Here is a 144,179-nt window from a genome sequence, read left to right as displayed (position 1 = left end):
TTTCCGATACGATCCATATTTCCGTTTCCGGCAATATCATCGTTTCCGGAGTATTCATTTCTTGCCTGTGACGATCTCAGCTCCCACTGAAACCAAGATCCGTCGATTCCGAATATCCATAGATGGAGTATTTAATGCCATTAAATACTTGATCCGTTTACGTACTATTTGTGTGACCCTACGGGTTCAGTCAAGAGTAAGCTGTGGATTAATATCATTAATTCCACTTGAACTGAAGCGGCCTCTAGCTAGGCATTCAGCTCACTTGATCTCACTGAATTATTAACTTGTTAATTAATACTGAACCGCATATATTAGACTTATCATTGAATGCATACTTGGACCAAGGGCATTATTTCCTTCAGTTTTTGTTTTTCTTGAATGTGAGTCTTTCTGTGTTTGAAACAGAAATTCAGGTATGCTGATTATGGAACAAAATAGCCATTAAGTTCCAGCCTTGAAGGACTTAAAACAAACTAGATGACCCTACGACTAATGTAGCATTTCCATGCTTCATTTTTCACTTGTAGGCACTACTACAAAAATGGGCAAAGAGACCCGTCCAAAATGGCATAAGAGACCCCATTTGAGGGGGTCTCTAGATGGGGGGGTCTCTTTTATAAAGAGACCCCCCATATATAGGCCGGGGGTCTCTTTGTTAAAAACAAGAGACCCATTATTTAAGAAAAGGGGTCTTTACGTTAACCATACAAAAAAATAATATAGAAGGGGAAGAGACCCCTTATAAGAGATATGGGGTCTGTTTTAATAAAAATTCAGACCCTATATTAGAGATATGGGGTCTCTTTGATTTTTTGAATATTATTTTATCCAACAAACTGAGACCCCATATGTAAGATAAGGGGTCTCTTTGATTTTTTTTTGATTTTTTTATAATTCACAAATTTAGACCCCATATTTTAGATATGGAGTCTCTTTCAGTTAATTTTTAAAAAAAAAAAATTCAGCAAAAGCGGGCATTAAACCCGCTGCTTCACGACTACATTTATGAAGAAATAATTTCGTAATAATCCAATTGTAATCTCCATAAAGGCAAGAGGTTTACCTCAATTATAATTTCTACAAACGTAGGATTTTTACATCGTAATTTCGGAAAGTGTAAAAGCAGCAAATAATGTTACAAACATCGTAATTTCCAAAAGTGTAAAAACAACAAAATAATGTTACAGAGTCTATTATTCACCAAGTACCAATAATTGGAATAAAAAACTCATGGAGCTATTTCCATACTATCATCACCGTTTTCTTCATCTGCTTCTTGCTTGAGTAAATGCTCGACCCACATATCTCGAATAAAAAAAATCCTGCAAACCATATCTTGAACCGACTACATCTATGTTACTTGACCATTTTAATTTAAACAAAGTACAACAATCATGTTCCAGTATAGGAGTACAATAAAGCAGTCAAGAGTATTAAAATACTTCAAATTAACTTTAAAACAAATAAAACTTCCTGAGAATAACCAGGTTTACCCAAATGTTGTCTAGTAGTCTAGAAAATGCAACTCACAACAATCAGTTTGCATATGTTTCCCTTCTAAATGAAGATTACTATTATTATAAAGAAGCCCAGGAAGTTTGCAATATGAACTACTATTTCATAAATTGTCAATGTTAAAAGATTACCATTATCATGAAGAAACTCGGGTAACTGGAGAGTCTGGTGTTGACAAGCCGACGGACAATGGAGAGTCTGGTGTTGTTGGTGGATTGTCAGCCGCGTTATCTGCTAATATCCAACGAAACAATCATACTTTACCCCACCAAAATGCAAAACCGAACTAAATCATAAAATTCAGAGAACAAGACAACAAGCGAGCGTACCCTGGTACACATACTCCTGTATCCACAGACCTTGAAAAAGATTGGTTTGATAAAAAGATATGACGACAAAATACAATCTAATCAGTGTTTCAGAACCACCTCTTGTTGCTTCATGCTCTCATTGCATACTCAAGAAGATTAATACACTCTAGTTTCATCCTAGTCTTTCTTTTTATGTTTTTCTCGAAAAGGCGAAATTAAGACTAGACCTTGTAAAACTGACTCGTATCCAATAATGTTGTTCAATAATTAGTCCCTGTTTAATTCACCTTATCTCATGAAAAATTAAGTTCAGATCAGATCAGGAGAAATAAGGTGAACTAAACGGGGCCTTACTTTCCTACAAGAAACTGATGCGATCCAAACAATATGTTCGCTACCTCATGTTAAAGGTTGATCAATAAACAAATCTAATCACTTGTGTTTGAAGATTGAACATTTTTAACCCAATTCCTGTGCACTTCCCCTTTCCTTTTGGCTTTAGAACCTTTTTATTTACAACAAACGAATGATTTTTCTTCCTTTCAGTAATTTTTGGTAAAGTAAAAAGGTTCAAGATCGATCTTGTTAGAGCATAACAGTTTGACAGTACTTGAGTTTCATTGGCACTTCTCTTATTTTAGATATTTTGGGCGTGCAATTTGGGCATAATAATGCATAAACAGATCATACATCATTTTTTTCAGCCACAATCTGAAAGCATTCTGTAATATTTAATTCACTGAAAAGTGAAAACAAAACCGAAAGAATGCAAGATTCATATCAACTTACCTGCTGCACTAATACATCATTTCTTCATAATAATAAGGATCAAAACAGAGGTCTGGCGTCCGATATCTGCAAGACAGTTTTATGATCACTGTGAGAGTGAGGATTCTACAACTAATCATAGTAACTTTGTTTCAAGAAATGCTCTGTATGTGTAGTTTAGTGGCAAGAAAATACAAATAATACTCCGTACATGTAATATTAGATGAAATGCAAAGAAAATAAATGTGTTTAATCAACAAAGATTATGTAGTCAGAAAAGCAGCAAAATGCATAGTATATGTTCAACATTTCTTCAGTAATCCACCATGGTCCATGCTCATGTCAGCACGAGATTACATGAGACTGGAATCCTTGATGTGCATTTTCCATGAGAGGGATATCTGATATGACCCTCCGACATTGTGAATTTGTGACATCTGATCTGATATGACCCTCCAACATTGTGAATTTGTGATTCAGGATTCAGGAATCTACAACCATTCCATGATTCCATCAAAGGTTTCTGTCAAGTTCTTCTAAACAGTAATAAGAGACGTCCCAATACAAGAAAATTACAGTCTTTTCACTCAATTTCTTCGAACTGACCTTCATCAAATTAAATGTGGTCTATTATTAACCATTAACCATTAACCATTCACCCACAGTATAGAGTTCTAGACACTAATCTACCCGAGTTCATGTGTCAATCACTAAACACAATTAAAATCCGTAATAATTATTACATTCTTGACTAAGTTTTCCCTCCGTACACTGAGTAGAAAATCATGATATACAGTAAAGCTTACCATAAATTCATTGATTAATGATTCTCTCTCTCTCTCTGTATGGAACTAATAGAAGGGGTAAGACATGAGTATGACGAGGATAAACTCAATAAACTACAAAGTGGAGTTTCACCTATCAATTTAACTTTTGGTTGCAAATAAGAACAACTACTACCTCATATGAAGTTATGAACCCCCAACTAAAGGCACTAACTAATCAAGGAACCCTTCAAATATATGCAACCTTAATGAGATCCGATTTCGGTCATACTCGGGTGATGAATCATTCAACCCAATTAAAATCCATAATAATTATTACATTCTTGACTAACTAATCATCAGTATTAGCAAAAAAAAATTCAGATTTGATGAGTTCAGGTTAAGCCAATTTGGATAGGATAATCAGGTACTTATATATCAACCAGTAAAGAGGTGGTTTCCTATAGCCCTACACTTATCTTGACATGTCCTACATCCTTACATAAAAACATTTTCTACACTCAAATAATGGAACCATTCAATTACAAGCAAGGTTATAATACATACACAAATTAAGTATTAGAATATGCATAATCAAACAGAAAATAAGCGAATGTACTTAACTCGTATGAACCTTTAAAAAATTCTGTAGCAATGATTGCTGAATTCAATAAGAATGACAACTGATTCGTTCCTTCATATACCTCCCCCGCCATGATTTGGATAATCTCAACCTTAATTTCATGAAGAACATTTAAACACAAATTGCAAATATAAACTATGGTATAACACTAGAAATTAGAGGACCTAATGAAAAATTCAATCCAAATCGAAAAATTTAGATGGTAAAATAAATTGTTTCAATTAAGCGAGACATCGGGAAGATGATCGAGATCTTTGGAGACGAAAAACTTACTCGGATGATTTAGGTTTATCAGCCATTGTAGTTTAATGAGTGCAGAGGAAACGGTAGAGCGAGGAGAGAGATTGGCGACGAGTTGAGGTCAGATCTGATTGTGTTCAAAGAAAACTCGAGCGATGGCTGGCCATTTCATGGAGCAAAGAGGAAGAGAAAATAGTTAATTACCGACGAGTGAGAATTGCTAAGGAAATCCTCATGAACAGCTTTGTGGTGGCCGGCAAAGGAGAAAATCCAGGGAAGAAGAAGAAGCAAAAACGAAAGCTAGGGTGAAATTTTGTGGAAATTTTGCGCCAGGAATGAAAAAAGAGACCCGTTATGTTAAATGACGGTCTTTTGTTATTTTACTTTTATTTTTTAGGAGAGGTGGTGGGTCCCTGATATATAAGAGACCCGTTAATTAACATAACGGGTCTGTTGTTTCTTTTGTTTTATTTTGTGCCGAAAATAAAGATTCTATTTATGCACTAGAGACCCGTTAAATTAGATAACGGGTCTCTTATTTTTTTCTAAGTGGAACATTTGATATATAAGAGAGCCGTTATCTATAATAATGGATCTCTTACATTAAAGAGAGTCGTTATGTCGACCAAGGGGTCTTTTCTAAAGGGTCTCTTTGCCCATTTTTGTAGTAGTGAGGCCATTAGTGTAGCCTAGCTTCCATTGTTTGAGTTATTACCGAAGTAAGAACCTCAAGCGGTATATGATACCAAGGAAGTTTGATTGCTAGGTCACTTCTCTTTAAACACTAACTTTTAGGTAGAAACAGAATCGAAAATTCCTTTCATTTGTTCCTTGTTTTCCTATTTCTTGTACCCTTTCTTATAGTCTTAAGAATTGAATTCTCTAGTGTTGACTTTTATACTTTGTTTAGACATGTCCAATGTCATTCCAAAGTTCTCACCATTTTATTTATGTTGAATATTTTATTTCAACTAGATGATCATACCAGAAGCTTCTAAAGTTCTCTAAGGATCGATCTATTCGAATGTCTAGGGACTAGACTCACTCGAGAATTAAATGGACAAAGATGTTAGGTTGTTAACCATTGGTAAGGCTGAGCGTTTAAACTCAATGCTTTATGATCTCAAAACTACATTGTAATTTGAGTTCATAAGCACCAATCGGTTTGCCATTCGACTTGATAATCGAAAACAACCATAAAAGTCGCTATAAGAAACGTACATTTTAAATTGCTCATTTTCTCTCATTTCCGTGAATCGTTCTTGGATTCACTACCAATCGAGGAAATTTACTGTTACCTTTCTAAAAGGATTTACTGCAGTGCAAGATATTCAATTATAAAAAATAATTTAAACATACATTGAAGCATGCAAAGTCTAAACATTTATCATGAATAATAACTTGAAAATTAAAGCAATCATGCAATTTAAACAAGTCATTAGCATTTTATTCGATTTATTGTTCCGGCAGGTGTGAATAAAATGATTCCAAGATCCTAAAATCATTGAAGAATTAAGCACAGTTTGTCGACTCAATCGGTCAATCCTAAAACATCTTAGGTAAGCAAAAACCTTTTGCTAATAGTCTAGAAACTATTCTTGGTTGATAGGCACGTCTAAGAACTTATTAGGTAAACCTATCGATTTTGCCACGACATAAAAGGACTCCTTACTTATATCGTTAAGTTTCACCAAAACTAACTTATACTCACAATTATTTGTGTACCTTGCCCCTTTAGGACCAATAAGTAACACCTCGCTGAGCGAAAACTATTACTAGATTGATGTAAAGGATATCCAAGCAAGTGTATATTTTGGCATGGCACCTTTTAACTCAATTTTTAAGTTTGGAACTTAAGGCTCTTACTATGTTGGTTAGATTTTAAGTGAACTAAAATCCTTAATCATGCAACATAATCAAGCTTTGATCTCATGCATATTTAAGGCATATTTAAAAGCAATAAATAACTTAAAACATGCATAAGATAAATGTGATCTAGTATGGCTCGACTTCATCTTGAAGCTTCAACTTCAAAGTCCGTCTTGAAAATCTCCGTGGGAGGCACCATTTTCTTCAAATAGGATAAGCTATAATTAAAACTAATTACAACTATTTGATGGTACGCAGACCATATTTGAATTGAAAAACAATTTTGGTACTTTAGACCAATTACATTCAAATTAATGGTACGCAGACCATATTTTCTATCCTATTTGGGCCATACTAGTCACTTCATAACCTGCAAAACAGTACATATACAATATATACCATTCACTCATTCATTATCATGAATGGCCCACATAGCTGGTTAGTAAAACACATTATGCATCACATAAACATTTGCAGCAATTAATCAAGGGCACCAATAATCTACAAATTATTCAGTCCTTATTAATTCTAGTCAAGTTGTTTTAACCTTAAGGATTTGTAGACCTAATCAAGAGTTTATGACTAAAAGGGATCCCACTTAAACCAATAAATTCATATGCTTTACTAATTTTAAACATAAAAATGTATTTCTAGTCTAACCGGAAACATACAAATTTAATTAAAATTTAAAGCTCATATAAATTTATAATTGAATCCGCTTATTTAATTTATTTTTCAGTCGTATTTAAATTAATTCATGATTTTAATTTTAGTAAAATAATTAGAATAAATAAAATTTATTATAATCATAATATTCAAAATTAAAATCCAAGAAAACAATTACAATTATTAATTTTAAAATTAATTAAAATTACGAAAACTGAAAATTTCAAATTAAAAATTTTAAAACGATCTAATCGTAACGCAACAACCCCACGCAACGCACAGCCATGGGTTGTACGCACACAACCATCGCTTGCCATGTGCGCGCAGCCCATGCGCTGCGTCGCATCGCTGCTGCTCACCATCGCAAGGCGCACGCCAGCGCTCGTCGCAACAAGCGCACTGCTCACCATCGCTGGGCGCAGGCGCTCGTTGCACGCGCACGCTGCTCACCATCGCTGGGCGCAGCCCTCGTCGCACGCGCATGCGAGGCAGTGCGCGCTGTGGCGCAGCTCGCTTGCTGCCCACACGCGACTGCTCGTGCCTTGCTCTCGCCCTTGCCCATGCGCCCATCGCACACAGCCCACGACACAAGGCAGGGCTGCTGCCTTGTGCTCGTGCACCATGCCCTTGCTCGCTGCATTCGTACCGCATGGGCGACGAGCTCCCTTGCTCGTCGTCGCATGCCCGCACTATACAACACCCCTTAAGGGTAACATGTAGCGTCCATTGCTTTGTGCGTGCAAGTTATATGAGCGAATCGCATAAAAATTAAAAATTTTATTTTCAAAATTAATGACAAATTAATAAATCATATTAATTTCATAATTTTAGGGCGAAAAATCGAAAATTTATTAATTTATTGATTTCCGATTAACATGGATTCAAGTCTAGGTCATAAAAATTTAAAATTTAACATAAATTTACAATTTTTATGGTGGTTTTTAATCATATGTATCTAATTAAATTATAACTAATTATGAAAATCAAATTAATTCTAAATTATTCCAATTTTCAACAAATTAATCATAATTACGAATTAGATTGCATAATTAACAAGGCTAGGCATTCAAACTTGTTAAACATATACAGTAGGTCAATCAAAAATTCAAGATTTAACAACAAGAATCGCAAATATTTAATTTAACATCTTAAATTTACGAAATTTTGCATTCGAAAAACTAAAACCTCCGAAAAGTCATAGTTAGGCTTCGAATTTGAGAATTCTGAGTTCGGCCGAAAATAATTATTTTTGTCAAAATTTTAGAATGTCTTTTACATGCGGAATTGACACAAAAATCACTCGATTTGGATGAGTAACGAAGAAACTGCCGAAAAACTGCGTACGTATAATTAAATAAACGCAATTTGCAATTAATTAACAATTACGAAAATTAATCACCCCTTTTAATTCTTGCAAATTTGTAATATTTAACCATGTTTATGCAATTTAGATTATGAAAATAATAAGAGGCTCGTGATACCACTGTTAGGTTATGATGTTAGGTTATGATTCATATGACAGTTCATAAATCATGCGGAAAAACCATAAAGCCAGGAAACATATTATTTACACATAATCATTTAGCATAGTTTAGATGCATACTCTTTGTTGCGTGCCTTCCCTAGCTGCGCCCGAACCGAACAAGAACAAGTCTTTAGGACTCCAAGTGTCGTCCCTCCGTAGATAGTCCACAGCACGTCCGGATCCGCCTTAAGATTGACCAACTAGAATCGCCCTTAAGGTTCTAATATTTTCGGTTAGGTAGGCAAGAATATTGGCTGATTTTTCTGCTTAAAAATCTTAGTTTTGAATACTTAAAACTTCTGTATAAATAATGACCCATAGGCCTTTATTTATAGAGTTATGGAAAAGGAATCGTAATCCTAGTAGGATACGAATTAATTGAAATTAGAATCCTACATGAATTCTATTTAATTAATTTATCCAATTTAGGAATAGGAATTTAATCATACACTAACTCTTGTAGATTTAGGAATCACGCATGAGCACAAACTCACACACACACGGCAGCCACAAGGGCTGCCCATGCGCGTGCGAGCAGCAGCCCACGCAGCGCGGCCCACGCATCCGTGGCCTTGGCGCGCGCTGGGCCTTCCTTGCGGTAGGCCTGGGCGCTGCCTTGGCTGGGCTTGTGGCGCGCGTGCTTGCTGGGCGATGGCCCGGCTTCGTGCTGGGCCTTCGTCCGGCAGGCCTCGTCCGATGCTAATTCGTACGATACGCTTCCGATTAAATTCCCGGTTCCGGAATTCATTTCCGATACGAACAATATTTAATATTTCCGATTCCGGAATCAATTTCCGTTTCGAACAAATATTTAATATTTCCGTTTCCGGAATTATTTTCCGATTCCGATAATATTTCCGATTCTGACAATATTTCCGTTTCCGGCAATATTTCCGATTCTGGTAATATTTCCATTTCCGATAATATTTTCCGATACGTACCATGTTTCCGTTTCCGGCAACATCTACGACTTGGATAATATTCATATTTCCGATACGATCCATATTTCCGTTTCCGGCAATATCATCGTTTCCGGAGTATTCATTTCTTGCCTGTGACGATCTTAGCTCCCACTGAAACCAAGATCCGTCGGTTCCGAATATTCATAGATGGAGTATTTAATGCCATTAAATACTTGATCCGTTTACGTACTATTTGTGTGACCCTACGGGTTCAGTCAAGAGTAAGCTGTGGATTAATATCATTAATTCCACTTGAACTGAAGCGGCCTCTAGCTAGGCATTCAGCTCACTTGATCTCACTGAATTATTAACTTGTTAATTAATACTGAACCGCATTTATTAGACTTAACATAGAATGCATACTTGGACCAAGGGCATTATTTCCTTCATATGATACATATGACAATTCATAAATCATGCGGAAAAACCATAAAGCCAGGAAAGCATATTATTTACACATAATCATTTAGCATAGAATGGATGCATACATGTTGTAGCGTGCCTTCCCTAGCTGCGCCCGAACCGAACAAGAACAAGTCTTTAGGACTCCAAATGTCGTCCCTCCGTAGATATTCCACAGTACGTCCGGATCCGCCTCAAGTTAGACCAACTAGAATCGCCCTTAAGGTGCTTAGGAATTTCGGTTATTATTGCAAGTGTATGGCTGATTTTATTTCAAAAACTTACCCTTTGAATACTTCAATCATACCCATAAATTGTGACCCTAGGCACCTATTTATAGGAGTATGGAAAAGGAATTGTAATCCTACTAGGATGTGGATTTGCTAGTTAGAACTTTATTAGGACTCTAAATAACAAAACAAATCTAATAGGATTAGGATTTTAATCTTTGCACAAATCCTAATAGGATTAGGATTTCCCGCACAAGCATTGCACAAGCCGTGCACCCGCGCAAGCCTTCCGGCCCACGACAGGCGCACAGCCCACGCTGCTGTGCTGCGCGCGCGCGCCCTTGGCTGAGCCTGGCCTTGCGCTGGGCCTGGTCGAGGCGTGCGTTGGTGCGTGCGGCTCGCTGGGCGATGGCCTGGCTTCGTGCTGGGCCTTCGTCTAGCGGGCCTCGTCCGATGCTAATTCGTACGATACGCTTCCGATTAAATTCCCGATTCCGGAATTCATTTCCGATACGAACAATATTTAATATTTCCGATTCCGGAATTAATTTCCGTTTCGAACAAATATTTAATATTTCCGTTTCCGGAATTATTTTCCGATTCCGATAATATTTCCGATTCTGACAATATTCCCGTTTCCGGCAATATTTCCGATTTCGGCAATATTTCCATTTCCGATAATATTTTCCGATACGTACCATGTTTCCGTTTCCGGCAACATCTACGACTTGGATAATATTTATATTTCCGATACGATCCATATTTCCGTTTTCGGTAATATCATCGTTTCCGGAGTATTCATTTCTTGCTTGCGACGATCTCAGCTCCCACTGAAACCAAGATCCGTCGATTCCGAATATCCATAGATAGAGTATTTAATGCCATTAAATACTTGATCCGTTTACGTACTATTTGTGTGACCCTACGGGTTCAGTCAAGAGTAAGCTGTGGATTAATATCATTAATTCCACTTGAACTGAAGCGGCCTCTAGCTAGGCATTCAGCTCACTTGATCTCACTGAATTATTAACTTGTTAATTAATACTGAACCGCATTTATTAGACTTAACATAGAATGCATACTTGGTCCAAGGGCATGATTTCCTTCACTTAGATGAAGCTCAAGTTAATTATGAAGGAAATAATGCCCTTGGTCCAAGTATGCATTCTATGTTAAGTCTAATAAATGCGGTTCAGTATTAATTAACAAGTTAATAATTCAGTGAGATCAAGTGAGCTGAATGCCTAGCTAGAGGCCGCTTCAGTTCAAGTGGAATTAATGATATTAATCCACAGCTTACTCTTGACTGAACCCGTAGGGTCACACAAATAGTACGTAAACGGATCAAGTATTTAATGGCATTAAATACTCCATCTATGAATATTCGGAACCGACGGATCTTGGTTTCAGTGGGAGCTAAGATCGTCACAGGCAAGAAATGAATACTCCGGAAACGATGATATTGCCGGAAACGGAAATATGGATCGTATCGGAAATATGAATATTATCCAAGTCGTAGATGTTGCCGGAAACGGAAACATGGTACGTATCGGAAAATATTATTGGAAATGGAAATATTACCAGAATCGGAAATATTGCCGGAAACGGAAATATTGTCAGAATCGGAAATATTACCGGAATCGGAAAATAATTCCGGAAACGGAAATATTAAATATTTGTTCGAAACGGAAATTAATTCCGGAATCGGAAATATTAAATATTGTTCGTATCGGAAATAAATTCCGGAACTGGAAATTTAATCGGAAGCGTATCGTACGAATTAGCATCGGACGAGGCCTGCCGGACGAAGGCTCAGCACGAAGCCGGGCCATCGCCCAGCAAGCACGCGCGCAGCCAAGGCAGCGCCCAGGCCTACCGCAAGGCAGGCCCAGCGCGCGCCAAGGCCACGGATGCGTGGGCCGCGCTGCGTGGGCTGCTGCTCGCACGCGCATGGGCAGCCCTTGTGGCTGCCGTGTGTGTGTGAGTTTGTGCTCATGCGTGATTCCTAAATCTACAAGAGTCAGTGTATGATTAAATTTCTATTCCTAATTGGATAAATTAATTAAATAGAATTCATGTAGGATTCTAATTTCAATTAATTCGTATCCTACTAGGATTACGATTCCTTTTCCATAACTCTATAAATAAAGGCCTAGGGGTCATTATTTATACAACAAGTTTTAAGTATTCAAAACTAAGATTTTTAAGCAGAAAAATCAGCCAATATTCTTGCCTACCTAACCGAAAATATTAGAACCTTAAGGGCGATTCTAGTTGGTCAATCTTAAGGCGGATCCGGACGTGCTGTGGACTATCTACGGAGGGACGACACTTGGAGTCCTAAAGACTTGTTCTTGTTCGGTTCGGGCGCAGCTAGGGAAGGCACGCAACAAAGAGTATGCATCTAAACTATGCTAAATGATTATGTGTAAATAATATGTTTCCTGGCTTTATGGTTTTTCCGCATGATTTATGAACTGTCATATGAATCATAACCTAACAGTGGTATCACGAGCCCCTTATTATTTTCATAATCTAAATTGCATGAACATGGTTAAATATTACAAATTTGCAAGAATTAAAAGGGGTGATTAATTTTCGTAATTGTTAATTAATTGCAAATTGCGTTTATTTAATTATACGTACGCAGTTTTTCGGCAGTTTCTTCGTTACTCATCCGAATTGAGTGATTTTTGTGTCAATTCCGCATGTAAAAGGCATTCTAAAATTTTGACAAAAATAGTTTTTTCTGCCGAACCCAGAATTCTCAAATTCGAAGCCTAACTATGACTTTTCGAAGGTTTTAGTTTTTCGAATGCAAAATTTCGTAAATTTAAGATGTTAAATTAAATATTTGCGATTCTTGTTGATAAATCTTGAATTTTTGATTGACCTAATGCATATGTTTAACAAGTTTGAATGCCTAGTCTTGTTAATTATGCAATCTAATTTGTAATTATGATTAATTTGTTGAAAATTAGAATAATTTAGAATTAATTTGATTTTCATAATTAATTGTAATTTAATTAGAAACCTATGATTAAAAACCACCATAAAAATTGTAAATTTACGATAAATTTTAAATTTTTATGACCTAGACTTGAATCCATAACAATCGGAAATCAATTGGATAATAAATTTTCGATTTTTTCGCCCTAAAATTATGAAATTAATATTATTTATTAATTTGTCATTAATTTTAAATATAAATTTTAAATTTTTATGCGATTCGTTCATAAAACTTGCACGCACGAAGCAATGGACGCTTCGTGTTACCCTTAAGGGGTGTTGTATAATGCGGGCATGCGACGACGAGCAAGGGAGCTCGTCGCCCGTGCGGCACGAATGCAATGAGCAAGGGCGTAGTGCACGAGCACAAGGCAGCAGCCCTGCCTTGTGTCGTGTGCCACAAGCAATGAACGAATGGGCATGGGCGAAGGGCGAGCCAAGGCAGTCGCGTGTGGGCAGCAAGCGAGCTGCGCCACAACGCGCGCTGCCTCGCACAAGGGCGCGCAGCCTCGCGCGCAGCGAGCGCAAGCTCGCGTGCCACGAGCGCTGCGCCCAGCATTACTCGCGCGCACAGCGCGCGATGTCGCCCGCCCAGCGAGCGATGTCGCGCCCCAGCGAGCGATGGCTCGCGCGCGCAGCGAGCGATGTCGCGCGCCCAGCGAGCGATGTCGCGCGCGCAGCGAGCGATGGCTCGCGCGCCCAGCGAGCGATGTCGCGCGCCCAGCGAGCGATGTCGCGCGCACGCACTGCGAGCGATAGCTCGCGTGCGATGAGCGCTGGCGCGCGCAGCGAGCATCAGTGCGTGCGGAGGCTCAATGGCTGTGTGCGTACGGTGTTAGGTTATGATACATATGACATTACATAAATCATGCGGAAACAACCATTAACCCAGGAAACATATTATTTACACATAATCATATAGCATAATTAGATGCATACTCTTTGTTGCGTGCCCTCCCTAGCTGCGCCCGAACCGAACAAGAACAAGTCTTTTAGGACTCCAAATGTCGTCCCTCCGTAGATAGTCCACAGCACGTCCGGATCCGCCTTAAGATTGACCAACTAGAATCGCCCTTAAGGTACTAGAAAATTCGGCACTTTTATGAGCAAGATGTGTTTTAATTTTCTCTCAAAAAACTCACTTTTGAATACTTTGAAACTCGTATGTAAATTATGACCCCTAGGCCTTTATTTATAGAGTTATGGAAAAGGAATCGTAATCCTAGTAGGATGCGAATTAATTGGAATTAGAATCCTACATGAATTCTATTTAATTAATTTATCCAATTAGGAATAGACATTTAATCATACACTGACTCTTGCAGATTCAGGAATCACGCATGAGCACAAACTCACACACACACGGCAGCCACAAGGACTGCCCATGCGTGCGAGCTGCAGCCCACGCAGCAAGGCCCACGCATCCGTGGCCTTGGCGCGCGCTGGGCTTGTGGCGTGCGTGCTTGCTGGGCGACGGCCTGGCTTCGTGCTGGGCCTTCGTCCGGCAGGCCTCGTCCGATGCTAATTCGTACGATACGCTTCCGATTAAATTTCCATTTCCGGAATCTATTTCCGATACGAACAATATTTAATATTTCCGATTCCGGAATTAATTTCCGTTTCGAACAAATATTTAATATTTCCGTTTCCGGAATTATTTTCCGATTCCGGCAATATTTCCGATTCTGACAATATTTCCGTTTCCGGCAATATTTCCGATTCTGGTAATATTTCCATTTCCAATAATATTTTCCGATACGTACCATGTTTCCGTTTCCGGCAACATCTACGACTTGGATAATATTCATATTTCCGATACGATCCATATTTCCGTTTCCGGCAATATCATCGTTTCTGGAGTATTCATTTCTTGCCTGTGACGATCTTAGCTCCCACTGAAACCAAGATCCGTCGGTTCCGAATATTCATAGATGGAGTATTTAATGCCATTAAATACTTGATCCGTTTACGTACTATTTGTGTGACCCTACGGGTTCAGTCAAGAGTAAGCTGTGGATTAATATCATTAATTCCACTTGAACTGAAGCGGCCTCTAGCTAGGCATTCAGCTCACTTGATCTTACTGAATTATTAACTTGTTAATTAATACTGAACCGCATTTATTAGACTTAACATAGAATGCATACTTGGACCAAGGGCATTATTTCCTTCAGTCTCCCACTTGTCCTTAGGGACAAGTGTGCATTTCCTAATTCCTTTGTCGCTCGATGCTTGCTCTTGAACATAAGGTAAGAGTTTGTCATCCTTATTATGTCCAGAGGTGTTCCTCGGTTTCAGAGTTCAACTGATCAAATAAACAGATAATCATAGCCTATGATTCATCCGAGCACGGCCATGCATTTCACAGTTTCTAGCTCTCCGAGTGGCCTTGTACAACTTTTAAGCATCTCATCCCGATTTATGGGAGGACAATCCCAATCTTGCGATCTTGAGATTAGACTTCGTTTGATAGGTGATTACCTGAGCGTTGCCTTTATAGCCTCCTTTTACGGTGCGACGGTTGGTCAACGTCAAAGCAACCAGTTCTCAAACAAGTAATCTCAAATCACTCAGGTATTGAGGATTTAGTGTCTAATAATTTAATGAAATTTACTTATGACAGACTTTCATCTCTTACAGTAAAGTTTCATAGGTCTTGTCCGATACTAGTCTTCCCAAAGTAAGTATCTATGCAAATGATTATGACATTGCCATGTCCACATAGTTCAAGAAACAGAACTACTAGTCATCTTGCATTCTAATCGTCTAACGTTTTCTATGCGTCCAATTTTATAGAAAACTCCGATTAGGGACCATTTTCAACCTTTGACATTCAAGTTCACTTGATAGACATTTCTTAGTCACAGGACTGGTCCTGACAGTCTATCTTGAATATATCGTCAAGTTGAAGGGACTCATCATTTAATAAACCACGAATTAAATGGAAAAATGAATTCCTTTCATTTATTGTGAATGATTAACCAATAATGTTTTACAAAGATTTAAACTCTAAAACTTTAAAACATTAAACAGAGACATCAAAGCCATTCTCCAATATGCTTGATTCCCATAGCTGCAGTGTGCGAGTTGTGCTTCGCTTGCGGCAGAGGTTTAGTTAATGGATCTGATATGTTGTCATCAGTTCCAATTTTGCTTATCTCGACTTCTTTTCTTTCAACGAACTCTCGTAGAAGGTGAAATCTACGAAGTACATGCTTGACTCTCTGGTGGTGTCTAGGCTCTTTTGCCTGTGCAATAGCTCCGTTATTATCACAATACAGGGCTATTGGTCCTTTAATGGAGGGGACTACACCAAGTTCTCCTATGAACTTCCTTAGCCATATAGCTTCCTTTGCTGCTTCATGTGCAGCAATGTACTCCGCTTCAGTTGTAGAATCCGCAATGGTGCTTTGCTTAGCACTTTTCCAGCTTACTGCTCCTCCGTTGAGGCAGAAGACAAACCCAGACTGTGATCTGAAATCATCTTTGTCGGTTTGGAAACTTGCGTCCGTATAGCCTTTAACAATTAATTCATCATCTCCACCATAGACCAGGAAGTCATCTTTGTGCCTTTTCAGGTACTTCAGAATGTTCTTGGCAGCAGTCCAATGCGCCTCTCCTGGGTCTGACTGGTATCTGCTCGTAGCACTGAGTGCGTACGCAACATCCGGGCGTGTACATATCATAGCATACATTATTGAACCAATCAATGATGCATATGGAATCCCATTCATTCGTCTACGCTCATCAAGTGTTTTTGGGCACTGAGTCTTGCTTAGAGTCATTCCATGAGACATGGGTAGGTAGCCTCGCTTGGAGTCCGCCATCTTGAACCTATCAAGCACCTTATTGATATAAGTGCTTTGGCTAAGTCCAATCATCCTTTTAGATCTATCTCTGTAAATCTTGATGCCCAATACGTACTGTGCTTCTCCTAGATCCTTCATCGAAAAACATTTCCCAAGCCAAATCTTGACAGAGTTCAACATAGGAATGTCATTTCCGATAAGCAATATGTCGTCGACATATAATACTAGGAAAGCAATTTTGCTCCCACTGACCTTCTTGTATACACAAGATTCGTCTGCGTTCTTGATGAAACCAAAGTCACTGACTGCTTCATCAAAACGTATATTCCAGCTCCTGGATGCCTGCTTCAATCCGTAGATTGATTTCTTTAGCTTGCATACCTTTTTAGCATTCTTTGGATCCTCAAAACCTTCAGGCTGTGTCATAAACACAGTTTCTGTTAAAACGCCGTTTAAGAAAGCAGTTTTGACATCCATCTGCCATATTTCGTAATCGTAATATGCAGCGATTGCTAACATTATTCGAATAGACTTTAGCATTGCAACTGGTGAAAAGGTTTCATCGTAATCCACACCGTGGACTTGCCTGTAACCTTTTGCAACCAATCTAGCTTTGAAAACTTCAAGTTTCCCATCCTTGTCCTTTTTCAGTTTGAAAACCCATTTGCTTCCAATGGCTTGGTAGCCATCTGGCAAATCGACCAAATCCCATACTTGGTTTTCAGACATGGAGTCTAATTCAGATTGCATGGCTTCTTGCCATTGCTTGGAGCTAGGGCTCGTCATAGCTTGCTTGTAAGTCGCAGGTTCATCACTTTCAAGTAATAGAACGTCATAGCTCTCGTTCGTCAAAATACCTAAGTACCTTTCCGGTTGAGATCTATATCTTTGCGATCTACGCGGGGTAACATTTCTAGATTGACCATGATTCTCACCAGATTCTTCTAAAGATCTCTGAGTTTCATCCTGAATGTCATCTTGAGCATTCTCTAGAGTTTGTTGTTCGACTCGAATTTCTTCGAGGTCTACTTTTCTCCCACTTGTCATTTTGGAAATGTGATCCTTCTCCAAAAAGACACCATCTCGAGCAACAAACACTTTGTTCTCAGATGTATTGTAGAAGTAATACCCCTTTGTTTCCTTTGGATAGCCCACAAGGATACATTTGTCAGATTTTGGATGAAGTTTGTCTGAAATTAATCGTTTGACGTATACTTCACATCCCCAAATCTTAAGAAAAGACACATTTGGAGGCTTTCCAAACCATAATTCGTATGGAGTCTTTTCGACAGCTTTAGACGGAGCTCTATTTATAGTGAGTGCAGCTGTATTTAGTGCATGTCCCCAAAATTCTAATGGAAGTTCGGCCTGACCCATCATTGACCTGACCATGTCTAGCAAGGTTCTGTTCCTCCGTTCTGACACACCGTTCCATTGTGGTGTTCCAGGAGGAGTCAATTCTGATAGAATTCCACATTCTTTCAGATGGTCATCAAATTCATAGCTCAGATATTCACCGCCTCTATCAGACCGCAGTGCCTTAATCTTCTTGCCTAATTGATTCTCTACTTCACTCTGAAATTCCTTGAATTTGTCAAAGGATTCAGACTTATGCTTCATTAGGTAGACATAACCATACCTACTGAAGTCATCAGTGAAAGTGATAAAGTAGCTGAAACCACCTCTAGCATTTGTACTCATTGGTCCACATACATCTGTATGGATTAAACCCAATAGTTCATTTGCTCTTTCTCCAACTTTAGAGAAAGGTTGCTTTGTCATTTTGCCAAGTAAACATGATTCGCATTTACCATAATCCTCTAAGTCAAATGGTTCTAGAATTCCTTCCCTTTGAAGTCTTTCTAAGCGTTTCAAGTTTATATGGCCTAATCGACAATGCCACAGATAGGTGAGATCTGAATCATCCTTTTTGGCCTTTTTGGTATTTATGTTATATACTTGTTTGTCGTGATCTAATAAATAAAGTCCATTGACTAATCTAGCAGATCCATAAAACATCTCTTTAAAATAAAACGAACAACTATTGTCTTTTATTATAAAGGAAAATCCCTTAGCATCTAAGCAAGAAACTGAAATGATGTTTTTAGTAAGACTTGGAACATGGAAACATTCTTCCAGTTCCAAAACTAGCCCGGAGGGCAACGACAAATAGTAAGTTCCTACAGCTAATGCAGCAATCCGTGCTCCATTTCCCACTCGTAGGTCGACTTCTCCCTTGCTTAACTTTCTACTTCTTCTTAGTCCCTGTGGATTGGAACATAAGTGTGAGCCACAACCTGTATCTAATACCCAAGAAGTTGAATTAGCAAGTATACAGTCTATAACGAAAATACCTGAAGATGGAACGACTGTTCCGTTCTTCTGATCTTCCTTTAGCTTCAAGCAATCTCTCTTCCAATGCCCCTTCTTTTTGCAGTAGAAGCATTCGGATTCAGAAGTGGGTTGACTGACCTTCCTCTTTGCAGATTTGGCGCCAGTTTGCTTAGTTGGGCTGGCCTTGTTGCCACCTTTCTTAGCATTCCTCTTCTTTCCAGATTTCTTGAACTTGCCCCCACGCACCATAAGCACATCCTGCTTATCACTTTTGAGCGTCTTTTCAGCGGTCTTCAGCATACCGTGAAGCTCAGTGAGCGTTTTGTCCAGACTATTCATACTGTAGTTCAGTTTGAACTGATCATACCCGCTATGAAGAGAATGGAGGATGGTGTCTATAGCCATTTCCTGAGAAAATTGCTGATCCAGCCGACTCATATTCTCAATGAGTCCAATCATTTTGAGAACATGTGGACTTACGGGCTCGCCTTTCTTAAGCTTGGTCTCAAGAATTTGCCTATGAGTCTCGAATCTTTCGACTCGAGCCAGATCTTGGAACATGTTCTTCAACTCACTGATGATTGTGAAAGCATCTGAGTTGATGAACGTTTTCTGCAGATCCGCACTCATAGTGGCGAGCATTAGACATTTCACATCCTTGTTGGCATCAATCCAACGATTGAGGGCTGCCTGAGTGATCCCGTCGCCTGGAGCTTCGGGCATCGCCTCATCTAGGACATACTCCTTTTCTTCCTGCATAAGAACTATTTGCAAGTTCCTTTGCCAGTCAAGGAAGTTTTTCCCGTTCAACTTCTCCTTTTCGAGAATTGATCGAATGTTGAATGAATTGTTGTTTGCCATATTAAAAACTACAATTGAAAAGAATAAACAAATAAATAACCATTCACAGTTTCTCTTAATAAACTTAAATTCTAGCATACATGCATAATTCAATGTTTATTAAGCATTTTATTCAAGTTATGTGTTCCGGCAGGTGTGAATAAAATGATTCCAAGATCCTAAAATCATTGAAGAACTAAGCACAGTTTGTCGACTTAATCCTAGAACATCTTAGGTAAGCAAAAGCCTTTTGCTAATAGTCTAGAAACTATTCTTGGTTGATAGGTACGTCTAAGAACTTATTAGGTAAACCTATCGAATTTGCCACGACATAAAAGGACTCCTTACTTATATCGTTGAGTTTCACCAAAACTAACATGTACTCACAATTATTTGTGTACCTTGCCCCTTTAGGACCAATAAGTAACACCTCGCTGAGCGAAAACTATTACTAGATTGATGTAAAGGATATCCAAGCAAGTGTATATTTTGGCATGGCACCTTTTAACTCAATTTTTAAGTTTGGAACTTAAGGCTCTTACTATGTTGGTTAGATTTTAAGTGAACTAAAATCCTTAATCATGCAACATAATCAAGCTTATGATCTCATGCATTTTAAGACATATTTAAAGCAATAAATAACTTAAAACATGCATAAGATATTTGTGATCTAGTATGGCCCGACTTCATCTTGAAGCTTTGACTTCAAAGTCCGTCTTGAAAATCTCCGTGGGAGGCACCATTTTCTTCAAATAGGATAAGCTATAACTAATTACAACTATTTGATGGTTCGCAGACCATATTTGAATTGAAAAATAACTTTGGTACTTTAGACCAATTACATTCAAATTAATGGTACGCAGACCATATTTTCTATCCTATTTGGGCCATACTAGTCACTTCATAACCTGCAAAAAAGTACATATACAATATATACCATTCACCCATTCATTATCATGAATGGCCCACATAGCTGGTTAGTAAAACACATTATGCATCACGTAAACATTTGCAGCAATTAATCAAGGTCACCAATAATCTACCAATTATTCAGTCCTTATTAATTCTAATCGAGTTGTTTTAACCTTAAGGATTTGTAGACCTAATCAAGAGTTTATGACTAAAAACGCTCCCACTCAAACCAATAAATTCATATGCTTTACTAATTTTAAACATAAAATTGTATTTCTAGTCTAACCGGAAACATACAAATTTAATTAAAATTTAAAGCTCATATAAATTTATAATTGAATCCAAAATTTAATTTAATTTCAGTCGCATTTAAATTAATTCATGATTTTAATTTTAGTAAAATAATTAGAATAAATTTCATTTATTATAATTATAATATTCAAAATTAAAATCCAAGAAATTAATTCAAATTATTAATTTTAAAATTAATTAAAATTACGTGAACTGAAATTTTCAAATTAAACATTCAAAACGATCTAATCGAAACGCAAACACCCTACGCGTTGCACGCCCATGGGCCGTACGCACACAGCCATTGCTGGCCATGTGCGCGCAGCCCATGCGCTCGTAGCATAGCTGCTGCTGTCCCAACGCAAGCCTCCGCATAGCGCCCATCGCACGCGAGCTATCGCTCGCAGCGCGCGCGCGCGACATCGCTCGCTGGCGCGCGAGATCGCTCGCTGGGCGCGCAAGCTCGCTCGCTGCGCGCGCGAGCCATCGCTCGCTGGGGCGCGAGATCGCTCGCTGGCGCGCGAGATAGCTCGCTGCGCGCGCGCGAGCCATCGCTCGCTGGTGCGCGACATCGCTCGCTGGGCGGGCGACATCGCGCGCTGTGCGCGCGAGTGATGCTGTGCGCAGCGCTCGTGGCACGCGAGCTTGCGCTCGCTGCGCGCGAGGCTGCGCGCACTTGTGCGAGGCAGCGCGCGTTGTGGCGCAGCTCGCTTGCTGCCCACACGCGACTGCCTTGGCTCGCCCCTCGCCCATGCCCATACGTTCATTGCTCGTGGCACACGACACAAGGCAGGGCTGCTGCCTTGCGCTCGTGTACTACGCCCTTGCTCATTGCATTCGTGCCGCACGGGCGACGAGCTCCCTTGCTCGTCGTCGCATGCCCGCATTATACAACACCCCTTAAGGGTAACACGAAGCGTCCATTGCTTCGTGCGTGCAAGTTATTTGAACGAATCGCAAGAAAATTTAAAATTTATATTTAAAATTAATGACAAATTAATAAATATTATTAATTTCATAATTTTAGGGCGAAAAATCGAAAATTTATTATCCAATTGATTTCCGATTGTTATGGATTCAAGTCTAGGTCATAAAAATTTAAAATTTATCGTAAATTTACAATTTTTATGGTGGTTTTTAATCATAGGTTTCTAATTAAATTACAATTAATTATGAAAATCAAATTAATTCTAAATTATTCTAATTTTCAACAAATTAATCATAATTACAAATTAGATTGCATAATTAACAAGACTAGGCATTCAAACTTGTTAAACATATGCAGTAGGTCAATCAAAAATTCAAGATTTATCAACAGGAATCGCAAATATTTAATTTAACATCTTAAATTTACGAAATTTTGCATCCGAAAAACTAAAACCTTCGAAAAGTCATAGTTAGGCTTCGAATTTGAGAATTCTGGGTTCGGCAGAAAAATACTATTTTTGTCAAAATTTTAGAATGCCTTTTACATGCGGAATTGACACAAAAATCACTCAATTCGGATGAGTAATGAAGAAACTGCCGAAAAACTGCGTACATATAATTAAATAAACGCAATTTGCAATTAATTAACAATTACGAAAATTAATCACCCCTTTTAATTCTTGCAAATTTGTAATATTTAACCATGTTCATGCAATTTAGATTATGAAAATAATAAGGGGCTCGTGATACCACTGTTAGGTTATGATACATATGACATTACATAAATCATGCGGAAACAACCATTAACCCAGGAAACATATTATTTACACATAATCATATAGCATAATTAGATGCATACTCTTTGTTGCGTGCCCTCCCTAGCTGCGCCCGAACCGAACAAGAACAAGTCTTTTAGGACTCCAAATGTCGTCCCTCCGTAGATAGTCCACAGCACGTCCGGATCCGCCTTAAGATTGACCAACTAGAATCGCCCTTAAGGTACTAGAAAATTCGGCACTTTTATGAGCAAGATGTGTTTTAATTTTCTCTCAAAAACTCACTTTTGAATACTTTGAAACTCGTATGTAAATTATGACCCCTAGGCCTTTATTTATAGAGTTATGGAAAAGGAATCGTAATCCTAGTAGGATACGAATTAATTGGAATTAGAATCCTACATGAATTCTATTTAATTAATTTATCCAATTAGGAATAGACATTTAATCATACACTGACTCTTGCAGATTCAGGAATCACGCATGAGCACAAACTCACACACACACGGCAGCCACAAGGACTGCCCATGCGTGCGAGCTGCAGCCCACGCAGCAAGGCCCACGCATCCGTGGCCTTGGCGCGCGCTGGGCTTGTGGCGTGCGTGCTTGCTGGGCGACGGCCTGGCTTCGTGCTGGGCCTTCGTCCGGCAGGCCTCGTCCGATGCTAATTCGTACGATACGCTTCCGATTAAATTTCCATTTCCGGAATCTATTTCCGATACGAACAATATTTAATATTTCCGATTCCGGAATTAATTTCCGTTTCGAACAAATATTTAATATTTCCGTTTCCGGAATTATTTTCCGATTCCGGCAATATTTCCGATTCTGACAATATTTCCGTTTCCGGCAATATTTCCGATTCTGGTAATATTTCCATTTCCAATAATATTTTCCGATACGTACCATGTTTCCGTTTCCGGCAACATCTACGACTTGGATAATATTCATATTTCCGATACGATCCATATTTCCGTTTCCGGCAATATCATCGTTTCTGGAGTATTCATTTCTTGCCTGTGACGATCTTAGCTCCCACTGAAACCAAGATCCGTCGGTTCCGAATATTCATAGATGGAGTATTTAATGCCATTAAATACTTGATCCGTTTACGTACTATTTGTGTGACCCTACGGGTTCAGTCAAGAGTAAGCTGTGGATTAATATCATTAATTCCACTTGAACTGAAGCGGCCTCTAGCTAGGCATTCAGCTCACTTGATCTTACTGAATTATTAACTTGTTAATTAATACTGAACCGCATTTATTAGACTTAACATAGAATGCATACTTGGACCAAGGGCATTATTTCCTTCATACGGCCCATGGGCATGCAACGCGTAGGGTGTTTGCGTTACGATTAGATCGTTTTGAATGTTTAATTTGAAAATTTCAGTACACGTAATTTTAATTAATTTTAAAATTAATAATTTGAATTATTTTCTTGGATTTTAATTTTGAATATTATAATTATAATAAATGTTATTTATTCTAATTATTTTACTAAAATTAAAATCATGAATTAATTTAAATACGACTGAAATTGAATTAAATTTTTGGATTCAATTATAAATTGATATGAGCTTTAAATTTTAATTAAATTTGTATGTTTCCGGTTAGACTAGAAATACATTTTTATGTTTAAAATTGGTAAAGCATATGAATTTATTGGTTTAAGTGGGAGCGCTTTTTAGTCATAAACTCTTGATTAGGTCTACAAATCCTTAAGGTTAAAACAACTTGATTAGAATTAATAAGGACTGAATAATTGGTAGATTATTGGTGCCCTTGATTAATTGCTGCAAATGTTTACGTGATGCATAATGTGTTTTACTAACCAGCTATGTGGGCCATTCATGATAATGAATGGGTGAATGGTATATATTGTATATGTACTGTTTTGCAGGTTATGAAGTGACTAGTATGGCCCAAATAGGATAGAAAATATGGTCTGCGTACCATTAATTTGAATGTAATTGGTCTAAAGTACCAAAGTTATTTTTCAATTCAAATATGGTCTGCGAACCATCAAAAAGTTGTAATTAGTTATAGCTTATCCTATTTGAAGAAAATGGTGCCTCCCACGGAGATTTTCAAGACGGACTTTGAAGTCAAAGCTTCAAGATGAAGTCGGGCCATACTAGATCACAAATATCTTATGCATGTTTTAAGTTATTTATTGTTTTAAATATGTCTTAAAATGCATGAGATCAAAAGCTTGATTATGTTGCATGATTAAGGATTTTAGTTCACTTAAAATCTAACCAACATAGTAAGAGCCTTAAGTTCCAAACTTAAAAATTGAGTTAAAAGGTGCCATGCCAAAATATACACTTGCTTGGATATCCTTTACATCAATCTAGTAATAGTTTTCGCTCAGCGAGGTGTTACTTATTGGTCCTAAAGGGGCAAGGTACACAAATAATTGTGAGTACATGTTAGTTTTGGTGAAACTCAACGATATAAGTAAGGAGTCCTTTTATGTCGTGGCAAATTCGATAGGTTTACCTAATAAGTTCTTAGACGTACCTATCAACCAAGAATAGTTTCTAGACTATTAGCAAAAGGCTTTTGCTTACCTAAGATGTTCTAGGATTAAGTCGACAAACTGTGCTTAGTTCTTCAATGATTTTAGGATCTTGGAATCATTTTATTCACACCTGCCGGAACACATAACTTGAATAAAATGCTTAATAAACATTGAATTATGCATGTATGCTAGAATTTAAGTTTATTAAGAGAAACTGTGAATGGTTATTTATTTGTTTATTCTTTTCAATTGTAGTTTTAATATGGCAAACAACAATCAAAACATCATCATGGGTTCTGAGCTTATGGTCAAGCTGAACCTGACAAATTTTCTTGAATGGGAAGCTAAGCTAGTTGAAATAGTCAAACTCAATGGACTTGAGTATGTACTATCACATCCCATGCCAAGCTACTATGCCAGAGACATGACCCCTGAGAGATTTTACGCCTGGGATGCGGATCTCAAAAAGGTTATGAGTCTCATGCTGAACAATATCCCTGATGATTGGGCTAGAAGGTTTGTAGCCTATGAACCTTTTACGCTCATCAAGAATCTGAGGGATATCTGTCGTGGAAGTACGGAGGACAGGGACCTGAACGTCCATGAGTTGATTGAATCAATGTCTGGTCTAAAGGTTAGTTCTCCCAACAGGGGTTATAGGATGGAGGTCCAAGAAACACATGTTCAGCTCCTTCGCACTAAACAGAGGGTAGGCGTCCCACTGAGGTTCCATGTGGAACTTATGTGTTCATATTTTGATCGCCTAAGTCTACTAGGAACACCAATAAGCGAAAGGATGGCAGTCTCTGTCTTGCTCAATTCACTACACAGTGGGTTTGGTCGCTTCAAGCAACAATACCTAAGTGAACCAAGAGAAGAAACAGTTGCAGAATTTATTCACCTTGTCAGAAAGGCTGAAATAGTACTGGACTGTGAAGCCAAAGATTTACTCAAGGCTAGAAAGAGACCATTCAAGAAAGGTGGAAAGTCCAAGGGCAATGCTAAATCAAAGCAGGACAAGTCCACATCAAGCTGTCTTTATTGTGATGGAATAGGCCATTACAAAAGAGAATGTCCAAAGCTAAAGGAAGATCAGAAGAACGGAACAGTCGTTCCATCTTCAGGTATTTTCGTTATAGACTGTATACTTGCTAATTCAACTTCTTGGGTATTAGATACAGGTTGTGGCTCACACTTATGTTCCAATCCACAGGGACTAAGAAGAAGTAGAAAGTTAAGCAAGGGTGAAGTCGACCTACGAGTGGGAAATGGAGCACGGATTGCTGCATTAGCTGTAGGAACTTACTATTTGTCGTTGCCCTCCGGGCTAGTTTTGGAACTGGAAGAATGTTTCCATGTTCCAAGTCTTACTAAAAACATCATTTCAGTTTCTTGCTTAGATGCTAAGGGATTTTCCTTTATAATAAAAGACAATAGTTGTTCGTTTTATTTTAAAGAGATGTTTTATGGATCTGCTAGATTAGTCAATGGACTTTATTTATTAGATCACGACAAACAAGTATATAACATAAATACCAAAAAGGCCAAAAAGGATGATTCAGATCTCACCTATCTGTGGCATTGTCGATTAGGCCATATAAACTTGAAACGCTTAGAAAGACTTCAAAGGGAAGGAATTCTAGAACCATTTGACTTAGAGGATTATGGTAAATGCGAATCATGTTTACTTGGCAAAATGACAAAGCAACCTTTCTCTAAAGTTGGAGAAAGAGCAAATGAACTATTGGGTTTAATCCATACAGATGTATGTGGACCAATGAGTACAAATGCTAGAGGTGGTTTCAGCTACTTTATCACTTTCACTGATGACTTCAGTAGGTATGGTTATGTCTACCTAATGAAGCATAAGTCTGAATCCTTTGACAAATTCAAGGAATTTCAGAGTGAAGTAGAGAATCAATTAGGCAAGAAGATCAAGGCACTGCGGTCTGATAGAGGCGGTGAATATCTGAGCTATGAATTTGATGACCATCTGAAAGAATGTGGAATTCTATCAGAATTGACTCCTCCTGGAACACCACAATGGAACGGTGTGTCAGAACGGAGGAACAGAACCTTGCTAGACATGGTCAGGTCAATGATGGGTCAGGCCGAACTTCCATTAGAATTTTGGGGACATGCACTAAATACAGCTGCACTCACTATAAATAGAGCTCCGTCTAAAGCTGTCGAAAAGACTCCATACGAATTATGGTTTGGAAAGCCTCCAAATGTGTCTTTTCTTAAGATTTGGGGATGTGAAGTATACGTCAAACGATTAATTTCAGACAAACTTCATCCAAAATCTGACAAATGTATCCTTGTGGGCTATCCAAAGGAAACAAAGGGGTATTACTTCTACAATACATCTGAGAACAAGGTGTTTGTTGCTTGAGATGGTGTCTTTTTGGAGAAGGATCACATTTCCAAAATGACAAGTGGGAGAAAAGTAGACCTCGAAGAAATTCGAGTCGAACAACAAACTCTAGAGAATGCTCAAGATGACATTCAGGATGAAACTCAGAGATCTTTAGAAGAATCTGGTGAGAATCATGGTCAATCTAGAAATGTTACCCCGCGTAGATCGCAAAGATATAGATCTCAACCGGAAAGGTACTTAGGTATTTTGACGAACGAGAGCTATGACGTTCTATTACTTGAAAGTGATGAACCTGCGACTTACAAGCAAGCTATGACGAGCCCTAGCTCCAAGCAATGGCAAGAAGCCATGCAATCTGAATTAGACTCCATGTCTGAAAACCAAGTATGGGATTTGGTCGATTTGCCAGATGGCTACCAAGCCATTGGAAGCAAATGGGTTTTCAAACTGAAAAAGGACAAGGATGGGAAACTCGAAGTTTTCAAAGCTAGATTGGTTGCAAAAGGTTACAGGCAAGTCCACGGTGTGGATTACGATGAAACCTTTTCACCAGTTGCAATGCTAAAGTCTATTCGAATAATGTTAGCAATCGCTGCATATTACGATTACGAAATATGGCAGATGGATGTCAAAACTGCTTTCTTAAACGGCGTTTTAACAGAAACTGTGTTTATGACACAGCCTGAAGGTTTTGAGGATCCAAAGAATGCTAAAAAGGTATGCAAGCTAAAGAAGTCAATCTACGGATTGAAGCAGGCATCCAGGAGCTGGAATATACGTTTTGATGAAGCAGTCAGTGACTTTGGTTTCATCAAGAACGCGGACGAATCTTGTGTATACAAGAAGGTCAGTGGGAGCAAAATTGCTTTCCTAGTATTATATGTCGACGACATATTGCTTATCGGAAATGACATTCCTATGTTGAACTCTGTCAAGATTTGGCTTGGGAAATGTTTTTCGATGAAGGATCTAGGAGAAGCACAGTACATATTGGGCATCAAGATTTACAGAGATAGATCTAAAAAGATGATTGGACTTAGTCAAAGCACTTATATCAATAAGGTACTTGATAGGTTCAAGATGGCGGACTCCAAGCGAGGCTACCTACCCATGTCTCATGGAATGACTCTAAGCAAGACTCAGTGCCCAAAAACACTTGATGAGCGTAGACGAATGAATGGGATTCCATATGCATCATTGATTGGTTCAATAATGTATGCTATGATATGTACACGCCCGGATGTTGCGTACGCACTCAGTGCTACGAGCAGATACCAGTCAGACCCAGGAGAGGCGCATTGGACTGCTGCTAAGAATATTCTGAAGTACCTGAAAAGGCACAAAGATGACTTCCTGGTCTATGGTGGAGATGATGAATTAATTGTTAAAGGCTATACGGACGCAAGTTTCCAAACCGACAAAGATGATTTCAGATCACAGTCTGGGTTTGTCTTCTGCCTCAACGGAGGAGCAGTAAGCTGGAAAAGTGCTAAGCAAAGCACCATTGCGGATTCTACAACTGAAGCGGAGTACTGATATATGCGTTTTATATAGAGTTTTTTACCCCCGTCCCTTAGTACTTTTATGTATCAAACGTGCTCTTAGGAGCCGTTTCTAGTACTAATGTGTATTATTGAGTGTGCCTTGAGTTTCAGGTTTGATTATGAGAAATGGGTCGTTTTAGACCCGTTTCATTGTTGATCAAGGCCACTATATGAGTCCGAGAAGTTCGGGACCTCCATCGTCGACTTTCGGGAGCCTTAGATGCTTATGGTTGAGCCCCGGGAGTTAGACTTGGTGATACGGGCGAAATACATTGAAGATTGCAAATCGCCCTGGAAGCTGAGGGCGAAATGCAACCATCGGGCGGAATTATAAGCAAGCCAAGTTCATCAACGCGCGCCCGATCGGGCGCAGCTCGCCCGATGCGGATCGGGCGGTCAATCTGGAGGCTTTGTGGAGATTTCGCAATCCGCCCGATCGGGCGGATTTTGGCCCGATCGGGCCGACTATCGAGTGATTCGCCCGATCGGGCGAAGTGTCGCCCGATCGGGCCACGCCAACCTCCAGCGTATTTCGCGAGATTTTATTTCCGATTTTGGGCTCTATTTTGGGCAAACTATAAATACTAGCCCCTTATATTTTTAGTGACATCTTTTTTTCTAGTTTTCTAATTACTTAGTCTATTTTAGTTCTCTCTATTTTCTCCAAACACTTAGTTTTAATTTTAATCAAAGATTCAAGCTTTATTTTTCCATTGTTCTTCAAGTCGGTATTATTTCCTACCTTAATTTATTTTGTTGCTTTAATCATGTTTTCCATTATGCTAATTGCTTTGTTATTTATTATCATGAGTGAGTAGTTTAATTTCTAGGGTTTAGGGGATCCATGAATGCATGATTGGGATTATATGTGGACATGATATTTGATTGATTGATTAATTTCTATAGCTTATTATTATTGCTCGTCAATTCTGTTCGGCCGGACTATTTTGATTTGAGTTTGATTAACCTTAGATTATGCGCCGAGAGTATAAATCTGATGTTTTTGGTTTGTGGCTATTAGATAGGAATTATTTCTAGTACGTAGCGAGAGCCCGCTAGTTGTTCTATCCTAAGGAATTCATAAGATTCGAGAGATGCATGTTTTCCTAGTTATGATTGTTAATTGATTGTTATTGTCCGTTGTCCAATCCCGGTCTGCATTTGTGGTGAGCCGCTGCCCTAGATTCCTTTAATATTGTTATCTTCCGATTTGATTATTTGCTTTAGTTTAATATACAAACCAATCCAATTCTTGTTACCAATAGTCTAGATTAGTCTTTTAATAGTAGAAAGAACACTGTTTCCCTGTGGATACGATCCCTGCTTCCCTTGCTATATTTTTAGTTGGTGAACGTTAGGTTTATCTTTGATAGGAGTGCGATTTAGCCTGTCAAATTTTGGCGCCGTTGCCGGGGAAACGGTTTTATTTTCTGTTATTAATTGTTTTTCTGGATTATTGTTTGTCACTTCTCAAGGGACTCCCGTTCCTTGAGACCGGATCTCACGACTGTTTTCTAGTTCTTGCTTGTTTATGCCCAGGACTGTCCATACCAGCGATCTGACTTCGTTCGATCCTGAACCTGAACGGACCTTTCGTAGACGGCGTAGATTCGTTGAACAGTTGAGAGACTATTCTGACTCTGAATCCGACTATCTGATTAGCAATCTATTCCATACAGATTCAGAGATGGGTGACCAAGCACCACCACCCCCACTTGTGCCAAGGCTTACAGACTATTCTAAACCAAGTCTGTCTATGCTTCCCAAGGCAATCATGCCTTCCATTGCGGTCGAGAATTTCAAGATTGAACCCCAGCTGATAAACATGATCGAGAGACACCAATTCGGTGGGGAAAAGGGTGAAGACCCCAATCTCCACATTCAGTCTTTCATTCAGTATTGTGCCACCATTAAGCAGAAGAATTTAACACCGGAGCAGACTATGGAGATACTCTTTCCATTTTCATTGAGTGGGAAGGCCAAGCTATGGATTAACAGTCTCAACCGCGCAGCTATGAAAATCACCGATTGGAATTCTTTGGCCCTTGCTTTCTATGTTAAATATTTCCCACCTGAGAAGACAGCTCGTCTGAGGGGTCAGATATTAGGTATCTCTCAACAAGTAGATGAGAGTTTGTTCGAAGTTTGGGAGAGATTCAAGGACTTGCAAAGGGAGTGCCCACACCATGGTTTAGATGACTGGTTCCTGGTTCAGCAGTTCTACAATGGTCTGGGTAATGAATCTAGGTGTCTTTTGGATTCAGCTGCCAGTGGAAGATTCATGCAACTGGAGGTGCCTAGAGCTTTGGAGGTGATTGAGGAGATGGCCATCCATAGTGCCCAATATGGGAATCCTAGAGGTTTTGCCGACCGAGGTGTTAAGCATGAGATGAATTCTATTGAACAGCTTACTGCTCAGCTAACTGCCCTACATCACAAGCTCGACAATATACAGATCGCATCTTCCCAATCCACCCAACATGCTAGTGTCGCTGCAATAAGTGCCCAATCTGCTAATGTCTGTAATAGTTGTGGGATGCAGGGCCATTATGCACAGGTATGCCGAAGCTCCATCGAACAATGCAATGCATTCCAGTCCTACAAGCAGAACAATCCGTATTCCAACTCATACAATGAGGGGTATAAAAACAACCCCCTATTATCATATAGGAGTACTAATGTTCAGAACCCCCACCAGATTCAACACCCTCTACCACCACAACAACCCTACCAACCGCGGAGCAACTACAACTCGCAACCTAGTGGATCACCTGGCTTACCACCACAACCTCAACCCACACAACCTGATCCCATGCTTGTAGAGATGAGGAATATGATGTTGGAATTGCAGAGATCTCTAAGCGAAAAGGATGCCAAAATCGATGCCCTCACTGCTCATAACAAGATCATGGATAAACAGTTGGCGCAAATGGCTACCGCTCTTGCAGAGAGACCCAAAGGTCAACTCCCTTCACAGCCTGTGACCAGAGAGTCTGTAAATGCTGTCACTCTGCGGAGTGGATATGAGTATGATGGGCCACCTATGACTATAGAGGAAGGGGTTGAAGTATCTGTTAGTGGTGCTGTGCCAAGAGAAAGTGAGAAGGTGGTCAAGGATAAGGAAGCTGACACAGGGGTTGAGAAGAAAGTTGAGATACAAGTTCCACCTATCAAACTTCCCTTCCCTCATCGTCAGCTAAAGAACAAGCTAGACAAGCAGTTTGGTAAGTTCTTAGAAGTGGTAAAGAATCTGCAGGTAACAGTCCCTTTCACTGAATTAATTACTCAAGTACCTGCATATGCTAAATACATGAAAGACATCTTGACTAGGAAGAGAGCATTTAGTGAGGTGGAGACTGTTGCATTTACTGAGGAGTGCAGTGCCTTACTACAAAATAAGTCTCCACCCAAGTTGAAGGACCCCGGGAGTTTCTCTATCCCGTGTAATATTGGCAACCTTTTTATTGACAAAGCCTTATGTGATTTAGGTGCCAGTGTTAGTGTCATGCCCCTGTCTGTATGTACTAAGTTGAACATGGGTGATTTAAAAGTTACCAACATAACTCTGCAAATGGCCGATAGATCTGTAAAATACCCCCTAGGTGTCTTAGAAGATGTGCCTGTTAGAGTAGGTAAATTCTTTATTCCTGTTGATTTTGTTGTTTTAGACATGGAAGAGGATAGGCAAATTCCTATTATTTTAGGTCGGCCTTTCCTACACACTGCGGGGGCAATCATAGATGTCAAGAATGGCAAGTTGACGCTAAATGTGGGAGATGATAAGGTTACTTTCAATTTAACCCATGTTGCTAAGAACCCTATGGTAGAGGAGTCATGTTTTGGAGTCAATATTTCTAATGATTATTTTAATACCGAATTGACTCATATTAACTCTAATAACTCCTCGGAAAAAGCACATGTTTCAAATTGTCTTGCAGGGGGAGGTGATCGGAGTATACACTCTTCGGCATGGGTTCGAAAGAAGGGACGGATTGATGATGCCACGACCCAAGGGGCCGAAAGTTCTGTAAACGGTGGACATCGTGTTCACGATCGGGGTCGTGATCTGTCACTTCCCGCACCACACAGCTCATCCAAGGTGATCGATGTGACACCAGGTGGCACCATCTTTGGTGCCCCCATTCGATGAGCTGTCGTGGCTCTCATCCCTTTCATGTCTATTGTCTGCGCATAAACGGAGATTGTGTAATGGGGACATTACATCAATCTCATAGGGGATGAGTATTTCATTATCCATTTATTGCCTTAGTAGTATAAGCTTGATTGTTGATTCTAATTTTTGTGTGTTTAGTTAGTATTTTCCATTACCTACGTGTGTTTAAGTATTTCTATTACCTACGTGTGTTTAAGTATTGTTTTTGGTGTTAGTGAGGCGAGAAGAGGGCATTACGCTGTTTGGGTGTTTCTTAATGTGCAGGCCTAAAGCCCCAAGTTCGAGAAAGTGAAATTAAGCTCAAGGCCAAGCACACTGCAAATCGCCCGATTCGGATCGGGCGAGGTGCGCCCGATCGGGCGCGCACGGATGAGTTTCTTGCAGTTTATTTCCGCCCGATCGGGCGCAGCATGCCCGATCGGGCGGTCCAGCGAGTGGAAAGCTCGATCGGGCGAAATAATTTTGCCCGATCGGGCGCTTTGGCGAGTGGAACGCCCGAGTCGGGCGTTTGTTTGCCCGATCGAGCGCAAAAGACGAGTGGAAGGCCCGATCGGGCGAAATTATTTTGCCCGATCGGGCGGTTGATGAAATTTTCGAGGAAAATTCAAAGATGATTATGGGAAGGAAAAAGTCAAGAAAATGAGCTTTCGCATATCGCCCGATTCGGATCGGGCGAGGTGCGCCCGATCGGGCGCGTACGGATCAGAAGAAAAGGATCGCAAACCGCCCGATCGGGCGGAATGTCGCCCGATCGGGCGAGATGCGATTTCAGCGACAAGTACACGGTTTCTTCTTTCTTTCTTCACTTCTTCTTCATCTTCAACCTAACTCTCTCTCTCTCCCTCCATTAAACCCCAACCTCAAAAAAACTTCCAACCACCATATCTCCCTCAATTCTCCACCAAATTCAACAATTCTTTCATCAAAATCATCCTCTCATCATCCTCTACAACCTACACCTAATCGATTTAAGTTTTCACTCATCCCCACAAAATCCCCAAATTCACCCAAAAAACTCAAAAAGCTCAAAAATTCAGATTTTTCATCAATGGCAAATAGACCACAAAGAAAATGCACGAGGGTACCAAGAAATCAACATGAGGCTTCCACAAGCCGAGCTCGGGAACCGACACCACCACCTCCACCACCGCAATTCGAGCCCGACACGGATTTTCCGGATGTCATCTTTATTACGGAGGAGCAACGAGCACGATTCATGCACCTCAAATTGAGGGAGGTAATCCCTACTCGCTTTATATGTCAAAAATCATTGCATGAAATGGGAATTGAGCGTGATGTAAAACGTGTTTTTGTTGGTGTTGGTATGAGTAGCATGTATGGTATGCTCCGTCTCACATTTAGGCGGTTGACTCTAGAATTTTTGAGTAGTTTTAATATTCGTAGGGATGGTTATCGAACCGTGTCATCGGTTCAATTTCGTGTCATGAACCGAACCTACACCATGAGCTTATCTGATTTTGGTAGAATTTTTGGATTGTCTACCACATATAGTAGGAAACCCAAGGAGACTCACAATAACTGTACCATGTGGGGAAAGCTTACGGGCAATGATAATCCCGGGAGTATGCAACATTTGCATGCTTCCAAGATTCAACACCCGGTACCCATTGTCTTTTACAGGTTCCTAGGATTTACTATCTTTGGTAGGGATGAGACCCAGAACATTAGAAGTACGGAGCTAGAGATCCTAGGTGGCTACGTTTCCGAAGGAGAGGAGAGCTACAAAATGAACCTTGCACATCACATGGCCTCTCAATTTTACTCCATAGCCACCTCCACACATACTACCAAGATTACCATTGGTGGGTTGATCACCCACATAGCCATGGCCACGGCCAATTTTACTGAGGCTAACCAGATCCCAGTTCTGGGTAGCAACTTGCTTGATTTGGCTTATTTTGCTGGACTCCGTAGGCTGCAGGGGGAGCACGGGTTATTTAGGCCGGGAGCCATGTACTGGATTTTCGAGGGAAACAGGCTTTTCACCTTGCCTGACCCTCAGGGCCGCACTAGTTTCAGACCCGGTCAGGCTCATTATCTATTTGTTGGATTTGAGCGAGAGCCTCAGCCTGACCCCCAGCCTCAGCCTGAGCCTCAGCCAGAGCCCCATCAGTACCAGCCAGAGCCTCGCACCTACTTCAGGAGGGGGCGTCGAGACACGGGGAGGCCCCAGAGTGGCCCGGTAGTTCATGAGGATCAGGGGTCCATTGATGAGAGGTTGAACAGACTTGAGCTCGGGTTCCGGGAGTTCGCAGCTGATCACCAGAGGACCATGTTCCCATTTTATGATCAGTATGCCAGGCAGGGCTATATTGCCCCAGATTACGAGCACCCTACCTGGTTTACCTATCCCGCGGAGGGATATGGAGCTCCGGGTTCTATGGGCACCTTCACACCCACCCAGTACGGAGGGTGGGGAGCGGGTCCTAGTGGGCATGCTGGCCGAGATGATGGTGATGATGCTGGTAATGATGGCCAAGGCCATCAGTGATGCCGAGATGATGTTGATGATGAGGTTCGATACCCTTGAGCCAATGAGGACATTGTCTGATTTGGTTTGGGGGGGTTTCACACTACTTGTACATTGTAGGTATGTCTTTCTTTTATTTTCGCATTTCTCTATTTTAGTGTGTTTATTTTGGTATGTTTAATGCTTTCTAAATTAGTTTATTGCTTTGAAAAAGAAAAAAAAAAAAAAAAAAAAAAAAAAAAAAAAAATATACAAAAATACAAAAATACGTTCCGATGAATACAATATCATGCTTCCCTGTGCCCCTTTGAATTGAAAATTGTTTTGATTCTTGGTATTTGATGACGAGCAATGTGGATGCGTTAGCCATGATTTGATATTCGATTGCTTTGATGCCTTAACATGAGTCAACTCTGACCAACTATTTGTGGACTTGGTGCTTGACTAGTTGACTTGGTTAGGATGTGTGATAGCTTCCTGGTGTGCCATTGATTTTGAGTATTGGTTTGCAACTATTAGTAATGTTTTATGACTCATATACATGCACGTTGTGGAGGACGAAGGCATTTTTCTATTTAGGTAGCCTTCAGATGAAATTAGATACGTTTGTTCCCTCTTGTTCTACCCATGTTGTGCCTGTGCCATTTATTCGGTGACTAACCACATTACAAGCCCGTAAATTCCCCATTGGTTACTAGTCCCAAGCCTAGCTTGGGGGAGCTAATAGTAGTGAGGTAAGGGAGTTGCAGTGTGGTACATTTTGAGCATATCGAGTATTGAAAAGGGAAATTCTTCTTATCATGATTGTTGTTGAAAAAAAAAAATGAATGAGATGAGGAGAATAAAAGAAAAAAAAAAAAATCGTGTGAAGGTTCCAAAAAAAAAAAAAAAAAAAAAAAGAAAAAAAAAAAAAGAAGAAAAAGAAGGAAAGATCGTTACTCTCAGAAAAATTCAAAACATTGTTACACTCAAGTATTGTAATTTCTTATCTTTATGAGTGATTGATTTTAATTGTGAAAGAAAGGCAAGAAAGTATAGTGTGGTTTGTTTGTTGTTTCATCATGTGTTGAGTGGGAAGTTGTGGTTGTGGTCTTCATTTGTGGTTGACCATGGTTTTGCTAGGATTTATGCTCCCCAAAGCCAAGGCTTTAAGCTCACGTTTTACCCAAATTTACCGCACCTCTACCTAAGCCTATCATTACAAGCTTTGAAGACCTTCCGACCTTTGTGCATAGAGTCATATTAATGTGAAAGTAGTTGTTTATCAATGCAAGTTATGACATGACACATTCCGAGTCGACTACTAGGTTGAGTGCATGTTTTTCTAGACACACGAGTGTTGTGAGTTTGGGAGGGCATTGTACACATATATGTTGGGAGGGGAGCGAACGGGTACATTTTTATCCGCCACATAAATGAGTGACGAGTGTGTGAGCACTAGTCTTGAATTCCATTGTACACTTGTGGTTCGCTTTGCGTGACGATTGTTGAGGTGGATTGGCGGTTGAATGAATTTGATTGGTTGACATTGATGCATGCTTGTTGGATTTTGCCTTGAATCGTATCCATTGTTTTTAGATGTATTTGGGGTGAAGTTGATTTATGTATTCATCGATGATTTCTTTGCTTAGGGGCAAGCAAAGATCTAGCTTGGGGGAGTTTGATATATGCGTTTTATATAGAGTTTTTTACCCCCGTCCCTTAGTACTTTTATGTATCAAACGTGCTCTTAGGAGCCGTTTCTAGTACTAATGTGTATTATTGAGTGTGCCTTGAGTTTCAGGTTTGATTATGAGAAATGGGTCGTTTTAGACCCGTTTCATTGTTGATCAAGGCCACTATATGAGTCCGAGAAGTTCGGGACCTCCATCGTCGACTTTCGGGAGCCTTAGATGCTTATGGTTGAGCCCCGGGAGTTAGACTTGGTGATACGGGCGAAATACATTGAAGATTGCAAATCGCCCTGGAAGCTGAGGGCGAAATGCAACCATCGGGCGGAATTATAAGCAAGCCAAGTTCATCAACGCGCGCCCGATCGGGCGCAGCTCGCCCGATGCGGATCGGGCGGTCAATCTGGAGGCTTTGTGGAGATTTCGCAATCCGCCCGATCGGGCGGATTTTGGCCCGATCGGGCCGACTATCGAGTGATTCGCCCGATCGGGCGAAGTGTCGCCCGATCGGGCCACGCCAACCTCCAGCGTATTTCGCGAGATTTTATTTCCGATTTTGGGCTCTATTTTGGGCAAACTATAAATACTAGCCCCTTATATTTTTAGTGACATCTTTTTTTCTAGTTTTCTAATTACTTAGTCTATTTTAGTTCTCTCTATTTTCTCCAAACACTTAGTTTTAATTTTAATCAAAGATTCAAGCTTTATTTTTCCATTGTTCTTCAAGTCGGTATTATTTCCTACCTTAATTTATTTTGTTGCTTTAATCATGTTTTCCATTATGCTAATTGCTTTGTTATTTATTATCATGAGTGAGTAGTTTAATTTCTAGGGTTTAGGGGATCCATGAATGCATGATTGGGATTATATGTGGACATGATATTTGATTGATTGATTAATTTCTATAGCTTATTATTATTGCTCGTCAATTCTGTTCGGCCGGACTATTTTGATTTGAGTTTGATTAACCTTAGATTATGCGCCGAGAGTATAAATCTGATGTTTTTGGTTTGTGGCTATTAGATAGGAATTATTTCTAGTACGTAGCGAGAGCCCGCTAGTTGTTCTATCCTAAGGAATTCATAAGATTCGAGAGATGCATGTTTTCCTAGTTATGATTGTTAATTGATTGTTATTGTCCGTTGTCCAATCCCGGTCTGCATTTGTGGTGAGCCGCTGCCCTAGATTCCTTTAATATTGTTATCTTCCGATTTGATTATTTGCTTTAGTTTAATATACAAACCAATCCAATTCTTGTTACCAATAGTCTAGATTAGTCTTTTAATAGTAGAAAGAACACTGTTTCCCTGTGGATACGATCCCTGCTTCCCTTGCTATATTTTTAGTTGGTGAACGTTAGGTTTATCTTTGATAGGAGTGCGATTTAGCCTGTCAAGTACATTGCTGCACATGAAGCAGCAAAGGAAGCTATATGGCTAAGGAAGTTCATAGGAAAACTTGGTGTAGTCCCCTCCATTAAAGGACCAATAGCCCTGTATTGTGATAATAACGGAGCTATTGCACAGGCAAAAGAGCCTAGACACCACCAGAGAGTCAAGCATGTACTTCGTAGATTTCACCTTCTACGAGAGTTCGTTGAAAGAAAAGAAGTCGAGATAAGCAAAATTGGAACTGATGACAACATATCAGATCCATTAACTAAACCTCTGCCGCAAGCGAAGCACAACTCGCACACTGCAGCTATGGGAATCAAGCATATTGGAGAATGGCTTTGATGTCTCTGTTTAATGTTTTAAAGTTTTAGAGTTTAAATCTTTGTAAAACATTATTGGTTAATCATTCACAATAAATGAAAGGAATTCATTTTTCCATTTAATTTGTGGTTTATTAAATGATGAGTCCCTTCAACTTGACGATATATTCAAGATAGACTGTCAGGACCAGTCCTGTGACTAAGAAATGTCTATCAAGTGAACTTGAATGTCAAAGGTTGAAAATGGTCCCTAATCGGAGTTTTCTATAAAATTGGACGCATAGAAAACGTTAGACGATTAGAATGCAAGATGACTAGTAGTTCTGTTTCTTGAACTATGTGGACATGGCAATGTCATAATCATTTGCATAGATACTTACTTTGGGAAGACTAGTATCGGACAAGACCTATGAAACTTTACTGTAAGAGATGAAAGTCTGTCATAAGTAAATTTCATTAAATTATTAGACACTAAATCCTCAATACCTGAGTGATTTGAGATTACTTGTTTGAGAACTGGTTGCTTTGACGTTGACCAACCGTCGCACCGTAAAAGGAGGCTATAAAGGCAACGCTCAGGTAATCACCTATCAAACGAAGTCTAATCTCAAGATCGCAAGATTGGGATTGTCCTCCCATAAATCGGGAAGAGATGCTTAAAAGTTGTACAAGGCCACTCGGAGAACTAGAAACTGTGAAATGCATGGCCGTGCTCGGATGAATCATAGGCTATGATTATCTGTTTATTTGATCAGTTGAACTCTGAAACCGAGGAACACCTCTGGACATAATAAGGATGACAACTCTTACCTTATGTTCAAGAGCAAGCATCGAGCGACAAAGGAATTAGGAAATGCACACTTGTCCCTAAGGACAAGTGGGAGACTGAAGGAAATAATGCCCTTGGTCCAAGTATGCATTCTATGTTAAGTCTAATAAATGCGGTTCAGTATTAATTAACAAGTTAATAATTCAGTGAGATCAAGTGAGCTGAATGCCTAGCTAGAGGTCGCTTCAGTTCAAGTGGAATTAATGATATTAATCCACAGCTTACTCTTGACTGAACCCGTAGGGTCACACAAATAGTACGTAAACGGATCAAGTATTTAATGGCATTAAATACTCCATCTATGAATATTCGGAACCGACGGATCTTGGTTTCAGTGGGAGCTAAGATCGTCACAGGCAAGAAATGAATACTCCGGAAACGATGATATTGCCGGAAACGGAAATATGGATCGTATCGGAAATATGAATATTATCCAAGTCGTAGATGTTGCCGGAAACGGAAACATGGTACGTATCGGAAAATATTATTGGAAATGGAAATATTACCAGAATCGGAAATATTGCCGGAAACGGAAATATTGTCAGAATCGGAAATATTACCGGAATCGGAAAATGATTCCGGAAACGGAAATATTAAATATTTGTTCGAAACGGAAATTAATTCCGGAATCGGAAATATTAAATATTGTTCGTATCGGAAATAAATTCCGGAACTGGAAATTTAATCGGAAGCGTATCGTACGAATTAGCATCGGACGAGGCCTGCCGGACGAAGGCCCAGCACGAAGCCGGGCCATCGCCCAGCAAGCACGCGCGCAGCCAAGGCAGCGCCCAGGCCTACCGCAAGGCAGGCCCAGCGCGCGCCAAGGCCACGGATGCGTGGGCCGCGCTGCGTGGGCTGCTGCTCGCACGCGCATGGGCAGCCCTTGTGGCTGCCGTGTGTGTGTGAGTTTGTGCTCATGCGTGATTCCTAAATCTACAAGAGTCAGTGTATGATTAAATTTCTATTCCTAATTGGATAAATTAATTAAATAGAATTCATGTAGGATTCTAATTTCAATTAATTCGTATCCTACTAGGATTACGATTCCTTTTCCATAACTCTATAAATAAAGGCCTAGGGGTCATTATTTATACAACAAGTTTTAAGTATTCAAAACTAAGATTTTTAAGCAGAAAAATCAGCCAATATTCTTGCCTACCTAACCGAAAATATTAGAACCTTAAGGGCGATTCTAGTTGGTCAATCTTAAGGCGGATCCGGACGTGCTGTGGACTATCTACGGAGGGACGACACTTGGAGTCCTAAAGACTTGTTCTTGTTCGGTTCGGGCGCAGCTAGGGAAGGCACGCAACAAAGAGTATGCATCTAAACTATGCTAAATGATTATGTGTAAATAATATGTTTCCTGGCTTTATGGTTTTTCCGCATGATTTATGAACTGTCATATGAATCATAACCTAACAAATTATGCTACTACTGAGAAGGAGCTTCTAGCCATAGTCTATGCCTTGTACAAGTTTCGCACCTATCTGATTGGGTCCAAGGTGATAGTCTATACTGACCATGCGGCTCTTAAGTATCTTCTCTCAAAGAAAGAAGCCAAGCCCGGGCTTATTCGATGGATACTACTGCTACAGGAGTTCGATCTGGAGATTCGCGATAAAAAAGGAGCTGAGAATGTTGTTGCAGATCACCTGTCCAGATTGAGATATGATGATGGTAAAGTGTCTACACCTATCAATGATTCATTTCCGGATGATCACTTACTTGCACTTGCCAGTCAATCACCATGGTTCGCAGATTTTGCTAACTACATTGTAGGGGGTATTCTTCCGGCCGACCTTACATATCAACAGAAGAAGAAATTCCTACATGATGTTCGGTTCTATTTTTGGGATGACCCTTATTTGTTTCGTGAGACTGCGGAAGGGTTGTACAAGCGTTGTGTTCCGGAATGGGAAGTCCAAGGTATTATCAGTAGGTGTCATTCTTCACCTTATGGTGGTCACCATGGACCGGCAAAGACTAACGCTAAGTCGTCACAATGTGGTTTTTACTGGCCCACTATGTTCAAGGATGTACAGGCTTTTATTATAGCTTGTGATGCATGCCAGAGGGTCGGCACTATTTCGAGGAGGTATGAGATGCCACAGAACGGGATTCTTGAGGTTGAGGTTTTCGATGTGTGGGGGATTGACTACATGGGACCATTCCCATCGTCCAAGGGTAATCTGTATATCCTTGTTGTTGTAGATTATGTGTCCAAGTGGGTGGAAGTCGTTGCCTCACCTACTAATGATGCTAAGACGGTCATTTCTCTGTTCAAGAAAGTTATCTTTCCAAGATTTGGGGTTCCGCGAGCTTTGATTAGTGATGGAGGGTCACACTTCCATGAGAAGCATCTGGATGCGCTCCTGCTCAAGTATGGGGTTTATCACCGCACTGGGCTAGCCTATCACCCTCAGACGAGTGGGCAAGTTGAGGTCTCTAACCGGGAGATCAAATCTATCCTTAAGAAAGTGGTGGCGAAGTCTAGGAAGGATTGGAGCGATAAGCTAGATGATACTCTATGGGCATACAGAACCGCCTTTAAGACACCTATTGGTACCTCCCCGTATCGGTTGGTGTATGGCAAGGCGTGTCATTTACCAGTAGAAATGGAGTACAAGGCTTATTGGGCAATCAAACAGCTCAACATGAATGCAAAGTTAGCCGGTGAAAAGTGGTTACTTCAATTGGGTGAGCTAGATGAATTCCGACTACAAGCCTATGATAGTGCCCGGATTTATAAGGAAAAGACCAAGAAGTGGCACGACAACCACATTCTGCATAGGGAGTTCGCGGTGGGCGACAAGGTTTTGCTGTTCAACTCTAGGCTTAAGTTGTTTCCTGGAAAACTTAAGTCTAGGTGGTCTGGGCCGTTCACCGTGACTATGGTAACCAAGTTTGGGTCAGTTGAGGTAGAGAACACCAGTGGTGAGCGCTTTAAAGTGAATGGGCAACGTCTGAAGTTGTACCACGAGGGGGCTACTGTAGGAGTGGTTGAGGTTCAGCACCTCAATCCTTCCTCCCTATGAGTTGCATATTCGAGGTAACGAGGTCGAGCGGGACCTAGAAATAAACCAGCGCTTTGCGGGAGGCAACCCGTATTTTATTGCGTTAGTAGTGTGATATTCCGATTTTCATTCTCTTGTAGTGTGATATTCCGTTCGTACCTCAAATTTTTTTTATTTAAACGAGATAAATTACGTTTATTTATACTGTTTTCACTTTTATCAAAATTCTGATATTGGGAAATGAGAAAATTTTTAATGTCCCAATGGAAAAGTGTGAGAGATTAAATGACCCAATGAATTTGATTGGTTAAAATAATGATTGGACACAAATTTTGATAGAATACTAAGTTATTTATGTAATAATATAAAAGGAAATGTAAAGAACATTTTGAAATACCCAAAAAGGAAAACGTAAAAAACAAAAAGAGACGGAGGGAGTAGTAATATATCCTGTGATGATAGCTATTTTGGTATAATTAAGACAAAAATGTCATATCTCTATGGTTGTGTGTGGACTTAACACTTTGATGCTATCCAATGTGGTTGGTACTTGGTACCATATATATGAGGTTGACCATTTGTGACTATTGTGATGAGATGATATCCCACTTTAGTTTTCACTAGGACATATTGTTCCGATCATGAACATTGTGTGAGGCGGACTTACACAAGATCGTAAAAAGTACGGAGTACTTAAGTTAACTATCTTATAATCTAAACTAAACTGAGTTTGTGATGTGAAAATGTTAAATACGATATAATGTTAAAACTGAGTTTGGCTCCCTGTCCTGATTCTGCCCCTGATGCAGAATCTATTGCTAAAATGGTTGCTACTGATATATTCTGTTGAAGTGAAGAGTCTGCTTGAAGGAGATCAGGTATCACATATCAGTTGTAGGTTGTGCGTTCTCTCGGCTTCATTTGTCTTTGTTTTTTTGGTTCCCACCTTCACTATCTTCCCTCATAATTTGATTAAAATCAACTATTTACCATCAACCCCAACCTCCTCCCCCAATATCTTTCATAAAATCCGTGTTGCATTGATGATCTTGCAAATTTGATGTATAATTTCATTCTCATTTTTTCCTAGGTATGGGCAATGCAGAATGATGACAGTTTTGATCCGGCGCATTCTGATAGAAGTATTGATCTTGAGCTGGGAAGAGATATTGATATGTGTGTTTTATATAGTGTTTCACCCCCGTCCCTTAGTACTTTTTTATGTGTCAAATGAGCTATTAGGAGCCATTTTTAGTACTAATATGCGTTATTGAGTGTGCCTTGAGTTTCAGGTTTGATTATGAGAAATTGGTCTTTTTAGACCAATTTCATGGTGATAGGCCACTACGCGAGCCCGAGAAAGTTCGGGACCTTTTTCGTCGACTTTCGGGAGCCTTAGATGCTTATGGTTGAGCCCCGAGAGTTAGACTCGGTGATATGGGCGAAGGATATTGAAGATTGCAAATCGCCCTGTGAGCTGATGGCGAAATGCGACCATCGGGCGGAAAGAAGAGGAAATTAAAGTATCTATGCGCGCCCGATCTGGCGCACTTCGTCCGGTCCGGATCGGGCGGCCAAATGAGAGCAGCTGTGAAGATTTCGCAAACCGCCCGATCGGGCGGAATTTGGCCCGATCGGGCCAACTGTCGAGCACTTCGCCCGATCGGGCGACGCCAACCTCCAGCAGTTTTCGCGCATTTACTTTTCCGTTTTTTAGGCTTTATTTTGGCAAACTATATAAACAAGCCTTAGTTAATTTGAGAGACATCTTATTTTCTAGTATTAGACCCTTAGTTTATTTTCTCTTAATCTAGTTTTCTCTCAAATTTGTTCCAAGCACTTATTTTTAGTTTCAATCAAAGCTCCAATTTTTAGTTCATCCTTTTGTTCTACATTTAGGTATTGCTTTCTATTTTGCTTTATTAATTACTTTTGATCATGTTTTCCATTATGTTGATTACTTTGTTATTTGTTATTATGCTTGAGTAATTTATTTTCTAGGGTTTGGGGATCCTTGAATAACATGAAGGGATACTGAATAATTGTGATTGTTGGCATTGTAATTAATTCCTATTGATTGGTTTATTTCACTATACAATTAGATTTGCGCAGGTTTAATTGTGGTAGTTACGCAATATCAAGTTAAGATTCGAGAGATGCAATTTGATGTTTAGGTCTGTGTCAATAGGTGGAATTGGAGTTAATACGTAGCGAGAGCCCGTTAATTCTAAGTCTATGATTAGTATCGATTCGAGAGAGCATGCTAGTCTAATTAATTACTTTGTTGATTATCGTGATTGTTTATTGTCCTGGATTGTTATTTGTTGGTGAACCTATACCCTAGATTCCTTAATATCTTGATTCTTAATTGTTTAATTATCGTAGTAGTCTTAGCAAACCATCAAACCAACTCTTGTTCCCAATAGTCTAGTCCGATTGATTAATAGTAGAAAGAACATTGTTTCCCCGTGGATTCGATCCTGACTTCCCTTGCTACCTAGCTAGTGGACTTAGGTTATTTTTGATTAGGTGATACGACTTAAGCCTGTCAGATATTCAATGCCAACAACGAAAATTTGATCCCTTTTCATCCTGATGGCTGGATGAAGTTGTTTGATTTCTGTCTGGATGTAGTGTTGTTTGAAATGAATGATCTGTCTGCATTTTTAGTTGACCTTTTTAGCATTTTACGTTGAAATTGAATCTGGGAATGTTTGTTTTTGTGTTTTGAGAAATTAAGTTACTTTTTTATAACATGAATTTTTTTTGTCTTTTTTTTTTGGGTAGGGTGAGGCATTTAGTGTAGTATTTTCTTGCCTCATGTAGAAAATCCTATAGGAATGTTTAAATAAGGGTTCATTTATATACTCCTTGATGTACAAGTAATACTTAAAGACAATAAAACTAAAATTGTCCCAAACTTGAAACAAATAATGACGGAAGAATCAAATGTTAGATGTGAAGAGGAGGCTTAGATGTACAACCATAATTTTAAGTTTTTATATAATATCGCACGCATCGCATGCATATAAGACTAGTTAGTAAAAGAAATAAAGAGAAAAGAAAGGGAGGAAAGGGAAAGAGATTTTATTTTCCTATGTTTGGTTTAAGAGCATCCACATTCATGGGGAATCCATGAATTTCTCTCCCCTCATCTCATTGGTCCACATCACTTTCCACTAACTTTATCACATAACCTTCTCATTTCACAATTTCATACCTACATTCATTAACCTCCCCATTTACCTTCTCTCCCCTACTTTTCCATACCCCACTACCTTTTCTAATAAATAAAATTTGTAATTTGATTTTGAATATTAATTAAATCAAAATTTGGTAATTATAATTAAATAATTACCATTTAATTAATCGGATTAAATAATTAATTGTACTCCCTCCGAACCTAAATGTTATTCCCGTTTGTCATTTTACGCGGTTATTAAGGAAAAAGAAACATTATAAGATTAACTATTATTAATGTAGTTTTATGGGGAATTGTTGCTTTTTTATTCCATTTTCACAAGAAAACAAAATAGTTGAACCAATAGAATTTAAGGAATAAAAATGTCAACTCATTAATCCATCCAAACATAAACCAACCAATGAGACTACAAGGTTTTTTATTGATAAACCAATAGAATTACAAAGTTAAAATTACAAGGAAGAGACTAAAAAGGAAATAAAAGAAATGGGAAGATTATTTTGGGACACTAAAAAAGGAAACGGGAATAACATTTAGATTCGGAGGGAGTAGTACGTTAAAAAAAGCGTAATTTTTAATTACACTAATTTAATCGTTAATTGCTATTTACACTTATTTACTCGATGTTATTAATCGCGCTGATGTTGATGATATTTTTTATCATTGGAACAAATAAATACTTAATAAATAAGATTTTTAATTTGGTTTAGAAATAAAACAACATAAATTCATTAAAGAAACATAGATGAATTAGACATGAAACCATACAATTCATATTTTTTTTAAAGATTGCAATAATTTAGATAATCAGTCGTCATCGGTAGACGGGCCACAATTTTACCAAATATGTTGAGCCAGGTCTCTTTGTAAGACATTGTGAACATTTCTATTCCATGTGTCAGCTCTCCTTTTCATATATTGGTCCAGTCCAACACCATTAAATCGACCAGGTTGCACATAATAGTTTGTACGAGTTGATCCGGAAATCGCTGTCCTGTTTTCTTGCTCAAATTCCGACATGTCATGATAATTCTGGTATGTATCTCGCTCATCCTCAACAATCATATTATGAAGAATTATACAAGCCAACATAATCTCCCACAACAAGTGTTCGTCCCATACAAGAGCTGGTCTTTGTATTATTGCAAAACGTGAAAATAAATGAAGGGACGAGAAAATAAATATAAATGACAACTTTTAATTTTCTCTTTCTTTCCAAATTCCTCCAATTTCAGGAGGAAAGGAAAGTAAAACTTTTATAAATGAGCCATATAATTACCTTCATTTCCTTCCAATTACCTTCCTTAATTTCCTTCCACTTCCCATATAATTATTTGTACCAAATACAGAAAATATTTTTTTTCCTTTTTTTTTTTTTTTTCCTTCCAATTCCTCCCAACCAAATAAAGCCATAGTCAATTGTACCACTATACATGCTATTTGGAGCTGTTAGAAGTTGCCAACATAATTCTGTATTATAATCAATTATTAACCAGGCACCTTACAAAATTAGGCTATGAATTCCGACATTGATTGATCTTTCTCGTCGTGTTTTTTTACCAATTACAACAGTTTGACTTTACATTCAAATAAGAATAAACATAACTATCAAAATGTTAAAAATTATAAAATGGTGATACTGAAAATGTCATATTAATATAAAAACAACATTTTATTTTTAGTATAACCTTTGTTTGAAGAAGGGAACCAACAATTATCACGGGTGAATCAGTTCAGGTACAGGTTTATGTTTGAGCCACTTCAAAACATATAGCAGTTGATGAAGCTCGATCTCATGGGACGTGACCTTCAAGTCAGAAAGTAAGTTTCCCACCAACTTCACTAACTTATGTTGGTTTGATAACGGTCTAAGGTAGTACGGAGTGTATGTTTTTTTTTTGTTTTTTTTTTTTTTTGGAATAGGTAAAAAGAAGGACCCTACTAAACTAGCACAAATCAGACCCAATCATCTATGGCCCGGCCCGCTGGCCCGACCCAGCCCGTCCCAAAAAGTAAGGGTTGGGCAACCTCAAATACGCATTTTTAGACCAAACTCGAACCCGGCCCGAAAAGCCGCACCAAATTTATGGGTTTGAGCATGATTTTTTGTATTAAAGTTTGGTCCGACCCAAAATTTGATCACGTCTAGCAAAGATTAACCAACCCAACTACACAGGTCTTGGCTTGAGTCGCTCCCAAATATTTCGCAGCATTCCAAGTCACAAGGTGGGTTCCCCACCAACTTGGTCGGGGTATCTGTTTATTGTCTTCCAAAAACAAACTACTTTCTCTCATTAATCATTATTGTCTACCTAGCTTATTAGCCAGTTGCATGGATATGTTCTGTTTATGGAATTGGACATTTCTCTCATTATTGTCTTCCTAACTTATTACGGAGTAGCTTAATGCATGGATATGTTCTGTTGATGGAATTGGACCAAAGAAGCAATTAAGGTCCATAGCTATATCAACTTGTTTGAATACTATTGAAGCCTACGAGCCCAAATAAAGAACTAGTTCATACGCATATATTTTGTAGCCCATATAGAGTTTTATTCATACGGACATACATAGTAGGCCCAAAAAAAAAACCAAGGCCTCAGCTGATCAACATGAACCCGACCCCATTCACGCTTCGAATATTCTTGACCCGTATAGTAGGTTTTAGGCTATTTATGCTTCGAATTTTTGGCTGCATAGCTATGCATGCAATTTTGCATGCATATGAGCTCCAACTGCTTTGTTTTAGCAGTTCCAGCCTTCATTTTTTAGTGCATTTCCTTTTTTAAAAAAAAATAAATAAATTTAATTAAAAAATTTAATTAAATATTTTTTTTCTAAATTTTGTATAACGCTTGTTTTCCCCAAAAAAATCTCATTATTTGAGTAAGCTGCAAGCACACATAAGGAACAAACAAATGGACATTTAAAGTAACTTAATGAACATTCATGTTCAAAAAATGAACTTTATCATCTATTTTTCTATATGCTTCTTCTATTTTAGTTCTATTTCTATATTCTATATGCTTCTAAATTTTCTGCTTCTTTCCTTTCGGGTTCCACTTTTTTCGCTACACCGGTCTTTTTTCTCTTTCTATCTGATTCCTTATTTGCATATTCTTTTCTTGTTTTTTCCTTCAATTCTTGCAGCCTCTCTTAATACCACATCTTCAATTTCGGGTTTTTTCTTTTGTTGGCGCATTCATATTAACCCTTTCCTTCCTGCATGAAAATCATAATGTTATTGAACATAAGACTTGAGAAACTGAACATCACACAAAGTGTTCTTATTCATGAAAATATGATAGTTTTATAAGTTGAATTTAGTTGAACATGATTCGTTATAAGTTGAACACGAGACTTGAGAAACTGAACATCACACCAAAAATTTCTTATTTGTGAACATCATCTTTTATAAACTGAACATCGTCTTTTATAAGTTGAACATGATGAGTTATAAACTGAACATGACAATATTTAGAAGGTGTCAATTTTGATATTTTAGTAAAGAATAATGAACACCTGCTTATAAAATATGAACATGATCTTTTAGTAAAGAATAATGAACATCTGTTTTAAAGAATGCTTTTGGCTCGTTGTTTGATGTTGATGCTTTTTTATTAATGTTGATGCTTGTCTTTTAGTTGAACATGATTCTGTATAAGTTGAACATAAGACTAAAGAAACTGGACATCACACAAAGTGTTGAAGATGTCATAGTTTTATAGGTTAAATTTAGTTGTACATAATTCTTTATAAGTTGAACATGAGACTTGAGAAACTGAACATCACACAAAAGTATTGAACATATATTATTTTTATAAGTTAAATTTTATTGAACAACATCACACCAAAGTGTTGAACATATCAGTTTTATAAGTTAAATTTAGTTGAACATGATTATTTAGAAGTTTAACACGAGAGTTGAAAAACTGAACATCATACAAAAGTGTTATTATTTGTGAACATCATCTTTTATAAGTTGAACATGATAAATTATAAACTGAACATAACAAAATCAAAATTAATATTTCACCAATAACTACCACAACCACCACGAACAACAATCCCAACAACAATACCAACAACAACAACAACAACAACACCAACACAATACTAAGTTACCAAATGTAGTTCATTCTACAATTCTGAACATCGAACTTTATAAATTAAACATGAACAGTGATAGATCTAAAATCGCAGCATAAAATTGTTGTTCAAAAAAAATGAACACCTACATATATTAATTTGAACATCTACATATATTAATTTGAACATCTCCAACCACGAAATCAATTAAACACGAATATGTAAATTAAAGTCACAATCAAATTTGGTGACGAAACTAACAAATTATTAAACACGAATTCGCTGAAAATGAACCTTGAATAAATGCATATTAAAGATTAATTTACAAAGGAAACTCACGAATTTCATACAAATAAACATAGATTGACATAAAGAGAGGAGAGAGATATTCGACAGATCTGATAAAAAATTCACCGGAATCGATGAGAAATTCGACATATTCGACCAGAAAATCGACAGATCTGACCAAATTTTGACATATCCGACCAAAAATTCGACAGATCTTACCAGAAATTCGACGAATTCGACTAGAAATTCGCCGGAATCGCATGAGTAACCGTCACTGTGGAATCCATCGGAGTCAAATTGGAGGTTTAAAGAGAGATAAATATGTAATTTGATGAGAGAAAATAGTAGTTTGATGAGAGAGAATGTGGAGGTTTTGATGAAAGAGAAAATGGTGAGAGAAAAATAAAATGGGGTTTAATGAGAGAGAAAATGGGGAAAGGTTAGAGGAGAGAGAAAAATGGGTATGTATAATGTAGTGTGTCAGCTCATATGCATCTAGAGATAGATGCATACCTATGCAGCCATTAATTATTAAATTCTAGCCGGTCACAAGACTCACAAGTTAACCTATTTTAGTAGGTGTTTTTACGTATAGCGCACCCGGTTCATCGGAGCTTAGCTCAACTACATTCGGATCTGACCTGGGTCGCACACCTTGCTTATGGCGGGTGAGTCTCCCAACAAGAGTTTCTGCATATAGGAGACTCGAACCCGAGGTCTCCCTTAAACGGTTCAAGTTGCTTACCACTTGAGTCAACTCTATGTTGGTAACCTATTTTAATAGGTTTGGCATATATATTTGTTATTTGATAAACTTCACTGGGTGAAATCAGGCTCAACGTTGGAGGAGAGTCTGATCACATATAAGCATGATGAAGTTCCATCTTAAAATTAAGATAGTAACCTACCAATTTTATATGTTAGTCAATCTCCTTTTATTTCTTCCATATGGGACAAGTAGTCTCAACTCACACGTGGTTTAGTTTTCTCAACCGTGCCCCTATTTTGTATTTATAAACCCATAACGATTAATTGCTTCTCCGGTCTAATTCAGGTACCCATGATAAGTCATTTAGGGTATAAAATCTTGTACTCTATATAAGATTATTTTAGTTGTGAACACATTCTTATGAGAATATAGAATAACAAAGATTCTATACCACTTATGCAAAACAAACTAATCAAATCTTGAGTGACTTACCATCTTCATCCGTATCACGGTCACATTCACCTTTATTTTGCCCTTTAATTATTATTATTGATTAATTTAATTTGATTACTATCGTCCGCCTTTTTCCTTTCCCCTTTAAAAACCTCCAAAAGCAATTCACTATTCACTCACTCCCTCACACCTTCAAAAAAACACAAAACAGAAATCCAAAAAATGGCGTTTACGGCAACCTCAGAAGCCCAAAAGATAGCACTCCTAGACCAACACAAAGAGAAACACTTCACCGCCGGAGAAGTTGTTCGTGATATTATAATTGGCGTTTCCGACGGCCTTACCGTCCCTTTCGCCCTCGCCGCCGGCTTGTCCGGCGCCAATGCTTCATCGTCGATCGTTCTTACCGCTGGAATTGCTGAGGTGGCTGCCGGCGCCATCTCTATGGGCCTTGGCGGGTATGCTACCACATTTCTCTCGGGTTACGTAAAAATTTGGTTGAAAATAATCCAAACTTTTAGTGTTACGCACAAATTATAATTAATCAAAACTAATAAAAAAAAGTACGTTTTTAACTTTTTATCGTGTTTGTTTCAAAAGCGATACGAGTCACACCACTCTTGTTTTATGGATTGCTGAAATATTTGATTTAAATTCACTTTTTTACGCTGAAATTCTTGCTAAATTACATTTTTCATATATTTTTTATTTTTACAAAATCTGATTTATTCTTTTTTTTTCTAAATACATTTGTGCAAAAAGTTGACACAATCATTCATATTATTTGCGTATAGATGAGCATTTAGCTCATCTTTTGAAAAGACGAGATAATTTTTAATTTATATGAATTCTTTCTGCAAACAATCACGACTTTGGCAGATTTTGATTTGCAAGAAGATGATTAACTTTTTACGTTTATAGATTGATTGCTGAAATATTTGATTGAACTTCATTTTTCTACGCTGGAATTCTTGCTAAAGTATATTTTTGACATTTTTTAATCAAAACTATTAGATAATCATGAGTAGTTCGGAATAAGAATTCTTTCAACAAAGTATGACTCTGGCGGATTTTGATTCTCAATAAGATGAGAAGTATACTATTAATTAATTAATTTTGAAATGTCAAATAAAAAAGTTAATTTTTTAATTGAAATTTTGTTGGGATTTGTTTGAAGGTATTTGGCGGCGAAGAGTGAGGCGGATCATTATGCAATGGAGTTGAAGAGAGAACAGGACGAAATAATATCAGTTCCTGATACAGGTTTCTACTTTTTATTTATTTATTTATTTAATTTTTATGCTTTCATCATTTAGCTTTTGTTTGTTTTTGTTTGGGAGATTTTTTTTATGGCTATCTTTATTCCGCATTACATTTTTTTTTAAAAAGTTACTACCTTCGTTTTCAAAAAAATCTTTACGCTTTGAAAAATATGTCCAAAAATCAAAACTTTGACCATAAATTCTTACTATTATATTTATAAAAAATTATCATGAGATATCTTGTTAGATTATCTCGAAATGTATTTTATAAATATCAACTTTTTATAATTTTTTGTCATACGAAATTGGATATATTAACGGTCAAACATTACACCGGAGTCCGTGCAAATAGTAACTGTAAAGATCTTTTTAAAACGAAGGAAGTACATTTTAATGGAGATAATATACAAAAAGATGATGACATAAATATGTTGATGGTGGGAGTCACGTTCATTATTGAAAAATCAAAGTTGAAGGAGGAAACTCGTAAAAATATCTTGACCTAGCCTCATTTGCTAATGTGTTACGGAGTACGGAGTATTAATTAATTGGTGATACGTGTATATTTTAACATATTGTTGAAGATATACAATTAATTGTTCTCATTTTAGCCCAAAAATATACTTGTATTATTCCACCTCCTATATTGAAGAAGTGGCCGGGTTAGTTGCATGGACACTTTTTGTTTTCGGTTAACATAGTTTTGTATACCTAATACCTAGCTCCAACGCCTCCAATGAATTAGGGTGAAGTTGTATAGTTTGTGTACGTTTTTGTTTTGTTAATTCACATTGAGTGGTTGTTTGATTGACATTACTGACACGAGAAAGAAGAGAAAATTTGAAAAGTTGTTTAGTTGCAATGGACATAAAGTTCTACTTCCCGCAAATTGGGGGAAGTTGATTAATTATTTACCTTACACGGACTACCCTTATTAATAGAACTTCTCTTATGAATTTCATCGTCTTATGAATGGCCAACCTAATAACTTTATTCACTTCACGGAAAAAAAAAAAAAAAAAAAAAAAAACACTTTAGCTAGGAAGCTAGGTATTTCAAACTCAAGTGGTCAAACTGTAACTTATATGTACAACCAAACAACCACTATAAATGGTGCGATTTTGACACTATAAGTTGTGGGTTATACTAAAAATGCGCACCCGAAATACACTTAATTGTGCACTAATGGCTCTAAAACCAATTGTCTACACAACCTAGCTAGTTAATTTAGGTTGTTATCTCTATGTTTTGGTAGGATGTCTAGCATTTAAATTGATTGAAAATGTTTGGTGACAATGCAGAGGCTGCTGAGGTTGCGGAGATATTGGCACAATATGGCATAGAGCCACATGAGTATGCCCCAGTAGTAAACGCTCTTAGGAGGAAGCCTCAAGCTTGGCTCGACTTTATGATGAAGTACGTTAGTCCTCCTTTTCTCGATCTACCCTCTCCCTTTAACTTTGTTTTATGTCAAAGTACTCGTATTGGATACTTTACGGTATACCTCGTTTTATGTCAAAATACTCATATTGAAAGTTATACATTACACATTGGTTTATGTCAAAGTACTCGTATTGGATGCTTTACAGTACACCTCGGTTTATGTCAAAGTACTTGTATTGGATGCTATACAGTACACCTCGGGTTATGTCAAAGTACTCGTATTGGATGCAATACAGTACATCTCGGTTTATGTCAAAGTACTCGTATTGGATGCTTTACAGTATACCGGCCTCGTTTTATGTCAAAGTAATCGTATTGGATGCTATACAGTACACCTCGTTTTATGTCAAAGTACTCGTATTGGATGCTTTACAGTACACCTTGGTTTATGACAAAGTACTCGTATTGGATGCTATATGATACACACCTCATTTTATGTCAAAGTACTCGTATTGGATGCTATATAATACACACCTCGTTTTATGTCAAAGTACTCGTATTTGATGCTATACAATACACACCTCGTTTTATGTCAAAGTACTCGTATTGGATGCTTTACGGTACACTTGGGAGTAAAATTGGTAGGTCTAACAGTTGTAATCTAGGTCCTCAAAACGAACTTTTAGGAGTAAGTGAGTAACCAAACATCTTGGCCTTAATCACTTCATTAGTTACCCGATTCACATGAGATTAACTAATTAATGTTGATGAATAGGAATAGGACAGGATTGTGAATTTGTGATGATGACAGGACGACTAAGGTGGCAGTGCAGCAGTGCCTTTTGATTTTGTAATTTTCAGCTTGGAGTTTTTTGTCTTCCTTTTAGAAACTGATCCATATAAAATGAGGATTTTGTCACCTTGCAAGAAACTTGTAGTACTCCTTATTGTAAAAAACATATCACCTTGCAGGAAACTTGTAGTACTCGTAATTTAAAAAAACATAGAGTTAGAGTACACTCTCAAAACTGGAAACTTATTTTGGCACACCACTATGTGAGTAGACCGGAGTTTTTCCTGTGAGGGGATTCTTGATGGTGGTGATTGTTGTCCGATAGAGGGATTGTGGTGGAGTCGATAGGGAAGGGAAGGGAGGAGAGAGTGAGAGAATTCAGAAGGGTCTACATCTTTCTCTTGCACTCAGGTATCGTTTGGTTCACATAGGAAGTAGAATTTCGCATTAAATGCAAATTCATAGAAAATGAGTTTCTTAATTAAATTCACGGGAACGTCCCAAACTTGTTTGGTTAATAATTTGGGAAGTAACTAAGAATTTATACTCCTAGGTAAGCAAGTTCCTCCATTTTACGGAAGTTGAAATTCTAACATCCTCCATGTCATCAAAATTTTGTCAACCAAACAACTCACAAACTTTGCAATTTCTAGGAATTCTAACTTACCGTGTTCTTGTATGCCAACCAAACAATACCTCAGCTCGCTCGCATTTCCTAGAAACAAGAGTCTACGATAATTCTCATAGGTGATGTTTGATTGCACTTGGGAAGTTAAATTTCTCTTGTATTTGCAATTCTCATGTGTTTAACTTCTTAGGAATCGAGTATTCTGGTTTGGTTGAGTATAAGAAGTTAGAATTCCATGGGAAGTTCTATTTACCTAGGGGGACTGGGTAAATGTCGAATCAAGATCAACTAGGACGAAAATATACATTGGGTCGAACTTTCAAATAGCTATGAATAGTCATCGACTCCCAGAAAAGGGTAGACAAATAGAGGAAGTAAAACTTTCTAGGGAGTAAACATGTTCATGTCAACCAAACAAACTCTTTGCTCTTCCTGGAAAATAAAATTTCTCATGCATTAGAATCCCAACCAAACTAGCCCTTACACTCATCTTGCTCGCATTTCCTAGAAACAAGAGTTTAGGGTAATTCACATTAGAAGATTTATTTAAATAATGTAGCATGCGTGAGAATTAGCATAAGGAATCTTACAGAGGAATTGAACCTTGTGAAATTGTGAGTGATCAAAACACAACCTATAAGCTCAAGTCCAATCTTTGAGGTCCCCAAATTTGGCAAACTCCAGTCCTGGTTTATTTCTGACTTGCAGCTTTTTGCATATATACTGCATATACTATGTGATTGATCATACAAAAAAGCCTAATCTCTCTCTTCTTGTTTAATCACTGGTTCCTCGATCTGCTACTTAGCATTGCCCTAGACTAAGTTTACATTTACAATTTACATGCATGGTGGTCACGGACACCATCTACTGCTACCTCCAACTTGTCGAGTAACTCCGAAAACTGGTTTTGGCACACCACCTTATGAGTAGAACACGAAAACTGTGTCTTGCATTAGGTGTGCCAAAAGTGCCAAAATCATCGGTAACTCCTTTTGCTTAAAATATAACGACCGACTATGTACGTGAAGTGATGACGTGCTTAAAAAAAGAACGGAGGGACTACAATCATTTATGATACGACCAAAAGTAGGTGCCACGCCCACCACGCCAACTTGTCTAGTAACTACGGACACTGATTTAGGCACAACACCTTGTAAGTAGAACACAAAAAACTGTGTTTCACAATGGATGTGCCATCATTTTTTTGGTGTGCCAAAATCATCAGTAACCCCCTTTGCTTAAAATATAACGACTGACTATGTAGAGTGACAGTGTGCTTAAAAAAAGAACGGAAGAAAAAAGGGAAAACACACTCACAAAATCATTAGTAATGTTAGTGATACAAAACAACAAGCACTAAACATGAACCAACCAAGCAAAACAAACATGAACCAACCAACCAACACCTTTGTGCTGTCAAAAAAAAAAAAAACCCAACCAACACGCACATCATGTCTTGGGCCGTCATTGGACTTCTTATTTGGTGTAGGGTAGTTAATGTTCATTTCTTCTTGTTGTTGGGTGACTTTGTGCTATGATTGCCCTTTGTGTGGCATGACGGGTCAAATTGGTACCCGTATACTTGATTAAGAATTTTCCTGGTTGACTAAATTCATTCAATCATAATATATAAGTGTACTAATAGTGATGAAAATATTGCAGATTTGAGCTAGGTTTGGAGAAGCCAGACCCAAGAAGAGCCCTACAAAGTGCATTCACAATAGGGATAGCCTACATAATTGGTGGCTTAGTCCCTCTTCTTCCTTACATGTTCATACCAGTAGCAATGAAGGCTATGCTTGCATCAGTCGTTGTAACATTAATCGCGTTGTTTATCTTTGGTTACGCGAAAGGTCACTTCACAGGTAGCAAACCGATTCAGAGTGCTCTTCAAACCGCGCTTATTGGAGCTCTGGCTTCTGCTGCTGCATATGGCATGGCTAAAGTTGTTCAGGGATGATAATAATAGTAATAGCACATTTTGCAAATCGATCTTTTTGGTTTGGTTTCTGTTCTAGTGTTTAGTGTATGTTTGATAATCAGTGTTTGAGTTTTAGTTTCCTTTTTGATGGATTAGTATCTTAATTAATTAAATTCGTTGTTTTTGGATGATTAATTAGATGGAGAACTCATGCATTCAATTAAGAACTTTCCTCCCCTTTCCTACTCCTTTTGAGTTCAATGATGCTTATTTGGAGATATAAGCCATTGATAATTACCCCATTTGGACTCTTAAGAATTACAGACAATATTATCTTAATATAGAAAATAATACTATTGTGTAACGAATTAGAATAAAATTAAATTTAGCAGTCCATTTACTCGTAAACAAATAAACTACTACGTACTAATTTGAAACAAATGTTGTGTTGAAGCACTAATCTTGAGCTAGAAAAAAAATTTAGTAATTTAGAATAATCTCCCCTTGAGAATTTTTTCTTCGTTCAAGCAATAAATAAATTTGATCAATTTCTTACAGTAGCATTATTTATTTAAAGAGTAAGGGATTTACAAATTCTTGTAAAGATCGATTGGTAGAAAACTACAGGTGAGGTTATTTTAAAAAATTGCGTGTGCTTTCACTTTTGGGTTGGCTTTTAGAGTAATCCTACTACTCCGTATAACAAACAAGAAAATTGCAAATAGTCAAATTTTAGGTGAATCAAAATTCCGAAAATAAATAAATAATAGTAATGACAAAAGACCTTTAGATTTTTTTTTCCTGGTATATGACAAAGATATTTTCAAAGCCAAAGATATTAATTCAATAATTCATGGATGATATTTAGCTTTACATTTCTCCAACCAAAAAAAACTAACAACTTTAATGGAATCCTCTGCAATCTTCAGGCTTTCTTCTCCTCCTCCCTCTTTCCTAACAACAAAGCCAAACAACACTAAAACTCTGTCACAAACACCATGGAAGCACAGAACTTCTCTGCCTACTCAAGTTCACTGTAACAAGATGTTTGTTCCTGGTACGAGTTTTCGATCACAGAATTGAACTTCTCTGCAAACTCATCTCGAATTTCACAGGAGAATTTTTTGTTTTTTTTTAAAAAAAAACATAAACTCATCACTTATTGATCACTCTTTTCATTTCTGCAGGATTTGGGGAAGCATCTCCGGAAGCAAAGGCAGCTAAGAACCTCCACCAGTTCTTCACTTATGTTGCTGTCAAAATTGTTGCTGCACAACTTCAGGTAAACTCTACATTTTCTGCTTCTTACATTTCCTTTTATTTCTCTTTTTTAAGAAAAGAGGGAAGATGGCCATGGGCCGGGCTTTGGGCCAAGCCCACTCAGCCACTTTGTATCCTTCCGGGCTAGGTTGAAAAGTTCAAAACAGGGTTCAGGCCGATAATATGATTGTCGTGCCTAAGCCTAATTTTATTAAATTTAGTGTGATTTGTCGTGCCGGGTCGAGTTGTGCCGTGCTTTGTCATGCTTTTTGCAAAAAAAAAAAGGCCCAAGCCCGGCCCACGGCCCCATGACTTAGTGCTCGTGCCGGACCGTGCTTTTTTCGTGCCGCATCTAGTCGGGCCTCGTGCCGGCCCGACCCACAGCCATCTTTAGGACGGACAGCAAGTAGACGTGACAGAACCAAACCATACCTGATCATCGGATCTGAACCACCCCGACTCCATATCTGAGCTGTACCAGTCTACCAGAGCAGAACTGGTACAGTTCAGAAAAACGTAGAACCTAAAATTTTAAGTCTGATAACTTTGTATTGCCAGAGCAGAGCTATAACCCTGAAGCATACAAAGATTTGATGGACTTCTTGGATAAACACTCTCTAGATGATGGAGACAAGTTTTGTGCAGATTTGATGAGAGAATCCTCTGAGCATAAAAGCTTAGGTTTGTTTTCTTTAACCTCAACAATAATTCTCAAATCTCAACAATAATTCTCAAACTTAATTCAAGCAACTGACAAGAGTGTTCTTGACTCGCTTTTCATGAAATGCCTACAAATCCTCACTGTTTCAGCACTACGAATCCTCGAGGTCAGTCAATTACATGCTTCTCTAAGGCTAGCTACTTGTTTTTTCCACGAAAATTCGATTCTGATTCGTGCATCGTGCTTATAATTAATCCAGGTTCGCTCTGCTTACTGCAAGAACGACTTTGAGTGGGACAATTTAAAGCGGGTGGCTGTGGAGGTAAAAAAATAAATAAGATTATTGTCTTTTGTAATTTCAACCGTTACTTTTGCCAAACACTCATATTATCAACCGCTACTTTGACAACTAACCTCTACCCTTTACTGATTGACCGCTATCCGCTACTCAATCGATAAAAGCTACATGCTACAGCTAGTTTTGCCAAACAAGGCCATAGTTCCCTTAGCTGTCTATCCTCATCCCATTACTTGATTAAGTACAAGCATATTTGATAATTCAATGATAAAACAATTTTTTTTATAATGTAACACAACTTTCCTGACAATTAAACCAGTTTATGTGACTATTAATTCTGGATGGAATTATAGTAGATACCTTGTTTACAGTAACTTGTTTTGTATCTGTTATAACTCGTTTTATATCTGTTATTTTCAATCATCTCATGATAATACTGACCTGTGGATGCAGATGGTAAATGAATCAAACACAAAAGTCATGCGGGATTATGTCCAGGAAACAAGTCATTAAGTGGAACAACATATCCAGTACAAAGAAGAGCAACATTCATCAAACAAACTCAAAAAGTATAGGAATCCAAGGTATTTACATGAAGAATTCAGTTTGATATGTATAATTTGTACATTACACCAGCAAACTTGAAGCATATAGTTGTAACATGAAAACTTCAACTTGTTATATATACCACATGTTACTAAGATTGAAGTGATACTAGTGTAAGTAAGTATACTACCTCTATTCTACAAGTCTCCAAAGATTCGATGCAGCACTAACGTGGCCCGAGCTGAAATACGACTGTGCATTTTCTTCAATTTGTCCAATCTGCAGAACCATTGCAAAATTTCAAGATCGTACAGAGGCGAGGATGGCAAGACCATAAGTGTACAGAATTAAGGCTCCATTTTGTTGAGGCATACATTAAATATAATTTAATTGCAAAAACGTTTCAATAGAGCACACCAAATTCTCTTCATTAAAGGTTTCATAATTAGAATCATAGTAAGATAATCCTTACTATGATTCTAATGAATGTGCACAGAAAAAACATGCAAGTTTGGACAAGTAAATGTACCTGTAGATATAATTTACCATGATACTACTGCTTTGTGAGAGTCCTTTCTCTGACCGGTCAGCCATCCAGTTTAAGCTCTCAACCATCTGTTTCATAGTAGCATGGTAAAATGTCAATGCACACATATTATTTCAACATAAATAAAGCGCCTTGAGCTTCAAAGTTCAAACTCTAAAACCTGGAAAGGAAGGGAAAAAAAAGGTTGTAAATGACGAAAATTTAAGATGAAGTCAAAAGGCACTAACTAGTTCATTCTCCAAGAGATAATGTACCAATTGTTTTTTATATTGAAAATGTGGAATCATTCCAACTTTCAGTATCAAAATAACCAGCTACTGGAAATTTAAGTTCAACCCTCTAGAACATACCACCCCATTCTGTAAATGAAAGTTTGCAACAGCATCTAGAGCTTTCCCTCTCTTTTTTTCTTGAAGAAGATACCTGTAAAATGAAACAAAAATTCATTAAAAAATAAACGAAAAGGAACAACTTAAGTTGATTGCCTACATCTATGATCACCTCATGAAATGGCATAACACAAATTTGCTATAATATCATGCATGCAGAGTTATCAGATCATGTAAGTTCATGTTTTAGCACTACAATAATATTTCTCATTACGTCAAATGCTCTGAAGATTCCAGAATCCTAGATTCGCATCTAGTACCTGGCACAAAGTCGCACCAGAATAGGTTTCAGTACTGATAAAACCTCATCAGATTTGCTCCATTCATGGTTTGGAGATTTCAGTAATTCCAGTATCACTTTGATGCCATTTTTCCTGGATGTACATACCCTGCAAGTCACAAAGTCAGAATGCCAGTCTAAGATTCTAATCAGTCGGTATACTTGTGAAACAAACCAAATATGGGTGAAAAAAACACAACAAAGAAAACCAATGGCAACAATCTCGTCAATTTCAGGCATTTCCAAGGCAAAGTGTTCCAGGATTGATTAGCAGAGCGTAAAACATAACATAAATTGCTTATTCAAAATACAGAAGAGCGGTTAAAAGAGTAGCAAGGCAACACATTCTGCTTCCATTGTCAGGATAGTACAGTAAGAGAGGATTAGAGAAGGAGGGAAGCAGGAATTTTTCTGAAATCTGAACTCCTGCTTTAGTATGAAGACAAATTATTTAACCGTTCCTCTACCAACCTAAACTTCCGGATCAAAGGGGAAGAAAAACACTGGACTTTTCCTACATGTCCTGAACACTAAATGAAATTCAAATTTAGAAACGGAAGTGTAATGACCTAGAGTTGAAACAAGAATAAAGTTCACAAATGATATCTCTTATGATACAACATGCCATGCATCCACAACATCAAACACGTTAGTGGAGAAGTTGCCTCATTCTTATAATTGAACAATAACTAGTTCCTATATCAATGAGAAACTGATGAATTTCCAGTTAATACCATGAAAGATCAGCCTCTGGAATACAGGCATGCATGTCTTAAAGCATCAAAGTTGAAAGAACAAAGGGAATGGTTAGTTAAATGAAAATAACATTGCATATCAATTCTAGATTCTCTTGTTTAACGGATAAAAGGAAAAAGAAGAACTTCCAATCCACACACAACAATGCATTGTAAAGAGGGAGGGAAGGAGGGAGAGGTCAACCCTATCAAGTTCATCTCACTTCTCTGTGATGTTTGCACTTTAGTGAGAGTATCGAGGTCCTCTTTTAATGATTCTGCAATAGTGACGAAGGAAACAAATAAGCTTCATCAATATAAGAGGACTATTAGACCAAAGAACTCCATAACAATGAACACTATAGAGGAATATCATATAAAGTAGACATGTTTAACTAACCGATTTATCCTCGCAAATCTCATCCACAGAAGAATTGAAGAAGCATGGAGTTCACCAGCTTCAGAAACATGTGTACGCATCAGATTCTCAACAGCAAATTTAACACCTTTTCTACATCAGTTAGAAAACAGCAGGAGACAATCTTGAATAAAAGATACTGATAGCATCAATGTACAGCAAAGAAGACGAAAAAAATGTATAAAAGAATGTATTCAGGGATTGGGAATACGGGTGAAGCAATGCCTCATCTCATGAATAAGTTGCTGACTACTTAATACTAAAGGCCTTGGATATAAACAGGTGTTCTCATGATCAACATATTGTGAATTGTGATATATAATCATCAGGAAGTAGAAACATAGGAAACTTATTTCATACTACAAGAACTGACACATATCTCACATGCTTCATGCATGATTTGTACTCCATAAAACTTTAAATTTGGTTGATTACAACAAACCAAAATTGTAGTCTAACACTCTTAAATATAGTAGATATTTATAAGATGAATTGCACTCATTTAGTATGAATGGGAGGAAATGAACAAACAATTAAAGTATGAAAAATAATCACTCGTACATATGAAAAATAAGCCAAAAAATAATCACTCGTAATTAAAGTATGAACTAAAGAACAAAGTGAGAGAATTATACCAATACTGAAGAGGAACTTGAACAAAATGAAAAGCATCTGCAAATTGATGAACAAGCAAGAAAATATAAAAGAAAAGAATCTGAATAGACTGTTTTATTCACAGCAGAACAGCTAAAATCTTGATTCTACAAAACTGAAAAATATCAACAGCTAAAATCTGAGAGTGTTTGATTCTCAAAACTGAAAAATATCAAGGCTTCAGTAGTGTACTATTCTACTACGCAGTCTCCTGGACCGTTGGGCTCCATCTTGGTGGTTGGTTTCATCTTGGTGGGCTCCTTCTAGCAAAATCGTTATCTGATCCTGATTCTGGACATTTGGAGGTATTATCGCAGTACCTCTCCACCCGTATTCCTGCATCAGCCTTAGAATGACGTTCGCACCGGCAATGGAATCAACCAACAATGATTTTGCCTTTAACATTTGGATAAAGAACCGCGCTTCGACCTTTTGCATACGATTTTCTTGTTCCTGGGATTGTAAGAGTATAATTGCATCCTTGGCCTCATTCATTGCAGCCCTCCATAATGTCATACCGTGGCAGCACCGCCGAATCGTCGCAAAGCTTAAAGCTCCGCCCAACCCATTTTCGATCATTCCATTCAATTGAATGTTGAATTCGGTTCTAGCGTTCTCCAGATTTTGTCGCGCAGTTTTGTCGCGCAGTTATCAAGAGAGCAGATTCTTGCTCAACCACATCTCTAGCGGCCATGAAATCTTGTAGCAACCTATTTTCCGCCATTGAAAAAACTTCGTTGCCGAATTCGTCGCCGGATTTTTAGGATTAGGGACTTTTAGGGTTTAAGTTTTTGATTTTAGGTAAAGTACCGGAATTTTTATACGAGGAAAGGTTTAAAAAGAAAGACTGTCAAGGGGCAGATTGGGACCCCGATTTTTGTTTTTCTTCCAATATTAAGGGGAAAAGGAGAAAAGAATTAAAAAAGGAAACTTTAATACAAAATTAAAAAATAGAGTAACTGTTTTGTCTTCAATAAAATGCAAATTGTTTTAATCAGAATAAAGCTCTTAATTTTGCGTTTGTAAGCCGTTTTGTAAAACACTCTTATCTGGGTCTACGGTTAATTATCTATAATATCCCAACTTTTGCGTTAAAAAATGATACTTCCTCCATTTTTTTATTATTGCACCATCTACATTGGGCACAAGAATTAAGAAATGAGGTAAAAGGTGAGAGATTGACAAAAATACCCATGTGATTAAGTACAAGTTTTTATGTAAAGAACAAGTGGAGTTTGGTCCCCACCACCCATATAAGGATAGAAATGTCATTTCAAGTAGGTAAACTTACTAAAAATAGGAAATGATGCAATTAATATGCAACTTCCGAAAAAGGAAAACGGTGCAATAATAAAAAAAATGGAGGAAGTATAATTCTAAAAGTCTGTCATTTTTTATCCCTCCATTTCAACCTTCGGTCTTACCTTGATATTCGTTTTCGTCTATCATAAAACTCTAAAAGTACACGGTATTATTTTAAAAAAAAAAAAATTACGGGAGTACACAGTATTATTTTAATAGGATTATTATATTAATTTTTTTGAAATACATACTATTATAACCTTAAGCATAGTATTTCACTTAATTACTCAGAATTAAAATTTCTTAATAAAATAAGGAATATGTATTCTAGAGAATGTTTTGACCACATCCACTCATCCGATTAAGTAAGTATACTTTAAAAATACAACTGGGCATTTCCAAAGATTCGGTGCAGCACTAACGCGGCCCGAGCTGAATCTATTCTACAAGTCTCCAAAGATTCGATGCAGCACTAACGCGGCCCGAGCTGAATCTGTTCTACAAGTCTCCAAAGATTCGGCAGCACTAACGCGGCGCGAGCTGAATCTGTTCTACAAGTCTCCAAAGATTCGATGCAGCACTAACGCGGCCCGAACTGAAATACGACTGGGCATTTCCTTCAATGTTGTCCAATCTGCAGAACCATTGCAAATTTTCAGGCGCGTACAGAGGTTAGGATGGCAGGACCATAAGTGATAAGTGTACATAGTTAAGGCTCCATTTGGTTAGGGCATACTTTAAATATAGTTTAATTGCAAAAACGTTTCAATAGACCACAACAAAATTCTCTTCATTAAAGGTTTCATAATTTTCATAATGAATGTGCACAGAAAAAACATGATATAATTGTACCTGTAGATATAATTTACCATGATGCCACTGCTTTGTGAGAGTCCTTTCTCCGATCGGTCAGCCATCCAGTTTAAGCTCTCAACCATCTGTTTCATAGTAGCATGGTAAAATATCAATGCACAGAATATAAATTCAACATAAATAAAATAAAAGCACATTGAACTTCAAAGTTCAAACTCTAAAACCTGGAAAGGAAGGAAAAATTAGTTTTAAATGATGAAAATTAAAAATGAAGTAGAAAAAAGGCACTAGTTCATTCTCCAAGTGATAATGCAACAATTGTTTTTTATATTGAAAATATGAAAGGATTCCTACTTTCATTATCAAAATTAACCAGCTACTGGAAAATTAAGTTCAAGCGTCTAGAACATACCGCCCCATTCTGCAAATGGAAGTTTGCAACAGCATCTAGAGCTTTCCCTCTCTTTTTTTCTTGAAGAAGATACCTGTAAAATGAAACAGAGATTCATTAAAAAATAAACAAAAATGAACAACTTACGTTGATTGCCTACATCTATGATCACCTCATGAAATGACATAACACAGATTTGCTATAATATCATTCATGCAGAATTGCAGAGTTACCAGATCAGGTAAGTTCATGTTTTATCACTACAATAATATTTCTCATTACGTCAAATGCTCTGAAGATTCCAGAATCCTACATTCGCATCTAAGTACCTGGCACAAAGTCGCAGCAGAATAGGTTTCAGCACTGATAAAACCTCATCAGATTTGCTCCATTCATGGTTTGGAGATTTCAGTAACTCCAGTATCACTTCGATGCCATTTTTCCTGGATGTACTTACCCTGCAACTCACAAAGTCAGAATACCAGTCTAAGATTCTAACGAGTTTTTCGGTATAGTAGTGAAACAAAACCAAATATGGCTGAAAAAATCACAACAAAGAAAAGCAATGGCAACAATCTCATCAACGTCAGGCATTTTCAAGGCAAATTTTTTCCAGGATTGGTTAGCATAGCCTAAAACATAACATACATTGCTTATTCAAAATATTGAAGAGTGATTAAAGAGTAGCAAGGCAACATATTCTGCTTCCATTGTCAGAATAGTACAGTAAGACAGGATTAGAGAAGGAGAGGAAAGCAGGATTTTTTTTCTGAAATCTGAACTCCTTCTTTAGTCATCATCATCATATCATTACCCCAATGCCTCAAAGAGGCTCCTGCAAGAAGCGAGGTAAGGGGGGGTCGGACGTACGCAACCTTACCCCTGCAATTGCAGAGATATTGTTTCCAATTGACCCAAAAGCGATAACGGGACGACAATGGGGGACGACCATCTTCTACTTCATGGAAAGGAAGCGAACAGGTATTAAGAACCATTTTGATTATTTAACCCTTACTCTCCCACCTTAAACGTCCCGGATCAAAGGGGAAGAAAAACCCACGACTTTTCCTACATGTCCTTAACACTAAATGAAATTCAAATTTAGAATACGGAATGTGATGACCTAGAGTTGAAACAAGAATAAAGTTCACAAATGATATCTCTTATGATATAACATGCCATGCATCCACAACATCAAACACGTTAGTGGAGAAGTTGCCTCATTCAATGAAACTCAGATCCTCATATTTCAATAAAAAATATTGGTGTTATCTTCTAGCATGAATACCTCATTCGAAGCAGGACCCACACATGCATAATTGCATATTAAAAAGCTGCGAAAGGAACATCTAGTTTCCCGTTTTCGGTTTTCACATTGCACATTATTGAATACAAACTCACCCCAGTTTATCCAGGACTTGACTTTCTTCCTCTGTTGTTAGAACATCTTCTCTGAACGCAGAACCAGCAGTTTCCTTGGAAGAACATGACCTTTCTAAAGTGTCTGCTTCTGCAAGCTTAGATTGTAATGCCAACTTTGATATCAGCCATCTCATGAACCCAGGGATCGGACTCAGTGTTGCAAATGTCTTCACAATAAAGCAGAAAAAACAAAAAACTGTCAAAATCAGATCCACATGATTTAAATTTTTTTTATACACTATCATTGCAGGGCTCACTAAGCTTAGCACCACTAACCAAAGGACCTCATCAATTATTAAAGGCTACATACAGAATCTCAAAAGGCAGGTCATCCTAATTTGAATTGTTCTTATAACATCATTTCTCCATCAGACAGAACAGAGATAAGCCTGGATGCAGTATGTGCGTCAATGCATAAGCTCCACCATTACATAGAGTTGCAAAACCAGTGCTTGGATGAAAATTTTAACCAAGGAGAAAAACAGAAATATCCCATCAGTATGATGAAATACAAAGGGTACAGAATTCAGAAATACTTACACATATCTGTGGCATATCTTGTTTAACCAGTTCAATCACACGTTTAATAAGGAACTTTCCCAGGTTAATCCCTGTCAAGCCTGGCTGCCAAATTTGAGAAGAATCTTAACTCATTAAGGCATGAAGAACAAGACTTGATAGGTATAAATAAACATACAAATTATTTGAAGATAAGAAACAGGATGGGTTTTACACATGCCATCCCTAGAGGGCATAAGGAGATAATGGAAACTAAAGTATTAAGAGACAATGTTGAAAGTAGGTTACGTAAACTCAACCTCACAAAGAAGAGCAGAAGAAAGCAAGGTGTAGAAGGAGCATGTCATTTATTTTCTTCAAAACAAAAGCCCATTAAATGTGCGGCAGGTAAAGCTATTTACCTGACTAGATGAGATTGAGTAAAATAGTGCGCAAGTTGCATCACATTCAAGTATTGGAGGATCATCCCAAAGAACTTCCTGAAATATTTAACAAGCATCAATAAAATAGCCACGGAAAAAGGAAGAAACTGATTAAAGATGTTGAAATTTGCATAAACAACAAAATAAAAATGGAACCTGTATAGTCTGAGCAACATCTTTTAATAGTGCTACCTCGATGAAGATAAGAGGTTCACCTGAAATATGAACATTCTTTCCAGAATTAGCTTGAATTAAACTACTACCATTATTATGTTTCAAAAACTAAAAATCAGAAAATTAAATTCAATAATCAAACTTCAATATTTCCATGCATAAAAAATCATCTCCAAAAATTAACATCATTACAGGATAAATTTCCTATTGTCCATAATAGCAATGGTTGAGCAACAAATAGAAACTATCGCCAGCGATGCTGAAAACATACAGTCACAACCACGTACACCATTTCAATTGACAGCTAAACTTATTACATAGAAGAATTGTGGAAGCACAATTAGTCACAAACATTAAACACGTCTCTCTCAAATAGGTAACTTGAGATGCCAACCTAGCCTCTGGGTTTGGATCGAGATTGTACAAGTCAAAATATTGACGCTTGAAAGTGAGCATACAGCAAAAACAAATCATCCTAACACCCCTCCCCAAACACACACACGACAACCACACACAAAAGAGGGCATAGAAACAGGCGAAGTGTACAACAACACAGCAAAAAATAAAAGAAGTATTCAGGAGGAGCAAGAAAAAAAAAACGTCAGTCTGAAAAAAAGAAAGAAAAGAAAAACTGCATACATATCAAGCGGTAGAACAACTGCATATGCTCTCACAATATACAGAATACACTATTAGGAAACCAGCAGAACTACACCGGACCAGCCATATAGTCAACTCATGAATTCAAGAAAGTTATAATCAAGCAGTTTCTCGGCGGTCATAAGTATAAGGACAATTGGGGGGAAGGGAGGAGGTTAACATAAGGAGAGGGGCCAACCAGGAATTGCAGGATGCAAATACCCAAAACATCGACGGCCTACTCCCAGTCTCCTCTTAAGATCGAGTAGACTGCTGATAGGATGAACAGCCTTTACACCAAAATAACCAGATTGTTATTAGTCAAACAACCAGCACTAAAAATACCAACTAAAAGATCCAAGGAAGATAATAAAACCTCATAAGCTACAATCTTCTCCAATAAAGAAGCAGGATCATTCCAAGTTATGCGGTGAAGCTCCAATGCAGCTGGACTTAGCCATGTGATAAGCTTCTCCTTTAAATAGGAATCTAGTGCTCGCAAAGACGGGGTGTTGTGTTCCCTATAAAGGTGATAAGGCCAATATACAGAGGTTATGTACCTCTTCATGTCTTTGTTACCAATAGCATAAAAGCTAGTGAAGCAAAATAAAATTTGTCATCGTAACAAGACAAGTGCAAAGTTGCACCACAATCTAACAGCCAATAAATTTTTTTGTATATTCCAGGGACTAATCTCCTCTGTTGGAAATATAATGCATTCGGAGGTTTTTTAAGTTTGGGCCCGGTTGGGTTAACTGGCCCAGTGGTCCGGTAGGACTTGAACCCATCTTGTTTTGTTTCCTTTTCTTGTGAGACATATACTCCCTATTATTATTTTCCTGACATAATATAATATTCAGATGTATGGAGAGACAGATAACCCTAAACAAAACCCTAATATCTCCATTCGAGATCTGAGCAGTTCTTGAGCAATTCCAACATTTAAGTTCGGGGTGTAGAATTCAGAGGTGTTGTGTTAACCTTGGGGGGCGTTCGTCACTATAAGCCTGCACCGGTAGGGTGGCGAAATTCGCTTCTAAGGCAGTGGCCTCCATACCACGATGCAACGCTATTCTTATGAGATCTACAATCAAGTAATATCCTCTCCTTGTCTATAGTTATTTTCGGTATCAACAGCATTTTTACCTACAATTTAGAAGCGAATTTTTTTTGTTACCATATATGTTTGACGATCGATTTTGTCTCATATGTGATTTCAATTGCGGTAAAAATATTTAATTTTATGTCAGTTCCCCAAATTCGGACTTGCCGCTAGCGGCGGGTTTTGGTGGAATCTCTATGCTTGAATATTGTGGCCGTAGTTACTATATGTCTATCGATCTTTACTCCTAACCAATATCCAAGTCGTATTCATTGGAGCAAAAGTATGGAAATTGATACGCTATTTTAAAGGATAAGAATTGGGACAGAGGTAAAGAGTTTGGATGGCCTAGCCTTTTTACTCCATTGTGATAATAACGTCTGTTGTTGGAGCCTTGGGGGTACTACGATAAAATCAAGTGCATGCATTAAGGGGGATTGACTTAATTTTTTTGACGAGAATCATTGCTGGTAGCAGTTAGTGATCGATACAACAGCAGACAGTAGAGTAGCTGTGCTAATATGTGCAGGGAATTTATTTTTTTTCTTTCCAATTATGATTTGGACTTTGCAGATTCAAACTCCTCCTTAGGAGTATTTTGATATTGAATGGCTCTCATCAAGTTGGTGTGGTTTTACTGAAAAACGTTGTTGTGGACGCACTGTGGCTTAAAGCGTATGGGAGTAATCAGTGGACTCCACAACAATGCCGTGGCTCTGTACGATGCCACAGGGTACTTGTGATCTGGACTGTTCATGCTCTATCATAATTGAGTTGTTGGGTTGCAAACAATTTATTCAAGGCTGCCTTGTTCGGTTGCGGATGACATGGTGCCAGAAAGTAAGGTATAAGATATCACGATGTTAATGCTAACTTTGGGCAAGCTTTGCAGGAGCTCTTTATAACTAAAGATATATGCATTATATCATTAAATCAAGTTTTGATTAAAAATGTGGAACGCAACGCTCATCAAAGAGGAGTTTTGAAGTGCGTGTCTAACTAGTGGATCCAACATGCTTCATAGAACTCAGGGAAGTTTGTTCTCTACTTTTTATTTGGCAAATTCTAACTTACATAATATGTTTATTATGTGATTATTTTTGTGCATGATATTATTTTTGGTGAATAATTATGCATGTGGGGGTGAATTAGCGTTTGAGACTAACTAGTAAGTTAGGTGTGAAACTAAGTTTTCCTTGAGCCAAGATGGAGGTTCGAGATGAGATATTCAGTTGTGATGTTGGTGTTAAGACCGATATATAAAGAGTAAAGGTACACAATCTCATTCTCATTATGTAGAGAAAAATATTTGATAAGCTTAACTATCATGTTAAGTAGTCAGTATAGACTTAATGTGGTTCTAGTCTATTATTGTTGATAGTTATTGAGAAAGTACTCTCAAAATGATATGCTAATTTGTTTTTAAGCCTATCATAGTGATAATTTCTCTCGACTTGATGTTGCTTTGCAGTGTTTGCTGGTACACTCACAACACTACTAGTGAATTTATTTTTCACTAGGTGGTATTGTAATATTTTGTGAAGATGCATACCAGGAGTTTGTTTCACTATATATATCCATTATGAAGTTGAGTTCATTGCTTTGGATCTGATGTGTCAAGAAGATAATTGATCGCAACATCTAAAGGAAGATGGTTCATTGTGGGGGTAATAAGATCTCCACTTATCTACATTTTGATTCACAAGTTTATATGTGTGTTTTCCAAGATCTATGTGTTTGGTGGTAATCTGAGACACATTCTTGTGTGAGACATAAGCTAATGAAGCATTTCTTGTGAATGTGATACACAATTGGAGTATGTGAGAAAATACTTATTCAGATCCTTATATAAAGAATGAAGCATGGTTCTTGCTTTACGCGCCGAGGGGAGTGGGTTTTAAAATCTATGTGTTGATCCATCCTTAGGGGATGATAACGAGCTAGAGATTAAGGTTCTACATATGCTTAGCCTCATAGACCTAGGCCTCTTGATTGGATGGTGTCGTGAGAAGTTCTGGTGGATACATTGCTTAATGTGTTAGCTTCATAGACCTGTTGGCTTTCCTGTTGGCTTTCCAGTTGGACTAACTGTGAGATGGTTGGTATGAACATTGATATGTATGATAGCCTCATAGACCGAGGTCACTCGTGTTAGTGATGTCATGAGATGTTCTGGTTGGTTTTCTTGTATCTAGCCTCATAGACCGAGGTCACTTGCCTAAGTGATGTCATGAGATGCCCTTGTAGATACGGATGTTCTTGCTTAACCTCATAGACCGAAGCCATTCGAGTTAATGGTGTCATGAGAAGATCTATATAACTAGCCTCACAGACATAGGCCATTCGAGTTAGTGGTGTCGTGAGATGACCGGTGAGTTGTATAGATGGAAGGATGAACTTAAATGTTCTTAATGTTCGTGTGGAACACCTACGTGAGTGTGAAGGGATGGCCTCCTTCTATGAAAGAATGTGCGTATGTCTTACTAGAGCGCTCACTAGAATCCCAAGGTATTCGCGGCCATGTACGAAAGACCATGTCTCTCGTGTACGACTGTCATGTCGTTTATATCGCGGAATTGCTCAAGCTCCTATGGCAAGGTATGTGTTGTCGGGTCCCTTCTATTATCTAGGAGTTCAATCCTTTGGACACTCTCTAGATCGTTGAACACCCCACTCCACTATGTGTTAGTTCAAACCTTTAGGATACTAACATTTAAGTACCAAGCTATTCATTTACTGCTCAGATTTCTAGATCTCATGTCCGTATGCATTAGTGGGGGATTGTTGGAAATATAATGCATTCGGAGGTTTTTTAAGTTTGGGCCCGGTTGGGTTAACTGGCCCAGTGGTCCGGTAGGACTTGAACCCATCTTGTTTTGTTTCCTTTTCTTGTGAGACATATACTCCCTATTATTATTTTCCTGACATAATATAATATTCAGATGTATGGAGAGACAGATAACCCTAAACAAAACCCTAATATCTGCATTCGAGATCTGAGCAGTTCTTGAGCAATTCCAACATTTAAGTTCGGGGTGTAGAATTCAGAGGTGTTGTGTTAACCTTGGGGCGTTCGTCACTATAAGCCTGCACCGTTAGGGTGGTGAAATTCGCTTCTAAGGCGGTGGCCTCCATACCACGATGCAACGCTATTCTTATGAGATCTACAATCAAGTAATATCCTCTCCTTGTCTATAGTTATTTTCGGTATCAATAGCATTTTTACCTACATCCTCAACATGAATGTCAAAACTTGTACAAAATTCCTCTCCGGTCTTGATTTTATCTTTGCCAAAGAATTTTCGCAACAGACAATGATCACACAACTCATATATGTTGGGATTAAATGGAAAAGGAACCAATGATCACCGCTTTCCAGGGTGATGAGAGGAGAGGAAATAACTTTTATCAAACCAAGGAAATTCTCCAATGAAAGACAAGTATCTTCCACAAGAGTAGCCATGTTGTATTTCCATGCATCGTGACATTTTATCTCAAGTTTATCACAATACGATTTGCGATTATACAACCTGAGTTTCTTTGTGAGTTGCATATAAATAGTGAATGCGGCAAAATAATATATTTCTGAATATTTTGATAAGCTCCATGTTCTTACCTGATAGTAGAAAGAATATCGGCACGAAGTACTGATAAAAATTTCAATCCTCCAGGATGGGTATTCAACCTATCAAAGAGAACTTCATATGTTGGTTGTAGTGCATGCCTCAAATTCTTCTCAGTCCGATAAAAAGTGGACAGGGAACTGTCATCCTCATCACCAATTTCACCTTTATCGCCTATCAAACAGCTTACAATATCAATAACTCCTCTTCACTTGGCAATAACAAATGCACCAAAAATCATTGTGTACGAAGTCAATGGACCAACCAGCAGGAAGCTGAAGGCCAAGATACTGCTTCATAAGATCATGAACATGGGTTCTGTTTAGATCGTAATCTTTTCCAAGCACCATTAGTAACTTACATCGGTCTTCACTAGAAAGACCATAATAACCCTGATATGAAAAGCAATTACAATGATAAGCCTCACAAGTAATAACTACAAGAAGCCATAAAAATATGAAGTACAACATATCACAGAAGAAACGAGAAAAGTACATATAAACCACCTCAGAGAAGTCACTTAGAACAGTATCCTGAATTTCTGTCTTGTTCATTGATATGGCCGAGTGCATTCTTTCCCGCACAAGCTCAAATAGTCTGTATTTAACAAGTTATAGTTCACAATGCCATGCAACAAATAAACAGCAACACGGATATTCTAAACTAAAATTGGTTATTATTTTTCAACGACCAACGGGGATAGAATTTTTTGTTCATACAACCGATCCCAACCTATTGGGATAAAGGCTTTAACATTGTTGGTTATATTTACTGATATCCATAATCAAATGTAGTACGATAATCGACATCCTAAACTGAAAATATATTATGAAACATAAAAGTTGGTTAAGCAACCTATACTACTCATTTAGGGGCAGATGAAGTATAAACTACATAGAAGTATAATAAGATTAATAACCAATTCAGACAATGAACCAAAAACTATGGATTTTGCACGAAATTTTGAGCTACAAATATTTCACTCAATTCACAAAACGCAAATTGTTATGACAAATTGACAATTCTAGTCAACTAACAGTATAAAACCCCTAAAAACATCAAAAAAGAATCAGAATTCTTAGTAATATTTTGATAATTAAGATAAGACCTTTTAGGGTTTACTGGGGCTTTGAGCTTTTGATCAAAATCTGGGTCTTCATCCTCTGCAGAAATTTGTTTTGTGGGTTCTTTTCCTTCTGAATTTGGCAACATTTTGTTCTACATAATCACAACATTAACAACAATTACAGCTACAGAAAAAGCAGAAAATCACTTGGTAACACAATAACATATCTTGAAGAAGAAACTATACCCAGAAATTGAATCATACAAAAAACTACCCACAAAAGTTGAATTAAAAAGTATGAAAGGCAAAATTTTGATTGGATAAAAGTAGAAAACTTACAGTAGTAGCAAGAGAAATAGGGAATTTAGTGGGATTAACGGGTGAATTCGGTTTCATACGAGTTCTCATCAAAATTGCAAGACCTTTTTTGTTCATATTTCATACATACGGGATTTTCTACAGAAAAGTTTGATAAAATTATTACAGTATGTTGTTTGCAAATCACTTTCCATAACTTCCGGTTGTTTGTGCAATTGTCTTTCTTTTCTTGTTTGGGTTTGCTGGTGTTTAAATTGGGCCTCATACTTATTCATATTGCTTAGACAGGCCCAATGGCTATTTCGACATATCAACCCGTCTAGGGGTGTCAAATCGGGTCATTGTTCAGTTACGGATCGGGTATAATCGGTTCGGGTATAATCGGATAATGTAGTGTACCGATTATATTTTTTTTTAGGGGAAAGTTGAGCTAATGCATTAATGAAGGGACAAAATGTCCAAGATTACCTAGGGGGAAATCTCCGTGTGACAGACTGACCCACACTTGTTCTACACCAAACGGAATTAGCTTAACAAGGTAACGCGCAACGAAATTGCCACCCCTTATGAAATATTCAACCCAATATAGTACATAGTGTACATGGAAGTGAGTCAATATGTCTACTTGTTTCAACTTATCTTGACTTATTTCAGTAAACCTGAGTATTTTTATTTTATATTCTTTTATATGAACATTTTATGTGTGTGAAATATATATGTTTAAGGATTATGGAAATAACACATACCATGCAATAATAATTTGCTAAAAATGAATTTTGGATATTTTAGTTAAATCGATTTAATAATAGAAAATATATTTACTCAATATTTCGGTCAAATTAAATTAGCATATTATTAAGCATATAAAAAACGTAATGTGTATCTAGTAGTAAGAAAATTGTATGTTACTACTTTGTGATTAAATTAATTTATTCAAGATTTATTAATTACGGATTATGTAATAACTTTAAGACAAGAAACTTTTTAGTTAAATATTTTATATACTTCATCAGATGATGATTTTATAATATCCGTGTGTGCACGCCTGCATGGACCTATTCTAATATCAAATTAATTGTATTTCTTGATCATTCATATTCACGCCAAAAAAAAAATATATATAAATGACATATTTAGACATAACTAAAACAAAACGTACCATCCAATATTAGATTATTTCTACTTCCACACAATTTATATTAGTAGTCTATTACACACCTACTATATGCTTTTGTATAATTGAACCCACATCACGCAAATAATGCATGCATGCATCTATGTGTTCTCTACTAGTGCGCAAGTGCCTGTCTTCATCTTCATCATCTAGTTACTTTCTTGTATAATTTGGTACGATATATATAATGTAAGCTAAAATACAAAAACAAATAAACATTTCAAATCGGACAAATAGCTACCAATTTGGCATCTAATTAGTTTATATATATGAACTAAAACTTTACCTAAAAGAAATCTTTGAAAACACACAATTTTTGCAACTTGCTTTTTTTTTTTTTTTTTTTTTTTACATAAACAAAATAGTTCACAAAATAAAACAAATACTACGTACGAGTTTAGGGGCTCAATATGAGCTGATTGAGCTCAACTGGTTAGCTTTTACTCCGTATAAATCACTTAAGTTGCAAAACATACAAAATTATAAAGATAGAAATCGCCTTGTTTGTTAGCCTGTGTTTGTTGGAGCCATCTTACACACTCCGTTAACCCATTTCCTATTCTACTTGAGATATAGCTTAGGTAGCGAACACTAAAGAAACTCATATATTGCAATTCATCTGTTCTTTGAAGTATATCACACCATCTTATTTTTTACACTATTAATTCATACTAGACCTTTGATCATTTTTTGTCACTCATAACTAAGAAAAATTATAGTCTGTTGGATCTTGTTAGATTTGTATCTATATATATTTTCTAAATATCAACTTTTTTATAATTTTTACATATACACAATTTAAGATATTATGAGTCAAAAGTATGTGTTGGAAAGTGTAAAGTCAATCGTAGTGCAATATTTGTCCAACGAAGGAAGTATAAAACACATGTGGTATTTAAAAGACGAAGAAAGAGACGGGCAATTTTATTACTATACTTCATTAAACTAAAAGATGGAGCATAATGCAGCTTTATTAGCACACATATATTTTTGTCAGCATTCTACGAGCTACCTACTTTATGAATAATACATAGTACATCGTATTATATATTTCATGAACTTAATATTTATTAATTAATTAATTTAATAATTGAAAATGGGAGTACCTTGCTTAGATTTCAAGAGAAATTTGAGAAAGTAAAGTTGACTCGACAGGCTTGGAAATTTAATTCCTTGCCTTACGTAGAGTTAACCACTACTTGTTATTCTTTTTTTTGCTGCTTTCAATGCCAAAAGAAGTTAATTGCGTAAGAAGCATCCACTACAAATTCTTGAAATACATACATTTGTGAAAGAGTGATTGATTTATTGATGAGATTTTGACGTAGTGATAAAGAATGATAATGATTTAAATCCTTAATTTATCCTCCTCCCCCGTTTGTACTGTCTAACAACAAATTCGATGATTTCATTGACGACTGTTCATCTTACACGGCATTATAAATTAATTTGAAGGGTGTATCGAGTACTTTAATTAACATCATACATAGTACATTAGCATGCCTATAATGTTTAAATCTGTGCTTAAAATTAAAGAAAGAATTGCCCATAATTTTGAAATAGGATTATGTTAGTTTCACCTTCAACTCTTTAACTCGATGTTTTTAAACTAATTAAGATAATTAAGCATAGGTAAAGTTTCTTTTGATTGTGGCATGCGGCATCTTATAATCACCAACCATGCACGTTTAATTATAAGCATGATAAATTAACATTAAAATAATTAAATAATCAAACAAAAGAAATTTCATAAAGTTGTACACTTTATATTGTTTTGAGTATGAAAACAATATACTTTGCCGGAAAAAGAGTAAAAAGAAGTAAAAAGTTAATGACATGAATATGCCAAATCCTCTAACTTTTTAGTGCAAAAATATCTAGTTTTAGTGGAAATTGTAATTTTCGTCATCCTCACATATGTAGGTTTTGTTGTCAAACAGAACGCCTCGAAAAAGATGGTTATCATTTATCTATTGAAAGTGTACATGTGTACATGTAACAGGACTATAAGACTATCAATGATGTCTTGGCCTAGTGGATAAGACTGAGGGCATGTGTACAATAGGTCTCAGGTTCGAATCCCCAACTCCCATTTGTAATTTATATTGCCCTTGTGGTTCATACGCACCCACAAACCAGGACTATAAGACTCAATACACTTTCGAAAAAATGAGGAAAAGAATAAGATTACAGAATACAACTAGATTATGACTTAAATAGTTTATTTATAGTACTCCCGACAGATGCCGAAAATCCCAGAAAATAGACCCAAAATAGATAACACTAGTGTAGAATAACAGATAATGTGGGGTCATTGGCCATGAACCCCCATCGAGAACCACATTGCGTCCCCGAACCCCTAAACCAGGATGCGTCACCCCTGGACCCCGAATTGCTGACCGGGCAACAAGATTCCCGTATTAGAGTGTTGCAGTCTGGGGTTTGACCGATTCAAGACATATTCTAACATGTTTAGTTGAAGATGGAATCTAATCTCATTTTGTAGGAAGTAAATTAAACTTTCTTGAAAGAAGTTCATGCATTTTTGTAAACTAATTGTCTAATTAAACAATTTTCGGCCTTTCACTAATTTTCAGCTCAATTACCACGTTATCTCATATATATGAACTTATATTATCCAAATTTATCGGGATAGAACAATAATTCGATCCTATAGTGTTATGTCGACACTTCTAATCAAGAAATCCCTACTACTAAGACAGTAATACATTGCTTTTACTCAATTCAAACACATTGATTCAGACTATTAATTCCTAACTCTAATCCATGGTTAATTAGGTAGCTGCATTTTTAGGTTTAGTATTAATTAGACCATGCAATTTGAAGAATATACTATCTAATTAATTAATTAATCACAGACAAGATGGACCTACACCTACTAGATATACATTTCCGAAGAAGAAGAAGAAGAATTATAATTAAAAATAACATGGGATCTAAAACTTTGGTAGGTGATCTACCAGATTATATTCTAATCAAAATATTTAACAATTACACTGTGAATCTGTGATCCACGCCAAATCTTAGATTACAAGGAATGTGACATTAATTACACATTTACACTCTACTAATTTTCATTTCATTTTGGATCACATTCTTCTACTTTTTTTTTCTTTTTTTAATCCGATAGCTTCAGGGATAAATCTAGATATGCGCTACAGTAAATCTAAATATTTACTGACTCTAGAAATTAAATCTGGTTATAAGTTTGCAACATGACTACGTACATGAGGGAGTGCCGACATCTGTCAGGCATGGACAATCTTAGTATTTTGCAAGGTGTACTATCTACAAAGTCGAGTGATTCTAAGTCCATCAAGCTCACTCACTCGTTCAACCGTCAATAACGACTTCAATTTTTACGTGTTATAATTTATTTTTATTAAAAGATACGCCCTACAAGAATTTGTATCTTTAACGACAATCAAAAATTCCGTCGTAAAAAGATTTTACGACGGGGCTAACAACCTAACAAAGACGTCAGGGCCGGCTAAAGGGAGGTCCAGGCGGACCTCCAGCACCGGGCCACAAAATTTTGGGACCCCAAAAAGAAATTATGTTGGTTAAACCCCCCAATAACAAATATTATATATTTAACAGCTGCTTTGTTATGCATTAAGTAATCTTTGTCCTAGTTGGTAAGGAATTATAAGTGTGGTAGCCAAGACCAGGGTTCGATTCTTATAATGCCCCCTTTTTTTATTTGCTTTTTTCATGTCCATTAAACCTTTACATCAATTTTCTCAAACCATCACACACAAAACGTTAAACCATATTATTAATTTGACTTTATATTTTTTATAAATAAAAAAATATTAATATAATAATTATATGTTTTACATTAAATAATTGCCCGTAAAAAATTATATGGGCCCAATATCTGTATTTTAGCACAGGGCCTCCAAATTGCCGGAGACGGCCCTGAAAGACGGGAATAACCGTCGTAAATGTCTTTTGCGACGAGTTAACGACGAGATTTTCTATTAACGACGACTCCTTTTATGACGGGTCCGCGACAGGAAATTCCGTCGTTAATCAACAATTATTGGCCTTTTACGACGGGATTTCCCGTCGTTAATAGTATAATTTCTTATAGTGACGGTAACGTTAACCGAATATGTTTTTATTCACTATTCGACCACGGACGATACAAATAAAATGCCAATCGAGCAACAACTCATTGACAACATATAACAATGATTTGCTATACGGATATTTCATGAAATACCCCCGAGGTTTAAGTTAATTCACCAGGTACCCTCGTTGTTTCAGTAATCTACCAGGTACCCCTCAGGTTTCATTTTCTCGCATGACTTAACCCTGCCGTTAAGTGGCCGTTAGAAACTTTTTTTCACCAGGTACCCTCGTAATTTATTTCACCAGGTACCCCTGAGGTTTTTTAGATTTTCACCAGGTGCCCTTGTGCTTTATGGTAATTTCACCAGATACCCCTGCTCAGCAACGGCTAGTTTCACCAGGTTTTGTTCTGTAACAGTTGCTGGGGGGAGGGGAATATGAAGTGAAAGAGGGGGCTGTCAAATACCCTATTAAGTTTGATGCAAGGACTTGTGGTTGTGGTGTATGGCAAATATCTGGCATACCTTGCAGACATGGCCTTAGGGTTATTTACCACCAAAGACTTGAGGCTACTGATTTTGTGTCTCACTACTTCAAAGGGCAAGCATACAAGTTAACTTACTCAGAGCACATACACCCCATGCCTGACCCAACCCAATGGCCTTCTTTTGACCTTCCTATTATCCTCCCACCACCCATGAAGAGAGCATCAGGTAGACCCCCTAAACTGAGAAAAATAGGTAAACATGATCCAAAAAGGGGAAAGAGAAATAGCACTGTGAGGTGTGGTAAGTGCAAGGAGGTGGGACACAATGCAAGGACATGCAGAGGTGGGGCCACAGCAAAGCAAAAGAAGGATGCTGCTGCTGCTGCTGGTGCTTCTGGTTCTGCTGGTGCAGCTGGTTCTGGTGCAGCTGGTTCACAGCAAGGGGGAGATCAAGGTGCTTCCAGTTCACAGCAACAACGTAATGCATCAAGTAAGGGAAAAAGGAAGCGTACTTGATTTTGTGATTTATGCATAACTTTTTGCTAAACTTATCATGTATATCTTTTGCCAATGGGAGCAAGTTTTTGTAGAGCTACACTTAAAGTTTTTGCGTGTCGGGGGCACACTTTTGTAAAGCTACTTAATTCGGAAATGAAATATCATATTATTGATGAAATGTCATCATTCACTTTCTCATTACAAATACTAGAATAAAAAACATTACAATGCCAATATTGATAGTTCCATGCATTAATTTCTTTTGCTGCTTGAGTTTCTTCTTCATTTGGTGAATTTCTTCATCCAAGCTTCTGTTTTCTTCAATTTCTCCTTCCTTTGTGCTACCTCTGTTGTTTCTGATTGGCAGTGGTTGCTTAATGCTTCCCTTGCACCACTTGAAGTTGTCACATAAGTCACACTTGTAATATAGCCTTTGAGGATTTTTCATTGTTTCAGAACTTCTTATTGCAAATTTTTTCCCACATATGTTGCATGTTTTGTTTGGAACTACAACGTATGAGGATTCATACGTTGTAGAAGAAGATTGGGATTGAGAATATAAGCTCATTTGAAGGTGAGTTGGGAATTAGGGAAAATATGAGTTGGTTAAGGGGAAGAACAGAAACTTGTAGTGAAGAGTTGCAGCGGCTCCCCCTTTAAATAGAGAAGGCTTACCAACGGCTAGTTTTTTTAAAAAAAACTAGCCGTTGGTGAGCAGGGGTATCTGGTGAAATTACCATAAAGCACAAGGGCACCTGGTGAAAATCTAAAAAACCTCAGGGGTACCTGGTGAAATAAATTACGAGGGTACCTGGTGAAATTTTTTTTTCTAACGGCCACTTAACGGCAGGGTTAAGTCATGCGAGAAAATGAAACCTGAGGGGTACCTGGTAGATTACTGAAACAACGAGGGTACCTGGTGAATTAACTTAAACCTCGGGGGTATTTCATGAAATATCCGTTTGCTATATTACTAACTATTTGTGACTTTTTCCCCCTCATAATTACAGGTTTAATTTGAGAAGAGCTACTTGTACTACTTATGATTTCACATGTTTTATAGTAACAATTTATGATTTAGATCGAGGAAGATTTTAACCATGTTGCCCTAAAGTAAAATCAATCATTATTGGAAATGTTATTCTAAGATAAGAGAAAATAATTAATTAAAAATGCCACCCAAATAATGATTCATGATCCACAAAATTAAAGTGAAGTGGGGTTTTAAAACATCACGAGCAAAAACAGCAATTAATATTAAAAATGTTATAAAAAAAGGCACACATTTTAGCCAATAATTCTAGCTAGATATTGGACATTAACATATACATGGTCGTTTTCAATCCATTTATCTTTTCTTATTGTTTGGGCTCCCAATTGATTCTCAATTGGGCCACTAAGTCCAAAGCCCAATGGCTCTAAACAACAACATCAAACCTACCAATGGCTATTCAGCCATCCATTAAGGCCCAAGGCCCAATAACAATAAATGACCTATGGGCATTTATTATGCAAACACTATAAATAGGCCGCCAAGGCTCACACCTCAAGGTACGTCCAATTTACCGCCTTAAGACTACTCTTCTAGAGAACTTCTCTCTAGAATCCGAGCATCATTCTTACTTAGGCATCGGAGGGGCTTTCCTCGGAAACACCCCCGAGGCTAGTGACTTTGCTCTTGTGCAGGTGAATTCGGATTCCACTCATTCAAACAAGCAAGATCTTCAACACATACAAAAGGGCCTTCATTCGAAGCCCATTGTTTCCATCTTTACAACACCGGAACAATTTGGCGCCGTCTGTGGGGAAGAACACTTCAAAGCCTTTGAAAGACATCAATCACCTCTTTCCGCGAAAATGGTGAACGATGTTGTTAACAACAATGACGACGATATGATGGTGCGGTCAGATTCAGAATCTGACCAAGAGGGGCACCCTCAATCGATGACGAGGTCACAGCCAAGCAGAGCTACGACCGCCACAAATGCAGGACCTCCGATTCCAACTAGGAAAGAGCTCACTGCGGCCATGACCATCATGCAAAACTTCCTCTTCAATGAGAAGCAGCAAGGACTGGCAAATGACCGCAGAGAAGAGAGGAGGACCAGGCGAAGGCTGAACGAGCCACCCAGTGTGGAAGTGTCCAGACCCGAACGAGAACTCCTTCCCTTGACAGGTACACACTTGACGTCGAGGTGGATGGAAAGCACGTGGGACACCCAAAAAAGGGCACAACAGCAACCAGATTGGTTTGCGAGACCATCGCCTACTCCAACAGCTCTCCAAAGCGAATCAACTACTCGTAATCCTCGGATCCGAAGCTCGGTACTCAGCAGGTTGAGGCCCTCGGTCCACTCAAGGTTAAGACCTTCGATCCATACGAGACTCGGGGTAGGTGAGTCGAGCAGATCTGGCGAGCGACCCGAGGTCAGTAGCCGAGAAAGAAGACGAGACGGGAGGCATGATCGAACCCCTAGCCCCCATCGTACGCCCGAACGTTCTAATCACAGAGCCTCGGCAAACGAAGGCATCAGGGCTAGACTCGGGAAAAGAATCATGACTCCTACGTCATCCCCTTTCTCGGACGAGCTGATCATGGAAGAAATACCGAAGGTAAGACTGCCAGCTCACCTAACCTACAGCGGAATCACAGATCCGAGGGATCATGTCATCTCCTACGAGCAGCAGATGTTCTTGAGTCCCTACTCCGAAGCATGCTGGTGTAAATATTTCCCAACCACGCTAACCGGAGTGGCGGGAGAGTGGTTTAGATCGCTGCCGAAGGGATCGATCAAGAGTTGGAAAAAGCTGAAAAAGAGATTCTGCACACAGTTCGTGAGCAACAATCGCCCCGAGCGAACCACAGCAGAACTGACCTCAATCCAACAAGAAAGAGACGAAAGTCTGAGAGAATTCATGGCCAGATTCATGAAGGAATCAACAAACATACCAAACTTGCAGCCAGACGTGGCCATCTTCGCCTTGAAGCACGCGCTCCAGGAAGGGAAGTTCCGTGACGAACTCTCAATGAAGAACCCCTCCAGAATAGCTGACGTGCTCCAAATGGCTGATGCGTTCATCAGAACCGAAGAGTTCAACAAGGCCGCTGCAAGACTGAAAGGATCGTCGGATCCGAGAGACACAAAGAATACTCAGAGCAAGCCCGAGGGCGGCTCAAGGAAGGGGAAAGAGAAAGTAGGAGCTAGAGAGATGAGCCCGAAGAAAGACGGGAGAAGGGGTGAACTTCAACCCAAGTACACCAACTACACTCCACTAGCTCTGCCCCGAAAGGAGATATTCAGCCTCAATAGAAATGACGAAAAGTGGAAACTACCTGGGAAGCTCAAGTCCAACCCAGCTCGGAGAAACAAGAACAAATGGTGCGAGTTCCATGATGACTTCGGTCACCATACCGAAGAATGCAACTCGCTGAAAGACAACATTGAGGACCTCGTTCGCCGAGGCTACCTGAAACAATACTTGTTAGACCGAAGGGAGGAAAAAGAAAAGGCCGCAAGCGGCAAACAACACGAGCAACCCCAGAAAAGGGTCTACGAAGCAACAGGGCACAAGAAAAATGACATCCTAGTGGTGTTCGGGGGACAGAAGTCTGGCCAGGCCAGCAAAAAACACCTAAGAGCCCTCTCCCATCGGGTCAACTTCAGCGCGGTTGGAGACAACCAACCACACCCCCCGAACATGACCTTCACTGCTGATGATTGCTTCGGAGTCCAGTACAAACATGACGATCCTCTGGTCATTTCCATGGACCTCAACAACCACAACGTACATCGAGTGTTAGTCGACGGAGGAAGTGCCGTCAACATCATCTTCAGAAACTGCTTCGAGCAGCTGATCCTCGAAGAACCAGAGGAAGCACTGACGAAAGTCAGTTATCCTCTGATCGGATTCAACGGATCCGCAGCTATCCCTCGAGGAAAGATCACCCTGCCAGTCACAGTGGGCGAAGGCCAGGCAGCAAAAACCCTTCGGGACGAATTTTTGGTGATGGACTGCGACTCCGTATACAACGTAATCATGGGGAGAACCATGATTCACAAGATGCAAGCAGTCCCCTCCACATACCACCAGCTGATGATATACGTCTCGGATGCAGGATTCGCCGAACGAATCAGAGGTGATCAAGAAGTGGCGAGAAGAACCTGCCACACTGCTGTCCGAAAACCCAAATTGGAGGACGGCCCCGAGGAAGGAAAGGGAGCTAAGGGAGAGGAAAGCGAGGCAAAAAGGAGAAGAGCAAGCACGAGAAGCTTGTCTCCCGCAGAAGTTGATGCCCGCCCCGAAACCCTATCTCCCGAAACAGATCAAGAAATGGAGGATATCTTCCTCGAAGATAATTCAGACAGGAGCGTCCGAATAGGCAAGGGCCTAAGCTCGGGGCTCCGAATCGATTTGATCCGACTACTCAGGGATCACAAAGACATCTTTGCATGGTCAGCAGCAGATATGCCAGGGATAAATCCGAAGCTGATTTGTCACAAGCTGGATGTCAACGCTGAAGCTCGGCCAATCAAGCAAAAAAAGAGAAATTACTCCTCGGAGAAAAACAAAGCCATCGCCGAGGAAGTTAAGAAGTTGCAAGAGGCCGGATTCATCGAACCATGCATGTATCCGAAGTGGCTGGCCAACGTGGTGATGGTCAAGAAAGCGAACGGCTCATGGCGAATGTGCGTAGATTTCACAGATCTGAACCGAGCCTGCCCCAAAGACTGCTATCCCCTGCCAAGGATAGATCAACTGGTTGACTCCACCAGCGGCCATGCACTGCTCAGCTTCATGGATGCCTTTTCAGGCTACCACCAAGTATTCATGCACCCCGATGACAGGGCAAAGACAGCGTTCATCACAAGCGCAGGAGTGTTCAACTACAAAATGATGCCTTTCGGCTTGAAAAATGCCGGAGCCACCTACCAGAGGTTAGTTGACCACGTCTTCGCCGACCAGAAAGGGAGGAATGTGGAGGTCTACGTGGATGACTCCATCGTAAAAAGCATCAAGGAGGAAGACCATGTCAAAGACTTGGCAGAGACCTTCGGAAATCTGAGGAAATACAGCATGAAGCTGAACCCAAAAAAATGCGTCTTCGGGGTGAAGTCAGGGAAGTTCCTCGGATTCATGGTGAGCGAAAGAGAAATTGATGCGAACCCAGACAAAGTCCAAGCGGCATTGGATTTACCCGAGCCGAAGACCAAGAGAGATGTGCAGAGGCTAACCGGCAGGTTAGCCGCACTAACAAGGTTCATATCAAAAGCCTCGGACAAGGGAGCCCCCTTCTTCAAGGCACTGAAACCAAAGAACCTCCCCGGAGGAGAAGCAGAACCAGTCAAGAAAAAGGGGGTCCCGAGGAAAGTGGATCCCGAACTGATATGGGAACAGGAGCAAAAAGAAGCTTTTCAGCAACTCAGAGCCCACCTAGCTCAACTGCCGACACTGGCCAGACCAAAGGAGGGGGAAACCCTGTACCTATATGTCGCAGTTAGCCCTGGAACCGTCAGCGCAGTGCTTCTTCGGGAAGAAGAAAAGAAGCAACAGCCAATCTACTTCACCAGCCGAACACTCACAGGAGCCGAAACCCGGTACCCACTCATCGAGAAAGTCGCATATGCAGTAGTGGTAGCTGCACGAAAACTGAGGCCATACTTCGACTCCCACCAGATCACAGTGCTAACTGACCAACCGCTCGAAAAAGTACTCGACAAAATAGAGAGGTCAGGAAGATTGGCTGCCTGGGCCTTCGAACTATCAGAGTTCGGCATCAAATATCAGCCGAGGACAGCAATCAAAGCACAAGCATTGGCAGACTTCTTGGCCGAGTGCTCATACCAGGAAATGTTGGATGATACGAAAAGCACTTGGGAGGTCTTCACTGACGGATCTTCCACAGTAAACGGCTCAGGGGCAGGAGTTGTACTAATCCCCCCGACGGGGAAAAGCATAGAGTATGCATTGAAGTTCGGCTTCAAAGCAACCAACAACGAGGCCGAATACGAGGCCGCAATCGCAGGGATAGAGCTTTGTTTATCCCTGGAGGCCGAACATGTTCGCCTCAAAACTGATTCCCAGCTTGTAGCCAACCAGATCCGAGGGGAGTATGAGGCCAAATGGCCCAGCATGACAGCCTATTTAGCAAAAATTAAATCCTTAACGTCAAAGTTAAGATCCTTTGAAGTCATCCTCATTCCCCGAGGACAGAACACGCAAGCAGACGCACTGTCAAAACTCGCAAGCTCAACACTCGTCGACCTAAACAGGTCGGTCCACGTGGAAGTTCACCAAAAGAGAAGCATCGACTTGCTACCCACCACAGTATGCAGCTTACGTACCGAACCTAGCTGGATGGACGCAGTAGTTGCATACAAAGAAAGGGGAGAACTTCCCGAAGATAAGCTGCAAGCGAGAAAACTGAAAAGATTCAACAGATGGTTCATCATCAGCGCCGAAGGAGAGCTCATGAGGAAATCATTCTCTGCTCCGTTGCTAAAATGTGTGGGTCCAACAGACGCTGACTACATCCTAAGGGAAATCCACCTCGGGATATGCGGAAACCACATTGGAGGTAGGACATTAGCACATAAAGCCCTTCGGGCTGGGTACTGGTGGCCCACTATGGTTTCCGAGGCAAAGCAGATGGCAAGGAAATGCGAGAAATGCCAAAAGTTCGCACCAGCCATCCATCAACCAGCTCAAACCCTACAATCAACACTGTATCCCTTACCATTCGCACAGTGGGGGTTAGACATCATTGGTCCCTTCCCCTCAGCGACGAACCAGAAGAAGTGGTTGATTGTAGGAGTCGACTATTTTAGCAAATGGATCGAAGCCGAAGCTGTCTCCTCCATCACCGAACCTCAGGTCCGCAAGTTCATATGGCAGAACATCATCACAAGGTTCGGCATACCAAGACTGATGGTCTTCGACCACGGGAAACAGTTCGACAACACCCCGTTGCAAAAGTGGTGCAAACAGTTCGGCATACACCTAGCGTACTCGGCAGTCTGTCACCCACAAAGCAACGGGCAAGCCGAAGCTGCTAACAAACTCATCCTCAACGCACTCAAGAAAAGAGTCGAGGATGACAAAAACAAATGGTTAGAAGAGCTACCCGGAACGCTATGGTCCCTTCGGACCACTGAAAAAGAAGCTACCGGACAAACACCGTTCCACCTTGTATACGGATCCGAAGCTGTAATTCCTGTGGAAATCGGAACAGAAAGCCTGAGGATCCAGGCATACAACAGATATGATGGGCTCCAAGGAGAAAGCAACAATCAACTTCTATCCGAAGCTCTCGATCTACTGGACGAAGCTCGGAACGATGCAAGGACACTCAACGCAGCCTATTTGCAGAGGGTCAACAAGCATTACAACCGAAGAGTCAACGCCAGACCCCTAAAAGTCGGTGATCTAGTACTCAGAAACGCCGCCTCGGTTCAGAAAGGACGGATCCATGGCAAACTCTCAGCCACTTGGGAAGGACCATACATCATCCATTCCGAAAAAAGGCCAGGCACGTATATGCTGAAACAGTTAGATGGAACAATCCTGAAGAACCATTGGAATACCGATGTTCTCAAGAAATATTTTGTATGATCCCTGTCTGTAAACCAAGTAAGTTGTTTAATGAGAAGAGGAAAGCCATTGGCACCATGTGTTTCATTAAACTTATCTCTATAATTATTGTCCCTTTATATATATATGCAGCCTCGGATCTGATCAATCCGAGACTAAAAACAGGTTGACTTTGCCCATTCCTTGATAAAATGCAAGAAATGACCAAATCATACACTTCAGGGAATCGTCCAGAATCCTCGGATTCGCGGTACCCTAATAAAATTTGTTCGCAACAAACAGTCGCTCGAATCAAGTTATAAAACTCCGGCTCAGATCCACGGATCGCCGAAGGCATAACTAAAGAGGCAGACTAGCGATCTCTTGCCCAGGTTTCCGAACCACAAGAGATCGGAAGAACAATCCAAACCTCTAAGCAGATCGACGGATTTGAAGAGTCTGGAAACTAAAGAGTCTCTTAGCAGATCTACGGATTTGAAGAACTCGCAAAACTAAAGAGTCTCTTAGCAGATCTACGGATTTGAAGAACTCGCAAAACTAAAGAGTCTCTTAGCAGATCTACGGATTTGAAGAACTCGCAAAACTAAAGAGTCTCTTAGCAGATCTACGGATTTGAAGAACTCGCAAAACTAAAGAGCCTCTTAACAGATCTACGGATTTGAAGAACTCGCAAAGTCAAAGAGTCTCTTAGCAGATCTACGGATTTGAAGAACTCGCAAAAGTTAAAAAGTCTCTTAACAGATCTACGGATGTAAAGAGCTCGCAAGATCAAAAGGTTTTTAGCAAGTCTACAGAAAGAGGAGCTCGAGAAATCTACGGATCTAAAGACCTAAAATTGCGAAAGTACAAATTGAAAAGAAGCAGCCAAGTAACAAACATTCATTTTTTATTCAATATTTGGGGGGAGTACAAATACACTGAAAACCTCAAAAATTGAAAACAAAATGAAACAGTTAAAATCGGCAGCCATCAACAGACAATACCGGCCTACCGAAGTACTAAAAGAAAGCAAAAAGAAATGAGTACAACGCAGCGCCGAGGCAAAAGGGGGAAAAGCAAGCACATATTCGGAAGTCCTCAACTGGAACCGACCGACTCTGAAGAAGACAACTGCCCGAATCCCTAACTCTTGGGAGTCTCAGGAGCGGCCCCTAGGGGAGCATCCTTCGAAGAACCCCCAGCAGTGGTATCACCTTCGGAAGTTGCCTTCTGGGCCCGAGCCTCTGCAAGAGCAGCTTGGCGTTCAGCTTCAGCTTCATCTCGATCAGCTTGGCATTCCACCAAGTGGTCCTCGGCCTGCATCCATAGAGGAACTTTCTCGTTCCAAGGGAAGTGAGGCATGTGCTTCGCAAACATGCGCCGAGCACCCAGGATGCCGTTCCAGTACTGCTCTCTACACTGATCAGCAGTGTAGAGGTTGACTCGCTCCTGCTCCAGCTTCCGAATATAGTCATCCTTTTCCCGAAGCTTCAGTCGAAGGACAGGCACCTTATCAGCTTGCTGCTGGATCAGCTCCCGATGCTGGACAAAATGGTGGAGCCTTAACTCCGCCTCTTTATGCTCCTTGTCGGCCGCTTCAAATTTAGACTTCATCTCCTGGAAGAGTCTATCTTTTTCCTCAAGTTCGCTAGCGAACTTAGCGGCCATATCCTTCTTTTCCTCAGCAAAGGAAGCGATCTTCTCAGCATCCTCTTCAACTCGGAAGATGAGCTGGCCAACCTCGGTCCCGATCTTCTCAGCAGACTCTCTAGCCTCGCGACTATAGTGAAGGTACAGCTGCTTGAGTTCCGTAAGCTCGGAGAGGAGTTGCCCAGCCTTCTGGTCCAAAATGGGAATATCACGAGCATAAGCCTCACGATATTTCCTCAGTTGTTTCTCCTCAACCGAGCTACACTCGGAAGCGAACGAAGACCAGAAAACAGCCTGGGAACGAGAGAAAGATGAGCAAAATAGGAAAAACATAAAACGAAAACACAACTCAAAGAGAAAAATCTAGCAAATTACCTCGTTCAGATAGTACTGGGCCATCATAGCCGGATTCCTCTCTTCGGCACCAGGAACCCTCCACTGCGGGTTAGCACGAAGCAGATTCTCCCGAGCAGCCTCGGGGCCCACCAAGGATCCCACGTGAGCCAAGGGGTCCTCTCCCAAAATCGGAGCCCTGGCATATCGAGCCATCGCCTCCCTTACTTCTTCGGGGATCCGTTTTAGCGGAACATCCGAACAGGGATCAGCATGGATCAGCCTATCCAGGGCCGAGGTAGAAGTAGAACCCAAAGTTGAGTGGCGCCTCTTCCTCGTCAAACCTTGCTCGGGCTGCTCCTCCTCTCCAGCAGAGGGAACCTCCTTCTGAACCTCGGGGACCGCAGCTTCGGGGCCCGAGAGATCTATCATCTCCTTGTCTGGACTCTTCTCCCTCTCGAAGGGAAGATCAGCAGACTCCTTCTTCTCCCCAGCTACCTCAGGGACATCCGAACCAGGAACAAAATCGGCTTCAATCGCCTCCATCACCTCGGTGATATCCTGGATTTCGATCCCCAAAGCAGCAGATGGTTTAAGGGGAGAAGGGATGATATCTTCCTCGATCAGCGGCTGATCCACGGGCGGCGGTTCAGCAACCACCACACTCTTTAACTTCTGCCCTGGCAAGGGCATGAAGTGAAGAAGATTCTTAGGAGGAGGCATGACTTCCGAAACCGCTTCCTACATAGCAAGCGTTCAAAGATTAGTTTCCGAAAAAGGGAGAAACGAACTACAAAAAATCCAAGTCAGAACAAATACCTTCTCCGAGGGCTGAGAAGCCTTCGCTTTCTTCGGATGCGTGGACGGCCTCAAAAGAGTGCTACCCTTCCTTTTGCGTTGATCCTAAAAAGGGGAGACCAAGGGTCAACGAATATAAAAGAAGAAAAAGGAAGAAATAGAGAAAAAAGCGGGAAATACCCGGTTCCTAGATAAAGTGATATCTATCCGAGCCGGAGATGAAACCGAAGGAACGGCACGCGGCACAGCGTCAGTCCCAGGACCCTAAAAAGATGGTCCAGGACCAAGACGTTAGCCGACGGCCAACCGAAAAGAAAAAGATAAACAGAAAATCGAGCTTATAAATGAACACTCACCGGGTCCGAAGTTGTCTTCAACTCAGGAAGCACAACCTTCACAGGAACAGCTTCAACAGAAGAGGCGGAATCCCACGGATCAGCTCGAACTTCGGATATCCGAGCAACCCCCGAAGGAGACAACACGTAATCCTTCAGACGAGGATTACGAGGGTTATCTTTTCCGAACTTGTACTCGGGAGCCGGGTCGTGAATAGTCTTCAAATCCAAAGAAATGCCCAACTTCTTAGGATCAATGCAGCTAAAGCCGTACTCTGCAAAAACAAAGCACAAAACATGTCAGCAAAACGAAACAGGAAAGAGGACAAACTCACTGAAAAAACGGTCTCAGCCGAAAGACACCTACCCCTGTCAAAAATCCTGCTGAGACCGGCAACAGCAAGAATGTCCTCCCTCAAAATGTAATTGAGATTCGGGAGCCAGCTAGACGGCAGTCGATGGTTATCCTCTTGAGCCAAGAACCACTGGAGGAGGTCCACATAGTGGCGATGGTTCCGATCTGGAGCTGCCACACCCCTCATATCAGGATCAGGAGCCACGAACCACTTCGGAGGACGATAAAAGTTGGGATGCTTCGGATCCGTCGGCACACGGACGAGCAACCACTCCGTCTTCCAATTGTGGTCAGAGCTAAGGTAGGGGTACGCCGTGATGTAGTTCGGATCCCCCCTCTTTCGGGACTTCTTGTTGACAATGGTCCACCAACCATACCCATCACCCTTGGAAGCATGGTTGAGAACCAGATCGTGAAGATCCCGAAAAATAGCGACAGAGCAAGGGAAATTGACGAAGTCACACACCCATCTAAATCCGATTATGTGCCTCATAGATTTGGGTGTGAGCTGGGCCAAACTAATGTTGTACGACACCAAAAGCTCGGATACGAACGGATCCAAAGGAAAGCGGAGACCATTCTCCAAATGGTGAGTGTACACGGAAATGAACCCCCTCGGTGGATGAGTCACCCGAGGACGCTCTTGTTCAGGAAGCTCGCACCAGTACCCCAAGGCATGCTGAATTCCGTATAGCTCCTCGGCCTTCCGATGATAATTCCCTAACTTCGCTTCCACCAACCAGTCACCGCTGACCGATTTCTCCAACGGACCGTCGATCTGCGTGGTCTCGTGCAAAATTGAGGCATACTTACCCTTCGGATCAGCTTCCGTCCAATGAACTGGAAACTCGGAGTAACGACGACGAGCACCCAAAAAGCCAGCTCTCTCACCAGAGGTTGCGCGTTCATCTTCGGAAGCATCCCAACCAATCGAACTCTTCACCAACGGCCTCTCCGAAGGTCGACCCCTCGAAGATTTCGGTAACCTCCCCGAAGGCACGTTCTCTCTCTCACTAGAGGAACCAACAACGAACTTGCTTTTGCCCCTATTCTTTGCCATGGTCGCGAAATCTCGATCTAGGGTTTAGAGTGAGGGGTAGAAGGAAGAGCGAAGAAAAAAGGAGAACTCAGAAGCAAATTACCTTTTTCCGAAGCGGAATTCGCCGATAAAGCGAACAACACAAGTTCCCGAAGTCTAAAGTTGGCCGAATTTCGTAGATCTGAAGAAGCAAATTGCACTGCGATCGCCGGAATTTAGAGAGAGAATGGGTTTGAAATAAGGAGTAAAAAGTTCAAAAGGAGCAAAGCACCCAGTATTTATAGAAAAGAGAAAGGGCGCATCAACTTCCTCAAACCCACGATCTCCATGACACATTACAATTCCCAACACTTGTCATCAATGCAAATCATCCCTTTTCAAAAAAAGAGAGGGAACTTTCGGACTTCTGACAGCTGGAAACCCACCCATTTAATTCTAAATGGACCGGGTCTGGGGGGCATGTTGTTTGGGCTCCCAATTGATTCTCAATTGGGCCACTAAGTGTTAGGTTATGATTCATATGACAGTTCATAAATCATGCGGAAAAACCATAAAGCCAGGAAACATATTATTTACACATAATCATTTAGCATAGTTTAGATGCATACTCTTTGTTGCGTGCCTTCCCTAGCTGCGCCCGAACCGAACAAGAACAAGTCTTTAGGACTCCAAGTGTCGTCCCTCCGTAGATAGTCCACAGCACGTCCGGATCCGCCTTAAGATTGACCAACTAGAATCGCCCTTAAGGTTCTAATATTTTCGGTTAGGTAGGCAAGAATATTGGCTGATTTTTCTGCTTAAAAATCTTAGTTTTGAATACTTAAAACTTCTGTATAAATAATGACCCCTAGGCCTTTATTTATAGAGTTACGGAAAAGGAATCGTAATCCTAGTAGGATACGAATTAATTGAAATTAGAATCCTACATGAATTCTATTTAATTAATTTATCCAATTTAGGAATAGGAATTTAATCATACACTAACTCTTGTAGATTTAGGAATCACGCATGAGCACAAACTCACACACACACGGCATCCACAAGGGCTGCCCATGCGCGTGCGAGCAGCAGCCCACGCAGCGCGGCCCACGCATCCGTGGCCTTGGCGCGCGCTGGGCCTGCCTTGCGGTAGGCCTGGGCGCTGCCTTGGCTGGGCTTGTGGCGCGCGTGCTTGCTGGGCGATGGCCCGGCTTCGTGCTGGGCCTTCGTCCGGCAGGCCTCGTCCGATGCTAATTCGTACGATACGCTTCCGATTAAATTCCCGGTTCCGGAATTCATTTCCGATACGAACAATATTTAATATTTCCGATTCCGGAATCAATTTCCGTTTCGAACAAATATTTAATATTTCCGTTTCCGGAATTATTTTCCGATTCCGATAATATTTCCGATTCTGACAATATTTCCGTTTCCGGCAATATTTCCGATTCTGGTAATATTTCCATTTCCGATAATATTTTCCGATACGTACCATGTTTCCGTTTCCGGCAACATCTACGACTTGGATAATATTCATATTTCCGATACGATCCATATTTCCGTTTCCGGCAATATCATCGTTTCCGGAGTATTCATTTCTTGCCTGTGACGATCTTAGCTCCCACTGAAACCAAGATCCGTCGGTTCCGAATATTCATAGATGGAGTATTTAATGCCATTAAATACTTGATCCGTTTACGTACTATTTGTGTGACCCTACGGGTTCAGTCAAGAGTAAGCTGTGGATTAATATCATTAATTCCACTTGAACTGAAGCGGCCTCTAGCTAGGCATTCAGCTCACTTGATCTCACTGAATTATTAACTTGTTAATTAATACTGAACCGCATTTATTAGACTTAACATAGAATGCATACTTGGACCAAGGGCATTATTTCCTTCAGTCTCCCACTTGTCCTTAGGGACAAGTGTGCATTTCCTAATTCCTTTGTCGCTCGATGCTTGCTCTTGAACATAAGGTAAGAGTTGTCATCCTTATTATGTCCAGAGGCGTTCCTCGGTTTCAGAGTTCAACTGATCAAATAAACAGATAATCATAGCCTATGATTCATCCGAGCACGGCCATGCATTTCACAGTTTCTAGCTCTCCGAGTGGCCTTGTACAACTTTTAAGCATCTCATCCCGATTTATGGGAGGACAATCCCAATCTTGCGATCTTGAGATTAGACTTCGTTTGATAGGTGATTACCTGAGCGTTGCCTTTATAGCCTCCTTTTACGGTGCGACGGTTGGTCAACGTCAAAGCAACCAGTTCTCAAACAAGTAATCTCAAATCACTCAGGTATTGAGGATTTAGTGTCTAATAATTTAATGAAATTTACTTATGACAGACTTTCATCTCTTACAGTAAAGTTTCATAGGTCTTGTCCGATACTAGTCTTCCCAAAGTAAGTATCTATGCAAATGATTATGACATTGCCATGTCCACATAGTTCAAGAAACAGAACTACTAGTCATCTTGCATTCTAATCGTCTAACGTTTTCTATGCGTCCAATTTTATAGAAAACTCCGATTAGGGACCATTTTCAACCTTTGACATTCAAGTTCACTTGATAGACATTTCTTAGTCACAGGACTGGTCCTGACAGTCTATCTTGAATATATCGTCAAGTTGAAGGGACTCATCATTTAATAAACCACAAATTAAATGGAAAAATGAATTCCTTTCATTTATTGTGAATGATTAACCAATAATGTTTTACAAAGATTTAAACTCTAAAACTTTAAAACATTAAACAGAGACATCAAAGCCATTCTCCAATATGCTTGATTCCCATAGCTGCAGTGTGCGAGTTGTGCTTCGCTTGCGGCAGAGGTTTAGTTAATGGATCTGATATGTTGTCATCAGTTCCAATTTTGCTTATCTCGACTTCTTTTCTTTCAACGAACTCTCGTAGAAGGTGAAATCTACGAAGTACATGCTTGACTCTCTGGTGGTGTCTAGGCTCTTTTGCCTGTGCAATAGCTCCGTTATTATCACAATACAGGGCTATTGGTCCTTTAATGGAGGGGACTACACCAAGTTCACCTATGAACTTCCTTAGCCATATAGCTTCCTTTGCTGCTTCATGTGCAGCAATGTACTCCGCTTCAGTTGTAGAATCCGCAATGGTGCTTTGCTTAGCACTTTTCCAGCTTACTGCTCCTCCGTTGAGGCAGAAGACAAACCCAGACTGTGATCTGAAATCATCTTTGTCGGTTTGGAAACTTGCGTCCGTATAGCCTTTAACAATTAATTCATCATCTCCACCATAGACCAGGAAGTCATCTTTGTGCCTTTTCAGGTACTTCAGAATGTTCTTGGCAGCAGTCCAATGCGCCTCTCCTGGGTCTGACTGGTATCTGCTCGTAGCACTGAGTGCGTACGCAACATCCGGGCGTGTACATATCATAGCATACACTATTGAACCAATCAATGATGCATATGGAATCCCATTCATTCGTCTACGCTCATCAAGTGTTTTTGGGCACTGAGTCTTGCTTAGAGTCATTCCATGAGACATGGGTAGGTAGCCTCGCTTGGAGTCCGCCATCTTGAACCTATCAAGCACCTTATTGATATAAGTGCTTTGACTAAGTCCAATCATCTTTTTAGATCTATCTCTGTAAATCTTGATGCCCAATATGTACTGTGCTTCTCCTAGATCCTTCATCGAAAAACATTTCCCAAGCCAAATCTTGACAGAGTTCAACATAGGAATGTCATTTCCGATAAGCAATATGTCGTCGACATATAATACTAGGAAAGCAATTTTGCTCCCACTGACCTTCTTGTATACACAAGATTCGTCCGCGTTCTTGATGAAACCAAAGTCACTGACTGCTTCATCAAAACGTATATTCCAGCTCCTGGATGCCTGCTTCAATCCGTAGATTGACTTCTTTAGCTTGCATACCTTTTTAGCATTCTTTGGATCCTCAAAACCTTCAGGCTGTGTCATAAACACAGTTTCTGTTAAAACGCCGTTTAAGAAAGCAGTTTTGACATCCATCTGCCATATTTCGTAATCGTAATATGCAGCGATTGCTAACATTATTCGAATAGACTTTAGCATTGCAACTGGTGAAAAGGTTTCATCGTAATCCACACCGTGGACTTGCCTGTAACCTTTTGCAACCAATCTAGCTTTGAAAACTTCAAGTTTCCCATCCTTGTCCTTTTTCAGTTTGAAAACCCATTTGCTTCCAATGGCTTGGTAGCCATCTGGCAAATCGACCAAATCCCATACTTGGTTTTCAGACATGGAGTCTAATTCAGATTGCATGGCTTCTTGCCATTGCTTGGAGCTAGGGCTCGTCATAGCTTGCTTGTAAGTCGCAGGTTCATCACTTTCAAGTAATAGAACGTCATAGCTCTCGTTCGTCAAAATACCCAAGTACCTTTCTGGTTGAGATCTATATCTTTGCGATCTACGCGGGGTAACATTTCTAGATTGACCATGATTCTCACCAGATTCTTCTAAAGATCTCTGAGTTTCATCTTGAATGTCATCTTGAGCATTCTCTAGAGTTTGTTGTTCGACTCGAATTTCTTCGAGGTCTACTTTTCTCCCACTTGTCATTTTGGAAATGTGATCCTTCTCCAAAAAGACACCATCTCGAGCAACAAACACTTTGTTCTCAGATGTATTGTAGAAGTAATACCCCTTTGTTTCCTTTGAATAGCCCACAAGGATACATTTGTCAGATTTTGGATGAAGTTTGTCTGAAATTAATCGTTTGACGTATACTTCACATCCCCAAATCTTAAGAAAAGACACATTTGGAGGCTTTCCAAACCATAATTCGTATGGAGTCTTTTCGACAGCTTTAGACGGAGCTCTATTTATAGTGAGTGCAGCTGTATTTAGTGCATGTCCCCAAAATTCTAATGGAAGTTTGGCCTGACCCATCATTGACCTGACCATGTCTAGCAAGGTTCTGTTCCTCCGTTCTGACACACCGTTCCATTGTGGTGTTCCAGGAGGAGTCAATTCTGATAGAATTCCACATTCTTTCAGATGGTCATCAAATTTATAGCTCAGATATTCACCGCCTCTATCAGACCGCAGTGCCTTAATCTTCTTGCCTAATTGATTCTCTACTTCACTCTGAAATTCCTTGAATTTGTCAAAGGATTCAGACTTATGCTTCATTAGGTAGACATAACCATACCTACTGAAGTCATCAGTGAAAGTGATAAAGTAGCTGAAACCACCTCTAGCATTTGTACTCATTGGTCCACATACATCTGTATGGATTAAACCCAATAGTTCATTTGCTCTTTCTCCAACTTTAGAGAAAGGTTGCTTTGTCATTTTGCCAAGTAAACATGATTCGCATTTACCATAATCCTCTAAGTCAAATGGTTCTAGAATTCCTTCCCTTTGAAGTCTTTCTAAGCGTTTCAAGTTTATATGGCCTAATCGACAATGCCACAGATAGGTGAGATCTGAATCATCCTTTTTGGCCTTTTTGGTATTTATGTTATATACTTGTTTGTCGTGATCTAATAAATAAAGTCCATTGACTAATCTAGCAGATCCATAAAACATCTCTTTAAAATAAAACGAACAACTATTGTCTTTTATTATAAAGGAAAATCCCTTAGCATCTAAGCAAGAAACTGAAATGATGTTTTTAGTAAGACTTGGAACATGGAAACATTCTTCCAGTTCCAAAACTAGCCCGGAGGGCAACGACAAATAGTAAGTTCCTACAGCTAATGCAGCAATCCGTGCTCCATTTCCCACTCGTAGGTCGACTTCACCCTTGCTTAACTTTCTACTTCTTCTTAGTCCCTGTGGATTGGAACATAAGTGTGAGCCACAACCTGTATCTAATACCCAAGAAGTTGAATTAGCAAGTATACAGTCTATAACGAAAATACCTGAAGATGGAACGACTGTTCCGTTCTTCTGATCTTCCTTTAGCTTTGGACATTCTCTTTTGTAATGGCCTATTCCATCACAATAAAGACAGCTTGATGTGGACTTGTCCTGCTTTGATTTAGCATTGCCCTTGGACTTTCCACCTTTCTTGAATGGTCTCTTTCTAGCCTTGAGTAAATCTTTGGCTTCACAGTCCAGTACTATTTCAGCCTTTCTGACAAGGTGAATAAATTCTGCAACTGTTTCTTCTCTTGGTTCACTTAGGTATAGTTGCTTGAAGCGACCAAACCCACTGTGTAGTGAATTGAGCAAGACAGAGACTGCCATCCTTTCGCTTATTGGTGTTCCTAGTAGACTTAGGCGATCAAAATATGAACACATAAGATCCACATGGAACCTCAGTGGGACGCCTACCCTTTGTTTAGTGCGAAGGAGCTGAACATGTGTTTCTTGGACCTCCATCCTATAACACCTGTTGGGAGAACTAACCTTTAGACCAGACATTGATTCAATCAACTCATGGACGTTCAGGTCCCTGTCCTCCGTACTTCCACGACAGATATCCCTCAGATTTTTGATGAGCGTAAAAGGTTCATAGGCTACAAACCTTCTAGCCCAATCATCAGGGATATTGTTCAGCATGAGACTCATAACCTTTTTGAGATCCGCATCCCAGGCGTAAAATCTCTCAGGGGTCATGTCTCTAGCATAGTAGCTTGGCATGGGATGTGACAGTACATACTCAAGCCCATTGAGTTTGACTATTTCAACTAGCTTAGCTTCCCATTCAAGAAAATTTGTCAGGTTCAGCTTGACCATAAGCTCAGAACCCATGATGATGTTTTGATTGTTGTTTGCCATATTAAAACTACAATTGAAAAGAATAAACAAATAAATAACCATTCACAGTTTCTCTTAATAAACTTAAATTCTAGCATACATGCATAATTCAGTGTTTATTAAGCATTTTATTCAAATTATGTGTTCCGGCAGGTGTGAATAAAATGATTCCAAGATCCTAAAATCATTGAAGAACTAAGCACAGTTTGTCGACTTAATCCTAGAACATCTTAGGTAAGCAAAAGCCTTTTGCTAATAGTCTAGAAACTATTCTTGGTTGATAGGTACGTCTAAGAACTTATTAGGTAAACCTATCGAATTTGCCACGACATAAAAGGACTCCTTACTTATATCGTTGAGTTTCACCAAAACTAACATGTACTCACAATTATTTGTGTACCTTGCCCCTTTAGGACCAATAAGTAACACCTCGCTGAGCGAAAACTATTACTAGATTGATGTAAAGGATATCCAAGCAAGTGTATATTTTGGCATGGCACCTTTTAACTCAATTTTTAAGTTTGGAACTTAAGGCTCTTACTATGTTGGTTAGATTTTAAGTGAACTAAAATCCTTAATCATGCAACATAATCAAGCTTTTGATCTCATGCATTTTAAGACATATTTAAAACAATAAATAACTTAAAACATGCATAAGATATTTGTGATCTAGTATGGCCCGACTTCATCTTGAAGCTTTGACTTCAAAGTCCGTCTTGAAAATCTCCGTGGGAGGCACCATTTTCTCCAAATAGGATAAGCTATAACTAATTACAACTTATTTGATGGTTCGCAGACCATATTTGAATTGAAAAATAACTTTGGTACTTTAGACCAATTACATTCAAATTAATGGTACGCAGACCATATTTTCTATCCTATTTGGGCCATACTAGTCACTTCATAACCTGCAAAACAGTACATATACAATATATACCATTCACCCATTCATTATCATGAATGGCCCACATAGCTGGTTAGTAAAACACATTATGCATCACGTAAACATTTGCAGCAATTAATCAAGGGCACCAATAATCTACCAATTATTCAGTCCTTATTAATTCTAATCAAGTTGTTTTAACCTTAAGGATTTGTAGACCTAATCAAGAGTTTATGACTAAAAAAAAAACGCTCCCACTTAAACCAATAAATTCATATGCTTTACCAATTTTAAACATAAAAATGTATTTCTAGTCTAACCGGAAACATACAAATTTAATTAAAATTTAAAGCTCATATCAATTTATAATTGAATCCAAAAATTTAATTTAATTTCAGTCGTATTTAAATTAATTCATGATTTTAATTTTAGTAAAATAATTAGAATAAATAACATTTATTATAATTATAATATTCAAAATTAAAATCCAAGAAAATAATTCAAATTATTAATTTTAAAATTAATTAAAATTACGTGAACTGAAAATTTCAAATTAAACATTCAAAACGATCTAATCGTAACGCAAACACCCTACGCGTTGCACGCCCATGGACCGTACGCACACAGCCATTGCTGGCCATGTGCGCGCAGCCCATGCGCTCGTCGCATAGCTGCTGCTTCCCTATCGCAAGCCTCCGCACGCATTGGTGCTCGCTGCGCGCGCCAGCGCTCATCGCACGCGAGCTATCGCTCGCAGTGCGCGCGCGCGACATCGCTCGCTGGGCGCGCGACATCGCTCGCTGGGCGCGCGAGCCATCGCTCGCTGGGCGCGCGACATCGCTCGCTGGGCGCGCGACATCGCTCGCTGTGCGCGCGAGCCATCGCTCGCTGGGGCGCGACATCGCTCGCTGGGCGGGCGACATCGCGCGCTGTGCGCGCGAGTAATGCTGGGCGCAGCGCTCGTGGCACGCGAGCTTGCGCTCGCTGCGCGCGAGGCTGCGCGCTCTTGTGCGAGGCAGCGCGCGTTGTGGTGCAGCTCGCTTGCTGCCCACACGCGACTGTTTTGGCTCGCCCTTCGCCCATGCCCATTCGTTCATTGCTCGTGGCACACGACACAAGGCAGGGCTGCTGCCTTGTGCTCGTGCACTACGCCCGTGCTCATTGCATTCGTGCCGCACGGGCGACGAGCTCCCTTGCTCGTCGTCGCATGCCCGCATTATACAACACCCCTTAAGGGTAACACGAAGCGTCCATTGCTTCGTGCGTGCAAGTTTTATGAACGAATCGCATAAAAATTTAAAATTTATATTTAAAATTAATGACAAATTAATAAATAATATTAATTTCATAATTTTAGGGCGAAAAAATCGAAAATTTATTATCCAATTGATTTCCGATTGTTATGGATTCAAGTCTAGGTCATAAAAATTTAAAATTTATCGTAAATTTACAATTTTTATGGTGGTTTTTAATCATAGGTTTCTAATTAAATTACAATTAATTATGAAAATCAAATTAATTCTAAATTATTCTAATTTTCAACAAATTAATCATAATTACAAATTAGATTGCATAATTAACAAGACTAGGCATTCAAACTTGTTAAACATATGCAGTAGGTCAATCAAAAATTCAAGATTTATCAACAAGAATCGCAAATATTTAATTTAACATCTTAAATTTACGAAATTTTGCATTCGAAAAACTAAAACCTTCGAAAAGTCATAGTTAGGCTTCGAATTTGAGAATTCTGGGTTCGGCAGAAAAATACTATTTTTGTCAAAATTTTAGAATGCCTTTTACATGCGGAATTGACACAAAAATCACTCAATTCGGATGAGTAACGAAGAAATTGCCGAAAAACTGCGTACGTATAATTAAATAAACGCAATTTGCAATTAATTAACAATTACGAAAATTAATCACCCCTTTTAATTCTTGCAAATTTGTAATATTTAACCATGTTCATGCAATTTAGATTATGAAAATAATAAGGGGCTCGTGATACCACTGTTAGGTTATGATTCATATGACAGTTCATAAATCATGCGGAAAAACCATAAAGCCAGGAAACATATTATTTACACATAATCATTTAGCATAGTTTAGATGCATACTCTTTGTTGCGTGCCTTCCCTAGCTGCGCCCGAACCGAACAAGAACAAGTCTTTAGGACTCCAAGTGTCGTCCCTCCGTAGATAGTCCACAGCACGTCCGGATCCGCCTTAAGATTGACCAACTAGAATCGCCCTTAAGGTTCTAATATTTTCGGTTAGGTAGGCAAGAATATTGGCTGATTTTTCTGCTTAAAAATCTTAGTTTTGAATACTTAAAACTTCTGTATAAATAATGACCCCTAGGCCTTTATTTATAGAGTTACGGAAAAGGAATCGTAATCCTAGTAGGATACGAATTAATTGAAATTAGAATCCTACATGAATTCTATTTAATTAATTTATCCAATTTAGGAATAGGAATTTAATCATACACTAACTCTTGTAGATTTAGGAATCACGCATGAGCACAAACTCACACACACACGGCATCCACAAGGGCTGCCCATGCGCGTGCGAGCAGCAGCCCACGCAGCGCGGCCCACGCATCCGTGGCCTTGGCGCGCGCTGGGCCTGCCTTGCGGTAGGCCTGGGCGCTGCCTTGGCTGGGCTTGTGGCGCGCGTGCTTGCTGGGCGATGGCCCGGCTTCGTGCTGGGCCTTCGTCCGGCAGGCCTCGTCCGATGCTAATTCGTACGATACGCTTCCGATTAAATTCCCGGTTCCGGAATTCATTTCCGATACGAACAATATTTAATATTTCCGATTCCGGAATCAATTTCCGTTTCGAACAAATATTTAATATTTCCGTTTCCGGAATTATTTTCCGATTCCGATAATATTTCCGATTCTGACAATATTTCCGTTTCCGGCAATATTTCCGATTCTGGTAATATTTCCATTTCCGATAATATTTTCCGATACGTACCATGTTTCCGTTTCCGGCAACATCTACGACTTGGATAATATTCATATTTCCGATACGATCCATATTTCCGTTTCCGGCAATATCATCGTTTCCGGAGTATTCATTTCTTGCCTGTGACGATCTTAGCTCCCACTGAAACCAAGATCCGTCGGTTCCGAATATTCATAGATGGAGTATTTAATGCCATTAAATACTTGATCCGTTTACGTACTATTTGTGTGACCCTACGGGTTCAGTCAAGAGTAAGCTGTGGATTAATATCATTAATTCCACTTGAACTGAAGCGGCCTCTAGCTAGGCATTCAGCTCACTTGATCTCACTGAATTATTAACTTGTTAATTAATACTGAACCGCATTTATTAGACTTAACATAGAATGCATACTTGGACCAAGGGCATTATTTCCTTCACTAAGTCCAAAGCCCAATGGCTCTAAACAACAACATCAAACCTACCAATGGCTATTCAGCCATCCATTAAGGCCCAAGGCCCAATAACAATAAATGACCTATGGGCATTTATTATGCAAACACTATAAATAGGCCGCCAAGGCTCACACCTCAAGGTACGTCCAATTTACCGCCTTAAGACTACTCTTCTAGAGAACTTCTCTCTAGAATCCGAGCATCATTCTTACTTAGGCATCGGAGGGGCTTTCCTCGGAAACACCCCCGAGGCTAGTGACTTTGCTCTTGTGCAGGTGAATTCGGATTCCACTCATTCAAACAAGCAAGATCTTCAACACATACAAAAGGGCCTTCATTCGAAGCCCATTGTTTCCATCTTTACAACACCGGAACACTTATTATTCCAACAAGGCAAATTTGTATATTGCAAATAAAATCAATAAAGTCATAAATTTCTCTTGTTTTTTTTATTTCCAAAGATGGTTGTTCTTGGAAGAATAATAATACGTAGCATTTTAAAGTGGTCCATCAAAATTTTTGGAAGAACCTTTAAAATTACAACATTTTTTGGGTGTCTTTTATCTTTAAGTGCTAGTATATTCTTGTAAATTATTTCTATGCATATTTGTTTTTTTTTTTTACTCTCTGGCTTTTTATAGTTATTCGGGGAATTGTTAGCTTAGAACAATTGATCCAAGATGGAAACATTTTATACAAATTGCCAAAAGTTTGTATTCTAAAGAACAAATATAAAATCGTGTTTTAAGTAATGTACCTAGCTAGTTCTATTACTTATCAAATATTATCATGCATTTGATATTATTAGAAGTGAAAATTAGTTAAATCATATCTATGTTAATGAAGCATACATTTTCCATGCGGTTCCTACTCGATCTAATACTATTTTGCATGAGTTTTTACATTATGAGAGTTGTTTGATATATACTACGTAGTTAATTAATTACTTCATCTCATGTATTATGATGGTCAATGGCACAAACACATGTTTTTTAATTAAGCAAATAAAAAGTTAAAGGACAAAATATTTTTAACCACTTATAAAAATCGAAAATTTATTTTTTTACCACCTTTGTGAACTGTAAGCATAATAATAATAACTGTAAACATCTTTATAAACGGAGGTAGTGTACTTCAAAATATTTAAGAGGCGTTGGGTTATTAAATTCCTCAAAAAGCTACGTCACAAAGTTGTGACAACATCTTCACATGAAAAATTATTGACACATAGCAATATAGAGTGGGTTGATGTTGATGAGCCTACAAAGTTTTCACCGACAAATTAGTCATGGCTCCATGCCCACACAATATTTTTGTAGATAACAATCTTCTCCTTGGCCTTTTTTGACTAAACAAAACAAGGAACATTGGCCTATATATACACCTACTCCGTATATGGCAACACTCGTATTTGCCTAAATAAAGAAAGAGGATATTTGTAAAAATTTAGTTTTCAACTTAAGTTAAATTAATTATCAAAAAAAATACTTAAGTTAAATTATAGTGTAATCTAGTTAAATCGTATGATGAAAACCATTATGTAAAAAACTAGAAAATTATTTCGGTGTTTTGTATGGTAAAAATATATAATTAGAAGACCCTCCTCTTAAGGGGTACACCTAATTTATCATTTTGAAGTATCAAGAGTAGTTACGGCCAATTACAAGTATTGATGTATACAGATGAATTTACAAGATGATCTACATTTGTTATCCAATTTGCAGCGTTATTGATGTGCTTGATTTCCTGGTGGAGTGTTGGAGAAGTAGGTTGATATATTCCTGTGAATTTGTGATTATGCATGTTTTGAATTTTCCATGAAGTGCTCAATTGATCTTTAGTTTTACCATTGAATTTGAATAAACCACATAAAAACTAGAACAATATTTTGTAAATTCAAAAGATGGAGTATGTTTGACCTATATACAAAGTATTTTATTATTATTGACATTCTACATTTTACATATAAGTATAAGTAGATTGTATAAAAAGTTACACTGAAACTAATCAGAAATATTCAAGAGTGTCAACATTCATAATAATCCTCCATAGACATTTAACACAAAATAATATTAATACTCGCCTAGGCAACACATTATATCGTTGTTATTTTCAACTTCTAGGGATGATCAGCCAGTTTGCCAATCGCCATTTTCATTTTATTTTACCATTGAATTTGATCCCTTTTACCCTTTATCAATAGTAAAGAAGTTATTGATTATCTATAATGTGTTTTCTTACATCATTTGCAACTGTATTATAGAGTAGTCTTTTATAGACAAATCCACTTTTGAAAATTAACATATTGAGTAGTTTTTTCCTTTTACTATTTACAACTCCAGCTGTTTAATTAATTATAAAAAATTTCATGAAAGATGTCTAATCATACAACGTTAAATTCGTTACAGGGATGTTGTACTAGAAATTATGTGTAGTTAAAAATTTGACAAAGATGATTAATCATTTTTTTCATGTAAGAAAAAGGAGTAAAATAATTGACCAAATTCCACTCTGAAAAACTACCCTACATAATAACAACCCCATTTCCCAATTTCCCACTAATTCCTCCTGATTTTGATGCCACCACCTAGCATTTTCTCATGCCGACAAAATTCAGTCATTAAAATCCTCAAAAGTCCTAAAAAATCCCAATTTTAATAAAATATTTAAATAATCTGGGATGATAACATTTAATTTACAAACTTTTAGGAAAGACGGTCTAACGGTTAGACCACTTTTATGCATGCACTTTAACTGATTATTAAACCGCTGAAATCAATTAGTTAACTTTGAAATTCAATTAGTTAAGCAACGAAACCAATTAGTTATGCAACCGAACCTATTAGTTAAGCACTGAACTAATTAGTTAAACAATTAAACTGATTAGTTAAGCAATGAGATAAATTAGTTAAGATTTTATGAGTTTTAGTTATTAATAAGGTTGTTGGAAAATAATAACTATTCGACTCATAAATTTAACTATATGTCTTTATACCTTAACTATTTTGTTATTCAATTAGTTATGATTTTATTACTTATAGTTATGTTTTACACTAGTTTAGTTAAATTTAACTATATGTCTTTATACCTTAACTATTTTGTTATTCAAAAAAAGTGGTCTAACCGTTAGACGGTCTTACATTTAATTAGGGATCTCAATGAAACGAGACGAATGCAGATGTAGGTCCCTTCATCCCCATCCTATGATGACACCATTTAAAATTTTCATCTCCATTCCCGCCCCATCACCTATGATGGGTACAAATTTCATCTCCATCCTCATCCCAACATGTACAAACTAAAATCCATCCCCGACCTACCACCTGCATGGTTATTCATCGTCGTCTCACCCCTGTCCCATACCCGCATCAATACCAGCCTAATTTTTCTTATTTAGCAAACGTTTACCAAAGTATATAATGAAAAATAACTTTACAAAAAATAGTCTATGACTAAAAGTAATGTATGTATATATATAATGGAAAAAGTGTTTGCCAAACAAAAAAAAATCTAAACGTCTCACTTAAATTCACTTAATGTTTTTGTTAAACTTTTTTAAAATTATTTATTTCACGTAGAAAATGATGCCCCAGTTAAGTTGACGAGCATGTAGCGGGGCGAGTGGGGATGGGACATAGCGGATGGGGATGAGGCAGGTTCTAGACAAAATCCACACCTGGGCCATCACTGCTAAACCCCCTACATAATTGGGGCAGATGCGGAGCGAAAAACACTCTCCACTGAGATCCTTACATTTAATTAATTGTGAAACCATACTCCTTCCTTTTCATATAAGTTTTGACACTTATAACACCACATAGTTTTATGATATAATTTGTTATTTGATTATCAAATACGTTGTACGAAGTATTATTTTATTAGAATAGTAGACGGGACATCGATAGCTATAGTAGGGTACTCCGTATTATTATTATTATTTTTTTTTTTAATAGGTAAGAAGAAGGGGCCCTAACTGAACCAGCACCTAGCACAGGTTAACCAGCCCAACTCCGCAGGTCATTGCTTGAGCCACTCCCAAGCATTACACAGTTGATGGGGCTCGAACTTGTGACCTCCAAGTCACAAGGTGAGTTTCCCACCAACTCCACCAACTTATGTTGGTTCTCCGTATTATTTTCTTGAAAGGCATATAGTAAAGGGTTTATTTTGATGCAATGTGAAAGAAAGCGAGACCCTTACTTTATGGTAGTGGAAAGAGTGATGTATTAGAATAATTGTTGAATCTTTCTCAAAATATAAGTTTCAAAATAAATCTGAGACGGATAAAGATGAAAAGTGTAGAGCTAATCTGAGACGGATGAAAATGAGAAGTGTAAAACTAATATGAGACTACGGAGTACGGAGTACTCCATAACTAGTAAGAAAGAGGTCAGGTAACGTGAACTAAGTCAGACTCAGACGATCTCTTAGAAGAATTTGTAAAATCCTTCTCTTAATGTTTGCACTACGGAGTATTGTATTATTTAGATTAAACTTTGAAAGATTTTGACAATTAATTCTCACTAATCTACAAGAAATAATATGGCGATGTGAGTTTTGTAAGTTTCGGTTTAATGTATGGAATATATTTTTAGAATATAAACTTTTTCATAATTTTTACGCGTATAAAATGTGATATTCAGTAAGCTACACAGTAAACTTAAAACGTCAAATGGAGCAAACATTAATAAAAGAATAGAATAAATTAATAATTATTTTTTGATAGTAGTAATAATTAATATTTTTTCTCCAACTAATCACTCACTCTGTCACTCACACTCTACAATTCCTTTTACTCCCTCCCTTTCTTCCTCATTTACTCTCCCCCCAAACAAACAAACAAAGCTTCGAATCTCTCTCCCCTCTTTCTCTCTCCTCCTTTAATGGCGATCAAACTCACCCGCCTTCCCTTGCTCTCTCTCCCCTTTCTTCTTCTTCTTTCAACATCATCTTCTCCCTTTTCTGTAAATGTGATGTAACTATCACTCAAAATTTTATTCTTCCCCTGATTTTGTGAAGCTCAATTTGTCTTCTTTAATGGCGGTGACATCTCTTTATCTTGTCTTCTTGCTTGCTGTTTCATTGGTTTTGGTCCAAGCTAACACTGATGCCAATGACGGTAAAAAAAATCCCATCTTTTAAAGCTAATTTCCTGCTGTAATTTGAGTAGTTTCTTGAAATTTTTGGTTTATATGCAGTTTTTTTGCATCTGGGTATGTTAAAGTTTTAGTCTTTTTAGAAATTTTAATTTGTTTATGGAGTTGAATAAAATCTGGGAAAAGTTCAAATCAACTGGAAAAAAGAAAGAAAAATGAGCCCTTCTTCCTGGGATTACCTTCATTTTCCAGAGTGTGGGACCAAATTGTATGTAGGTTTCATGTTTGTGTTGTTGTTACTTCTGAGATACTGGAATTTGTTACTAATGTGGCCAAAAAAATTAACCTTAGATAAGGTTAAAAAGAGGAGAATTTAAGGGGGGTGGGGGACCTTTTTTGGTAGTGGAGTACTAAAACTCATTTTGGAAGTTCATTGCTGATTTGCTGAATTGATGGGGACCTTTTTCAGGAAAAGATGTTGCATGTTGTTGTTCAATTTAGTTTTTACTGTGGTTAAATCTTTTGCTGTTATGTTTCAAAAAATTTGTTGAATTTTGTATGTTTTTGTGTGATTATAGTTTCTTGATTAGTTTTGAGTTTTTAGGGGTATGATTGTGTACAATTGGGCACCCTTGGCCATATACTGGGTGGTGAAATGGTGGTGACTGATTAGGGTTTGGTTGCGTACATCTGGACCTCCCTATATCGCGCTATTGTTGTTGTCGTCATCATGAAGCTTGTTGAATGGGAAAAAGGAAATTGAATTCCTTTCTTCCCCTAATGATTTTACCTTTTCAGGAATTAAAGGCACCCTTTTTTTAATTCCATTGATTTTTTGGGTTGTTATTTTGATTTATTTTTAATTGCTACATGTTTCTGTGTTTTACAGCACAAGCACTTCAAGTTTTGTATGGTGCATTGAATAATCCTTCTCAGCTGACGGGCTGGAAAATGAGTGGCGGTGACCCGTGTGGAGAGTCTTGGAAGGGGGTTAAGTGTGATGGTTCGGCAGTCGTTTCCTTGTATGGCTCTACTCATGGTGTGCCTTTTTGAGTTGTAATGCATTGTTTTGTGTATTTTTCTTATCTACACATGTAGCTTATTTGCACATTGTTGTTTGCTTTGGCAGGGACATTTCCGGGTTAGGAGTTAGCGGTACAATGGGATATTTGCTTGCAAACCTCGCCTCGTTGAAGACATTGTAAGAAAGCTTTGAATGATTCTTTGCCCCTTGTTCTAAAATGCTGAATGTTTTTTTTGATTGCTTAATCTTGTTCACAGGGATCTGAGTAATAACAATATTCACGATGACATCCCATTTTCACTACCACCAAATCTAACGTCCCTGTAAGTTTTAGTTTTGTAAGTGTATATATATATATGACACTTTGCTCTGGTTGAACGAAGGATTAGTTGAATTGTCTATAGTTGTAAAATGCCTACTCTTTTGTCGGTGCAGAAATCTAGCACACAATAATCTGAGTGGAAGCCTTCCATACTCCATTGTGAACATGCTTTCACTTTCTTATTTGTAAGTGACTTTCTCTAGTTCTCTTGCTTTTTTCATAATCTGTTAGGTCATAGTATTATGGTTCTCTCGTACAAGTCAGCTTATCTGCTTTTTTTCACACTTCCATTGCAGGAATGTTAGTAGTAATTCGGTCTCACAGCCAATCGCAGATGTATTTTCTAATCATACAGCCCTCGCGACCATGTAAGACAACTAAAGTCACACACTTCTTGTCCTATTTAGTAGCATAGAAACAATATTTTGCAGTTCAGAAAAAATAACCTGTTGTTGCTTTGCATTGTTGTGCAGAGATCTCTCAAACAACAATTTCTCTGGAGATATTCCGGCTTCTTTTAGCGCTTTGTCCAATCTTTCAACACTGTGAGTAATTGCTAACACCAATTCTTCTCGCCATTCCTATTATAGACTCATCTGTTGTTCAGACATCTCATAGTACCGGCCTGTTATTTTGCAGCGAGGTTCAAAACAATCAGTTAACTGGTTCTCTTGATATTCTTGTTCCTTTGCCTTTAGATAATCTGTAAGTTTTCCCTCATTACGCTTTATTTTCAGAATTATCGGTGTTTTTCTACAGTTAATTTTTTATTTATTCATGTTGAACAGAAATGTTGCAAACAACCACTTCACAGGCTGGGTACCACAGGAGCTCAAGTCATTACCCAATTTCATGTAAGTGTTATAGTTCTCATTTTGTCTTTGTAGATGCTTTTCTGTGGGTTATCAATTATCATTCTTAAGCTTGGTTGTGTCTGTGCAGTTACGATGGTAATTCATTTGATAATGGTCCGGCTCCTCCACCACCTCCTGGAACACCACCACCTGCTAAACGAAGGCACAAAAGTTCAGGAGGTACATCTCAATCGCCCGAGAGTCCTAATAGCCAGGCTTCCCATGGAAAGAAAAAATCTTCGCATATTGGAACTATTATTGGGGTAGCATTTGGTGTTGTCTTCTTGCTTTTGTTCGGCATCTTGCTTGCTCTTCTCTTCTGCAAGAGAAAACGGAGAACAAAGAATGATGGTGGTCGTATGTCTGTTCGAGGTGTCTCTAATGGCAGCGAAAAAGGTAGAGATCTTTCTCACATTATGTCTTTTTACCTTCATTAGTCAGTTTTATTCAGCATTTGCTATTGAGTTTGGATATGATTTTTAGAATTGTACGTTTGATAATTTGCAGTTAATTCAGAGATGCAAGAACAAAGAGTAACAAGCACGGCTGCAGTAGCTGATCTAAAGCCCCCACCAGCTGAAAGTTTGCTGGTTGAGAAAATGCATGGGAAAAATGGGTCCGTGAGACGAGTGAAGTCCCCTATTACTGCTACTTCGTACACAGTTGCTGCTCTTCAAACTGCAACTAACAGCTTTAGTCAAGAAAATATCGTAGGTGAAGGTTCACTCGGCCGAGTTTACAGAGCAGAGTTTTCTAATAGCAAGGTATGTTCTAGAATTTTGTTTTATAAATTCAAACATACGGTACCTTGAGTTCTAATACATATGAATAATGTTTCTGTTTCTGAAGCAGTCATTGATAGTAAATGATAAGGAATCAAGTTAGCTAGTCAAGCATTTTTAAGCCTGTTGGTTTGGCTACAATTATTTTAATATTTTGCATCAACTTCTACCTGTGAACATGGTGGTGCTTTTTAAGACCTGTTTTGCCGTATATTCATTAATCTCATTTCCATATCATTTCATGTACCATTTTTCTTCTACTTAATTATATGTTTAAACAATTCAGGTGTTGGCTATCAAGAAGATTGATAATTCAGCATTATCCTTGCAAGAGGAAGACAATTTTCTTGAAGCTGTGTCAAATATGTCGCGCCTTAGACACCCAAACATTGTGTCACTTGTAGGATATTGCACAGAACATGGGCAGCGTCTTTTGGTGTATGAATATATTGGAAGCGGGAGTCTGCATGATATGCTACACTTCTCTGACGATGGAAGCAAAAGATTAACGTGGAATGCACGTGTTCGTGTTTCACTTGGAACCGCCAGAGCTCTAGAGTATGCATGCTATATTTCACTACAAAGTTTGAAATCACCTTCATCCCTATTTTTTAAAATTTATTTTGTCCTAATTTAATGTCCTTTTCTAACTTCAGGTACTTGCATGAAGTCTGTTTGCCATCTGTTGTACATAGAAATTTTAAGTCAGCGAATATTTTACTTGACGAAGAGTTCAACCCTCACTTGTCAGATTGCGGATTGGCTGCTTTAAATCCAAACACAGAGAGACAGGTAATGAATCTGTTGCAGCTAGGATATGTGCAGCCTTTCCTTTTGGGCCTTTTGAATTCTTAAAGCTCTGTTTGGTAGGGTGTAAAACGTTTTCATGGAAAACAATTTTCCCCTTTTCAATGATTTTACGTTGTTTGGTTTGGCAAGGGATGAAAAACAATTTTCCATAACTCCGTCAAAGCTGGAAAAACATTTTCCATTTGAAAGGGAGGGAAACCACTTTTCCACCTTTCCTCGTTACCTCCCTCTCCCTTCTTCCCCTCAATCTTCACCATCTTCTCCCATTTTCTTATAAGGAACCAAACAAAGGAAAACTAGTTTCGAATTGTGTTTTCCCTTGGAAAATGTTTTACATGAAGAATCATTTTGCACTGAAAACGTTTTACACCAAACCAAACGGAGCCTAAATATCCATGGAGTGAAATATCTAATCATATTTGGCATGATAGCGCATAGTTTTCTCATGGTGAAATCATCATCTGTCTAAAAACTTAAAAGTAGATGTTGATTTTTGAGTATCATGCTTGAGCAAAACTGACACCCACTTAAGTTCGTTTTACTTTTAGGATCAATTTTTTTAGCAATCATATTGTATGAATTTCTTAAACTTCTGATGTTAGAAGATGGATATGAAATCCTCTGTCAAATATTGATACCCTATGTAAAATTGTTAGCTTTGACATGTTTTAATGGTGAATGTTTCGAGATTTCAAGTAAATCTGTTGAAGTATCAAAGGAAACTTGGTATAATTTCTGATACATCATCCTTAATACAGGTATCGACTCAGATGGTAGGTTCATTTGGTTACAGCGCTCCAGAGTTTGCTTTATCGGGAATATACACCACAAAAAGTGATGTATATAGTTTCGGGGTGGTGATGTTGGAACTTTTGACCGGGCGCAAGCCCTTGGATAGGTGCGTGCAATCTTCTTCCTCCGCCTTAAATTTTTCTGCTTCATTTATGTAATAGCTAGTTTGCTCTATTTTCTTAAAATATCCTGTTCTTTTTTTCAGTTCAAGACCTCGGTCCGAACAGTCGCTTGTAAGATGGGCAACACCTCAACTACATGATATAGATTCTCTAGCCAAAATGGTTGATCCCGCTCTTAATGGCATGTATCCCGCAAAGTCCTTGTCTCGGTTTGCTGACATCATTGCTCTCTGTGTTCAGGTAACTTACTTTAACTATCTTTGCTGATGCGTAAATGGTGTTATATCAGTTTTAGTTAGACTAAGCGTTGAACTGCAAAGAAAGCTGTAATGTCTCAAACCATCAATGGGGTATGTTCATTCAGAGAATAGCTACTTAAGCAGTGGTCAGTAGTAGACCTGGTTATTGGGCGGGTCAGGTCAGGGTCTGTGCGGGTCCATAGCGGGTCAGGTAATGAAAGGGTCAATTTTAGCTGGTCAATAGCGGGCGGGTCAATAAACGAACAAGGAAAAATGAAAAAAAATAGAGTTGTATGCGAATACAAGTGAATACAAAGCTATCCATATAATTTTTTACTTCGTATATCATAACTATTTTAGGTTTCAAAATTATTGTGGTTACAAGAACCCTATTAACATGACCCAAACCCTATACCCATTGTGCTACCCTATCCAGTAACCAGGTCTAGTCCGTGGAATATAAAATTTGATTTTTCTGTAGATCTAATAACATTGTTTATACCGTAGTCCTAATTACGTCTTGTCATCTCCATATTACCTACTTTGTATTCCCCTAGAATGAAATCACTTATAGTAAATCTTACTTTAAAATCCTTGGTTTCTGTTAATAGCCCGAGCCAGAGTTTCGACCACCAATGTCAGAAGTAGTGCAAGCATTGGTCCGATTGGTGCAAAGGGCAGGTGTTGCAAAAAGACGATCCAGTGATGAAACGGGTTTCGGGTTCAGGACACCAGATCACGAGTCAATCGACATGTCATTTTAAAGTCCGATAAACTGAAATTAATCGGCTACCAAATTTTGTTTTGAGGTCCGGTCCTAACCGAGATGGGCATACTGGTTCTGCCTGTGCCGGTTGAGGGAAGACACGAAGCGTGTGAGAGTTTTTATCATTTAATCAGAGTCTATAAAAATCTGTAATTAGTCTCTAAGAATGTAACAGAACTTGTCTTGGGTAAATATATTTATTTATTTCAATGGCAATGTAATTAATTTTTTTTCCATCCAATCCAATATATAAACTGAATGTACATTTAGAAAGATTGATGTCTCATGTTCTGGGAAACAGATCACCTGTTTCTAAGGATCTGTACAGATTGTTCCACTTTCAGCTGCAAATGTGTGCTGCATTTCTGATACTTATATTATATGTTGCTGATAATCTGATATCCTGACTTGCACACATACCGAAGATAATCTGATATCAATTGTCCAGTTTCCAGTCATGGATCATCCGTCGTCGTTTTCTTCCACCTCTTGAACACAGGAGATGCGGTATAATGAAGAGTAGACATGTCAAATGGGTCGGTCGGGTTGTAAAAAAAAAAAAATAGAGTTCGGGTTAATTTGGGTCCGTTTTTCAAAAAACAGTAAACTATTCTTAAGACCCAGTATTTTCGGGTCGGGTCACTTATGTTGCTGATAAAAAGGGTTGGGAAAGAAGCAATATGTGAGTGTGAAACATGTATCAGTACAGGCTGGTCACATGGTACACAGTTACACACTCACAGGACACCTTTGTAAGCAAACATGCATGTAACATGAGATTACAGAAGTCTAAACATAATTAAGGGTTCTTTATGAATTCACCCTCTTTAATTTCCTACCCTTTTTGGAGAGATTCTGGGGAACATAAGAGCCTACCCATAAACAAACATGACTAACAGGTAGTTGATGCAATTAGGGCATGAGGCCAACATGAAAACTAATTAGGAAATAACAGTTGCACTTGCAATCAATAACTATTTAGGCTCTGTTCGACTTATTTTGACTTATTTCAGACAAATAAGTTCAGCTAAGTTCAGATAATACAAGTTCACCAAAAATAAGTTTTTTCAGACATTTTCCCACACAAGTAGTTCATTTCAGACAAAATAAGTTCAGTCAAAATAATTCAATAAAACGGAGTCTTAACCAATCAATCATCCAATAATTGACAATAATTACTCCCATCATTTCTTTATATGAAATACTTTCTACTTTTCTTTTTACGTTCCTTTCTTATGCTTTCTATTTTTTTGTATGATTTCGAGATTCATTGATATGAGAATTCTATCATTATTCATGCAAAAGTTTAAATGAATTCCTATTTTAATTTTGTACATCTCTATTATATAAGTGAAGAGGTGAAGTTATTTTAGTAAATCCACTTTTGGTGTCCTCTTTGAATTACTAAAATACCATAATCTAGTTCCTTAAATAAATCCTTACCATTTTAATCAATCTGTTTATATGCATTAAGCTATATCTAACTTATATGTTTCTTATATTCACACATCGCATTTACATTATATTTTTTACATGTTATTTCATGTTTAAATGCAATGACACAAATCTATTTCTTATATTTGCACGCATCAAATAGCATATAAACCAATCCATGCAAAATTTAAATAATTTCCACCTTATTACACACTTTGAATTGAAAAAATGACGTTAAAATACAGATTAAAAGTAAATAAATAAATAATGTAAAATTAGTCAAATATAGTCTTAAATTCATAATTTTATTCTTACTAAAAAAAACGCGAGTGATTTTCCTCCCTCCAATAATCTCCCAACTTTCTCCATCAAACTCCACCTCCTTCTTCAACCTTTTTCTAAACTATTCACTTTCCGTTAATTTATTTTCTTAATTTCACCATTAATTTATTTAGAGCTTCTCTTTTCTTTCTTTTTATATTATTTATTTTTATCTTCAAAAAAATTCCAGAAAATTGAGCTTAGAACCATGAATTTGAGCTCCATTAATGGCGTTTCGAAAAATTTCTCTGATTCAGATCAATCTTTGGATACCCCAACTTACCAAAACAGAAAACGCGGTTCACGGAAACGGGCAACTAGGGTTTCACCTTGGAAACGTTTTAAAGGATTGGGTTTTTTGATTGGATTGTTGGGTTTGTTCTTCCTTGTTAATTGGTGGATGCTTTCCCGCCTTAATCATTCTGGGTCTGGTCCAGAAATTAGTTCTTCTGCAGAAAATTCCAAGTCTTCTGTGGTTATTAAGGTATAAAATCTAATTCTTAATCTGGAATTTTGATGATGTATATTTATTTTCCTTTTTTGTTGGATGGTATGTTGTTGAATTGTTCATTAAGAAGGCCCTAACCTGCTTGAATCTGGATTAGTTCAAAGTCTAGTAGGCTCTGAATTATCAGGTGCGGTACCAAAAGTGTTAAATTTTTGATATCTTTTGATCTGTTTGGTGACGAAAAATTGGAGGGAAAATGGAGGGACAGTGTTAAATTTTCTTCATTTATGCTTTTAGGTTTAGCCTTCAAATCTTTGAACTTATTTGCAATTGGAATAAACCTTATATTGTATGCTTTTGTTGCACAATTGCTATGAAAAAGGAGACAACTTTCTTGGATTTGAAGGTACCAATTAAGGGAAATTAGTGGAGGAGTTTATTGGGTGTTGATGGATTTTCGGCACATTGTTTAAAAACTCATGCTGTGTGAAAGTTTATGGTATTTGAAGTGTAATATTTCGTAGTAGATTTGAAGGGCTTTTCGGAATTGAGGGGGTAGGATATTCACTCTTTTGTGAAACAAAGGAGCAACCTTTCTTTTGTTAGTGGATGAGAATTTCGCTAAGTTTAAGTCTTTGTTTATATCATTATATGCTCTTCTGAGATTTCACACTGACTTTTGTTAACATGCTGCAAATGATGGATGATTACAGTATTACAATATCAATTCTTTGTTCAATGTTGTTATTGCCAAGTTGACATCTGCATTAGGAATTTTGAAGGCATTATTAATACGTGCTGCTATTTTCTACTGTATGTAGGAAGATTTGGGAGACATAATTAAAGTAAATAAGCCTCAAAAGACACCATTTGGCAGGCTGTTGAAATTGGCTGCGCATGCTTTGGCAGAGGTATTAATCTTTGATTTTTGCATTAACCACTCGGTTAAGCGTGGTATTTATGCAAGTACATATATCTTCTATGCCAGTCTTTCAGTCTGTTAAAGTTCACACCTTTCACAATTTGTAGGGACAAAATAAGCCAGAACCGAAAGGGTTGTGGGAAGAGCCTTATGATCGCGCTTCCAACTGGAAGCCCTGCGCTGAGGAACGTGATTGGGAACCTAGTGGTAATCCTTTCCTTTCAACTACCAACCCCCCTATTGATTTTCAACCAATGTGTAATTTGATTAACTTAGTCTGCTTCTGTTGTGTCCATTCATCAGAGGGAAACAATGGATACATTATGGTTACTGCTAATGGTGGGTTGAATCAACAGAGAGTTGCGGTAAGAAATCTCTCTCTTGTTTTCATGGAGCTTAATTAAGCTGCTATAATTGGGATATTCATGATTATAGCAAGAGTTCTGAGTAGTACGTTACTTTTTCTTTTATGGGGACAGGTGTGCAATGCTGTTGCTGTTGCACGATTACTTAATGCAACTCTCGTACTTCCCAAATTTATGTTCAGCAGTGTTTGGAGAGATGTGAGGTATCATTATGAATCCTTGACACATTTCTCTTTCTATCAACCACTTATTACTACTTGTGTGTGGTTCTCTCCCTAAGTTTACGCTGTTTTTTTTATAGAGGTAATTTCCTCTTTATTGTCATGTTCAAATATTATTTGGTTGATATTGGTTGTGGATGTGGTTCTCTTATCTAATGTGTTATTTATGATGATCGACTTGTGGGATTGGTTATTTTGAGAATACAGTGATGTTATCTGTGGTCTGATGGCTTCTATAGTTATGGAATGTGCAAGATATTTAACTTTTGCTGCATTATATCCATGAAAATCTACTGTTTGCCTGTTTATCTTATAGCACTATTTGATTTTCTTTAAGTGCTCGTATTCTCATGTTCGTAGACTGTTCCTGCCTTCAGCTGATGGTCTTTGTCAAAGTGTAGTAGTGTAGTGCATGTAGTTGAACTCCTCTCTTGGATCTTTATTTCCTAATTATTTCATAAGGGTAGACTGCCTTGAATCTAAAAGAATGTTATTCACTTATGATCATTTGGTAATAATGTAGTGACTAAATGCCTGTTTTCAAGCATTTTAGTGCTTTGAATGGAAGAGTGACTACTATCATATTCCATAATTCTTAGTCAATTCGGCGATATCTATCAGGAGGAGCATTTTATCAACTACTTAAAACCTGATATCCGGATAGTGAAGGAACTGCCTAAAGAACTGCAGTCTCTTGATCTGGATGCAATTGATAGTGTGGTCAGTTTTCCCCACTCAAACTTATCAAGAACTATTTGTAGAAAATAAAAGTATCAGCTTATTGTTTGCATCTGCTCTAAACTAGAATGCTTTGTTCTAGGTGACTGATGAAGACATCATGAAGGAGGCGAAGCCAAGCTATTACCGCAAAAATATCCTTCCTCTCTTGTTAAAAAACAGAGTCCTCCATTTTCTTGGATTTGGAAACCGCTTGGCATTCGATCCAGTTCCATCTCAGCTTCAGGTAAAAAGGATATAGAATATGTTTCGTTTAGAGCATCTATGGTCGTCTGCCTATTCTTTTCATTATGTTTGTTTGCTTCAACTATTAGCTTTCCTGATTGAAGACTACATTCAGAGACTCCGATGCAGATGTAATTTTTATGCACTGCAATTTGTCCCTAAGATTCAAGAAGGTGGTGCGTTGATTCTACAAAGAATAAGGCAAAACTCATCATATGCTGGACCGTTGGATAATTATCTTCTGGGTCCACATGCAAAGAAAATGGTGAAAGGAAAAAGAGGTCATTCTGTGAAAGGCCCAAAGTACCTTGCTTTGCACCTGAGATTTGAAATCGACATGGTGGCTCATTCACTTTGTAATTTTGGTGGGGGTGAAGAAGAGAGGAAGGAGTTGGAAGCATATCGCCAGATTCATTTCCCTGCATTGACACGTCTTGAGAAGAATGACAAGTATGTGATGTTGTCTTTGTTAAAAGTTGCAAATGAACTAGTACTTCCGCTGTTCTTTTTTGTTGATTTATTTCCCTTTTATGGAAGTTCACTATTAATATTTGATATGTTTTGGGCTGTGAATTGACAAATTTTTTACCCGTGTGATTTTCTCATTCTCTCTCCTCCCATATGCATAATCTCGTCCTTGGTCATCACTTTTGTTTACTGTTTGAGTTTCCTAATTATGCGTGCACAAGGTGGATGTATCAATTAAGAAAAACGGAGGAAGTATGAACCAAACAAGTCTCGTTTGTGTTTTTTCCCTTGATCTCTTGGTTCATCTTAGGTCACAAACAATTCACCTATAAGTTGGGCCTTATGTAACATAGGGTCGAGCGATAGGATCACATGACTCTTCTTAGTATGTTTTTCAATATCCCTAGACAGAATCTAGAGTCAGAATAGAGGTGGTGGTTTTTGTAACTGTTATAGTGTGCTGAGTGATGTTTAATAATATTGTTTAAAATTGTACTGCAGGTTACCTACTCCTGATGAACTTAGGACAGAAGGTCTTTGCCCTTTAACACCTGAAGAAGCAGTACTTATGCTTGCCGCTCTGGGTTTCAACCGTAAGACGCATATATTTCTTGCGGGTGCTCAAATTTACGGAGGACCATCAAGGCTGGCTTCCTTAACCAGCCTGTATCCACATTTGGTTACAAAAGAAAATTTGCTTTCACCATCCGAACTTGAACCATTCAAGAATTTTTCATCTCAGGTACTCGCACATGGACAAAATCTTTTCTCTTTTCTTAAACTTCACGCATCTTTGTAAGTACATTAATTTTAGGGTGATTCCAAATCAATAATTGTTATCGATGAATAGTACAAATCACATGGCAAAATCGTAAATAAATAGACTTTCAAGATGTATATTTAACTTCAATTTTTATTCATTTAAGCTCATATTTATTCACTTAATTCACCTTTTTCGTTTCTTTTTTTATTTCCACCTTTTTTTAGGTTTCCTGCCGATTTATTTACGAAAATGCCATGTTATTTGTCCTATTCACAAATAACAGTTAATGATAATTTGATATATACTTTTACTTAATTTTGGCCTGTTATTTTGAATTTTTGATTAGTCAATGGGTTTGATTGGTCTCACTCATGTATCAGTTTTTGGCCATCTACTCATCTAGTCTCGATTGAAATAGTTCATAATTGTTTGGTTTGCAATTGTGTTATACGAAGTATAGTTAGTTTTGTTCATTGACTTGCTAAAATATGATGGCCTTATTGTTTTCCCTTTTTCCTCTCTCTTAGTTGGCAGCACTGGACTTTATAGGTTGCACAGCATCCTCAGCCTTCGCCATGACAGACTCTGGGAGCCAGCTGTCAGCTCTAGCTTCTGGTTTTCGGATGTATTATGGGGGAGGACAGATGGCAACAATACGGCCAAACAAACGGCGACTTGCAGACATATTCTTGAAAAATTCCACTATAGAATGGAAAGTTTTTGAACAGAGAGTGAGGAAAGCAGTGCGACAAACTAAACAAGTCCACCGACGGCCAACAGCAAGGAGTATATATAGGCATCCGCGTTGCAAAGAGTGTATGTGCTTGTTGGAGTAGTTTTCTGTAGTTACCAGCCAGAGAATATTTGTTGTACATTAATATTTTTCAAGTTATATATATCCACCATTGTTCTTGCATAGATTACAAGGTACACTGATTTTTTCTACCCATCAGAGGGAAATTACACAGTACAAAGTGAGTTCCACTTTGGCAAGCAGCGAGTTCTGATTGTGTTGAGTTGTAGTGTTGTACCATTCCTGTACGATACACTAATACAGATTTTTTATTCAATGCTGAAGATGTTATTTCTGTTTGTTGCGTATCAATGCATGTCCGTTCTCCTTGTGTTCTTGCTTATCTAAGATGATAACAGTTTCAGCCTTTCGTGGTGTGTTCAAGGAATCCATTTCTCAGAAATGACACTGCAATGCTGCATGGTAAACCCCCCTAATGAAATTCCATCTATTCTATTTCTTCTTGTCATCATGTTTTATACTGCTTTTGACTAAATTAATTACTTCCTGCATCGCACATAATTTTTGGCATGGAGATTAAGATTAATGGATAGAGATAGAAAACTTGGGGTTGGATTGTTGGAACTTGGACAGAGAACAAGAGAAAGTTTACTTGAAGAAGTAAGTGTGCAATATTTGGGGCAGCCACAAAATGCATGTGTGCAAAATAATACTTGTATGAGACTAGAGTACTATCATGTCTCAGGTACAGCGCCTCAAAGGACAGAGCTTTGCTATCAGCTATGGCAGTGAAGAATCAAGAGAGTAACTTTCTATTGAGACATGTAGCTATGCATATTTTATATATCCATTTCTTTGTGATGAACTTCTCGATTTGTTTCTAATTACTCTGTTTTTTTTTTCCTGAGGTTTGTAAAACTATAGTTTGATCTCTTAAGATACTGATACGGGCAAAACTGACAAGGGCATCCTGACAATGTGATCCAAGCTACCTGTTAGAACAATCTCTCCAAAGCTGAAGTCCTTGTTTGCTTGGGTAACATTCAGCTTTATTTCCAGATCTTGAGTTTCTGTTGGAGCTATGGTGAACCAAGTTGGAGATACATCAACTGTGACCCCAATTGGTGGAAGCACTGCACACAGGTATGTTTCTTGTTTGTTTCCCACATTGGTCACATTCCGCCTAACTAATTGAGATCCAATAAGAGAAGTTATCGTCACTGATGGTAGGTTCAAGTCTGCTGGATGTGCGAGTGGATGGTTGCACGAGCCACCTGTCATAACTTCAACTTCTGTTTTGTTGATATTTGGCAAAGAGCACAGGAAAGCTACGTATTCTCCTTCTCCTGAACACAAAGTAAGCATCATCCTACTTACACAAAGTATTTATTTGCAAGAATGCAGTATTTTCCAGCACTAATTAAAACTAGACAGTAAAAATCTTATTAGTTTTTTTGTAAAAAGTTGTCATTTCTTCCTACAACTCTGCTTTTATGATAGCGTACCTGGAATAATTGTTAGACCGGGATCTATTGCTCTTGCTGGGTTCACCAGGCCAGCACCTATATCAAAGGGAGTTGAAGGATAGAAGCTACCAAGATCAAATCCTTCCGAGAGTATAATATCTCTGGAATTGTCGTATTTTGTGGCAGTAGTGGAGATTGCTGATGCAATCATAGACGGAGTCCATGAAGGGTTATGTTGCTTGATCAGTGCAGCTATTCCTGCAATATGAGGTGCTGCCATACTAGTTCCAGACATCATAGCGAAATCGTTCCCTGTTATTAGAAACTTGATTCTTATTTACTGTGCATAAAATATTCTTGTGCAATTCTTAGCTGATACTCCCTCTATCCTTCAAAGAAGTATACATTGGCCCGACCGAGTTTTTAAATTTTTGCGTGGGTTTTGGGCAACTTAAAACTGTACTTTTAGTTATAAATTTGACCCGTCCGAACATGGCCCGAAAAGGCCTCTATTTTTTACCCGAAATAATGGGGTTTGGGCAGAAATCTTCAGTCGGAAGTTTGGCCCCGCCTGGCCTGACCCAACGGGGAGACTTTTTATGCAGTGGCCCAGCCCTAGCCCGGCCCGCAATTTGATCAGGTCTATAGCAAGGGAATGTATACTTCAATGTGGGCCACCCAAATATGTTACATGTTTACTTTTAGGGAAGGAGGGAATATATAGGTTTCATTTCTTTTGGCTGCATGAAATCAAGTGAATTTCTTGTTTGAACTTACCTTTAAAAATGGGCTCTAAAGCACTGAGAGGGCTCCAAGCTGCCCAAATCTGCTGTCCTGGAGCCACAAAATCAGGCTTGAGAACATCTGCAGGATTTCTATGGCTGTCAATGATATCAGGTCCCCTAGAAGAGAATCTACTTACAGCAGCCGCTTGTCTGTCAAAAAACGCCATTCTCCCTTCACCTATCGAGGCTCTCGCATTATATTTTATTACACATCCTTGTGCACTTCTCTTAGTTCGTTCTTCGTAGTATTGAGACATGATCTGCGAAAACAATCATCTCTAAGAAATTGTTGAGAAATTTTCTGTGAAGAGAACGACATTTAGGGTGCGTTTTATTCACCTGATTTTCACTTATTTTTCCCGAACTTATTAGAACTTATCAAGACTTATTTTAGTTATAAATTATACTTGGTCAACCCTTATTTTTCCATGTATATACTTTCATGCAAGTTATATTGTATTATGGGAGATTTTGAAAATTGTATCATCTTTTTGTGATTGAGGTCGAATAAGTATATCTTAAGATTGTACCTTTGCATCTGCAGTTTTGGGGATCATGATCCCTGGCACAGGGAAAGGCACTGGTTCTGCAACGAAATCACCATAAGCAGGATTGGCAGCCAGGATGAAACCCATGAATCCCAACATCTTTGCAGTGTTGATAATGGAAGTCAGAGAAGAAGTCTGGTTGTAAAATCCATCTGAGAAGTTGCAGATCACTATGCTGCCTGCCACTACTACGGGATCAAGAGCTTCCGGAAACTGGCATTCCTCTATGTAAGGTGATGTTCTTGGGAATGAACCATTAATATATACAGCATCTTTTGCCAACACCAGCTTATATTTCAGTATCCCATTTCCAAAGGTTGGCCCTGCATTATGAGAAATGTCTTATATAAAACAGAGAATTTGTATGCATGTCTTCAGTGAAAGTACCACAAGGAATAAATAAAAAGTCGAATGAGCTAGACTTGATATCTCACACAATAGGTGAAGGTAGTAATGTCCTTGTTTTTCGTTCCCCTTGTCCTTTGGTAAGGGAAAAAAGGGTATATGTATGAATAATGTGAAGTAGGGGTGTGCAAAAACCGGTCCGGACCGGAAAAATGGACCAAACCGACCACGGACCGGACCGGAGACAATAGGTCTTGTCTTTGGGTCGAGAAATAGTAATTTCCACTATTCGGTCTGGTCCGGGCCAAAACCCTTTAAAACCCGGTTTTGGACCGGACCGGCTTTTACTAAAAGAAGTATAGTACTCCGTATAAACTACTAAAAAAGTTAATTTGCTCCTTTATTTTGTTGTAAATATTACTGTACTGTGAGATATTTTCAAACATTAGTTTCTTACATATATTTTTCCGTGTTTACTGTATTTTGTAGAAAAAATAAAAAATATATATAAATAGGACTACAACCGGTCCGGTCCGGCCGTCCGGGTTTTGGACCGATGAACACCCCTCAGTATCATGTTAGAGATCTCACTTATTAGCTGTTTATCATATTTCTTTTCAAATATGTACAAGCAGAATCTGTGGTACATCTTGTTGCAGATATTCAATCTTCAATCTTCAATGACAGTAAATTTCATGTTTTATAAAGGATTCAGACTTGCCTGATAACCCAACTCCTGCAATCTTTTGACCATTTCCGAGAAAGAGAGTAGCAGGGTAACTTCTGTCCGTGCTGCAAGCAGCGACTCCAACAGACCAAGGACTGAAGGATACCACGGAGCTCGGGTCGGGCCCTTTGTTCCCTGCTGCTTGTACCACAAAAACCCCTGCTCTTCTTGCCAGTAGTGTGAAGATTTCAAATACATCGAGGAAAGTTATCGTGTCTTCTCCTGGTTCGTCTGGTTCTACCGACAAGTTCAGGATGTCAACTCCATCTTTCACTGCCTGAAAAATAATCAAAGTTTGTAAGACTCATATATAGTATTATACAGTGAGGTTCACTATGTATACTTTCTGCAACGTCAGATAAGTGCTTTACTTGATCAATTGCAGCCAATACATCAGTTAGAGTACCAACTGTTGGGTATATAGCCTTGTAAACTGCAATTCTGGGAGGAAATTAAATTAGTTTGCCTCAAGAAATAAAAACCACAAAAGAAGTCATGTTTCTAGCTCTCTCACCGAGCACGTGGCGCCATTCCACTGGCTGTGCCGTAGAAGAAACCATCCACCACCACTGGAACCCTAGAATTCCCAGCTGCTGTTGATGCTACATGACTGCATCAGAATATCAGAACAATTCTTCAGCAACAATAAAATTGTCTTGTTATAGAAAACTAGACCTGATCAACTATAGCTGTCCCGGCCTAGAAAAGTGCAGGCTTGGGCAGCCTCAAACACACATTTTAGACCAAGCCCGAGTTCGGCCCGAAGAGTATGGGCTTGGACAACCTCAAACATGCACTTTAGACCAAGCCCGAGTCCGGTCCGAAAAAGTGCGGGCTTGGGCAGCCTCAAACATGCATTTTAGACCAAGCCCGAGTCTGGCCCGGTCTGAAAAGTGTGGGCTTGGGCAGCCTCAAACGTATTTTAGGCCAAGCCTGAGTCTGGCCCGAAAAGTTTGGGCTTGGGCAGCCTCAAGCATGCATTTAATACCAAGCCCGAGTCCGGCCCTTCATGAAAAAGTACGGGCTTGTGCAACCTCAAACACACTTTAGACCAAGCCTGAGCCCGACCCGGGAACCAGAAAAAACCCATTCTGGCCCGAAATTTCCTATACGGGGTTGGTCATGAGTTTTATGTTAAGGCCCGGGCCGGGCCGAGCCCGAATGTTGATCACCTCCATAAAAATAACACAACAGAAAGAAGGTAACAATACCTTCCATGACCAACAGCATCAAAGGGGGAGAGGAAATCCACAGAAGCATTAAGAAGGGCAGCAGCTTGAGCTCCAGCAGCAAAGAACCTAGCTGAAACTATCTTCCCATTGCAAGAACTCGCCGGAAAGCGTGGGCCCGTTTCACAGGCACCGCAAAACCGACTTGAATTCGAGCAAACCAAAGTAGTGTTGATGGATAAGAAGTCATCATCAGCAAAGCTTGGATGGAAAGGGTTGATGCCAGAATCAACAAAGCCAATGACAATCCCTTCCCCTGCATTTTTGTTTCCCTCTTGTTCATCATCATCCCATACAGTTTGAGGTAACTTTAGGAATTCTGGTGTGTATGTTGTCATCAACTTTACACCTCTGTCCTTTACCACCAACTTCACCGTAGGGCTATTTTTTAGCTTCTCTGCCTATTTTATTTATTCATACACAAAAAAAATAAAAAATCATAGAACTTCCTTTTTGCACAAACATGTGTCAGGAGGACATGTTGCGATTATAAAATTATATAAAAAAATACTAGGGAACTAATGCTTAGAAAACGGGAATCGGTGGCTTTTAAAGGGCAACCTCTGTTACACTCGAACATGCATGGGTATGGGCACTTCGACACGTCATTTTCTACCAAAATCATGCATTTTTTTTTAAACAAAATAGCCGTGTCGGACACTTGGACACATATTTATATCGGACATGGGTGTCCGAGTCAGGGGAACATAGAGGGGAACAAAGAAAGGTTGTCGATCCATACCTGAGAGGGAGTGGTGTGGACGGCGAAGCCGTTAGCGAGATGGGTGAAGCTATGGAGCTTGTTGTAGGTTCCAATGTCTAGGGTGCTTTGGAGAAGTTGGTTATGAGACTTCTCCAAGAGCATTGTTTGTGTTTGGTAAGCTTCACTGATATTTCATGCAAAATTGTAATATTAATGAATGAAAAAAACTTAACAAATTTAATAATTATTACTGTCCACGTAATTATTTGGGGGGATTTCAGTGAACAATTACTGATTTGCTTCCTAAATGATCAAGAATCATGTTTATGCCAATTCATGTGAGGAGCATGAAGTTGATGTGTTGTGTCAATATGGGAACATTATTTCGGCCTTTTAGATTGCGCAATATAAGCCCAAAATAAAAAGTACTTTATTCTTAAAGTACAAACTTTTAGGGAAAACGGCATAACAGTTAGACCACTTTTATGTACTAGAGCTAATTAGTTATACACTTTAACTAATTAGTTGACCACTGAAATCAATTAGTTAAGTCTGAAATTCAATTAGTTAAGCAACGAAATCAATTAGTTATGCAACCGAACTAATTAGTTAAGCACTAAATCAATTAGTTAAACATTGAAACTGATTAGTTAAGCAATGAGATCAATTAGTTAAGATTTTATGAGTTTTAGTCAATAATAAGTTTGTTAAAAAATAATAACTATTCGACTCATAAATTTAACTATTTGTTTTATACCTTAAACATTTTGTTATTCAATTAGTTATGATTTTATTACTTTTAGTTATATTTTACACTAGTTTAGTTAGTACCAAAAAAGTGAGTTAACCGTTAAACGGTCTTACACAAAAGTTTCTCACTCACTTAAAGAGGCCGGCCTAATAATTAGAATTATATGCAACATGTTATTTTTACTCCACGCACAATTTTTAAAAAAGAAAAGAGTGTTCTGTGTTCAAATCTTCATGCAATATGCTACTCGTATTAACATGAACATTGAAAGTCATACAAAAACCAACCTGTTAGGATGAAATCGAGTTTCGACATGAGAAGGTTTATGATCAAGAAGAAAAGCTAATGAATCGCCTTCAACCAAAACAATGTATAAAGATCTATCTTGGTTTGCATAACAAGGAGAAATGATACATGGTTTGAATATTAAGAGTAGCAAAAGGAGGCTAGGCAAGGAAATAACCATGAAAAACAAAGAACAATTATTTGTGATTTTCATTTTTTTTTAGGGAGAATTAAAATGGAATTATTGAATCAACTTGAAATACAATTTTTATTTTTATTATAGTGTATGATTATGTAACCATCACATTACAAATGTGAAAGGAGTTTTTATATAGAAAATAGCCGTTTTTTAATTTCCTTTTAGCCAAACTTAAGCATGAAAAATGTGAGAGTTTTTTTTTCTCCTTTAAGAATATTATGTTCTCTTAAATGATGATTATGTAATGACAATGATTTATAAGGAAATAAATCATAATTTTAATTACATTGATTGTTACTGAATTCATCGAGACTAAAGTTAATTCATAAAGAAATAGATATTTAATGGAAGCAAATAAGCAAAATACAAATATAAGGCCGGTATCCTCCTCTCAATACTTAATTAAAAGTATGAGGCAAAAATATCAATAGTGCCCTTACTAATTTTTATTTTTATGTTTGAGGGAGCCCTTAATCTTATTAAGGATGTGAGGTTGTTTGACCCTTGCCTAACTAGTAACTACCAAGGCAAATACCTACAACCTACAACATGTATCTTCCATAATACTAAAAGATTTTTCTTGATCATCACCAAACTTGCTATCTAGTACGTAGAAAAACTAGGTCTTTTTTTTTACGTGTGATGATTTTTTTTTTGTTGAAATTCCAAGAATGGTAATCGAAGTATTTATAACAAGTTACAATCCAAATGTCCCCTTGCAACAATGAGGTTAAAGCATCTTCGATAAAAACTGAAATAGAACCTCAAGAGGATTAAAGGAGAGTGTTGTAAGAAAAAAAATGAAATAGGCGCAAAATCAGAAAAGAAGAAAGATTAGATATGCTTCATTGAGCCACACGATCAAGACCTGTCACAATATATATGACGGCTTATAACAGACAATTTTACATGTCCTAATTATAGCTCACATCATTAGGTGTGCAGACAAAACAAAATAAAAATAAAGATAAAGTATAACTTAGTCATCAAGAAGGCACCATTCATCCTTTATTACTCCCCCTCAAGTTATGAGTGGTAGCTCCCAACTTGCGCAACAAAGATTGATCCACAGAGGCAATATGTTTAGTCACAATTGAACCACCTTGCACTTTGTCCCTGATGTAATGACAGACCTCAAGGTGTTTTGTGCGTTGATGAAGGACAAGATTATCATCTATGGCCAATGCAGCTTGACTGCCACACTTGAGTACAGTTGGAAGAAGATTTGTGAGACCAAGGTCTTGAAGAAGAGTAGATATCTAAGTCACTTCACTGGTTGTCATTGGCATGGCTTGATATCCTGCTTCAGCTGAGGACCGAGCAACTACTGATTTATTCTTTGCCTTACATGACACAGGTGAGTGTACGTCCAAGAAAGATATAATAACCTTGATGTTCAAGACATAGGACAACTAGCTCAGTCACTGTCACAATAAGCTATGTGAGTGGCTCCTAAGGAAGAGGCAAGCAAGACACCTTGATTGACATTGCCAGATATGTATCTCGGTAGTCTCCTACCTTCTTGCATGTGTACAGAAGTTGGTTGTTGCATGAATTGGCTCAACAATTGCACATTGAATGAGATGTCAGGCCTAGTAATGGTCAAGTATATGAGCCTTCCAAGCCACCCCGAATAAGGAGTTGGTGAAGGCAGGATATCACCTTTGTCTGCAGTGAGTTTCAAGTTGGGATCCATTGCTAAATATAGAGGTTTGTAGTCAGTCAGATTGTGTTCCTTTAGCAATTCTTCAGCATACTTTCTCTGTGAAACAAAGAACCCTGATGTAGTTATGTCTATTTCAAGGCCTAAGAAATATTTCAATTCACCAAGCTCTTTCATGTGGAATGTTTTTTATAGCATATCTTCAAGAGCTCTTATTTCCTCTTTACTGCTTCCAGATATTAGAAGGTCATCTACATACACAATAATAACAATGATATCATGTTTTGTTGTTTTGATGAATAAGCTGAAGGAAATAATGCCCTTGGTCCAAGTATGCATTCTATGATAAGTCTAATAAATGCGGTTCAGTATTAATTAACAAGTTAATAATTCAGTGAGATCAAGTGAGCTGAATGCCTAGCTAGAGGCCGCTTCAGTTCAAGTGGAATTAATGATATTAATCCACAGCTTACTCTTGACTGAACCCGTAGGGTCACACAAATAGTACGTAAACGGATCAAGTATTTAATGGCATTAAATACTCCATCTATGAATATTCGGAATCAACGGATCTTGGTTTCAGTGGGAGCTGAGATCGTCACAGAAATGAATACTCCGGAAACGATGATATTACCGGAAACGGAAATATGGATCGTATCGGAAATATAAATATTATCCAAGTCGTAGATGTTGCCGGAAACGGAAACATGGTACGTATCGGAAAATATTATCGGAAATGGAAATATTGCCAGAATCGGAAATATTGCCGGAAACGGAAATATTGTCAGAATCGGAAATATTATCGGAATCGGAAAATAATTCCGGAAACGGAAATATTAAATATTTGTTCGAAACGGAAATTAATTCCGGAATCGGAAATATTAAATATTGTTCGTATCGGAAATGAATTCCGGAATCGGAAATTTAATCGGAAGCGTATCGTACGAATAAGCATCGGACGAGGCCTGCCGGACGAGGGCCCAGCACGAAGCCAGGCCATCGCCCAGCAAGCCAAGCGCGCCACACGAACAGCCAAGGCCACGCCAGGCCCAGCGCAAGGCCAGGCCCAGCAGGCCGTGGCAGCGCGCACAGCGCGCGCAGGAGCTACGTGGGCTTGTAGCTCGCGTAGGCCTCGCTGCGTGGGCTGCTGCTCGCACGCACGCGCATGGGCGGCCCATCGTGGCTGCCGTGTGTGTGTGCGTAAGTGTTTGTGTTCATGCACGATTCCTAAAGCATGCAGAGTTCGGTTAATGATTAAATTCCTAATTCTATTTGATAAATTAATTAATTAGAGTTCTTGTAGGATTCTAGGTTTAATTAATTTGTATCTGAATAGGATTCCAATTCCCTTTCCATACCCCTATAAATATGTGGCCTGGGTTCACAATTTATAACGAGTTTCAAAGTATTCAAAGTGAGTTTTTGAGAGAAAAATTCAATCACACATCTTGCTCAAAAGTGCCGAAAATTCTAGTACCTTAAGGGCGATTCTAGTTGGTCAATCTTAAGGCGGATCCGGACGTGCTGTGGACTATCTACGGAGGGACGACACTTGGAGTCCTAAAGACTTGTTCTTGTTCGGTTCGGGCGCAGCTAGGGAGGGCACGCAACAAAGAGTATGCATCTAAATTATGCTATATGATTATGTGTAAATAATATGTATTCCTGGGTTAATGGTTGTTTCCGCATGATTTATGTAATATCATATGTATCATAACCTAACAGTGGTATCACGAGCCCCTTATTATTTTCATAATCTAATTTGCATGAACATGGTTAAATATTACAAATTTGCAAGAATTAAAAGGGGTGATTAATTTTCGTAATTGTTAATTAATTGCAAATTGCGTTTATTTAATTATACGTACGCAGTTTTTCGGCAGTTTCTTCGTTACTCATCCAAATCGAGTGATTTTTGTGTCAATTCCGCATGTAAAAGGCATTCTAAAATTTTGACAAAAACAGTATTTTTCTGCCGAACCCAGAATTCTCAAATTCGAAGCATAACTATGACTTTTCGAAGGTTTTAGTTTTTCGAATGCAAAATTTCGTAAATTTAAGATGTTAAATTAAATATTTGCGATTCTTGTTGATAAATCTTGAATTTTTGATTGACCTACTGTATATGTTTAACAAGTTTGAATGCCTAGCCTTGTTAATTATGCAATCTAATTTGTAATTATGATTAATTTGTTGAAAATTAGAATAATTTAGAATTAATTTGATTTTCATAATTAATTATAATTTAATTAGAAACCTATGATTAAAAACCACCATAAAAATTGTAAATTTATGATAAATTTTAAATTTTTATGACCTAGACTTGAATCCATGACAATCGGAAATCAATTGGATAATAAATTTTCGATTTTTCGCCCTAAAATTATGAAATTAATATTATTTATTAATTTGTCATTAATTTTAAATATAAATTTTAAATTTTTATGCGATTCGTTCATAAAACTTGCACGCACAAAGCAATGGACGCTTCGTGTTACCCTTAAGGGGTGTTGTATAGTGCGGGCATGCGACGACGAGCAAGGGAGCTCGTCGCCCGTGCGGCACGAATGCAATGAGCAAGGGCGTAGTGCACGAGCACAAGGCAGCAGCCCTGCCTTGTGTCGTGGGCCACGAGCTATGAACAAATGGGCATGGGCGAAAGGCAAGCCAAGGCAGTCGCGTGTGGGCAGCAAGCGAGCTGCGCCACAACGCGCACTGCCTCGCGCAAGAGCGCGCAGCCTCGCGCGCAGCGAGCGCAAGCTCGCGTGCCACGAGCGCTGCGCCCAGCGTTGCTCGCGCGCACAGCGAGCGATGTCGCGCGCCCAGCGAGCGATGTCGCGCGCCCAGCGAGCGATGTCGCGCGCCCAGCGAGCGATGTCGCGCGCCCAGCGAGCGATGTCGCGCGCCCAGCGAGCGATGGCTCGCGCGCACAGCGAGCGATGTCGCGCGCCCAGCGAGCGATGTCGCGCGCCCAGCGAGCGATGTCGCGCGCCCAGCGAGCGATGTCGCGCGCCCAGCGAGCGATGTCGCGCGCCCAGCGTGCGATGGCTCGCGCGCACAGCGAGCGCTGGCGAGCGCGCACAGCGAGCGCTGGCGAGCGCGCACTGCGAGCGATGGCTCGCGTGCGACGAGCGCTGGCGCGCGCGCAGCGAGCACCACAGCGTGCGATGGCTTGCGATTGGTAGAGCAGCAGCTATGCGACGAGCGCATGGGCTGCGCGCATATGGCCAGCAATGGCTGTATGCGTGCGGCCCATGGGCGTGCAATGCGTAGAGTGTTTGCGTTACGATTAGATCGTTTTGAATGTTTAATTTGAAAATTTCAGTTCACGTAATTTTAATTAATTTTAAAATTAATAATTTAAATTATTTTCTTGGATTTTAATTTTGAATATTGTAATTATAATAAATGTTATTTATTCTAATTATTTTACTAAAATTAAAATCATGAATTAATTTAAATAACAACTGAAATTAAATTAAACTTTTTGGATTCAATTATAAATTTATATGAGCTTTAAATTTTAATTAAAATTGTATGTTTCCGGTTAGACTAGAAATACATTTTTATGTTTAAAATTAGTAAAGCATATGAATTTATTGGTTTAAGTGGGAGCGCTTTTTAGTCATAAACTCTTGATTAGGTCTACAAATCCTTAAGGTTAAAACAACTTGATTAGAATTAATAAGGACTGAATAATTGGTAGATTATTGGTGCCCTTGATTAATTGCTGCAAATGTTTACGTGATGCATAATGTGTTTTACTAACCAGCTAAGTGGGCCATTCATGATAATGAATGGGTGAATGGTATATATTGTATATGTACTGTTTTGCAGGTTATGAAGTGACTAGTATGGCCCAAATAGGATAGAAAATATGGTCTGCGTACCATTAATTTGAATGTAATTGGTCTAAAGTACCAAAGTTATTTTTCAATTCAAATATGGTCTGCGAACCATCAAATAGTTGTAATTAGTTATAGCTTATCCTATTTGAAGAAAATGGTGCCTCCCACGGAGATTTTCAAGACGGACTTTGAAGTCAAAGCTTCAAGATGAAGTCGGGCCATACTAGATCACATTTATCTTACGCATGTTTTAAATTATTTATTGCTTTTAAATATGTCTTAAAATGCATGAGATCAAAAGCTTGATTATGTTGCATGATTAAGGATTTTAGTTCACTTAAAATCTAACCAACATAGTAAGAGCCTTAAGTTCCAAACTTAAAAATTGAGTTAAAAGGTGCCATGCCAAAATATACACTTGCTTGGATATCCTTTACATCAATCTAGTAATAGTTTTCGCTCAGCGAGGTGTTACTTATTGGTCCTAAAGGGGCAAGGTACACAAGTAATTGTGAGTACATGTTAGTTTTGGTGAAACTCAACGATATAAGTAAGGAGTCCTTTTATGTCGTGGCAAAATCGATAGGTTTACCTAATAAGTTCTTAGACGTACCTATCAACCAAGAATAGTTTCTAGACTATTAGCAAAAGGCTTTTGCTTACCTAAGAGGTTCTAGGATTAAGTCGACAAACTGTGCTTAGTTCTTCAATGATTTTAGGATCTTGGAATCATTTTATTCACACCTGCCGGAACACATAACTTGAATAAAATGCTTAATAAACATTGAATTATGCATGTATGCTAGAATTTAAGTTTATTAAGAGAAACTGTGAATGGTTATTTATTTGTTTATTCTTTTCAATTGTAGTTTTTAATATGGCAAACAACAATTCATTCAACATTCGATCAATTCTCGAAAAGGAGAAGTTGAACGGGAAAAACTTCCTTGACTGGCAAAGGAACTTGCAAATAGTTCTTATGCGGGAAGAAAAGGAGTATGTCCTAGATGAGGCGATGCCCGAAGCTGCAGGCGACGGGGTCACTCAGGCAGCCCTCAATCGTTGGATTGATGCCAACAAGGATGTGAAATGTCTAATGCTCGCCACCATGAGTGCGGATCTGCAGAAAACGTTCATCAACTCAGATGCTTTCACAATCATCAGTGAGTTGAAGAACATGTTCCAAGATCTGGCTCGAGTCGAAAGATTCGAGACTCATAGGCAAATTCTTGAGACCAAACTTAAGAAAGGCGAGCCCGTAAGTCCACATGTTCTCAAAATGATTGGACTCATTGAGAATATGAGTCGGCTGGATCAGCAATTTTCTCAGGAAATGGCTATAGACACCATCCTCCATTCTCTTCATAGCGGGTATGATCAGTTCAAACTGAACTACAGTATGAATAGTCTGGACAAAACGCTCACTGAGCTTCACGGTATGCTGAAGACCGCTGAAAAGACGCTCAAAAGTGATAAGCAGGATGTGCTTATGGTGCGTGGGGGCAAGTTCAAGAAATCTGGAAAGAAGAGGAATGCTAAGAAAGGTGGCAACAAGGCCAGCCCAACTAAGTAAACTGGCGCCAAATCTGTAAAGAGGAAGGTCAGTCAACCCACTTCTGAATCCGAATGCTTCTACTGCAAGAAGAAGGGGCATTGGAAGAGAGATTGCTTGAAGCTAAAGGAAGATCAGAAGAACGGAACAGTCGTTCCATCTTCAGGTATTTTCGTTATAGACTGTATACTTGCTAATTCAACTTCTTGGGTATTAGATACAGGTTGTGGCTCACACTTATGTTCCAATCCACAGGGACTAAGAAGAAGTAGAAAGTTAAGCAAGGGTGAAGTCGACCTACGAGTGGGAAATGGAGCACGGATTGCTGCATTAGCTGTAGGAACTTACTATTTGTCGTTGCCCTCCGGGCTAGTTTTGGAACTGGAAGAATGTTTCCATGTTCCAAGTCTTACTAAAAACATCATTTCAGTTTCTTGCTTAGATGCTAAGGGATTTTCCTTTTTAATAAAAGACAATAGTTGTTCGTTTTATTTTAAAGAGATGTTTTATGGATCTGCTAGATTAGTCAATGGACTTTATTTATTAGATCACGACAAACAAGTATATAACATAAATACCAAAAAGGCCAAAAAGGATGATTCAGATCTCACCTATCTGTGGCATTGTCGATTAGGCCATATAAACTTGAAACGCTTAGAAAGACTTCAAAAGGAAGGAATTCTAGAACCATTTGACTTAGAGGATTATGGTAAATGTGAGTCATGTTTACTTGGCAAAATGACAAAGCAACCTTTCTCTAAAGTTGGAGAAAGAGCAAATGAACTATTGGGTTTAATCCATACAGATGTATGTGGACCAATGAGTACAAATGCTAGAGGTGGTTTCAGCTACTTTATCACTTTCACTGATGACTTCAGTAGGTATGGTTATGTCTACCTAATGAAGCATAAGTCTGAATCCTTTGACAAATTCAAGGAATTTCAGAGTGAAGTAGAGAATCAATTAGGCAAGAAGATTAAGGCACTGCGGTCTGATAGAGGCGGTGATTATCTGAGCTATGAATTTGATGACCATCTGAAAGAATGTGGAATTCTATCAGAGTTGACTCCTCCTGGAACACCACAATGGAACGGTGTGTCGGAACGGAGGAACAGAACCTTGCTAGACATGGTCAGGTCAATGATGGGTCAGGCCGAACTTCCATTAGAATTTTGGGGACATGCACTAAATACAGCTGCACTCACTATAAATAGAGCTCCGTCTAAAGCTGTCGAAAAGACTCCATACGAATTATGGTTTGGAAAGCCTCCAAATGTGTCTTTTCTTAAGATTTGGGGATGTGAAGTATACGTCAAACGATTAATTTCAGACAAACTTCATCCAAAATCTGACAAATGTATCCTTGTGGGCTATCCAAAGGAAACAAAGGGGTATTACTTCTACAATACATCTGAGAACAAGGTGTTTGTTGCTCGAGATGGTGTCTTTTTGGAGAAAGATCACATTTCCAAAATGACAAGTGGGAGAAAAGTAGACCTCGAAGAAATTCGAGTCGAACAACAAACTCTAGAGAATGCTCAAGATGACATTCAGGATGAAACTCAGAGATCTTTAGAAGAATCTGGTGAGAATCATGGTCAATCTAGAAATGTTACCCCGCGTAGATCGCAAAGATATAGATCTCAACCGGAAAGGTACTTAGGTATTTTGACGAACGAGAGCTATGACGTTCTATTACTTGAAAGTGATGAACCTGCGACTTACAAACAAGCTATGACGAGCCCTAGCTCCAAGCAATGGCAAGAAGCCATGCAATCTGAATTAGACTCCATGTTTGAAAACCAAGTATGGGATTTGGTCGATTTGCCAGATGGCTACCAAGCCATTGGAAGCAAATGGGTTTTCAAACTGAAAAAGGACAAGGATGGGAAACTTGAAGTTTTCAAAGCTAGATTGGTTGCAAAAGGTTACAGGCAAGTCCACGGTGTGGATTACGATGAAACCTTTTCACCAGTTGCAATGCTAAAGTCTATTCGGATAATGTTAGCAATCGCTGCATATTACGATTACGAAATATGGCAGATGGATGTCAAAACTGCTTTCTTAAACGGCGTTTTAACAGAAACTGTGTTTATGACACAGCCTGAAGGTTTTGAGGATCCAAGGAATGCTAAAAAGGTATGCAAGCTAAAGAAATCAATCTACGGATTGAAGCAGGCATCCAGGAGCTGGAATATACGTTTTGATGAAGCAGTCAGTGACTTTGGTTTTATCAAGAACGCGGACGAATCTTGTGTATACAAGAAGGTCAGTGGGAGCAAAATTGCTTTCCTAGTATTATATGTCGACGACATATTACTTATCGGAAATGGCATTCCTATGTTGAACTCTGTCAAGATTTGGCTTGGGAACTGTTTTTCGATGAAGGATCTAGGAGAAGCACAGTACATATTGGGCATCAAGATTTACAGAGATAGATCTAAAAGGATGATTGGACTTAGTCAAAGCACTTATATAAATAAGGTGCTTGATAGGTTCAAGATGGCGGACTCCAAGCGAGGCTACCTACCCATGTCTCATGGAATGACTCTAAGCAAGACTCAGTGCCCAAAAACACTTGATGAGCGTAGACGAATGAATGGGATTCCATATGCATCATTGATTGGTTCAATAATGTATGCTATGATATGTACACGCCCGGATGTTGCGTACGCACTCAGTGCTACGAGCAGATACCAGTCAGACCCAGGAGAGGCGCATTGGACTGCTGCCAAGAATATTCTGAAGTACCTGAAAAGGCACAAAGATGACTTCCTGGTCTATGGTGGAGATGATGAATTAATTGTTAAAGGCTATACGGACGCAAGTTTCCAAACCGACAAAGATGATTTCAGATCACAGTCTGGGTTTGTCTTCTGCCTCAACGGAGGAGCAGTAAGCTGGAAAAGTGCTAAGCAAAGCACCATTGCGGATTCTACAACTGAAGCGGAGTACATTGCTGCACATGAAGCAGCAAAGGAAGCTATATGGCTAAGGAAGTTCATAGGTGAACTTGGTGTAGTCCCCTCCATTAAAGGACCAATAGCCCTGTATTGTGACAATAACGGAGCTATTGCACAGGCAAAAGAGCCTAGACACCACCAGAGAGTCAAGCATGTACTTCGTAGATTTCACCTTCTACGAGAGTTCGTTGAAAGAAAAGAAGTCGAGATAAGCAAGATTGGAACTGATGACAACATATCAGATCCATTAACTAAACCTCTGCCGCAAGCGAAGCACAACTCGCACACTGCAGCTATGGGAATCAAGCATATTGGAGAATGGCTTTGATGTCTCTGTTTAATGTTTTAAAGTTTTAGAGTTTAAATCTTTGTAAAACATTATTGGTTAATCATTCACAATAAATGAAAAGAATTCATTTTTCCATTTAATTTGTGGTTTATTAAATGATGAGTCCCTTCAATTTGACGATATATTCAAGATAGACTGTCAGGACCAGTCCTGTGACTAAGAAATGTCTATCAAGTGAACTTGAATGTCAAAGGTTGAAAATGGTCCCTAATCGGAGTTTTCTATAAAATTGGACGCATAGAAAACGTTAGACGATTAGAATGCAAGATGACTAGTAGTTCTGTTTCTTGAACTATGTGGACATGGCAATGTCATAATCATTTGCATAGATACTTACTTTGGGAAGACTAGTATCGGACAAGACCTATGAAACTTTACTGTAAGAGATGAAAGTCTGTCATAAGTAAATTTCATTAAATTATTAGACACTAAATCCTCAATACCTGAGTGATTTGAGATTACTTGTTTGAGAACTGGTTGCTTTGACGTTGACCAACCGTCGCACCGTAAAAGGAGGCTATAAAGGCAACGCTCAGGTAATCACCTATCAAACGAAGTCTAATCTCAAGATCGCATGATTGGGATTGTCCTCCCATAAATCGGGATGAGATGCTTAAAAGTTGTACAAGGCCACTCGGAGAGCTAGAAACTGTGAAATGCATGGCCGTGCTCGGATGAATCATAGGCTATGATTATCTGTTTATTTTGATCAATTGAACTCTGAAACCGAGGAACACCTCTGGACATAATAAGGATGACAACTCTTACCTTATGTTCAAGAGCAAGCATCGAGCGACAAAGGAATTAGGAAATGCACACTTGTCCCTAAGGACAAGTGGGAGACTGAAGGAAATAATGCCCTTGGTCCAAGTATGCATTCTATGATAAGTCTAATAAATGCGGTTCAGTATTAATTAACAAGTTAATAATTCAGTGAGATCAAGTGAGCTGAATGCCTAGCTAGAGGCCGCTTCAGTTCAAGTGGAATTAATGATATTAATCCACAGCTTACTCTTGACTGAACCCGTAGGGTCACACAAATAGTACGTAAACGGATCAAGTATTTAATGGCATTAAATACTCCATCTATGAATATTCGGAATCAACGGATCTTGGTTTCAGTGGGAGCTGAGATCGTCACAGAAATGAATACTCCGGAAACGATGATATTACCGGAAACGGAAATATGGATCGTATCGGAAATATAAATATTATCCAAGTCGTAGATGTTGCCGGAAACGGAAACATGGTACGTATCGGAAAATATTATCGGAAATGGAAATATTGCCAGAATCGGAAATATTGCCGGAAACGGAAATATTGTCAGAATCGGAAATATTATCGGAATCGGAAAATAATTCCGGAAACGGAAATATTAAATATTTCTTCGAAACGGAAATTAATTCCGGAATCGGAAATATTAAATATTGTTCGTATCGGAAATGAATTCCGGAATCGGAAATTTAATCGGAAGCGTATCGTACGAATAAGCATCGGACGAGGCCTGCCGGACGAGGGCCCAGCACGAAGCCAGGCCATCGCCCAGCAAGCCAAGCGCGCCACACGAACAGCCAAGGCCACGCCAGGCCCAGCGCAAGGCCAGGCCCAGCAGGCCGTGGCAGCGCGCACAGCGCGCGCAGCGCGCGCAGGAGCTACGTGGGCTTGTAGCTCGCGTAGGCCTCGCTGCGTGGGCTGCTGCTCGCACGCACGCGCATGGGCGGCCCATCGTGGCTGCCGTGTGTGTGTGCGTAAGTGTTTGTGTTCATGCACGATTCCTAAAGCATGCAGAGTTCGGTTAATGATTAAATTCCTAATTCTATTTGATAAATTAATTAATTAGAGTTCTTGTAGGATTCTAGGTTTAATTAATTTGTATCTGAATAGGATTCCAATTCCCTTTCCATACCCCTATAAATATGTGGCCTGGGTTCACAATTTATAACGAGTTTCAAAGTATTCAAAGTGAGTTTTTGAGAGAAAAATTCAATCACACATCTTGCTCAAAAGTGCCGAAAATTCTAGTACCTTAAGGGCGATTCTAGTTGGTCAATCTTAAGGCGGATCCGGACGTGCTGTGGACTATCTACGGAGGGACGACACTTGGAGTCCTAAAGACTTGTTCTTGTTCGGTTTGGGCGCAGCTAGGGAGGGCACGCAACAAAGAGTATGCATCTAAATTATGCTATATGATTATGTGTAAATAATATGTATTCCTGGGTTAATGGTTGTTTCCGCATGATTTATGTAATATCATATGTATCATAACCTAACATAAGCTATAATCTGCCTTTGATTGTATGTAACCAAACTTCATCAAGGTCTTTGAGAGTTTGGAGAACCATTGTCTTGGTGCTTGTTTCAAGCCATAAAGTGATTTTTTAAATTGACATACTACATTTTGTGGCAGTGAAGATTCAGGTTCACTGTTGAGTTTGATTTTGCTTCCAATCCCATGATAACCTTGAGGCAGTTTTATGTACACTTTTTTCGTAAAGATCACCATGCAGAAAGCATTTGTCACATCCATTTGATAGGTATACCATTCTTGTATTGCTGCCACTGCCATAACTGTTCTCGCAGTAGCCATCTTGGCCACTAGAGAAAATGTCTCTACATAATCCTCACCATACTTATGCTTGCATCCAATAATTACCAGCCTTACCATGTGTTTGTCAAGAATTACCAAACTTGGTTTTGTACAACAATTTAATCCCAATTGTATTCTCTCCTGGTGGCAAGGTAGTTATAACCCAGATCTCATTAAGTTCTATAGCTTCCAACTCCTTGTTCATAGCATTCACCCATTTTGTTGTTGTCACTGCCTGTCTGAAGCTTAGAGGATCATTCAAAATACTCAAAGTAACAAGAAAACAGTGAAATGATTCTTGTATCACTGTTTCTTCCAGGTTGACAATGTGAGCAATCTCGTGATTAGTAATGGCCTGGAAACTTCACTATGAAGTCACTCATCCATTGAGGTTGAGTTTTTTTTATCTTTCAGATCTTCTCAAAGTGTCTTGTGGTTGGAGTGAAGGTTGATTTTGAGGTGGTTTAGGTTGGTAAAAAATATTTGAGGCGGCTCATGTGTTTGAGGTGGTTCATGTGTTTGAGAATCAGGGTGGATTTTTTTGGAGTTTGTGGTGTTTGATCATGGTTGGTGTCTTCTGTGCCAATTTGAGGTTCAATATCTTCATCACTATCACACTTTGGCATATCAAATGAGGTTGGCATAAGAGTTGTGAATGTTTTGGTATGGGTTTTATGTATGCATCAAAGGATTCAGATTGAAAAGGGATGACAGTTTCTTTGAATTTAACATGTCTAGTGGTGTACACTTGCAGGTTAATCAAATTCAACAGCTTGTATCCTTTTTGAGAGGTGGGATACCCAATAAACACACTTAAAACTCCTCTTGCCTTGAACTTGTCAATTGTAATTTCTGGTCTGGAGCCAAATGCAAGGCACCCAGATACCTTTAAATGTAGGTTATTCAGGTTCCCTTCCAGTTAGCATTTCATGGGGTGTTCTGCTTTTGAGGAGTTTCAAAAGTAATGTCTTGATAATATGTGATGTTGTCATCACCAGTCAAAAACCAAGTGGCAAATCAGATTGTAACCACAATGCCCTTGAAGTTTCCAACACATGTTTGTGACGTGATGTTTGATGAAGTACAATATCCCATTTTGTGCAAAGAAAGCCTTACAGTGTTCATCATCAAAATCCAAGGCATTATCAGTCCTCGAGTGCTTGATTGTAGTATTGAAGTGATTCTTGACATAGTTCAAGAACAGTTCCAAGGTACATAAGGACTGAGACTTGTACTTAAGTTGATCTTGAATGATCATCCACAATGATCATGAAGTATTTGAATTTGTTTCTAGTTGGCACTCTATATGGTTCCCGTATATCCATATGCACCAGCTCAAATACCACTCATGTTAAAAGAAAATTTTGTGAACTTAGGCATGGGATAAGTAAGGCACACTTTGGTGTGTTTTGAGGAGATGCAGGGTTTTACACATTCTATGTGATCCAACTTGGACAAGGAAGCATGTCCAAGTTTATTATGCCACAACTCAAAGGTGTTTTCACTTTAAAGGAATGCATGTATGAGAGATGGTTTCATCAATGACACGCATCATGTCCTCTTTGTCTAAGTAATATAGGCCATTTCTAGCTTTCCCCACTCCCTTTACAGTCTTTGTAACTTTATCAACCATCAAACAATGAGTAGGAAAAATTGTACCTCATAGTTATTGTGTTTGAACAATTTCTGCACTGAAAGAAGGTTGTGTTGAAACTTGGTTACACATAACACATTTTCAAGCACAATTCCATCTCCACGTGGTGCTTTGCCTACATGAGATATCAAGGTAATTTCCCTGTCGGAAAATTGATCCTTGGATAGTTCTTTGTTGTTTCAACCTCTGTGAGATAGTGCAGGTGTGGAGTCATGTGGTATGAAGCTCCATAGTCTACAATCCAAGCTTCTGAGACTTCAGCAACATG

The 144,179-nt window shown here is 38.8% G+C and overlaps 8 protein-coding genes, 1 long non-coding RNA gene and 1 other non-coding gene across 17 annotated transcripts; 5 read left to right on the top strand and 5 right to left on the bottom strand.

Annotated features, from left to right (window-relative positions):
* Window positions 1-18,706: 18,706 nt before the first annotated feature.
* On the bottom strand, window positions 18,707-19,519 carry LOC130463930 (uncharacterized). Its single transcript, XM_056833220.1, has 2 exons — window positions 19,071-19,519; window positions 18,707-18,981 (listed from the first exon to the last, which is right to left on the bottom strand). The coding sequence occupies exons 1-2, from the start codon at window positions 19,507-19,509 to the stop codon at window positions 18,965-18,967; spliced, it is 456 nt and encodes a 151-aa protein (XP_056689198.1). The 5' UTR covers window positions 19,510-19,519; the 3' UTR covers window positions 18,707-18,964.
* An 11,816-nt stretch (window positions 19,520-31,335) lies between these two features.
* On the bottom strand, window positions 31,336-31,442 carry LOC130464529 (small nucleolar RNA R71). Its single transcript, XR_008924932.1, has one exon. It is a non-coding gene; the product is annotated as a small nucleolar RNA R71 (small nucleolar RNA).
* A 20,566-nt stretch (window positions 31,443-52,008) lies between these two features.
* Window positions 52,009-58,066, top strand: LOC110793617 (vacuolar iron transporter 1). The gene is made up of 4 exons (XM_021998514.2): window positions 52,009-52,346; window positions 53,066-53,151; window positions 54,452-54,566; window positions 57,620-58,066. The coding sequence occupies exons 1-4, from the start codon at window positions 52,111-52,113 to the stop codon at window positions 57,915-57,917; spliced, it is 735 nt and encodes a 244-aa protein (XP_021854206.1). The 5' UTR covers window positions 52,009-52,110; the 3' UTR covers window positions 57,918-58,066.
* A 656-nt stretch (window positions 58,067-58,722) lies between these two features.
* LOC110793615 (chaperonin-like RBCX protein 1, chloroplastic) lies at window positions 58,723-60,809 on the top strand. Its single transcript, XM_021998511.2, has 6 exons — window positions 58,723-58,935; window positions 59,066-59,160; window positions 59,702-59,819; window positions 59,949-59,965; window positions 60,059-60,121; window positions 60,551-60,809. The coding sequence occupies exons 1-6, from the start codon at window positions 58,785-58,787 to the stop codon at window positions 60,608-60,610; spliced, it is 504 nt and encodes a 167-aa protein (XP_021854203.1). The 5' UTR covers window positions 58,723-58,784; the 3' UTR covers window positions 60,611-60,809.
* A 2,823-nt stretch (window positions 60,810-63,632) lies between these two features.
* Window positions 63,633-75,647, bottom strand: LOC110793614 (uncharacterized). 4 transcript variants are annotated; one of them, XM_021998510.2, is made up of 15 exons: window positions 75,478-75,646; window positions 75,181-75,290; window positions 74,579-74,669; window positions 74,338-74,464; window positions 74,066-74,246; window positions 69,724-69,868; window positions 69,547-69,637; window positions 68,691-68,749; window positions 68,514-68,591; window positions 68,134-68,217; window positions 67,573-67,760; window positions 66,501-66,629; window positions 66,193-66,265; window positions 65,820-65,905; window positions 63,633-65,601 (listed from the first exon to the last, which is right to left on the bottom strand). In XM_021998510.2, exons 1-15 carry the CDS (start codon window positions 75,571-75,573, stop codon window positions 65,493-65,495), a joined length of 1,647 nt encoding a protein of 548 aa, XP_021854202.2. In that variant the 5' UTR covers window positions 75,574-75,646; the 3' UTR covers window positions 63,633-65,492. The 4 variants fall into 4 exon arrangements, with proteins under 4 accessions (XP_021854202.2, XP_056687350.1, XP_056687351.1 ...); XM_056831372.1 differs by having other exon boundaries at window positions 74,066-74,247; window positions 74,342-74,464; XM_056831373.1 differs by lacking the exons at window positions 74,579-74,669; window positions 75,181-75,290 and having other exon boundaries at window positions 75,478-75,647.
* Window positions 75,648-90,421: 14,774 nt separating this feature from the next.
* LOC130464045 (uncharacterized) lies at window positions 90,422-93,181 on the bottom strand. 2 transcript variants are annotated; one of them, XM_056833412.1, is made up of 4 exons: window positions 92,420-93,181; window positions 92,085-92,168; window positions 91,308-92,006; window positions 90,422-91,226 (listed from the first exon to the last, which is right to left on the bottom strand). In XM_056833412.1, the coding sequence occupies exons 3-4, from the start codon at window positions 91,986-91,988 to the stop codon at window positions 90,426-90,428; spliced, it is 1,482 nt and encodes a 493-aa protein (XP_056689390.1). In that variant the 5' UTR covers window positions 91,989-92,006; window positions 92,085-92,168; window positions 92,420-93,181; the 3' UTR covers window positions 90,422-90,425. The 2 variants fall into 2 exon arrangements, with proteins under 2 accessions (XP_056689390.1, XP_056689389.1); XM_056833411.1 differs by having other exon boundaries at window positions 92,085-93,181.
* Window positions 93,182-109,480: 16,299 nt separating this feature from the next.
* LOC110793613 (protein STRUBBELIG-RECEPTOR FAMILY 8) lies at window positions 109,481-115,834 on the top strand. 3 transcript variants are annotated; one of them, XM_021998507.2, is made up of 16 exons: window positions 109,481-109,910; window positions 110,777-110,909; window positions 111,017-111,088; window positions 111,169-111,234; window positions 111,347-111,418; window positions 111,530-111,601; window positions 111,707-111,778; window positions 111,873-111,938; window positions 112,022-112,087; window positions 112,176-112,483; window positions 112,595-112,851; window positions 113,156-113,427; window positions 113,526-113,661; window positions 114,438-114,577; window positions 114,677-114,833; window positions 115,444-115,834. In XM_021998507.2, the coding sequence occupies exons 1-16, from the start codon at window positions 109,829-109,831 to the stop codon at window positions 115,594-115,596; spliced, it is 2,124 nt and encodes a 707-aa protein (XP_021854199.1). In that variant the 5' UTR covers window positions 109,481-109,828; the 3' UTR covers window positions 115,597-115,834. The 3 variants fall into 3 exon arrangements, with proteins under 3 accessions (XP_021854199.1, XP_021854200.1, XP_021854201.1); XM_021998508.2 differs by having other exon boundaries at window positions 109,569-109,910; window positions 112,604-112,851; XM_021998509.2 differs by lacking the exon at window positions 109,481-109,910 and having other exon boundaries at window positions 110,787-110,926.
* Window positions 115,835-117,345: 1,511 nt separating this feature from the next.
* LOC110793612 (O-fucosyltransferase 15) lies at window positions 117,346-122,604 on the top strand. 2 transcript variants are annotated; one of them, XM_021998506.2, is made up of 10 exons: window positions 117,346-117,837; window positions 118,623-118,712; window positions 118,831-118,930; window positions 119,027-119,088; window positions 119,203-119,291; window positions 119,909-120,029; window positions 120,130-120,273; window positions 120,388-120,722; window positions 121,242-121,482; window positions 122,031-122,604. In XM_021998506.2, exons 1-10 carry the CDS (start codon window positions 117,562-117,564, stop codon window positions 122,337-122,339), a joined length of 1,767 nt encoding a protein of 588 aa, XP_021854198.2. In that variant the 5' UTR covers window positions 117,346-117,561; the 3' UTR covers window positions 122,340-122,604. The 2 variants fall into 2 exon arrangements, with proteins under 2 accessions (XP_021854198.2, XP_056687123.1); XM_056831145.1 differs by having other exon boundaries at window positions 117,699-117,837; window positions 118,627-118,712.
* A 134-nt stretch (window positions 122,605-122,738) lies between these two features.
* Window positions 122,739-128,336, bottom strand: LOC110793618 (subtilisin-like protease SBT2.4). Its single transcript, XM_056831144.1, has 9 exons — window positions 128,100-128,336; window positions 127,340-127,758; window positions 126,643-126,738; window positions 126,500-126,569; window positions 126,123-126,405; window positions 125,039-125,379; window positions 124,501-124,768; window positions 123,763-124,035; window positions 122,739-123,603 (listed from the first exon to the last, which is right to left on the bottom strand). The coding sequence occupies exons 1-9, from the start codon at window positions 128,220-128,222 to the stop codon at window positions 123,191-123,193; spliced, it is 2,286 nt and encodes a 761-aa protein (XP_056687122.1). The 5' UTR covers window positions 128,223-128,336; the 3' UTR covers window positions 122,739-123,190.
* Window positions 123,244-126,507, top strand: LOC130462580 (uncharacterized). Its single transcript, XR_008923115.1, has 3 exons — window positions 123,244-123,400; window positions 123,488-123,614; window positions 125,053-126,507. It is a non-coding gene; the product is annotated as an uncharacterized lncRNA (long non-coding RNA).
* Window positions 128,337-144,179: the final 15,843 nt, after the last annotated feature.

Source organism: Spinacia oleracea, chromosome 6 (genome assembly GCF_020520425.1).
Source record: "Spinacia oleracea cultivar Varoflay chromosome 6, BTI_SOV_V1, whole genome shotgun sequence".
NCBI classification, from domain to species: Eukaryota; Viridiplantae; Streptophyta; class Magnoliopsida; order Caryophyllales; family Amaranthaceae; genus Spinacia; species Spinacia oleracea.
The sequence above is the reverse complement of the archived record's forward strand: the minus strand, read 5'-3'. Positions and strand labels throughout refer to the sequence as shown.

Coding starts and splice junctions, on each gene's coding strand:
- LOC130463930 (XM_056833220.1), bottom strand. CDS start 19,509: ATGATTGGACTCATTGAGAATATGAGTCGGCTGGATCAGCAATTTTCT.
- LOC110793617 (XM_021998514.2), top strand. CDS start 52,111: ATGGCGTTTACGGCAACCTCAGAAGCCCAAAAGATAGCACTCCTAGAC. Junction 52,347..53,065: donor ATCTCTATGGGCCTTGGCGG/GTATGCTACCAC, acceptor ATTTGTTTGAAG/GTATTTGGCGGCGAAGAGTG. Junction 54,567..57,619: donor TGGCTCGACTTTATGATGAA/GTACGTTAGTCC, acceptor AAAATATTGCAG/ATTTGAGCTAGGTTTGGAGA.
- LOC110793615 (XM_021998511.2), top strand. CDS start 58,785: ATGGAATCCTCTGCAATCTTCAGGCTTTCTTCTCCTCCTCCCTCTTTC. Junction 58,936..59,065: donor TAACAAGATGTTTGTTCCTG/GTACGAGTTTTC, acceptor TCATTTCTGCAG/GATTTGGGGAAGCATCTCCG. Junction 60,122..60,550: donor TAAAGCGGGTGGCTGTGGAG/GTAAAAAAATAA, acceptor CTGTGGATGCAG/ATGGTAAATGAATCAAACAC.
- LOC110793614 (XM_021998510.2), bottom strand. CDS start 75,573: ATGAACAAAAAAGGTCTTGCAATTTTGATGAGAACTCGTATGAAACCG. Junction 75,291..75,477: donor CTATTTCTCTTGCTACTACT/GTAAGTTTTCTA, acceptor GTGATTATGTAG/AACAAAATGTTGCCAAATTC. Junction 69,638..69,723: donor AGAAGATTGTAGCTTATGAG/GTTTTATTATCT, acceptor TTTGGTGTAAAG/GCTGTTCATCCTATCAGCAG.
- LOC130464045 (XM_056833411.1), bottom strand. CDS start 91,988: ATGCCTCCTCCTAAGAATCTTCTTCACTTCATGCCCTTGCCAGGGCAG. Junction 91,227..91,307: donor CCCAGTACTATCTGAACGAG/GTAATTTGCTAG, acceptor TCTCGTTCCCAG/GCTGTTTTCTGGTCTTCGTT.
- LOC110793613 (XM_021998507.2), top strand. CDS start 109,829: ATGGCGGTGACATCTCTTTATCTTGTCTTCTTGCTTGCTGTTTCATTG. Junction 111,602..111,706: donor CATACAGCCCTCGCGACCAT/GTAAGACAACTA, acceptor ATTGTTGTGCAG/AGATCTCTCAAACAACAATT. Junction 113,662..114,437: donor ATCCAAACACAGAGAGACAG/GTAATGAATCTG, acceptor TCCTTAATACAG/GTATCGACTCAGATGGTAGG.
- LOC110793612 (XM_021998506.2), top strand. CDS start 117,562: ATGAATTTGAGCTCCATTAATGGCGTTTCGAAAAATTTCTCTGATTCA. Junction 118,931..119,026: donor ACGTGATTGGGAACCTAGTG/GTAATCCTTTCC, acceptor TCCATTCATCAG/AGGGAAACAATGGATACATT. Junction 120,030..120,129: donor TGGATGCAATTGATAGTGTG/GTCAGTTTTCCC, acceptor GCTTTGTTCTAG/GTGACTGATGAAGACATCAT.
- LOC110793618 (XM_056831144.1), bottom strand. CDS start 128,222: ATGCTCTTGGAGAAGTCTCATAACCAACTTCTCCAAAGCACCCTAGAC. Junction 126,739..127,339: donor GATGCTGTTGGTCATGGAAG/GTATTGTTACCT, acceptor ATTCTGATGCAG/TCATGTAGCATCAACAGCAG. Junction 124,036..124,500: donor TTTAGAGCCCATTTTTAAAG/GTAAGTTCAAAC, acceptor TTCTAATAACAG/GGAACGATTTCGCTATGATG.